The following is a 142391-nucleotide window of genomic DNA, read 5'->3' as shown; positions in this document are numbered from 1 at the left end:
AGTGGGTATGGAGATATTTTTAATCCATCCTATCCTGGATTAAGGGGAATCACTTGTAGTGAAGGTAGAGTGAGTAGTGCTCTCCTTCTGGGCTGAAATTAGACACCCCATGTCAGAACCCACCCCCACCCCACTCCACACACACACACACACCCTCTAAAAATACTACTGCGGATTAGAGTGGTGTTCCAGCTAGCCATGTGGTGTGGGAAGCTGACGTGGAGATGTGGGGGGGGGGCTGTGCCTGGTTTCTCTGAAGTGAAGTAACTTACCTCTCTGCTCTCTCCTGTCTGTCTGTCTGTCTGTCTGTCCTCCTGCCTGCCTGCCTGCTGCACCCCGCAGAAGAGCCAGAGCTGGTACAACGTAAGTCACATATTCTTATATTCTTCTATCTGAGTGTGCTGAGTGTGTGTGTGTGTGTGTGTGTGTGTGTGTGTGTGTGTGTGTGTGTGTGTGTGATTGTGTGTGTTCATTTTCCATTAGTTACCACTGAGTGTCAGCACTGTGACATCCTCACAGATGCCTTGTGGCAGATGGACAGTCCTTGTGCTGTCCTGTTGTTTCAATGTCAAGGCCACTGTGGACATTATCCAGTCTAGCTAGTGACTGATTAATAGTTCCTAAAAGAAGCGAGTTGACTTTGAGTGTGTTGCAGGACACACAGCTTAACACACACACACACATTGTTCCTTATATCGATTGAGTAGATGCAGCCCTGGAATTGGATAGGGCAAAGTACAGTACAGTATGTACACCTATATTCTAACTTGACCAATTTTAAATCCGACCGATTTTATTGTAATAATAATTATTATTGCTACTATACAGTATTGTAAAGTAGGCTTGGGAAAAATGTACTCCAAGTATCAAAGTTCTACCACAAGGGGGCATGCTGGCTGTTTTTTGGGCCATGAACATCAACATTTGCAGTTGATGAATCTCCATAGCATAATATTAAACAAGAAATATACTGTTTGTGCCGTGTTTGTGCAAAAAATGTTTGTGAATCATTATTAGCGGAGGACTGGGGGTTTAATTCCTTAGCATTAGTTAGCATACTAGTAGTGTGTGTGTGTGTGTGTGTGTGTGTGTGTGTGTGTGTGTGTGTGTGTGTGTGTGTGTGGTATGTCCACACATCTCAGAATACCTCTGTTAATGATCCCTGTGCCAAAGTCACACCCTACCTGGAACAACTCGGCTCCTATGGCAGTGTGTGTGTGTGTGTGTGTGTGTGTGGCTATGAAGTATCCTTATGTGCTTTTCCTTTATGTTATTGGGGTCTTCATCCTTTTCCTTTTCTTTATTGTTTTATATTTGTTTGTTTGTTTGTTTTTGTCTGTACTCCTTCTTTCTCTCCCCTTAGCATGAAAGACAGCACATCCTGAGAGTAAGCATGTCTTGTATTCTTGTAACTCCTTGATTATCCCCCTCTTCTCTCTGATTTATCTCCTTCCTCTTAAGGCCCCAGTCTCTCCACGGGGTCTACTCATTTCTTCAGACGGCTCCTTGTTTCCACCTGATGGCAAGTTTTTTGGGAGAGAAGCTGGCCTTGGATCAGTTACGTTTGGCAGCTATTATTTAAAAAATGGCAGATTTTACATGGTCCTATCGCCTCAGAATTGGCTAGCGTTTGATTAGCATTCTTAGCATCCAACATCACAGTTGCCTCAAAATTCTGCCTCTGTGGTGCGGCTCTCACAACCACAGACTCAATGCCAAAGCAGGTGACAACAAGTGGGTTCGGAACCAATGCATCGTTATGCAAACGTAACTTGACTAACTGTGATACAAATCTCAGGAATCTAAGCTACTAGCATGTTAGCGTCAGTACTGTCACTCATCACTGCTCCAGACTACTGTGTGTGGTCTTCCATCCACATTCACTGTCAGTGGGGGAATTCTGCTGTGGTTGAAACCCATTTGCATGAAATGGAGGCATTTGCCTGCTGAAGGGAGTCTGCGCTACCACTATGCAGAGAAAGGCATGGCCCTGTGTCTATCCTGTGAAAATACCACTGACACCATCCTGAGTCCTGAGTGAGCAAAATGTGGTTATATGTGCTCATGTGGTTCTAAGAGGAAGGACAGCCTGTTCATAGCTTTCAATGGGTCATTGTGTACAAAATAGGTTAAGATTGGTTTAGTTGCTAGGATGGTGTGTGTGTGTGTGTGTGTGTGTGTGTGTGTGTGTGTGTGTGTGTGTGTGTGTGTGTGTGTGTGTGTATGTGTGTGTGTGTGTGTGGCGATGATGACCTCCCATGGCCCTGAGTGCGCTATGATTAAAGCACATCCGTCCATAAGTGAGATCTGAGCCAAACCCCAGGAGAGAAATGGACACATCAGTCACTGGGACCCCCACTAACACCTTAGCTAACTTAGCAAATGTTAACAGCCAATGCTAATACATATTTTTACCGAGCTATCAAGTGCTATCAAAGCTGATTCACTAACAATAGCTTCTGTGTTAGTTTGACGCAAACTGTAAAATGTGTTGTTATCACTATATGTGTGCTTCTTAATGCATGGAGCACAGAGCTGCAAAAAAAGGATGCGGTCTGTCACACAGAAACAATAGTGTGAAATGGAAAGGGACAGCGAGATGGAAAAAATAGGAGAAATGGTACAGAGAAGGACTAAAAACCAGAAAAGAGATAAACAGTGTTTGGGAGAGGTGCGGCTGTTGACTGTTGGAGGAGTGCTGCAGTACAAAAGAGCCACTGTGTGTGTGTGTGTGTGTGTGTGTGTGTGTGTGTGTGTGGCAGATGAAAGGCAGTGAGAAGCAGCCGGTCAGCGAGGGCCCAAGAGCAGTGGCCCCTCCATGCAAACTAACACACACACACACATAGAGAGAGAGAGAGAGATACACACAAACACACACACACACACACACACACACACACATAAATTAAATCAGAGAGAGAGAGAGAGAGAAAGAGAGACAAACAAACGCACACACATAGAGAGAGAGAGAGAGAGACACACACACACACAAACACAAACGCACACACACACGCACACACATACACACACACAGAAGAATAACCCTAGTGTGGGGACACTCATTCTCTATGAGGAGGCTGTTGTGATTTCACACCCCCACCTCCCTCATTCCCCTGTTAACCCTGAAGACAAGACACACTTGGTTAGATTGGAGAATCTCTCCACGCAGTCCAAATGCCACCGTACTGGACCTCCGTGACCTCACTGCTGAATGCATATTAAGATAAAAGTGCTATTAAATGCTGATGAGGAAGCTGATGAGGAAGCCTGTGGAAAGGAATCAGACTTCCTTAGTCACACACCTACTGTATATGCATACCATGACATCCAAACAAGCACCTCATTACACACACACATACTCAAACACACACACACTCACACATACGCACTCACACATACGCACACACACTTTGGTTGTCACTGTCACCATTTGCACAGGTGATGAGCAGCCCCACCCTTTGAGTGGCGGTGCCAGTCACCAGCGTCTCTCGGTGTTTGCTGAAGTGGTTAATGTATAACCCCTTCATCACGTCTCGTCCATGTCACAGTGAGACATGTTTCGACCGCACTGACACAGGCACCTATTGTACTGAGTTAAAGAGGCCCTTCCTGAGCATGTTGCAATAAAGCCTCCTTTAGTCCCCCTGAAGCCTTCCTCCAGTGATGAGGCAAGCATGTTGTTCCTTTGATCAAACAGGTTTTTCATGGAACATTAAAGCTGTGCAATTGCTGTGTTGAAAGTATGGTCTTTGCCATGTGCTTATTTGCCAGATGATAGATAGATAGAAAGATAGATAGATACTAGTGATTGCATTCACATTGCATTTATTTATTTATAAAATGAGGAATAACATTCAAGCTGCATTGCAAAGGAGATCTTAGGTCATAAGAAATACTACTATCAGAGAAGGAGAGTGCAGATGTTAAAGTACTAGCTAAAATCTAGTTGAAGTCAGGACTGTAGTGGAGGAAAAATGCAAGTAAACGCTGTTCGTCCACCACATTTCAGAAATAGAGTTTATCTACCTCTTATTAGAGTTTATCCACCTCTAAAAACTTTTAACATTCAAAAATAACACTGTATTATCCACATTCACATGTATGTAGTACACTCATCAACACTGTAGGAAACATGTAATACCCCTGGTATTGTTCTAAACATTGGACAAAAACCTCCACCATCATCAAACATGTTCTGAATGCCTTTTTCAAAAATCCAATACCGCATGGCACAGTTCACCTTACCGCGTAATCACAGAATTCATAGTTTACCCACGTCTTATTTTACCACTACAACCCTGGTTGAAGGAGATAGTGGTAGAGAGATAGAAGAAAGGAAGTGCCTGGTAAGTGTATGCTATGGTGTATTGGGGTGTTAGATGTGTTAGGAGAAACCAGACTCTCAGAAGAGTTGGGTCTTCAAGAGCTTCTTGAGGATAGTAATGGACACCCCCCCCCCCCCCCCCCCTGGTTGTTGTTCCACCAATGGGGAACTACGAATGAAAATAGTCAGGATTGCCGTGTTCACCATGCTGGACAGTAACATAAGCCTTTATGAAAGCATTTCATATCCAGGCATACAGACTTCCTGACTTTGTGTTGTTGTTACTTTTCCTGAAATGCAGTGACCTTTGCTTGACAGCGCTGTGGCCAAAAACTCTATTTGTTTGGTGTTATTGGTCTGCCATAATGGCATACAATAACTTAATTAGTTTATGTGATATGCTGGCCAGCTGGTCTGTGTAATAATCTGCCATTGGGCTTTTCTGATGGGTGTACCGTGTATGGTTAAGGGTGTGGAGAAAATAGATAAGGCTTAGACTTGAACATAGCATAAACATTCTCACTGAACAAGTGGGTGTGTGAATCCAAAATCAATGGCTAGATAAAGAGGAGTTAAGTGATATCTGGATTGCCAAACAACTTTCTGGGGAAACACCACAGATGTTATTTTTCCCTCACGAAGCTTTTCCCTCCTCCTGCCAAAGCGAGAATCATACAACCCTGACAAAAAGTCAGCCCACACAGAGTGGGGCGGAGAGAAGACCCCCAGGACTAAAGAACGTCAGGTCGTCCAAACTCTTCCCAGCGCTCTGCATTCCTGACCTGGGAAGCATGTGGAGAGCGAGCCGTCTCAGGCAACGGAGGGTCGCACAGCGATGAAGGCACTTGTTTGTGTCGAGATGTGACTGAGGGTTTTTCCGCTACTCTCTCACCTCTGCGCTTGTAATTCATTCACCTCATCACCCTGTGGGGGGGGGGGGGGGGGGCAGGCTGTGTGCTGAACTGAACTGAAGGGCTCTGTGGAGGATCATACAACTCCCCAGCAGAAAGGAGAGAAAGAGAGTGAGAGAGAGAGAGAGACTGAGAGAGAGGAGCAGGCAAGGAAAAACAGACGCCTCAATAATAAAGGATCTGTCAGGAGGGGTTACTAAAGGGCATTGGCCGGACAACTCCTCTCCAGTGAGGGTGTGTGTGTGTGTGGGGGGGGAGGGGGGTGGTGGTGAGAGAGAGAGAGAGAGAGAGGCAGGGATCATGAGGCTGTAGTCAGCAGGCTCCAACATTCAAACTGACAGTATCTGCTGTCTCAGACACACGCACAGCACAGAGCTCCGGGTCAGCAGTGGGAGGCTTCCACACATCCCTGTTCCGCAGCAGCAGCAGGAGCAGGAGCAGCTCAGCTCTTATCAGCCCCAGTGCAGTGGAGGAAGAAGAGGAAGAGGAGGAGAAGTGCTTCCTTGGGGCAATGGACCCACCACAGGACTCGCTATCGGACTGGGAGGCCCTGCTCGAGCTGGACGAAGCCCTGGCAGGGTGGCTTCCACAGGGTTCAGTGTGGAGCGAAGAGTGGCTCTGGACCACGTATCAAGAGGACCCTGCGGATCGGAACCAGCAGTTGTACGACGACGATGACGACATCCCAGCCGTGAGTTTGTTTGTGACGGGAGAAGGAGGAGGAAGAGGAGGGTAAACAGGAAGGAAGTGGGAAGAGTGAAGCTTCTATCTCCTTCAGTTACTTTTAGTTTAGGTTCAGTCATATCAGTTATCATATGCAAAGAAAACCTCCAAATATTGGTGTTTGTCAGGGCTATTATCGACCACCATGAAGTCATTGTTTGTGTTGCATGGTTACAGCACTTTGGCAACAGACAGTTGCAGTGTTAGTCATCTGCCACTTACTTCCTCATCAGATGGATGTGTTTGGTTGAGGAAAATTTCAATAATTTTGATCTTCATTCTTGTTTACATATAACGTTACTATATATATGAATGTGGAGTATGGAATATGTATTTGCTGTTGTCTCTGGAATACATATTATGGCAACGTATCAAATACCCTTACAAAGCACATTGGGTAATACCCGGATATAAATGCAGTGGCACATACTCTATGGGGAGGCCAGATGAGGGCCAGATCTGGGCCGACTTCAGTCCATACTGGGCTGCCATGTGCGAGCCGTTTTTAAATGGCATGTGTGCTGAATGGGGCTTTGGAATGTGGAGAACTGCATTGCTGATGTCTAGCAACATGCCAGGCATCTCTACGAGACCACATTTGTAGGGATCAAATTTGACCCTTGGGGGATTTCCCCCCCATTTACCCTGGAGTTCATTTATTTATTCATTTGTTTGTTTGATTGTTTGTTTGTTCGCCTGCCTGTTGCCTGCCCTTGCTGTTTGCAGTCCACTCTGCCGTTTGCTGCATGTACTAACGTTACCCAAGCAAGCCAGTCCGTTCCTCCTGAGGGGCTCACCACAGGTGGACAGACACTACATCTCCATTAGAACGCTTACAGCGGTGACTGTGTGCATGTGCGTATGTGTGCCTGAGAGATTACGGCCGAAACGGTCAAAAGAGGGCAGTAGGGATGGTGTCCAGTGTGGACCAGGTCAGATATATATATATTTGCCTGTCCTGTTTCTCAGTACCTCTCTGTCCCTCTCTAACAGGTCTTGAGCCCTACGTATAAACAGCGTAATGAGGACTTCAGGAAGCTCTTCAAACAGCTGCCCGACACCGAGCGGCTCATCGTGGGTAAGGCACCAGAGCGGCAGGAGCAAAGGCTGGGGAGAGGCTGCCTGAATTAGTAAATTTCCACTCCTAAGAAAGATGTCTAAACTGTGCTGCTTGAGTTAACTTATCTATACACTCAATCTCTTACATTGTAGAAATGTGTTGATAATTATTCACAGGCAACGGTGAATTTAGTGAATTTATAATTTTCTCTCTCTCTCTCTCTCTCTCTCTTTCTATGTCTGGATGTGTGTGTGTGTCTTGTAGACTACTCCTGTGCTCTGCAGCGTGACATTCTGCTGCAGGGTCGACTCTACCTCTCGGAAAACTGGATCTGTTTCTATAGTAACATCTTTCGCTGGGAGACACTGGTACGGCTTCTCACGACCCTTATCTCTGTGTCTTAACCTTGTCTACTCTACAAGACATGTCTAATGTCAAATGTCAAACAACAGATGAACCACAGGTTTTATTTACTTTCCAAGTGTGTAGTATTGTGTGTAACCATGTGTGTGTGTGTGTGTGTATGTGTGTGTGTGTGTGTGTGTGTTTGTGTGTGTGTGTAGCTGACAGTGCGTCTTAAGGACGTTTGCTCCATGACAAAGGAGAAGACGGCGCGTTTGATCCCCAATGCCGTTCAGGTGTGCACGGACACTGAGAAGGTAAGGCTCCTCTGTGCGTCCCTGTCGTGATGCCGACCATTTCTCCATTTCTCCACAGTGACATACCTGCCTTCAGTGCACTATGCACTTCTGTACTCTGGGTTCCCCTCCTCTCCCCCCGCCTGACCTCCATCTTTGTCGTCCGCAGCACTTTTTCACCTCGTTTGGGGCACGGGACAGGACCTACATGATGATGTTCAGGCTCTGGCAGAATGCCCTGCTGGAGAAGGTGAGAGAACAGCGACTCCCAAGAGCAGACTAAAGGAGTTTTATGAAGTCAGAGTTTTATTAAGTTTTGTCAGTTGAAATAAGTCATATTAATGTTAATAAAGACTTTGGTGGCTTGAAACTTCATTTTAATGGTCACTCTATGTCTCCTCCTTGTAGCCCCTCTGTCCCAAAGAGCTGTGGCACTTTGTCCATCAGTGCTATGGCAACGAGCTTGGCCTCACCAGTGATGATGAGGACTACGTTCCCCCTGACAACGACTTCAACACCATGGGGTGAGACATCTACAGTAGCAACACAGCTGTGCTACAGTAATTTTATGACTGTGTAACAGGAAGTTCTCATGGTGATAATAATAGTTTCCTCTTGCCTTATAGAGAATCGCATCAGATAAAGTTCCTTGTATTCACACTTTCAGAAACATACCACCCAAACACACACACACACACACATACGCACACACACACACACACACACGCACACACACACACACACGCACACACACACACACACACACACGCACGCACACACACGCACACGCACACACACACACACACACACACACACACACACACACACACACACCATCACGCTGATTTGAAGTTACCTATATAATAACTACCAGTGAGCCGCAGTCTCCGCAGCACTTCCCATTTTGACACTACAATAGACACAAAAAGTGCATCCAAATTCACCCATTCTTCTCTGTTGAACTACTGGAGAAGTACTCATAACACAGATATCACATGAAAGAGCCTTTTCTTAGCTTTTAAATGGTGCTAGTTAGCCACTATTTGCTGTGATAAACTGTTCGTGATAAAAAATAACTTACAATTTTCAAGAAATGTAGCCTAATCATTATTCTCTGTGCCCATCTCCACACTCAATCATCTCGGTGGAATATCTCACGAACTCCTCACGCAACACATGACAAACCATATATCAGAATAAACAGCAGACCAATTTTTGGGCTTTAAACATTTCTTAAAACTGAGCTGTGCCTACATTGCCCAGATATCTATAAATATTAAAATCAGATAATATACAGCTCATGGTTAAGAGTTTGTCAATGTAGCCTTAATGATTTATTTTCACAAAATGTTAAGCATGAATGTATTTAAGTTTCTTAAAACTGAACTGTGCTTAAATTGGTCAATGCATGATTTCATAACCAGCCATATAGAAAATAAATCTTAAATATAGCCTAGATATCTGCAAATATTAAAATTAGATGATGTAGGCTACACAGTATAGTTAGATCAAGTTGGATAGCTCCAGAACTCAGGCCAAAGGATTATCTTAGAGGAGCCACACCACTTTTATGACACTATGGTATGTGCATGGAGGACAGGCCAATTTTGAGTTCTGTCCAACATTGGTGGTAGGTTTAGAGAAAAATTCAGCACACATTAATCGTATCGCAATAATGCTGATAACGTAATCATTTATGTTATTATATACACAATATCACATTTTCATACTATATCTCTAGTGGCTGGTGAAAAAGTTGGGTGGCTGGTAGATTTTGGAATCCACCAGCCACAGTGGACAAAATATTTCCATCCCTGAAACACACACAGATGATTTATGCCCTTCTGTGATGGTCTACAGGTATTGTGAGGAGATCCCAGCCGAGGAGAACGAGATCAGCAATGACAACTCATCCAAGAGCAGCGGGGAGGCCAAGGCCGACGGCAGCCCCTTACCTACGCACAAGAAGTCCCTCTCCAACAGTGCCCTCCACCCTTCCAACACCAGCAGCAACGAGGCAGCCCTCTCAGTGAGTTCAGCCCTCAACCCACCAACACCTCAACAGTAGCAGCCATTTTAGAGGAAAAAAGATGGCAGTTAGTCAGACCTGTACTGCAGAGTGACAAAAGTACTTACTCTTCTGAATTCCAAAAATATTCAAATGGATTGAAGTATTGAAGCATTGTAGAAACCATATCTACTTAACTCAATGTAAAGTATTGATAACTAAGAGAAATCATTCTTAAAGTATACTATGAGTGTGTTTGGATTGCCTGTGCTCTATCCCTGCTTGTAAATGTGGTTATCTGGGCAGTGTTATAACTGCCGCCCCCTGTTGGCCTGTGTGCAGATCGACATGGCCCCCGAGGAGTACACGGACTGTCTGCCGGACGGAGAGCTGCTCGGAATCCCGGTGCTGGTCGACGATAGGAGCGGCGGGGAGATGGGGGCTGCCGTGCCCGTGCCGTCGCCCTCGCTGGACTTCAACGACAACGAGGACCTCCCCACTGAGCTCAGCGACTCCTCGGAGACGCACGACGAAGGTACGCCTCACACACTGTTGGTTTACTATCAAATAACTACACATAGCTCTGCAGTCTTAGCCCATGTCCTACTACTTGTGTTCACATTCACTCACTCACACACACACACACACGCACACACACACACACACACACACACACACAAACAAACACACACACACACACACACACACACACACACACACACACACATATACATATGCACTGATCATACACACATACACACAAGTCTGTCACCAGATTTCAGTAATACAAACGCCCTTTGTTGGTGAGAATAAAACACAATGAAAAATGATCTGTAATCATTTTTTTATGTGACAGCACTTTAATTGCAAGACAATAGAATGTGTGTGTGTGTGTGTGTCTCCAAGTATGTGATACATTTGCATGTTCTCAGCAGGAGAAGTGCAGGCGTTCCACGATGACCTGAACGGACGGCAGTACATTAACGAGGTGTACAATTTCAGCGTGGACAAGATGTACGACATCCTCTTCGCCGAGTCGCAGTTCATGAGTGACTGGATGGACCAGCGGCGTTTCACCGGTCAGTCCCAGCAGCGTTTAGTTTTTTTGCCCTGGGGTTGTTTATGCGCCGACCCACTGATTAGATCAGAGAGATTAGGTCTCATGAGCTCACGGGGTTGATTCCCATGATGCACCAAAACTCTGGACAGCTGAGTGGCTTTGGGATAAAAGCTTGAATAAATTGAATAATTGTTAAATGAAAATATTTGACTCATGTTTTGTTCATTCTGTCTTTCCTAACACACACACACACACACACACACACACTTGCAGACGTGGTGTATCACCCCTGGAGGAAAGAGGACGCTGGAAACCAGACAAGAGAGATCTTGTACACCATCTCCCTCTCCAACCCACTGGCCCCTAAGACAGCCACTGTTACAGAGACACAGGTAAAGGCCCTACACCCCCACACACAACCATCAACAGACAACATGGACGTACTCTCAAAAACACACACAGATATGGCACTCTGTGTTGCATCACTGCATGCATTCATATACATATTCATATGACCTTGTCTATGCATATTCATAGCATCACACATGAACATATACATGTACATGTATATAAGTTCAAGGATTAAAGTTCTCCGTCGTAGGACGGATTTCCGTCAATTTGATTTTAGAAATGCCATATTTGAGATCGATGCAGATCTGATGAGAAAAAAATAGGAGGGGGGGGGGACTATCACCTTTTCTTTTCCTTTTTTTTAAGGCAACTACAAATATTAGGTCCGATGAATTAATGTGTGTGATGGTAAATGTTTAAAGACCTAATAGTGTCTCAATCAGTGACCGCTCAAGAAGATACGTCAGCCATGAGTTTCGCTTTGTTTATTTTGTAGCTACACGCTTGTCTCATTGGCCTGGGGCATTTGCTTAAAAAAAAGAACACGTCTGGAGGACTAACGGTCTAAAAGTTGTTAGTATAGTGTAAAAGTATAGTGACACAATCGAGTCAGCTGATGAGGTTGGCCAATCCGTTTAACTTTTTTGGATATGATACATTGTGAGCTCTATGTGCGAATTCGGAGAAGAGGCGTAGGCTGTGTTCTTTCCGTGCATCAATGTAGACAATTTCTTGCAAACTCTTGTCAGGGGAGGTCATTCATTTTGGGTGTCGCTATGACTTGAACAGATAGCCTGCTATGCCACCCGATGTGACCTATTATTATGACCGCCGTGCAGCGATTTTTTTTCTTTCTTTTTCGCATGGCCAAATTTCCGTCTAAGATTCCTGGGACACTGAAAGACAGGGGTACACGAAACTTGGTGGGCATGTAACCCCACATGGATAGCATGGAACCATCATTTTTTGTTTTGATCTGTAGCCCCCCCCGCTGGACTGGACCCCCCGAAAGGAGGGTAGGGCAGACACAGTTTTCTGTGAATATCTCGAGAACCGTAGGGTTTAGGAGGACCACCTTTTTTGTATGTTGATCTCAAGGGGCCATGTCAACCCATTCCATAACCACTCATTTCAGGTATAGCGCCACCTAGTTAAAAACAAAAAAGTAAAAATGAGGTGTTGTAATCGCAGGTATCTGTGACCTAACATAGTCAAAACTGCACGAAATTGAAGTGTAGGATCATTATGACACCCTCCGAATGCATGCCAAGTTTCATGAACTTTCATTCATGGGGGGCCATACAATACAATAATTTATGTGTACATTTAGTGACCGTACACCAACAGAGTTTTCTGTGAATATCTTGAGAACCGTAACGCTCTCACAAAAACACTCTCAATTCGCCTTATTCACATGACGGCCATTGGCGGCTAAAACGAGGCTACAGGGTACACAAACCATAGGATTGTTATGTTCTATGCATTCACCTGTAGGTGGCATTAATTATATAGTAAGTGTACCCTGTAGCCTCGTTTTGGTTTAAACAATGGCCGCCGTGTGAATAAGGTGAATACTCCCTTTACTTTGCTGTTTGCATCTTTTTGTACATTAAAAATCAATAGGTCGCGACCGCAAAGGGGGTGCTATCTCTATAGATAGATATGAACAACGTATGACTTATGGCCTGAAAAAAGTTCAGTCAAACATTTTTTTTTTTCACTTTAAACCCTGTAATATAAGCATATACATATACATTATGTACATATATACATCTTTGGAAAATGGCTGCTGAGTGGCTATCAAATGTGTTGACGGTCATATTCAAAATTAAAAGACCACTGCAAATTTGAATATGAGCGTCAACTCATTTGAATGTCACTCAGCAACCGTAGAATCACATCAGAAAAATGTGCAGTGGACTCTTAGTTAGTTCCAGAGCTGTATATACAATACATGTATGTGATACAGCATCACATGTGGTACTCTGCATTTACATTTACAGTTAACAGGTCTAATCTGCTCTCCAGGTATAAGACACAAACACTTTAGCAACATCTAAGCAATTCTAGCTAGTGCAATCGGAAACGTCCTCATTTCCTTCCTGTTCTTCTATTGTTTGCCCTGCCCTTGACCCGCCCTGCTCTCCCTCCTGGGGGTCTTTCCCCCCCCTCAGACTCTGTACAAGGCCAGTCATGAGAGCGAGTGCTACATCATCGACGCCGAGGTGATCACACACGACGTGCCGTACCACGACTACTTCTACACGCTCAACCGTTACATGCTAACACGAGTGGCCAAGAACAAGTGTCGTCTGAGGTAAGATTCATTAGTAGACGTTATCTGAGAGGGGGAGTTTGTTAAGCACTCTGTTACTGTAGTTTTAGATTTGTTGTAACCAAAACGATATAAACATTATTTATTCGCATCGTGACATAATTTCACTTTATGGAACCTCTCATTGACCATTAATAAGCATTAATACATTTAAGGCAATGACAACCAAGCATCATTCTCTCTTATTGCATAAAGTTATCGTTTCAGCACTTTTTATCAGAACTGCATTAGGAAAATGTCATACTATTGACCGTCAAGTCTCTGCCATCTCCCCAGAGTGTCCACTGAGCTCCGCTATCGGAAGCAGCCCTGGGGTCTGGTGAAGGGCTTCATTGAGAAGAACTTCTGGAGTGGACTGGATGAGAACTTCCGCTCTCTCGGTAAACATCTCCACTGACCCTCTGTAACCTTTTCTATCTGTGTTGAAAGCAGAGGCACAAAAACAAATGTTGTTGACAGTGTGGCTATTCACAAGCCCTAAAGACATCAAAGAGTATTTATCAGTATCAGTAATCTGTTCCATTTCAGATCACTGACTGTGGTTACAATGTGTGTGTGTGTGTGTGTGTGTGTGTGTGTGTGTGTGTGTGTGTGTGTGTGTGTGTGTGTGTGTGTGTGTGTGTGTGTGTGTATGCCTGTGTGCACATCACAGAGCTGGAGTTGGCCAAGCTGGAGGACGTCATGCTGACGGAGCAGCAGGCTGTCTCCCATCGTCCCTCGCCAAAAGCCAAGGCGGTCAAGAACTCCACGCTACGACGCAGGAAGAGGCCTTTACAGCACCTCCGAAACCAGCACATCGAGGAGGCCCTGAGCCCCGTCACCACACCGACCGACGAGGAGGTCATCCACTGCATCAAACACGTGGCAGGTCAGGAGGGGCACACACACACACACACACACACACACACACACACTCACACTCATAGCAGAATCTTGTTTATGAGTTTATGTTGTGTGGTGAATGTTTGTGTTGTTCTGCTATGCTGTGAGTGTTTGTGTTGTTAGAGTTTATGTTGTGTGGTGAATGTTTGTGTTGTTCTGCTATGCTGTGAGGGTTTGTGTTGTTAGAGTTTATGTTGTGTGGTGAATGTTTGTGTTGTTCTGCTATGCTGTGAGGGTTTGTGTTGTTAGAGTTTATGTTGTGTGGTGAATGTTTGTGTTTTTCTGCTATGCTGTGAGTGTTTGTGTTGTTAGAGTTTATGTTGTGTGGTGAATGTTTGTGTTGTTCTGCTATGCTGTGCTCTGCTGTGAGTCTTTGTGTTGCTCTGCTATGCTGCTGTGAGTGTTTGTGTTGAGAGAGTTTGTTCGTCCTCTCTGTGTCCAGGCTCCACCCAGACGAGGCAGCCCCCTGAACACCTCTCCAGCGGCTCGGCTCTCTGTAGCGTGTCCAAGCTTCTCCTTATCATCAGCTTTGTGTGAGTGCACATTCCAGCATGTACACACACACACACACACACACACACACACACACACACACACACACACACACACACACACACACACACACACATATACTCATGCAAACACACACATATCCCCAAAACAGATACACATACACAACTGTTAAGCAACCATGTATGCACAGACACCACACACACATACACACACACACACACACACACAAACACACAAACACACACACACACACACACACAGCCTGTAGTCCTAAATGCTATAGTGGCTAAATAATGTAGCATGTGCACTTCAGCAAATGTAGATTTTAGATGTAGAAATGTAGAATTTGCTCAGGAAAACAACTTTTAATTTCTTGACTTAGTCAGTCAGTATCACCATTTCCTGTCTGTCATCTGTTCAGGACATCAGTTCAGGTTATAAATGTAACCCTTCTCTTTTTGTCTCTCTTGGCTCTCCGTAGGATCTGTATAAGGTACACATTTTTACTGATAACCCAAACTAGCTGAGCTGAAGTGCGTCATCCGCCTGTTTGGATCCCTCTAGTTGCCTTCTGTAATAACAGCAGCACAGTCTGCTTCATTACCACACATGCCATCCCCAGTTGCCTATGTGCAAACTGATACCCTGTCCAAGTGTAACCCTCTCGCTCTCTCTCTTGCTCTCTTTCTATCTCTCTCTCTCTCTTTCTCTCTTTCTCTCTCCTGTCTCTGCGCTCTCTCTGTCTTTTCTCCCCTCCCCTCCCTCTGTTTCTCTCCTGTTTCTTCTTACCCCATCTCTCTCTCCCTCCCTCTCTCTCTCTCTCTCTCTCTCTCTCTCTCTCTCTCTCTCTCTCTCTCTCTCTCTCTCTCTCTCTCTCTCTCTCTCTCTCTCTCTCCCTCTCTCTCCTCTCTTTCTCTATCTCTCTCCCTTCACCAGTCAGCTCATTCTGCTCCTCCCTCTCTGTCCTGTCCTTTCCTCTCTTGTCCAGTCCTCACTCCCCTGGTCTCATCAGTGCACTGTGTCCCTACAATCTCCCCCTGTGTCAGTGAGGTCTCACTGATCCCCCTGGTGGCTTTGCTCTGTCATTGCAGTCTGGTGCTTCTGGTGTTCCTGAACATGATGCTATTCTACAAGCTATGGATGCTGGAGTACTCAGCCCAGAGCCTTACCACCTGGCAGGGCTTGCGGCTGCAGGAAAGGTAGGCTGTAGTTGATCACCTTTCACAACACATTGTCTTATTTCACAACACATAACACATTATCTTTTTATTTATTTTCTTATTTTTGTGTTATTTTTTCTTAATTTTAATGCATTTTTAAATTAAATATATCTCTTATTATTTTCTCTCTCTGTCTGGCTGTGTGTGTGTCTGTGTGTGTGTGTGCGTGTGTATGCGTGCGTGCGTGTGCGTGTGTGTGTAGTAAACTCCCCCAGACTCAGATGGAGTGGGCCCAACTGTTGGAGTCGCAGCAGCGCTTCCATGATGCGGAGCTGCAGAAGTGGAGAGAGATCATCAAGTCCTCAGTGCTGCTCCTGGACCAGGTGACTCCCTAAACCCAACCAGCCACCTCTATCCAGCCCCCTTAGCACTGAGCCCGACACCAGCTCTCCCCACACTCTCCTAGTAATTAGACCTGAGGGGCTGATCCAGTGTCAGTGTGGTCCTGAGTGCTTTTCCCTAAAGAGCCTTTTCCCAACATCAATGACAGTTAGGCACACTGTCATAACGTGACCCTTTGATATTAGCAGTTAATTAATGAGTGACTCCAGCTTCACTCAGAGCACTTACACTGTAAATAGTGTCTTTGCTATGGCAATAAGAACTCACAACCTTCACACTTTTAATGGATGTGTCTGGGTGATCTTTACAGGTCTTATGCGTAATATTTCTAACCATCTGTGTGTTTGTGTGTTTGTGTGTGTGTGTGTGTGTGTGTGTGTGTGTGTCATCAGATGAAGGACTCGTTGCTGAACCTTCAGAGGGGCATTAACCTACGGGACTACAGCTCGGAGGCTGAGGAGAAGCGCAGCCGATATCACTGACGCTGGCCTTTAGCCGGCCAGTCAGCCACCAGGGGCAGGGTGTGCAATGCAGAGCCGTGTGTGTGTGTGTGTGTGTGTGCTTGTACACTGATATGCATACCAAACCGAGGACGCGAGGAGGAGGTCAACCTCCCCAGCCCACGGGCGTATGATGACTATGCATACCAAACCAGCGAAAGGAGAGAAAAGGGATAGAAGAGAAAGAGGGAGGGAGGGAGAGAGAGCGAGAGAGAGCACATCACTGGGTTTTGTCCACGGAGCTGCCCAACCCCGCCAAGCCATGTGGGGAGGGGACGACTGGGGGTCGAATCAGGAAGCAGCCCCCCGTTGTCAACAGGAAGTGGGGCTTCTTCTGCTCTTCGACGCTGTGGGGAAACGCTCTCCTCTCAGCACCCCCTCCGTGCTCGTCTCCAAGTCCCTTCTTTTTCTTTGTCTTTCACGTCGGAGGTGGACACGTCGGATGTCCAGGGCAGAGTCTCGCCCCAAGGAAAGGCAGAGAGACAAGAAGAGGTGTGGGAAGAGAACTTAGCATGCAATTCGTTTGTGTTCATTTTTTTTTTTAATCCTGTTGCCTGCACTCCTGGCAACAAAGCTCCCCTTTGACCTTCTCTGACGGGTGTCTGGTGACATTGGTGATGCTCAGAGGAGGAGAGGATGGTCTCAGCAGGTCCAGCAGGTTTCCCCCGGGCTCCCCAACACACAGTCTCTGCTCATGGTGGCAGCTGCAGAGATCCCCCAGAGGCATGCCTGACAGTACACACACACACACACACACGCATACACACACACACACTCACACACATTCTTGCACACACACAAACACACACACACACACACATACACACACACACACACACACACACACTCATATGCAACATGCACATTTACACATACCACTCACCATGCACACATAACAACAACATGTCACTCCTGAGAATCAGGTCGCCCTCAGCTCTCTCCCCTAGTGGCTGGAGTGTGTGTCTGTGTGTGTCCAGGCGGCCATTTTGCGGTGCCTGTCCGGGTTCTACGTCAGGGCTGGATTCCCTGACGCTTCTCTCCCGGTGCCAAGGTGCTGCATCCTCAGACAGTTAGTCATGGTAGAGGACCATAACCGGTAGATTAACTCTGCATCACAAGTGATTGTAACAGGCACTGGACTGGACCCTTGCCATTTTGAGAGTGGAGAGGTAACCAGCACCATCTGCATGTCCAGAGAAAGAGGTGACCAGACACAGTAGTAGGAGACCCTCTTAAGAGCACTTGGCATGATGGTGGAGATCAAAATGGCTGCTTTGCAATAATGTTGGAAAGGAATGGTAGAGGAAATTTGGTCAAAATGGGTACAGATTTGAAAAAAAGGCACTGTAGATACTAACAGTGCCCTCTAGTGGCATGTCTCTCTCACTACGGACCAATAGAGAGAGAGAAGATCCGAGAGTCATTCATCAGTCTACTGACTAACAAATTGTTGTGAAATTAAGTTTATAATCTGTTCTATTAGAAGTTGTACAAAATAGATTGAGAGACTTATTGCAATGGACACCATCATGACCAAGTCAAGAATGTGTTACCTTCAAAAGGGGAACTGCAGCTGGACTGTTAGGGAGACTTGTGTCTTTTTGTGTTAGCGTTTGATGACAAAACTGTGATTATATCTCTTGAAAATGTTTAAAGATTGAAGGAATTATATTAATATATTTGAAATATATAGTATATTTCAGTATTTAATATATATTTCAAGATATATGAATATACGCATTACAGATATTTATTGTTAATTTATGTATATAGGAAATTTATCAGAGTTATAGGCAAGGTGAAGAATTTATAAGGAGAAAAATAAGTGTTTTCTTCAACAGAGCACACAGACATGTCTGTGACGTGCCTGATGTGTTCGTGTATGTTTGTGCATGTGTACGTGTGTGTGTGTGTGTGTGTGTGTGTGTGTGTGTGTGTGTGTGTGTGTGTGCGCGTGTGCGTGTGTGTGTGTGTGTGTTAATGCACATTCTAACATTTCTCAGATAGAGTTATGTTTACTGCATTTACATTCTGTATTTGTTAGTGTGTGTGTGTGTGTATGACACCGTCATTCCACATCTTGTGCACATGTATGTCTCATGGGTTTTTTTTTCCACGTCAGCCATGTGGAGCCAAACTGCCTTTCTCCTGCCCGCGCGTTTGGATTCAGCCTTGCTTCAGTCTACGCGGCGACAGTTTACAGACCTCTGCCCCCCAACCCCACCCCGCCCCCCTAGAGAGTGTGATTGGCCCCACTGACCTGTCACTCACCTCTAAGCCCAACCAGTGAGCTCAAAAGGGCCATACTGTCATTATTGCCCACAACAACTGAAACTGTAGGCCACCCTTTAAAGGCTCAGGGGTCCCTCTTCACTGCTGTATATCCTGACTAGTCAGCACGAGTCACTTCAGAGTAATTCAGAAGGAAAAGCAAGAGGGTTGTTACCCCTACTGTGGAATGTCTCAAAGTGCTCTGAGATTCAAACCAAAACCTTTGACATTTGGTTTTTATTGGTCATACTGGCTTCCATCTCTTACGCTGAAGTGCACCCTGCACTTTTTCTCAAAATGGAGTCATGAAAATGAGCACTTTATGCATCATCCAAATACTATGAGAGAGAGAGAGAGAGAGAGAGAGAGAGAGAGACAGAGAGAGAGAGATTCAGGGAGCAGGGTGAGTTCACTGTTCGTGTCAATGAGCCAGGTCTCCATGAATGCAACATGGAAGCGTTTTTTCTTTCTTTCTTTCTTTCTTTAGTAAAGAAAAATGCAATGGCAACAGTGGCTGTGTGTGGTGTGATGTTTTCACCCTCACAGTTATGTAGTGCTGGTTACTGATGTGTCTGAAAACAATGTGAGAGACCATAATATTAGAGCGCACAGTTGCAACGCTAGATTGTCAATGGTTCACAGGAAATGCCGTTCGATGAAAAGAAAGCATCTGACATACTAACATACTAAGAATCCAGTTGTCTCTCCATAGACCATCAAAACTAAATATCCTTTCTGGGTTTCTAACGACCATGCTTGTTTTTTTTTATTTTTATTATTATTATTACGATTATGATATTATGATGTCATTGAGTACAAAAGGGTTTATTGACAAAAACAATCCATTCCGAGTGGTTGTTGTGACAGTATGTTGAGGATGATGAAGATGATGATGGTGACGATGATACTAAAACAATATTGTTGTGATCCATATTTTCTTTTCAAATCTGTGTTCTCACAAACTGGGTTTTCAAGGAGTTAGTTGCATCCTGACTGTAGTGCTTGTCCCATTTCCATTCCAAGTAAGAAATACCACGGATTTGACCAAGAATCAAGCAAACATTTCAAATGCTTCTGCGCTTGTTCTGCTGTACACCCACTCTGAGTGAACTTGGACTGTTTTGACTTTGCTGTGTGATGATCAAGGTATTGGTTGATTGTCCTTTTAAAATATTGAAGTTCTGGTTGGAAATGTTTCTGTTTTATAGATTCAGTTTCACAATCATTTTTAGGTTTATTCCACTGAACGACGTGCTGACATGATACTCCGCGTGTGTCTGTGAATAATTCATAAACAGTACTGTATATGAAAGGGTGGTAGTCAACATTGTCGCTTATGTTTCTGTTTGTTTGTTTGTTTTTTCCTGAAATGTATGAACATTCTTCCTCTAGCTGAAAAACCAATAGGGACCATTGTCTTGTTATGCTACTGAGGGCTTTCATGTGGAGATGTCAAGGATTGATGATGAATGCAGTCGGGGAAAAAAGAAATCAAATGCTTGGAAATCACAATTAACTGTGGTCACGTTTACATTCAACTTTCCTTCTTGCTTTTCCCTGTCAAATCAAATAACTTATCAGAATGAAAGCATGGGTTCTATTTTGCCATGTTAATCCCCAATGTAAGTGCTTTTTTTTTCTCATAGAAACCAAGTTCTGACTCAAACTCTCAATCTGAATTCTGAAACAAATATTGACTCTTTTCCACTGATTCTGTCGAATAGAAGCTTTCAATTCTTTAAACCTCTCAAAATGAGTTCAGACTAATAAATCTCAAGTTTGTTCTTTAACCAAAAGGACCAACCCTCAACCACTCTAAAAAATGTCGAAAATCATGGGCCTTTTGATGTTTCTATGGTAACACACCCACTCTTCATTCCAGATTAGAATTCTTACTGCACTTGCTGAAACATCCCCATTCTCTCCCCCACATATATTTTTGATCACACTCTGATAATGCTTTTCAAGCAAGTTGAGGCATTACTCATTCCACTTTAGTCATGTCAGAAAAGGAGCCTGATAATATCTCTCTTTTTTATTTTGTTGTTTTTTTTTTTTTTTTCCAGAGCTGTTTTGATCTCTAGAGAAGAATCAAATAGATTTATACATATTATATATATATATATATATATATAATATGATATGTAATACATTATATCCACACTGTTCATGTGCAGTGTGCACTGATGATGCGGAGGGTCAGGGCCGTGCTGTGCGTGGCTCTCGGCTCTGCCCATGACTTTGCCTAATAGAAAACTAAGCTAAAGTGGCTTCTGATTCATGTGATGTAGGGAGGTCTGAATAAAGAAGTATTCAAGAAACTCACCCCTGTGTGCTGTATTCTACTTGCGTGACTTGATTTCATTTACAAAAAAAAAAAAAACTCACAATGATGCATTGATGGTGTGGGAATTGGGGATGAAATATGGCCAGAGGATATGTTGCTAATATATTTGAAAGTTTAGGGAAAGCATGTTATGACACCTGTAGATAACCACTTTGATGTCTCATTTAGTAACAGAAACAGTGTATCATGCCAAAGCAAAAGCTAAGTCAAACATCTTATAACAGTGTAACAAATAATTAATTTAAATATCTATAACATTCCCCTCATGAGGCTGATGACTGGGGCTTTAGTGATTTATATTCACAATATTACACAATTCGTAGCACTTTCCATTCTACTGGCATGTGCTGTTAAAATGGCTCACACTTAACTTGTATGAACGGTGTCTCTCACACCTGACCTTGGGGCTCCAGCGGCTCTGCAATTTCCAATTATTTTGTTTGTGACCCACTGATTGATTCACTATGCTGTGTAGAGTTAAATGTTATAGTTTAGTGCTTGGTGCATGTTTCATACAATAGTATACATATCTATTTCAAATGTTCATGTTTTTATTCATTTCTGAACATAACATCACAACAAAATCACACAACAGCATGACAAATGGAGTACATTTGGGACACTGAGGCAAAAAAAAAAGACAGAGTACAGAGAGTCAAACAATGCTGCAAAGCCTGCTGGGATGCTACTGTGGAACCACACAATAGCCACCTACAACTAGAGACTTAGAAATCTGAAATGCTACAATTATTTGTCTCCACCCCCAACCCCCAACCCCCACCCCTTGACAGTTCGTATAATCAGTTATTTTCTGTTGTAATGTAAATCTTTCAACCTTAACCACAAAGCATGCTAATTTATTCGTGGATGTCTTCGGAGTGAGGCATATTTATTTGTATGACTCGGTCTTTGTTTGTTTGTTTGTAGCCTACCTTTACCATTGCTAACCACATGGTGCACTCATAACCTTCCTATCTGGAAAAAGAAGGCCTAACAGCCTTGTACAAGGCCAGCTCTTGGTTTAATAAAAGGGTTGTATTGTGAAATACAGCCTCCTTTTTGTGTGGTGTCTAAATATAGCCAGGTTTAGAGAAATGCTAAGGTTTATTTTGAATATAAATGTATCTTAACTCTGATTCTATCTTGTCATTGGAATTTTTATTTATTTATGTATTTTGGAACTAAACTGAGTAGTGCATAACCACAAATATTAAATATGAATGAGGTTTACAGTGTTTTATCCAAATATGTGGTCTCTGCATCATTGTACATCTGCATTATGTATTACATTGGCTTAGTTGAGCATTCAAGTTCATACATAGATATGAAAAGTGTACGCCTGGATTATGTCTTGAGCACATACCCACTTAAAATAGATATACAACACTAGATGAGATCCTTTTATTTACTTCAGTTGAAGCATTCACATAGTTGTTGTGAACTCTAAAATACACTGCCCTTTGTGTTATAACTGAATTATTATCGATGATATGGGGTGGTTACACGATTAAACTATTGATTTGCAACTATTGATGCGAAGGTGGGAGAGTAACTTTGACTCGAATCTCAATAACTCATGTAAAAAACACTCTAAAGATATGTCAGCTGCTGTCTAGAGTAGGTTGCACGTATGACTTGAGGCCTAACAAAGGACTAACAAACACGACTATAATACTAGATCCTTTCTTTTGCGAGACACTAGACAGGCAAAGTAATCTACAGCATCCATGAATTAGTCATCCAGTGTAATCAGATTGTTTCTCGTGGTCATATGTTGTTCATAACAGTCCTCTTACTGCAGTAGTGGGATTGTACCTTAAATGTTATTTGTCAAAATACTCTTCTTTTTGTTTTCCAATGATCCCATGACTTTTTCCTTCAGACAGTGGTATTAGCTGCAGAATTAAATGTCGTTATTGCCTGGGTGGACGCTGGCAATAACTACTTGTTATGAGTTTACCAGCAAGGCACTCGGTGGTCCTGGTGTTCCCAAGCACATTAAGACATTTTAAAGCATTTTGTACTATCTTCCCAGCCTGTTTTGGCAATACAACAACATAAGGCTTTGAGACCCTTGTAAATCACCAGAGTATTTGCCATTCATATTTGCTTCAACACAGTCTCTCGCGTAAACGGATCGATACAGCCTGTCTTGTTCATTCATGGCCATCCTTCATTCACACCCCCTTTTCAACATGATGTCACGACGACGATGCTTCGATTTTCCTGCTCCTGTGGCAGTAGGCGGAACCATGGCGACTTAACGGGATCTGGGCTCCGCTGCTCTGGCCCCAACCCAGTGGAATACGCCCAATGAAATGTATAGGAGCCTTTCAAGGGGCGGGTCATTCCAGCTATTTAATTATTACAGAGACACTCCGGGACCAATGAACCACGCGGAAGGCGGAATATATGAATACCTGACAAATTTAATGTATTGCTGGGCGAGGGGGGAAAAAGGGGGCGAAGAAGACTGAAGCTCTCATGAAGTGAAATAAGCTATGATGGTCACCATCACGCATGGGCCGACGCAGCGAAGCAGTCAAAACTTGGGAACACAGCTGGGAAATGTGCAACGCTGAACACAAACTGTAAGAAATTTGAAGAGGCTGTGTAGTTTAGGCTAAACGACTTCGAGCTTTGCCAAAGCCGGAGGCAAAAAGGGGCTCTCCATGTATTGTGGATTCTCCTTACCGATGACGACGGAGCGCAGGCAAAATAAGGAGCGCCTGGAAGCTAGTCTTGCTTGGTTATGCGAACTGGAGCTTCTGAAACAGCGACAAGAAAGCCTGGTCTTGAACGCTCTGTCCCTCGGAGATATAGTTCCAGGACAGCCAGCATGGGGAGATCTTCAGCCTGCTCGTTCCACCCAATCGGACGTCCTTCGGGAGCAAGAGGACTTGACTTTGAGACGACAACTGGTAAGAGTTCGGAGACAGCGGCAGCTTGCGGAACATCTGTGGTTGTGCCCAGAGCAGCCGTTAATGAGTATTAAACACCACTGTAAGAAGATTAACTCGCTGTAAAAAGCATTGAATGTTGGGTTGTTCGGGGTCGGGTCTAGTACTCGTTGTTTGGCATCTGGAAATATGAGAAGGCACAATGGCAAAGCGCGTGACACCTCTGTGCAGCTGGCAGCTCGCAGATTTACACAGACACACACACATTCATACATGCAGACCTTCAGACTAGCACACACCGTCGGGTGGGCCAGACTCTGTCTTGGTGGATATGTTTGGAGGAGAGTTGTTAATCAAGTTACGCAGCTGACCCCTCATGCGTGACACAGAGGATATAACCAGATTGACATTCTCTGCTCAAATTAATTTGAATGTTTCCCTCTGACGCCGAGTAATTCATGTCCCTTTGAGGTGGGGGTGGAGCACCACTCGTCGCAGTCCCACGACTTAATGATCCATTGTTCCTCAGTCATGGAATCTCTTAACTTAAAACTGCATTTAAATGTAATACTTTTGTCAATCGGTTTAAATAGCGTTATCCATATACAGCCAACTACCTCTAGCCTTTTACCATACAACAATATTGTTCAAGATGCTATACAAACAACTTTTCTTTGTAAATTAGTTAGAGAGAGCGTACTTAAAAGTGATTTAATGCTAAATACCCCTAGCTGACTTTTAATGTGGACGTGCACAATGTAAGAGGTCAATGTCTTTTTGTAGCATTGTTTGACTGTGTGTGGCCCAAAAGTGTAAATCTTTTCACATCACACAGAGGAGGTGAAGGCTGACAGGATGCCTGACTAGCTGGTTCACCTCAAAGCCGGGTCGTGTTCCCTCTGCAGTGCCCACTGTTTGTCAGATCCTTATCCACACACGGCCTGGGGTCGTGAGGAAAGGCCGTCTGAATGAGGGGTGAAAGAAATAAAATAAGCAGTCCCCCTGCTCTCCCCCGCGTTTCTACCCTCCGCGGATCAAACAAAAGGCGAGTATGGAGTAGAATACTAATAAGATCCCCAGCCTCCTTGGACAGCGAGCAGAGAACCACGCTTTGAAACCAACAAGAAGAAGCCTCCGCGTCACCCAAATGAGCTGTCAGCGCTGGTAATAGGGTAGGGGTGCCGCTTCAGTAGCCTCGGGAGGATGCGCCTCCAACTAAAACCAAATGGACACAATGCGCATTATACCAGTCAAATGGTATTAATTGCCATATCCAGCTCTAGATTGCAAATGCCATGAAGTGACTTTAAAATAAGGCACTTCGGTGTAACTTAAGTCTAGAAAGCACTGCTGTGGTTAATTGACGCATGGGAAAGTATGCTAATCTTGATTTCATGCTGAAATGGTGGTTTATGCAAAGTTGGTGTTTAGTGTGCACTCTATGCCAGGCTTGGTTGACTCAAGCCAGCTAACTATGGATGATGTGAGATGAGGGGGAGAGCTCACAATTCCTTGCCTCGCAGTGGCACCCTGCTGTGTGTGTGTGTGTCTGTGTGTGTGTCTGTGTGTGTGTGTGAGAATACTAATGGAGAGAGGGGTGTGTGTGTCTAGGAGAGAGAGAAATGGATGCTGAGAGGGGCGTGTGTATGTGTGAAGGAGAGAGAGATGGATGGAGAGAGAGAGAGGGGAGTGTGTGTGTGTGTGTGTGTGCAGGTCTGTGTATGGGGATGTTTAGTGGGGGTAGGGATCTTACCAATTTCCCATTAGAGTCTTTTATGGGGCAAATCACAACACTACGTAATGAGAGAGTATCAGTGTGGTAGTTCCCCTTGAGAGGCTCTCCCTCCCTGTGAGGAGAGCCCATTCAATTAGGGGAAGGACAACAAATGACAACAGGAATTGGTTTGTCCTCACGTTACACGCATAGTCAGTGTGTAAGGCTATTTCGATGTGTTGTGTGTGCCTGTGTGTGTTTGAGGGAGACATGGAAAAGCATGCACAGTGTATTGTTTCTCTTGAATGCTTAATGTGATTTGAAATATGCAGCCTATACTTAATGAAGGTTTGCAATGGAAACGTTTCTGAAGTGTGCAAATTTTGAAGTGTGCCTTAATTGATATGGATTATCAATATTTAATTTAGTGTTTTTCTACGGTCTTTGTGTGTGTGTGTGTGTGAGTGTGTGTGTGTGTGTGTGTGTATGTTCGTGTTAGGGTGCTTGCTTGTTCGCAAGCATCTGCACGCATGCTTGCCTATTTGTGTGTGTGTGTACTGTATGTTTGGATGAGTAGTATTGGATGCTGGGGGCTTGTGGTTGCATGGGTCTATAGATCTGTCAGGGCTGAGCAGGCCCCTTGATACATTAACCATGTGAAAAGCGTGTCCCAATAGGATTGATTTCTGATACCGGTCCTCGTTCGTCCGTCCTCAGCATCTTCCGACTCTTTGTTCACCGTGGTCCCTCCTTTCCAGATAAATCCATTCTCGCCTCTTTTCCATGTGCAGTTGAGTCAGTGTTGCCATGGTTGCATATGAAAGTAAAGTTTGGTGAAGGAGCCCTGCGGTCGATGTCATTTCACAGTGGCCAGGCACAGCAAGCATATACAGCTGGGCCTGAAGTTAATGCATTACTGTGCATAAATAAACTAAAGAAGCTTAAATAATATGCTGTGCTCAAAACTGTTCTGCTTTAATGTGACAGTTGTTAATATCAGACAGAAAAACTAAATAGATATATGTAAGGGGGATAGCATGCATTGAAATTAGACATCTATTTCTTTAAGTATGCATGTGTCAAGGTGCCTGCTCGGCCATTGTGCTGATATATCACTTGGTGAATGTGTAATGGACAGATGCATATTCACAGATGTCTCTTTTTGAGTTTCTAGAAAATCACATATCTTCATGTCCTGAGAACATTTTCAGGACAAAGATTATTGGCAATTAATGATAGTTCTGCATTAGGAGGTTTGTGTTCTGAGCCTCATCCCCTAGTTTCAAGCATCATAAGAATCATAATATGAGTCACACCGATTCTCACATACACCACCTGTCCCCACAGAGATCCTGCAACCACTCATTTAAATAAATCAAATTGAATGTGTTAGTATGCCATTCTAATTGAAATGTTTGGATACCGAGATGAGCTGGCAAGCAGCTGAAGCACATTTAAAACCAGTGTTTATCTGCTGAAAACATGCAGGATTTTCTCTGACACCTGATCCCAAATGTGGCACCACAAAGAGTAGTGCCTGTGTTTGTTTTGTTGTCAGAGATTAAAGCTTTTTTTCCCATTTCTCTTGACACCTTTCAGTTGACCTCACTGGATGTGAATGCTTGATAACAGAATCTGAGGGCATGTGTTTGATGATGTCTGTGTGTGTGTGTGTGTCTGTTTGTGTGTGTGAGTGCAGGGTCAGTCAAGGTTATGTTTTGTTAAATTGAACTAGCTTGCTTTTATTGTGTCACAACTGTCAACCAGAGTGTGTGGCTACATGGATGGATGTGCACGTGTGTGTGTGTGTGTGTGTGTGTGTGTGCGTGCGTGTGTGCATCTCGCATCCATGAAAAGAACATCCCAGCATTACCTTCCATAAATGCTGAGACTTCACTGAATTATTGATGTTCCAGCTGGGTGCGTTTGCTCACCACTTACGTAACTGTGTGTGCTTAGTGGTGTGCGTGGTGAAAACTCACAGACACGCACGTACACACACACACACACACACACACACACACATCTCACTCCACTACACTTCATTGAACAGTTGTACATGCAAAGCAACTGCACCTTTGGGCCTATCCCGGGTACTGCTACAGGGATTTCTGCGCTGGTTTAACATGGGGACACAGATGCATTGGCTGTTGAATGTTTAATGCAGTTTACTCATGTGAATGGAGGGAGTCTGATCCATCCACACAGTAGTTTAAAAAATTAAAGTGTCAGCAGCTAATAGACAACATTCAGTGGAATACAACAGGCCTTGTTTTATTTTTGGTGTTTACCAACAAACTACTAAACAAATACAGTACCGCTATGAAACTATAGATCATATTTTGATGTTTTTCTGTTGTCAAAACAAATGCAATGTCTCTGTGCAACTAATGTTACATGTACAGTATAGCTGGAGCATCCATTCAAGTTGTGTGTGTGTGTTACAGAACAGTCTCCAGGGTGCCCCCTGGGGGTTAATGCTGGCGCTGGAGCAGCAGCTGAGGGAGCTGGGCTTGGAGCAGTCATCGCCATTGTCGTTGCCGCCGCCACCACTCCTTCCCGCCACCGTCTGCGACGAGGCGTCTGAGGACGAGGACGAGGACGAGGCGGACAGTCGACCCAGCTCAGGTGAGGACCCCAAATGTCAATTACACACAGTAATGAGCACACAGATCACCAGCAGCTTCATTAGAAATCACAATTTATTCCTATTCAGTGACTCAGTTTAATCACTGCCACCACATCAATACCTTAGTGGTACAGCAGCACCACTGGGAATTAATTTGTATCCATTCGTAAGCAGTAGGGATTGATATGATTATTTTATGGGTTCATTTAGAAATATCATACATGTAAGTTTTATGATGATCAGGGGCATATATCACTGTATATCATATCCATTAATAATTCCATAAGTGCACATATAGATTCATGAATGATTTGTTTAAAAAGTGGCCACATTATGATGTTGGGGGAATGCTTGTATACATCCTGGTTTATGGTATATAGTATATGGCCTAGTCACTTGGCTTTTACAGTATGATCTTTTACATTACATTACATTTAGCAGACACTTCTTGACCCAACACTGTAACATCTTGCCTTATGTCCCGCTATCAAATGGAATCCGTGAAGTGAAATCTGTTTTGTGTTTCTCTGCGGGTATCCTGGTGTGGAATGATAGCTAGCTGTGCTGTTTATTTGTCTCCCTCAGGCTTTTATGAGCAGAGTGAGAGTCTCTCCCCTCCTGGTGGCCCGCCAACAACCTGGGCCTCCAGTCACCACCGGCCCAAATCAGTGGGTAAGGAGGACACACACACACACACATACAAACACGCACGCACACACAGCATTATGTCACATATATATTACTCACATACAAACTCACACACACACAGCATTATGTCACATATATATTACTCACATACAAACTCACACAGACACAGCATTATGTCACATATATATTACTCACATACAGTACAATCACATACAAACACATTCATACACGGACATACACACACATTCATGAAAGTATGAAAATACATACACAAATCATACACAGATGCAGTATGTATATACGAACAACACACATACAGTGTGAATGCAGACACACATACCGGTATATTAATACACAGAACACAGAAAAACACATCCACCTGAACATGCAATCACATACAGTACATGCACTAAGTGTTGTGTATTATCTGGCTGTGGGTGTGTCTGCAGATTGCTCTTTGCTGAATGGAGAGGAGGCCAGGGAGCCCAGTCCTCGGGCTATGCTGCCTCGTTCCCACTCTGCTCCCTTCTCCCCCCTGGAGGACATCGCAGAGGGCACAGGAGAGGAGGAGGAGGTGGAGGAGGACGAGCCGTGGCCGGAGGCGCCGGAGCTGGACACCACGGAGGAGGACATCCAGCAGGCGCTGCGTGTGGAGGCCTACATCCTGTCCCTTCTGCAGCGTCGGGCCCTGCGGCCCCGGCAGACGCAGTACCCGCCGGCCGCAACAGGCCGCGGCCTGACCACCTCCGCCTCCTTCCCGGTCCGCCCGCCGCACCCCATCACAGTCCCTGCCGCCCACGCCACCGAAGCGCCTCCGGACCCCGCCGCCGAGCCGCAGGAGTGGGTGGCCAGCGAGGAGGTCCAGTCTGATGCCGAGCTGGCCCAGGCTCTGGAGCAGTACTACCTGTCCCTGCTCTACCCCACGTCCAGACCTGCATCCCTGGCTGCGGCGGCCCCATTGGTGGCGCCCCCTCCTCAGCAGTATGCGGGGGCCATGGAGCCCAGCAGCTACAGCAGCACTGATCCAGAGTCCCTTCAGAGCAACCCGGACTACGGGGAGCCCTATCCCCTGGTCGCAGAGCAGCTGCTAACCGTCAACTACGTCCCTGTGGAACACCCCCACCCCCACCCCCACCCCCACCACTGCTCCCCCTTCCACGGCAAGCACAAGCCCAGCCGGGCGTCGTTCTCCGGAGGTCAGCTGCCGCCGCCACCGGCTCGGTCCTCCCCCTGCAGGGGCTCAGGTGGCGCCGAGGCCCGGAGCTCGCCCAGAGGGACGGGGAAGAAGAGGACGACAGCGACAGCGACGACGACGACCACGGCGGCGACCAGCCGCTCGCGGTCCGAGAACAGCCTGCAGGCAGGAGGCGGGGGGTGGGGCCGCTATTACACCGTCCAGAGGGACATGGCCAGGGCCAGGCGGCAGGTGCAGGGCCAGGACGAGCCCCCCCACCACCAGCAGCGCCGCTGGTGCTCCACCGCTGACCTCAGCCAGGAGGAGGAGGAGGCGGCGGGTGGTGGAGGGGGAGGAGGGGGTGGTTACGGAGGACGCCCCAACCACCACCACCCCCATCTGTACTCCCACCCCCACCCTCACCCCCACGCCCACCCGAGACAGGCCTGGCCCCCTCCCCCACCCTTGTGCGCTCAGTACGGAGGCCCGGAGCGAGGGGATGAGGTGGCTGCAGTGGCCATGGCGGCAGCAGCAGCAGTGGCTCCAGTCCCTGTCCAGGCAGCGGGCGGCGGCTCCGACTCCAGCCTGAGCGAGGCCTACTCGCCGGGCTCCAGCTCGTTCACCAGCGACTCGGACGAGAGTGGCGGGGGGCTCGTGTGGCCGCAGGAGGTGCCTCCACGGCTGGCCTCGTCCCCTCCCCCGGCCCTGTCCTCCGTGGTCAAGATCAAGGCATCGCACGCGCTCAAGAAGAAGATCATGCGATTCCGCTCCGGCTCGCTGAAGGTCATGACCACCGTTTGAGAGTGTCTATCCTCCCCCTCCCCAGCCGGGCCATTCCCCCTCTGCCATCCCCATCCTCTGGGGGCTTCAGCTCTGCTCTACGGCCGCGATGCAGCGTACTTTCATGAGACATTGTTTTGTATGGATCTCTTTACGTAATTATTTTATTCGGTACAACCTTTTTTGTAAACATTAAATTATCCATTTCTAAAGAGGAAAGTGGGGCCAATGCAATACAGTGCTTAAAAGAACCTTAAAAAAAGAACTCAAAAGACTTTGCATTGCATTAAGTCCACTGTCTAATAATGCCTGACTTTTGTAAATATACCTGAACTTTTACTAATATAATTTTTTTCTCCTTTAAAATGAAACAAGCCCACTGTAGCATGCAACAGTGGCGCAAAGTAAAGATGCAAGAGAGAGTGCCCACATGCCCACCAGTGCCATGCAGAGACGAACACACTGCCAATTCTTTTAGACATATGCCACCTACCTACCTCTCACACAGTGCCAACCCCCCCCCCCCCACACACACACACACATCAAAAAAGGATGACTGTGCCTACAACTTTTACTCCCCCACTGCCACACCCCACCCCAACCCTTATCCCCATCTCTGCCCCACAAACAATACCCTCATGTGCCAATAGGGGGCGCAGTTCTGCCTGCCCTCCTGCTTACTCTAGTATTCATGGAATTTTGTAGATATTCTGCCCCTATAGAGACAGTAGCACATTAGTACTTTAGGACCGTAGCCATGAAGGTTATCATGAATGTAGATTAGTTTGAGAAGAACTGCCCCTTCTCTGCTCCTCTGTTGTGTACTTCAACCAACATTCGCACTGAATAAACATCTTTTTTGTAGCTCCAACGCCATGAGTAAATATTGTCTGGGTTTGTGAAATGCCTGTGTTTCATGCTCTGATTGGTACATTAGTGTGAAGTTAGAAGCAGATGTTTCACCAGCTGCTAGGACAGGTCGTTCAGGCTGGGAGGGTGTTAGGCCAAAGGTGACATCTTCTCCAGTCTGGCCCTCAGCCAGTCTGTGGTTTGCATGTTTGATTTCTCAATCTAAATTCATAGATCTTTGGTCTGAAAAAACACAACCCAAACACTTCCTGACAGCAACCACTGCATGGTTATGATAAGCTTAGTGCTGCTTCCAAAGTACCAGAATCAAATAGTGAACCAAGTTGATTTTTTCCCTGTTGAATTGTTTGTAGACAATTGATTAGTGCAGACTATTACTGATTACTATTAATAATTAATTAAGGCAAATTATTAGATTATCCACCACCCGTTATTGTTCACAATGAATTCTAGTACCCATAGCAGTATTTGAAGTATAATGGTACAAATAGTTTTCTTTTATTATAACTAACCATGGTAGTGGGTGCTCATATACATTTACAATAGCCATGTTGTGGCCTAATGTAAAGCTACTGTACTGTTGAGACATAAATCACCTTAGTATTTGCACCCTTTAGACTGTCTAAAAACATTTAAAGATGGAACACATTCAACCTTCCAAAGGCCTCTTATGAAATCTTATTGCACTCCTTTCAAAGCTACAGAGTGTTAATTTAATTGGCTGAAGCATGATTAAAAATCTGTATGCGAGGGATCAGCAGTGCGTTGGCAGCAGGGAGTCTACCGCTCCAGAGGAGAGGAGCGGACCCCATGTGTGAGGAGAGGAGACGACACCATGTGTTTTGTCTTCCTCCTGAAGAGGTTCAGGCTCATTGCATCCTAGCAGCCCTCACTCACGCTCAGGAGGCAAGGTCATGAGCAGGTCATCTCAGTACTACCATGCCCAGCCGGGATCTTTTGGCCGAGTTACACTACTGTTCTCTCTCTCTCTTTCTCTCTCTATCTCTCTCTTTCTCTCTCTCTCTCTCTCTCTTGCTCTCCCTCTCATTATCACTCATCACAACTCTTTCACCTCGCTGCACTAATGAGCCAATTAAACACAGCTGGGACTGGGTAGGCATGGAAGGGTGGGAGTAACAAAGGCTCTCTCTCACTCTCTTTACGGCCTTTTCTCACCATTGCTACCTTCAACTCTTTTTCTCTCCCTCTCTCCCTTTACCTTTTCTCTATCTGTCCATCTATCTATCTATCCACCTACTTTCCCCTCTCCTCCTCTGTGGCCTTTCAATCACACAGTTTTCACTTCTTTTCCTCTCTTGTAGAGAAGTGCTCATTACTGACATCAGTACACTAATGCGCTTTCACAGATGGTACATTGATGTATGACGGATGAAAACACACACACAGGTTAATGACTCAAGTGCAATGTTAGGCACACACACACACACACACACACACACACACACAGTATATTAACTACATTGTGCATTCTGCATAAAATTTCATTCTGCTAACACTCTTCCAGTCAAGTCATTAGCCTTATTCACGTGACGGCCATTGTAAACCAAAACGAGGTTACAGGGTACACAAACCATAGGACTGTTGTGTTCTATGCATTCGCCAGTAGGTGGAGAACATGCATTAATGATATAATTAGCGTATTTTGACATTTGTATTTTGCAGTATTGGAACAAATCTAATGTAGTTTGTAACAAAATACTTTGAGGGATTGTATTTAGAGTATTTCAAATCTAATTTAAATCTGTAATTTTTTTCTCTAATAAGCCAAAAATTCATCTCTCAGTTATACTAACCATTACAATAAGATATGCTTATCATAGTCCGGGAGCCAAAGCCCAGAATCTTGGTGAATCTGGTTTTGTTGGTTTAAAGTTTTTTTTTTCTTTGCTGTTTCTTGTTGCCTAGGGGTTACTCCATAAGAATAGGGTGGGTGCCCGATGATATCCCTTGGGCAATTCCCTATATTCAGCTCTAAAGTTGACCTGTGTAGTGATTTGTCCATAAAAATCCTTAACCTTTTGGAAGGACAGCATAAAATGTAAACCCATTTTTCCTTTTTCTCTGCAGTAGTATGCCACATTGTGACCAACGTAAGTGTTAGATCCAACTTTTCTCTTTTACGATCCCCTCTGGACATGTCTGAAGTTTGAAGGGAGGGAGCCAAAATGGTCAACATGGGTTGTAAACCCATATCTTGTTTGTGCCGCCAATTTTATGTCACCCTGTAGACAACTTAAAAGCATTATATCTGTTTTTCTGTTTCATCATCCCCTTAGAACATGGTGGGCATACTTGAGTACATTTACTCAATTACTGTACTTAAGTCGCTTTTTCATGTATCTGTACTTTACTTGAGTATTGCAATTTTGTTAAACTTTTTACTTTTACTCCAGTACATTTCGAGGCCAAATATCTTACTTTTTACTCCACTACATTTTGTGACAGCTGAAGTACAGCTGAAGTTCCTTTTGAAAAAAAACGACTGTCCAAATACATGTGTACTTACATGTATATTTTCTATTAAGCGAGCTACAGTAGGCTTTAAATAATGGTGTTGCCTAAACTATGTTATTGTCATATCCACTATTTATTGTACCTTGTTGACCCCATTTCACAATATTGATGTTACCATAACTAGCCTCTTGACGCCATTGAGCAAATGATAGACAATGATAGACAAAATGTGGTTACTTTGAAGTATCTAAGATATCACATTAGTTTGTTTTTAGTTCTTTCTACATACAACAATTATTAGCTGATTTTTCCTTGAATGGAGGAGAAAGGCTCAATGAATGCCCATGTCTAGGGTTGGGTATCGTTTGGGTTTTATCCGATACCGGTGCTAAATCGATACTTTTAAAACGGTGCCGGTGCCGAAACGGTGCCTGAACCGGTACTTTGTTTTTAAAATGTTTTAAATTAAAATAGTCTAAAGCATGAATTGCTTTTTTTATTGATAAGACAAATTTGAACATGAAATTGAACTGTTATATTTACTATCAATATCTCATTGCTCCTACGAATAATACATTTAAATGTTAAAACAGCTTGCCACGCATGCACACACAATGGTAAGCTCTGCTTTCAAGTTTACCCAGTGTAGGCGGTTTGCCATAAGGTATGTTAAAACCGCTTGCCATAGAACTGCCAGGTCATGGACAACGGCATTTGCAAGCAAGATAATCTAACAGGGACTCTACTTTCCAGTTAATTCAGTGTGTTCCCAAATGCTTCAAGAAATTATATGTCTTAACCCATAACACGCAATAGTTTTTAACATGTTAGGCTACATGTCGGTGTTGAAGTGTTTAGATTCCCAGCGCTAGCAGGCATTTTAACAGCAACTATGCGCTAAAACCAGTCAGCTGAGTTTAATTAGCGATAACGTAGGCTACTGGAGATGGTTTCGTAGCCTCTTTGACAGCTCAATGACATCAGGTATGTAACCTTCATATTTATGTTTTTGCCAGCTAACTTTTAACATGATCTTCATATTCATTGTGATGCTATATGGGCCTCATGCACAGGAAAGATTAATATCATGCTATCATAACACACCGTGAAATAAAGTTTTCACCTTACAACTTTGCTGATAACATTTCAAATAAATGCCAGTTAGCACATTAGCAAGGATATTGTGTAACATATAGGCTACTGTTGATGTTGTTTCATAGCCTTTTGCTTGTAGTTAGGCCCACTGCTAGATTTTGACAGGAGCTCGCAATATCGCTTTAAAATAAGCTACCTGGGCTCACGCAAGCTGTCAAACACTGTCTACTTGTGTGTGGTGCACCCCTCTGGTTTATACATCCAGTGTTTATGTTAGCTAACTGTATCTGAATGTGTTGCTATCAGAGCAAGACGTTAGAGATGGCGCATGACATGCAGTGATGCCTCGTATAAAAAAATAAATAAAAAAAAACGCTATTTAAGCACCGAAATGAGGCACCGAAATCCACGTTGTTATTCGATGCAGTTACTACCGTTTGCGTCGGCACCGGTGCCATATTAGAACCGTGTTTCGGTGCCCAACCCTACCCATGTCTGTGCCGAATCATTTCAACAATAGTATATGCAACTGTATTAGTCATAATACATTTCAGGACTTTTACTTTCGATACTTAAGTACATTTGAAGGCAAGTACTTTTGTACTTCCACTCAAGTGGAAATGTAAAAGGAGGACTTTTACTTCTACTGGAGTAACATTTGACCATGTGTATCTCTACTTTCACTCAAGTACAGGATTTGTGTACTCTCCGTCCACCACTGAAAAAATGAAATTAAAAAGTAACTAACTTCAGTGTCAGGACACGGATCCCATATGATGACCTTTGACCCCATGAGTACCTAATAGCTGATGTTCATTCTCACTACAGGACAGTATTAAAACCACTTAAAGGAACCGTATGTAAGAAATGTAATTCAATTAATCATAAAATGGCCCTGATTTGTCACTAGACATTAGGAAATCATGCTAATTTCAAATACTTATATCACTGACAACAGTAGTCCGGCCAGGATATCGTCATTTAAAAAAGTGAAGTTGCAGCCCTCAACTGACGTTGATGTTTACATATTTGTGTTTTAGCCTGATCCACCACCCTCCACCTATCTAGTAATCACAAAGTCAGTAGTGTTTCGGCATCTGGGTTGCCAGCTCTGCTCTAGTTACCACATATGCGGTGTACACCGCTCTACAGTATTTTGAAAGTGATTGTAGTACCAGTTTTGGCCAAAATCCTACATATGGTTCCTTTAATGGATTTGACATGAGGATTTATGCCAGGGATAACATCCGCAGAGGTATGCAGAAATAATGAGACGGACAATGAGAAATAAAGAGACGGATGCAAAGACCTCCCCGATGCGAAAAGAGTTTTCTCCACCAAGCTAATTAATTCTGTATATCAGGACACCAGGATGTTATTCTGTTTGTCCCCTATGTTGCCAGTCATTTATGTAGGCAATAGGCATGCATTTATAGCACAAAAAGGGAAATGCAGTTCAGTTTAAAAAGAGGGCGACCTGTTAAATTTGTCGTTCTACATTTATTGGTTACGGAAATGATGGTGGGTAGTTTGCTATGTTACAGTTGATTCCACTGTTGCGAAGTCTGTGTCAATCACAGGTCACTCATCAATATGGGATGCTGATTACATTTTTTTTATCAGATCTAGGCCTACTTCATAGGAGCCCCAATGTACATAATGAATAGCCCTCTGCCAGAAAATAATATTTTCTTGTCTCTTGGGGATACGTTTTCAATAATACAGTAGACTACTCTCCAGAATTATTGGCACCTCTGCTAAAGTTAACTAAAAAGAGGAATATAAAATCATCTTTTGGAAATTGATCTTAATGTCTTAATTAAAACTAGATGTACCGCATAGCGGTACAAAATATGACCGCCGCTCAGTCCTGTACATCCGTTCCGCGAAAATAAATCACACTTCAATTTGTCTCCATATTTTACTCCATCCCCCACTCTTGAAACTTTTGTGTATGCTTGTTTGGCATGCCTGAGTGTGTGTGTGCGGCTGCACAGAAAGTAGCCTACTGGTGCTGAAAAGGTGAATAGATTGTAGAATAGCCAAAGAAGATGTAGCATTGTTATAAAACCTTTAAAATCTCTAAACAATCACAAGTAGGGCAGTTCATCACAGTTCATCCATTGCAACTGGATTGATGAAAGGTCACTTACACCTGTAGGCTACATTGTATTTGGGAAAAGCAAAAGGTATCAGCATAATATTATTTATTTATTTATTTATTTATTATGTATTTATAAACAAAAACATCTCTGTCAGTTCCATGCCGTTTTCAACAGCTATCAAAAACAAAGGTCATTTTTGGATGGATGGATTTTTTGTGAATGTTTCTTCTTCTACATAAGATTTTAGTCATCTTTAGTTCATGTAATACTTTATTGTCAATGCACAAATTAAGTAACAGTAGTCTGAAACGTTATTGTTAATGCACAAATTAAGTAACAGTAGCCTAGTCTGAAACGAAATGCTGTTTTACATCTAACCAGTGGTGCAAATAACTGACATGTCCAAATGGGCCTTGATGAATGAAATGCGTCGCTAGACTGTTCATACACATTTTAACGGGCCAAAGTTGAAGAGCTTTTGTCCGTTATTGTTCGTGCAAATATAGGCTGATTCATGTTCCCTTGCATTGTTTAACTGAGGTCCATGGCTAGTCTGGCTTTCATCAGACCAAGCTCAATCTTTTAAGAAATCAAAAAATAAATTGCGGGCAGATCAGGCTAGGTTCACCCAGCCTAGTCCATAGGCACCCGATATTGTTTAATTTTCAAAACGGTAACTAACAAACTAGATCCTAATAGAAAGCTGTTAGTTTCCCTAAGCTACAGGTAGGATTATAAGGTAGGCCTATTTACAACATAAATTGTCAATAGGCTATGCTGGTGTAACAGGGTGGTACATAGGAAGGGCCAAGGGGCCAATCACAGTAGCCTGACTACGCCACCCTGAGGCCTAGTGCATCAGGGAATCTTTAAGAGATTGTACCGCTTTCAGGTTCGTAACTACACAGTGGACATGAATTACAGGAAAACAATATTTATTAAGACAAAGGTAGGGAAGTGGAGATCTGAGGGTGGCAACTATGGAAGTTCAGACCAATACCATGCAAGCATAAAGAAAGGTTCACCTGTTACACAGCAAAAGTACATAGTAAAGCTACAAGGAATACACCAAAAACATCACACATGTGCTTAAACTAGACCCCCTCAGAGCCACCTCCCTACTAAATAAAGATGAAAGTTACACACAGAAGGACAAGACAGGCAACACAAAAACCAAACATAAAATAACCAAAGCAAAACCAAGACAAGACAAGACAGCAGCACGACCCATGTTCCCCATCAGCATGACCGCTGCCTAAAAGAACAGAACACAGAAGATTAAACAAAGAACACACCACAATATACATAACATAAAACCACAAATGTCTATGGGGAGCCAGCATACCCGACGGTAGCAGGCAGGGGCTACACCAGTGGAGTCTACATTGCTACTGGCTACTGCCCCTCTTAAGTAGCACTCCACTGGTGCCAGATTGCTCAAATGCCTATGCCCCGCCCCCTTCATTAGCACTTCCAGGTGCTATGGGGAAATAGCAGGCAGAGAAGGTCTACCTGCTACACTGGCGACACAAATAAAATCTCCTTTGGAAACCAATGGCTTACGCCTAACAGTATCAAGCGGACTTAAACTGTCATATCGTGGCGAAAAGTTGTAATAACATTCACGCAGCTCCATGAGTCAAGGAAAGGGCGAATGAAGTAGCCACTTCTAAATGGGACCCACTACACAGTAGCTTAAGGTGTTTTGCTAAAGCAGCCATAATGAAATGAAGGTGTCATTGTTTGGATACTTCACACACACGTGCTTTTTAATTTCACAGACTACAACTACCAAGCTGTAATCAAAGCACATCGATTTCCCTCGCACACCCTGCACGCACTTAAAACAAAATAAACAGGCGTCTCAGTCTCACGCATGTATAGGCAAAACTGTATCAGACCGGTGTAACGTTGGTAAATCTTCCATTGCACAGAATGATTTTGTAGCACGTGCAATAAATGACAGTCGAAAGATACAAACAGTGCTGCTATACATTTGCTTGGTATAACCGCATTTATAGTTTTCTACAAATGCAATCAATCAAATGCCTCCATCACTCAACCAATCCCCGGGGACGAAATGAAATTTTTCCGTAAAAGTCTAGTGGGGCTACATACCCACCAAATTTCATGTACCCCGGTTGTTCGGTGTCCCGGGTATCAATGACCAAAAATTCAGGGAGTAGATGACGGGAAAAAATCTTGAATTGTGTGCATGTGTGCGTGTACAAATTTATGTTTATGTGTGTGGGTGTGTGTGTGTGTGTGTATGTGCGTGCTTGTGTGTTTGCCTGCGTATGTGTGTTTGTGCATGTGCATGCATGCGTACATATGTCTACTGTGTGAGTGTGTCATACGTATGATTACTGTAAATGTATGTGTGTGCGTGTGTATCTGTTTATACACATGTGTGCACATGGAATGGGTTAACATAACCCCTGGAGGCAAACATACGGAAAAAATTGGTCAAACGAAGAATGACGGTTCCATGCTATCCATGTGGGGGTACATGCCCACCAAGTTTTGTGTACCCCGGTCTTTCAGTGTCCCGGGAATCCTTGTTGGTGTACGTCACTAAATGTACACATAAATTATTTTATTGTAAGGCCCCCCATGAACGAAAGTACACAAAACTTGGCATGCATTCGGAGGGTGTCATAATGATCCTACACTTTTAATTTCGTGCAGTTTTGACCTTGTCAGCCAGAGATATTGTGATGAAAACACCTAATTTTTTGCTTTTTAATTTTTAACTAGGTGGCGCTATACATGAAATGAGTGGTTATGGAATGGGTTGACATGGCCCCTTGAGATCAACATACAAAAAAAAAATGGTCCTCCTAAACCCTACGGTTTTCGAGATATTCACAGAAAACTGTGTCTGCCCTACCCTCCTTTCGGGGGGTCCAGTCCAGCGGGGGGGCTACAGATCAAAACGAAAAACGATGGTTCCATGCTATCCATGTGGGGTTACATGCCCACCAAGTTTCGTGTACCCCGGTCTTTCAGTGTCCCGGGAATCATTGACGGAAATTTGGGCATGCGAAAAAGAAAAAAAAAAAAAAAATCTGACTAAACCTATATGACCGCCGCTTCGCTGCGCGGCGGTCACAATAAATGAGGAAATATCCGTGCAGTCAAAGTTCCCGACGACATGTTGATTGACGCGATTATCGCGGGAGTGTGTGAAAAACGAGTGCAAGAAAGACTACTGGACAAAGGAGAGGAATTAACGCTAGCCAAGGCCATTGAGATCCCTCAGCAATATGAGATGTCTCAGAAACAATTGAAAATAGTTCGAGATGATGTTACATGCTCTCAAGTGTCCACTGTAGCAGAAAGTGTTCAACCTAAGCCTTCTGGCCAAAGTAGGTAAACTCGTTACCCAGATCGCAAGTTCACTCAGTCAAAGCCCCCAGCTTTCTGTGGTAGCTGCGGCAAGCATCCTGATCACAAATGGACCAAGGGCAAGTGCCCAGCCAAGGGCTCAACATGCTCTTACTGCCACAGACCCAACCACTGGATGGCAGTGTGCCGTAAACGTGCTGTTCACACACTGAATGTAGAGGCACTGGAGGAGACTGAACATTAGCCTAACGGATGTTGTGCTTCCGGCAGCTGCATTAACTGTGGGTAAATGGTCGGTGCATTTGATGATTCTTTCACAAAGAGTCCAGTTCAAAATAGATACTGGTGCCAGGTGCAACACATTGACCCTTGACAGTTACCAAAAACTTGTGCACACTGGTGAATTGAAGCGTTCTAACAAGCTGTTGCGCTCCTACTCTAATCATAAGCTCAAGCCAGTCGCTGCTGTAGACTTATCAGTGCATTATATCTGTTTTTCTGTTTCATCATCCCCTTAGAACATGGTGGGCATACTTGAGTACATTTACTCAATTACTGTACTTAAGTCGCTTTTTCATGTATCTGTACTTTACTTGAGTATTGCAATTTTGTTCAACTTTTTACTTTTACTCCAGTACATTTCGAGGCCAAATATCTTACTTTTTACTCCACTACATTTTGTGACAGCTGAAGTACAGCTGAAGTTCCTTTTGAAAAAAACGACTGTCCAAATACATGTGTACTTACACGTATATTTTCTATTAAGCGAGCTACAGTAGGCTTTAAATAATGGTGTTGCCTAACCTGTTAATAACCTAAATGTAAATAATGGTGTTGCCTAACCTAATATGTTATTGTCATATCCACTATTTACTGTACCTTGTTGACCCCATTTCACAATATTGATGTTACCATAACTAGCCTCTTGACGCCATTGAGCAAATGATAGACAATGATAGACAATCTGACACTATCAAACACAAAAGGGAAAATCTTGATTTGGTCCGAAAGTGTAAAGCATTCAACAAAGAAAAATGTGGTTACTTTGAAGTATCTAAGATATCACATTAGTTTGTTTTTAGTTCTTTCTACATACAACAATTATTAGCTGATTTTTCCTTGAATGGAGGAGAAAGGCTCAATGAATGCCCATGTCTGTGCCGAATCATTTCAACAATAGTATATGCAACTGTATTAGTCCTAATACATTTCAGGACTTTTACTTTCGATACCTAAGTACATTTGAAGGCAAGTACTTTTGTACTTCCACTCAAGTGGAAATGTAAAAGGAGGACTTTTACTTCTACTGGAGTAACATTTGACCATGTGTATCTCTACTTTCACTCAAGTACAGGATTTGTGTACTCGCCGTCCACCACTGAAAAAATGAAATTAAAAAGTAACTTCAGTGTCAAGTCTCCCAATACTGAGGGAGAACATTAGGACACGGATCCCATATGATGACCTTTGACCCCATGAGTACCTAATAGCTGATGTTCATTCTCATTACAGGACAGTATTAAAACCACTTAATGGATTTGACATGAGGATTTATGCCAGGGATAACATCCGCAGAGGTATGCAGAAATAATGAGACGGACAATGAGAAATAAAGAGACGGATGCAAAGACCTCCCCGAGTTTACCAAGCTAATTAATTCTGTATATCAGGACACCAGGATGTTATTCTGTTTGTCCCCTATGTTGCCAGTCATTTATGTAGGCAATAGGCATGCATTTATAGCACAAAAAGGGAAATTCAGTTCAGTTTAAAAAGAGGGCGACCTGTTAAATTTGTCGTTCTACATTTATTGGTTACGGAAATGATGGTGGGTAGTTTGCTATGTTACAGTTGATTCCACTGTTGCGAAGTCTGTGTCAATCACAGGTCACTCATCAATATGGGATGCTGATTACATTTTTTTTATCAGATCTAGGCCTACTTCATAGGAGCCCCAATGTACATAATGAATAGCCCTCTGCCAGAAAATAATATTTTCTTGTCTCTTGGGGATACGTTTTCAATAATACAGTAGACTACTCTCCAGAATTATTGGCACCTCTGCTAAAGTTAACTAAAAAGAGGAATATAAAATCATCTTTTGGAAATTGATTTTAATGTCTTAATTAAAATAAATGAGGAAATATCCGTGCAGTCAAAGTTGCTGTATTTATTGTTGTCTCCAGTATCTTACATGGTGTCAGAAGTGTAGCATGACTACCCCGCAGTTTGAGAACCCAAAAATTGACTGGGAAGCTGCTGATTTATATCAGGAATTCGACCGCTTTCGGAGCCACGTTAATTTAGTTTTTGATGGACCATTATCCGACCTGACTGCGAAGCAGCAAGCCGGCTGGCTGGGTACGTGGATAGGCGGACAAGGCAGAGAAATTTACAAAACGCTCACCTGGGCTGAAGGAGAGAAAGAGGATCCCGAAAAAGTACTAGAAAAGTTTGAGAAATATATCAGGCCAAGGAAGAACAAGAGGATAGCTCGCCATCGTTTCAAGCAAAGGAAACAAGGCGTAAGTGAAAGCTTTGACCATTTCGTTAAAGATTTACGGCTACTGTTAAAGGATTGTGTCTATGCCGATCCCGACGACATGTTGATTGACGCAATTATCGCGGGAGTGTGTGAAAAACGAGTGCAAGAAAGACTACTGGACAAAGGAGAGGAATTAACGCTAGCCAAGGCCATTGAGATCCCTCAGCAATATGAGATGTCTCAGAAACAATTGAAAATAGTTCGAGATGATGTTACATGCTCTCAAGTGTCCACTGTAGCAGAAAGTGTTCAACCTAAGCCTTCTGGCCAAAGTAGGTAAACTCGTTACCCAGATCGCAAGTTCACTCAGTCAAAGCCCCCAGCTTTCTGTGGTAGCTGCGGCAAGCATCCTGATCACAAATGGACCAAGGGCAAGTGCCCAGCCAAGGGCTCAACATGCTCTTACTGCCACAGACCCAACCACTGGATGGCAGTGTGCCGTAAACGTGCTGTTCACACACTGAATGTAGAGGCACTGGAGGAGACTGAACATTAGCCTAACGGATGTTGTGCTTCCGGCAGCTGCATTAACTGTGGGTAAATGGTCGGTGCATTTGATGATTCTTTCACAAAGAGTCCAGTTCAAAATAGATACTGGTGCCAGGTGCAACACATTGACCCTTGACAGTTACCAAAAACTTGTGCACACTGGTGAATTGAAGCGTTCTAACAAGCTGTTGCGCTCCTACTCTAATCATAAGCTCAAGCCAGTCGCTGCTGTAGACTTATCAGTGCATTACAAACAGCATGCCACAGATGCTGAGTTTGAAATTGTGGATAGTGCACAGGAAAGTGTGCTCAGTGGATCCACGGCTGAAGCTTTAGGTTTGATAGCAAGGCTGAACTCCTTACAAAATACTGCTGAAGCTGAGGCGAAGAAGCCTGTGGAGGGCATTAGCGGACAAGACGTTGTTCCTGAAGGCCTGCGTGACTTTCCTGAGCTAATACGCACCACAGGGACTCTACCAGGTGTAACGGATGGCAGCTAACTTAGCTGTGCTTGTGGAACGTTGGTAAACCTCACTCCCCGACGCCTCAAGAGTGCTGCTGGCATGCGAGCCAGTAGCCTGGGCTATTGGGTCAATTGTTAGCGCGCTCGCCTCCCAATCCGACGTGCTGCTGTTCGCGGGTTCGAGTCCGGGCGCGTGCAGGGCTGAACCGCGCAGGTTCAACACAACGCAGGTTACATTGGTGCCGTGACCTGGATCGGGAGTGAGGTTTAGGGGGGTGAGTGTAACGGATGCCAGCTAGCTTAGCTGTGCTTGTGGAACGTTGGTAAACCTCACTCCCCGACGCCTCAAGAGTGCTGCTGGCATGCAAGCCAGTAGCTTGGGCTATTGGCTCAATTGTTAGCGGGCTCGCCTCCCGATCCGAGGTGCTGCTGTTCGCGTCCGGGCGTGTGCAGGGCTGAATCGTGCAGGTTCAACACAACGCAGGTTACACAGGGAAGTACACAATTAAAATAGAGCCCAATGCTAAAGGTGTTGTCCACCCCATGCGCAGACAGCCCGCTGCACTCTAGGGACAGATTATCCAGAAATTGCATGAAATGGAAGAAAATGGCTATATCAAAAAGGTCGAGCAGCCCACTGAGTGGGTCAGTTCAATGGTGGCGGTCTCTCGGGGAGACAAGTTAAGAATTTGCATAGACCCCAGCGATCTAAATAAAGTAATCAAAAGAGAACATTACCCCATGCGCACCATTGTAGAGGTTGTGTCATCTATGGCTGGAGCACGAATATTCTCAGTCCTCAATGCCAAGTCGGGATACCTCCAGATTGAGTTAGATGAAGAATCATCATTCCTTACAACTTTCAACACGCCCATTGGTAGGTTCAGGTGGTTGAGGCTACCGTTTGGAATAAAATGTGCCCCCGTGATCTATCAGAGGATCATGGATGGCATGCTAGAGGGCATTACAGGAGCAGTGGCCATTATGGATGACATCTTGATTGCGGCCCCCACTGTTAAGATGCACGATGAAATCTTACACAAAGTAATCGAGAGAGCAACAGGCTACAACTTAAAGCTTAATTTCAATAAGTGTCGCATTCGGCAGAGCCAAGTCCCATATATTGGCCATTTACTGACTGCAGACGGCCTGAAGCCTGATCCAGCCAAGGTCCAAGCAGTAAGGGGCATGACGCTTTTTGGGGTTTGTGACTTATTTGTCAAAATTCATACCAAATCTCAGTGAGGAAGATGCACCACTGCATCAGCTTCTGAAAGGCAATGTGGAGTTTGCGTGGCAACCGGCTCAGAAAAGAGCCTTTGCGAGGCTCAAAGAACTGTGCTCACACCCCCCTGTACTTAAGTACTACGACCCATCAGAGCCAGTTGAGATTTTCTGTGATGCAAGCAGCAGTGGATTAGGTGCTGTGCTCTTGCAGGACGATCACCCAGTTGCATTCTCCTCAAGGTCTCTGACCGATGCAGAAACCCGCTATGCACAGATAGAAAAGGAGATGCTTTCTATTGTCCATGCATGCACAAAATTTCATCACTATATCTTTGGAAAGTCAGTCACGGTGTATAATGACTATAAACCACTTGAGGATATTTTTAAGAAATCTCTGCTTTCCACCCCCATGCGCATACAGAGGATGCGCCTGCGAATCTAGTGGTATGATTTGACTGTGAGGTACAGGAAAGGAAAAGATATGGAGCTGCCTGACACACTGTCCAGAGCGCAACTGACACACAATACTCCAGAATTGGAACAGTTGGAATGTGTTTCCATGCTGAACTTTGTGGCTGTAAGTGAAGAAAAGTACGCTGAGCAACAAGAATACACAAAAAAAGAACTGAGCTCCCTACAACACATCATCCAGCGAGGCTGGCCGGAGCACAGGAGAGAGGCCCCAATGACTGTTCAGCCATATTGGGACTCAAAAAGTCAACTGACCATATGTGATGGAGTAGTGTACAAAGGGCTGCGTATAGTAATACCACCCACTATGAGACAGCACATGTTAAGACTCATACACCAGTCTCATTTAGGAATTGTGAAAAGCAAGCAGAGAGCACGCAAAGTGCTCTACTGGCCGGGCATGAGTGCAGAGATAGAGGAAGTAGTGAAGAATTGCAGCAAATGTGCCGAGTTCCAAAACAAACTACCAAGGTTGCCTCTAAAACCAACTGAAACCCCAGAATTGCCATTTGAGCTAGTGGCCTCATATATCTTTGAGTTTGAGGGCAAGCACTTCATTCTTCTAGTGGATTACTTTTCCAAATGCATTGAAGTGGATGAGCTCAAAGATCAGCGAAGCCGCACCACCATCGAAATACTGAAATCACAGTTCAGTCGACATGGGATTCCTACTGTCTTACGAACAGACAACGGCCCCAGTATGTGTCAGAGGAGTTTAGAGACTTTTGTGAGAACTATGGCATATCACATCTCACATCATCACCTCACACACCTCACTCAAATGGAGAGGCCGAACGGGCACTACAAACAGTGAAAAGACTGTGGAACAAAGCTTCAGACAAACATCTGGCATTGCTTGACTATAGAACAACCCCGCTAGAGACAGTGGAGTTGTCCTCAGCGCAGCTGCTCATGGGCAGAAGACCAGAAACAAACTCCCTGCAGCTCAACAACTTGCTTGTCCCAAAGGCCTACAACTCTTTGAAAGTCAGACACCTACTCAATAGGTCCAAAGCATCCCAGAAGTACTACTATGACAAAGGCAGGACAATGGGCGCTCGCTCTGCGCTGGTACCAGGGAAAGAAGTCAGAATGCAGCCCTACCCCGGCCACTCCAAGTGGTCTCCAGCTGTTGTCATCCAGCAACATAGCAGCACACCCAGGTCTTACATCGTCAATTCTGATGGCAAGGAGTTCCGCTGGAACTGTCAGCACCTTCGCAAAAGCACTGAAAAAGCAAATCAGTCACGTCACCTCGTGCAAGATGAGCCCTGGGAGGAGTTCCCTGATGTCCTCCCAGAACAAAAGGAACTGAGTCCTTCCCTAGTTGGGTCTTCAGCACAGAGTCCTGCACGGGTTCGGGTACCCGCGGGTACCCGACGGGTGACCCGCACATTTTGATGAAACGGGTGAAAAATATTCTACTGTGTCGGATGCGGGTCGGGTCGGACACGGGGGTGACACGGGTCTAAGTCGGAATTGGCCTTTCATAAACATCACGTGCATACGTAACAATATTTTCTACATAGTAACACATCCTAAATAATATGCCTGCAATTCAAGTTGATAAGCATTTGAAATGCACGTTTCGTATGTGCCTTCCCAAAACAGGCTCCTATACTTTCACTTTTAAAAATCACATGCGTGGGATCTGCCTGCAGTCTTTCAGAACAAAGTGGCTGCACATTGATTAAAAACGCCTAAAGATGACTCTTTTGACATGTTATGGTGGAGAGAGCATGCTCGCTTAATTCCCAATATTGCCTAGATTGTGAGATTGACATCCCTGCAAGCGAGCGAGATTTCTCCTATGGGTGGGAAAAGGTAGGCCACATTTTTCCCATTCAATCTTGCACTCAAATAAACGGGATAGTGTCACACGTCTTATGCATATTTCCATAAAGTTTCACAGGCTAATGCATAATCCGGTGTAGGTTATGACCGAATCATTCTTTCATTTAATGTAGGCTAGCCTACTACTGCTGTTAATAAGTTGTGTGTGCAAGGCCGTGTTTGAATTCTAAATTAGGCATTTGCGTGGCGATAGCCTTGTAGACGCATCTGCTTGAAAAGTGGTCAAATGTTATCACTCGGGTGTTGAAAAGTAGCGCAGGCTACCACAATACATCATGTAGGATATGCCTGTCAACTTCAGCTGAAGTTGGATCTGCAATGTTAATGGTTGTGTTATTAGTTGCTTAAACGTGTCTGTTAAACTCGGGTACGGGTCGGGTGTCAGTTTTATTTAATGCGGGTCGGGTCGGGTACGGATTTTAACTAGCTCTGGTGTCGGAAAACGGGTCGGATGCGGTTTTAAACATGACGGGTACGGGTGGGTGCGGATTTAAAAAATTGGACCCGTGCAGGACTCTACTTCAGCATCACCTGCCAAGGAACCCTTGAATGTGGGTCAACCACAGCCCTCTCGGCCCTACACCACTAAGCAGCAGCAACGGGTCGGGCAACGGGTCGGGTATCCGTGGGTAGCCTACCCGACGGGTACCCGCAGAAAAGTTGCTAAAACGGGTAAATTATGACGTCCCTAAAATGTACGGGCGGGAAAAGAACTCCTTGCGGGCGGATACGATGAGAACCAAAACAGTATAGAAATAAAACATCATTGAAAAATATGTGAAATATTTGTATATCTAAATTACCATTACCACATTGTAAATATGTGTTTTAGTCAACGATACGACACTTGACCCATCACATCAGTACTGCGACTTTTGAATTATTTGTTTGATGCATCTAGGCCTATGTGTGAAAACATTAAACAATATAACCGTCTCGTAGTTGGAGCGCAAGAGAGTAGGCTACAATGGATGAAGTCAAGGTAAAGTTGGCTAGTGGCAGGCTCAGGTTGTTTTTTTTCTTGTTCTCTTTGTTTCATTAACAGGTCCATTTTATGTAGAATAATGTTCTGATGCAGCAAGGTTTGGGTTATGTGTCGTTGTTGTAAGGTTTATCCCTGACGCAAAATGTAAAAAAAAAAAAAAGGTCGCTTTACGTGCTTCAATTGTGCGAGAAAAAAATAAAGCAGATTCATTTGAATGATTTTAGCTTGTGTGCGATTTATCGCGGGCACGGGTCGGGTAACGGGCAAAATATTAATGGGTCCGGGCGGGGGCGGGTCTAAAAAAATGGACCCGTGCAGTTAAACCTCCCGAAAGACTGGATTTGTAGTTGCTACTTGTCATGAGTTAGATGAGCCAGTAGGCCCAACTGTTTGTTGATAGCTTTCAATATTTGGTAATGGACAAGTTACTCCTGAATAGTTAAAGAAATATGTCAATTGTGGCGCCTTTTTATATTGACATTAATAAGTTGGAAGGTTCTTGAATATTGTTTATTTTTGCTTTTAAATTTGTGTAAGAAACCTTCAGTTATTTAATCTGCTATGGAGTCCCCACAAATAAGCTGAAGGAGAAGGGGAGATGTAATGTATTGTTGTGCCTCTAGGGGCGCTGCATGTTCTCTGTACCTGTTCGTTAGTAGTAGTCACCAACAATGAAGTTTATGTGCAGTGCTTGAGTAAACCAGTTACCGTGCAGTGAAAGTTGCTGTCTTTATTGTTGTCTCCAGTATCTTACAGAAATGTTATGCAAAGTTGTAGGCTTCTTTTGTCTCGCCGTGCGTTCCGAACTACTGACACGTTTTCCATCTTTCATTCGCATGATGCACATAGCCTATAGCATAACAATGAATTTGAAGATCATGCTAAAAGTTTGGTTGTAAAAAAATATGTAGGCTTAAAAATATACCTCTGCATAATGATATTTCTGAGCTGTCAAAGAGGAAAGAAGCATCACCGCACATGTTACAGTGTTTCCCACAAAATTGAATTCTGTTTGTGGTGGTAGGTTTGCAGAATTAACTCGAATGCAACAGTTTTTAACAAATGAGTGCAGCGCGGTTATGATTCTAACCAGATTTAAGCACAATTTAGTACAACCAGGAAAATCATTGTGTGGTGGTCAATGTTGATATTGTGGTGGGCCGCCACAAATAAGTCAATGTATGGGAAACACTGTGTTATCGCCAAGCTGCTCTGACAGGAGGTAACGTAAGCTACTTGCGTTTGTCCATGAACTGGCAGTGTGTGCAACCATGACATGCCATTTTAACATACAATAGCTAACACCATAAGTTATGGAAAGTCTCCTGAAAATGCAATTTCAGATAGCCTACCTGTCCTGCAATTAGAATTATGCCTAGAAACAATGAAACTACAGGTATTCATAAATACAGTTATAGGGCTAGTTCAATTTCATGTTCAAATTTGTCTTATCAGTCGATAATAGCAGTTTAATGTTGTTGACCTGGTTTGGACATTTTGTTTTATGAGGGAAAGTGGGAGTGGAAGCCCTTTATGTACGACAGAGTATTAGGGCCACACATGAAGACAAAAAATATTTTTGCCATGGCGAGATTAAACTCGACATGTTGACTTTAAAGTCGACATGTCGACATTAAACTCGACATTTCGAGAATAAAGTTGAAATGTCATGTCGACTTTGATCTCGACGTGTCGACTTTAAAGTCGCCATGTCGACATTAAACTCGACATTTCGAGAATAAAGTTGAAATATCATATCTAGGCCTACTTTAATCTCGATGTGTTGACTTTAAAGTCGACATGCTGACATTAAACTCGAAATAAAGTTTAAACATAGCCTACAGTTTAAGCTATGTAGCCTACACTAACACAATATGTGACATGAATAATAGGCCTACTTCAAATAGGTGTTATTTCAGATAGATTGCAGATATTCAGATAGATTGCGTCTTCTCATTGCCGTCATCGTGAAGCGCTGTATCTCGCGGTTATACCATGCACTATTATATAGCTAGAATAATACATGTTTCCAATGATATAATGTTTTTATAGTAGGCTACAAAATGTTATTTCACTCTGTTTTACGTGGGTAAGGCCACCGCGCATCCAAATAACTGCCCTTCATGACCCACAGGCCGTCACTCTCCTCCATAGGTTAACATGGCAAAACAATTTTTTCTAAAACTGCTTTTCCATGTCTCACCTGCAATACATATAGGAGGCTATAAACACAGATATGTATAAGTATATAGGCCTATACTCTTTTGATCCCGTGAGGGAATATGTGTGCATTTAGGCCTACTTAGAATACATGGGGTTGCCTGGTCGGGATGACAGCTTTATTCGTCCCTCCATAGACATTTAGCAGTTTGCATCCATTACAAACAAACATGCAATGTGAAAGTCTGGGATTGGGGAGCACTTAGTATACCTAGTCTAGTGCATAAGCATGAAGTTGAACCTTTAGATGAAAAACACTATTTAATAATAGGCCTACAATAAATAAATAAACCGCTAATGACGTTTACCTTTGACCATCGCATTTATCGCCTGTAACTCCGTGATAACAGGAAAGCATTTGGCTGAGCAACGGAGGTTAATATGTTCTATGTTTTGTCCACATGATGTAGGCCTATGTCTAATCATTGTTGCACTCGAAGAAAACTCGAAGAAAAATGTGTCATTCGTCCTCCCTTTCAATCGTCCCGAGCGGCCGTTCTCTCTCCAAACTAACTTTATTCTCAAAATGTTGAGTTTAATGTCGACACGTCGAGATTAAAGTCGACATGATATTTCAACTTTATTCTCTAAATGTCGAGTTGAATGTCGACATGGCAACTTTAAAGTCGACATGTCTAGTTTAATGTCGCCATGGCAAAAAATATTTTTTTCTTCATGTGTGGCCCTAATACTCCGTCGTATGGATGGTATGTTTTTGAAGAGAGAAACGTTAGAATAAAATTAATTTATAGTCTAGGCCTACTTTAAGTGATTGCTTTCTTATATAATGATTGCTATTGATATCGCGATAATATCGTGATATATTTTGTCATGATAATTGTATTCTAAAATGTTGATATCGTGACACCCCTAACACCAATTTTCTTTGTGAATAATGTATCATAAATAAATAAATGTTCTTCCTTAAAATACAGGGGTCATAAGTAGGGTTGGGCACCGAAACACGGTTCTAATATGGCACCGGTGCCGACGCAAACGGTAGTAACTGCATCGAATAACAACGTGGATTTCGGTGCCTCATTTCGGTGCTTAAATAGCGTTTTTTTTTATTTATTTTTTTATACGAGGCATCACTGCATGTCATGCGCCATCTCTAACGTCTTGCTCTGATAGCAACACATTCAGATACAGTTAGCTAACATAAACACTGGATGTATAAACCAGAGGGGTGCACCACACACAAGTAGACAGTGTTTGACAGCTTGCGTGAGCCCAGGTAGCTTACTTTAAAGCGATATTGCGAGCTCCTGTCAAAATCTAGCAGTGGGCCTAACTACAAGCAAAAGGCTATGAAACAACATCAACAGTAGCCTATATGTTACACAATATCCTTGCTAATGTGCTAACTGGCATTTATTTGAAATGTTATCAGCAAAGTTGTAAGGTGAAAACTTTATTTCACGGTGTGTTATGATAGCATGATATTAATCTTTCATGTGCATGAGGCCCATATAGCATCACAATGAATATGAAGATCATGTTAAAAGTTAGCTGGCAAAAACATAAATATGAAGGTTACATACCTGATGTCATTGAGCTGTCAAAGAGGCTACGAAACCATCTCCAGTAGCCTACGTTATCGCTAATTAAACTCAGCTGACTGGTTTTAGCGCATAGTTGCTGTTAAAATGCCTGCTAGCGCTGGGAATCTAAACACTTCAACACCGACATGTAGCCTAACATGTTAAAAACTATTGCGTGTTATGGGTTAAGACATATAATTTCTTGAAGCATTTGGGAACACACTGAATTAACTGGAAAGTAGAGTCCCTGTTAGATTATCTTGCTTGCAAATGCCGTTGTCCATGACCTGGCAGTTCTATGGCAAGCGGTTTTAACATACCTTATGGCAAACCGCCTACACTGGGTAAACTTGAAAGCAGAGCTTACCATTGTGTGTGCATGCGTGGCAAGCTGTTTTAACATTTAAATGTATTATTCGTAGGAGCAATGAGATATTGATAGTAAATATAACAGTTCAATTTCATGTTCAAATTTGTCTTATCAATAAAAAAAGCAATTCATGCTTTAGACTATTTTAATTTAAAACATTTTAAAAACAAAGTACCGGTTCAGGCACCGTTTCGGCACCGGCACCGTTTTAAAAGTATCGATTTAGCACCGGTATCGGATAAAACCCAAACGATACCCAACCCTAGTCATAAGTATTGGCACCCCTATGTTAAATTCCCATAGAGGCAGGCAGATTTTGATTTTAAAAGGCCAGTTATTTAATGGATCCAGGATACTATGCATCCTGATCAAGTTCCCTTGGCCTTTGGAATTAAAATAGCCCAACATAATCACATACCCTTCACCATACCTAGAGATTTGCATGGTTTTATTTCAGTTAGCCTATTAGCTGGTTTGATTTGCACTGAGCTCAATGAGCATCAAACCAGCTAATAGGCTAACTGAAATAAAACTATGACAATCTCGGTATGGTGAGGGGTATGTGATGATGTGGGGCTATTTTAATTCCAAAGGCCAATTAACAATTTTGTATTTTATTTTGTTACATTTTATGAGCCAGTATTTGTAGTTTGTAACAAAATAGTTTTTTTTTGTATTAGTGCCAACCTCTGTTTGTGGTTTAGTAACTTTGACAACCTCTTGTATTTCGTTTTATATAACATATTTTTAAATAAATGTACTCATGTGGGTCTGTAAAAATTCACATACAAAGACTTAAACATTCTTCGTAGGAAACCACTGAACCAGCGGAAGGGAATAGCCTGACGTAGCCATACTCAATTCTAGAACTTCCCGACCTCAAATGTTGTGGGCGGGACTAAGTTCAGCTGGCACCCAGGCTAGGAAGGGAGAGGAATTGCACAACACCACTGCTGTGGTCTGTAATGCTTACACAATCTTGCACAATCAAAATGGTGGTTGTGGCATGTGTTATGTGCATATGTCACAGTTGTACACTTTTTAAGAGTAAACTTTGCTTATTCTCCATGGATGTATTCACTTGCAGAAATCACCATCTCCTTTGGTACACATTTTTTCATTATTTCCTTTATCCTATCACTTGTGCTGGGTTGCTAGAGTATGTTTGGCTATTGTGTGTTAGGTTACAGAGAGGCAATACATTGGATAGTGAAAGTGCACACACCTTTCATTTCAGACCTTCATTTATGGCAGTCAGAATGAATTCTCTTCTTTACAGAAGTTACACCCATAATAATCAGTGAAACAAGGACTTTGTGGTAAAGGAAAGGAAGGAAGTTGAAGAAATTTCTCAAACTGTATTTTTTTCACGTTCTATTTCTCATTGTTGCACAACTAGAAAAACTTACACAGTCTTCCATTTCCTGGTCAAATATCAACCAAACTGACCAAAAGCTCGTTGTTGCTAATATATTGCTTCATGATTTGAGGTGAGGTTTTGTTTAATTGATTTCTTTGGTGGTCAAACTGCTGTGACTTTTCCAGTGTTGTTATCTGTGTGAAATGTGAGAAGGTGAAAGTGAAGAAGAGGCTGAGGTGATGAGATAACAAGAATTGTGTAATAGTGTAATTCCCCGAACGGATGCTATCTGCCACCTCTGTTTTTATCTACACAGCAGATTGAAATGGTGTAAACATCAGTAGTAAAACTATGACGATTTGTGTGTGAGCCATGAACAACATGTTCTGTTACACTGAGGACCACATATAATAATAATAATAATAATAATGCTAATATTCATTTTCATCATTATAGTGCATTTTATTTATAGGCAGCTTTCAAGGCACTTGAGGACATCTTACAAAACATAAAAAAACAATCAGTAGCACACAGTAGCAAGCAGACTGGGAAAGCATAGAGGGCATATATACAAGCATATATATAATCAGACAGAGCAGTGGTAGGAGAGTTGGAAAGGTCTCAGTAAACTATGTTATGTGTTCATGTTAATTTACTCTACGAATGTTCAGTCGGAGGAGTGATTCATTGGTGGACCAGGTCAGGTTAGGTCAGCTGTGGCCGCTGTTGGAGTCACACACTCCTGTCCAGTGTGTTCGCACTGGTGCTCTTTGAGTTTTGCGTCCCTCCCATGGAGTGAGTGGGCGCCTCGGAGGCCAGGTGGAGCACGCTGCGGAGTGTGCGTGTGATTCCCTCCTTGAAGCCCCGGCCCATGCACACGTAGATGACGGGGTTAAGGCAGCTGTTGACGTAGGCCAGGCAGGTGGCCAGCACGTTGGCCAACGCCAGCTTGTGGCCGTGGTGGATGTGGTGGTCAGCTGGCAGGGCCAGGTGCACGATGTCCAGCATGTGCACCGGCGCCCAGCACAGGAAGAAGGTCAGCACCACGGCGATGATGACACGCGCGGCTCGTGCCGACCTCTCGCGCCCTCCGCGGCTTTGCCTGCGCCCCGACGCCCGTTGGTACACGCGCCAATGGCTCACACAGATCACCATGAACGGCAGGGCGAAGCCCATCATGAAGCGGAAGATGGTTATAGCCCAGGCGGCCGTCATGCTGTGCAACACAGGAATACACCTGACCTTTTCCGACACCCCGCCAAAGATCAACTTCGGTTCCACGGCTTCCTGGATGGCGAACTGTGGGGCACTGCCCAGCAGCGCCAGAATCCAGATGCCCAGGCATGCCCAGTAGGCGTACCGTGGCCGGCGCCAGTTCTGGCACCAGACGGGCCAGCTGACCAGCATCCAGCGGTCCATGCTGATTAGCGCCAGCTGCAGCACACTACAGTACATGACCAGGAAGAAGGTGCCGTGCAGCAGCTTGCAGGCCAGTGGGCCCATGGACCAGTGCATGTCCTGGGCCAGCGGAATCATCAGCAGGGGCAGGGACAGGCAGCACAGCAGGTCGGTCAGGGCCAGGTTCAGGAACCAGAGGGCGTTGACGGAGCGCGGCATGCGGAATGCCGTGACGTAGGCCACCAAGGCGTTGCCAGGGACACCTATGATGAACACCAGGGCGTAGCACACCAGGGAAATGATGTGGTTTATACCAAGGACATCTGTGCCCGTGATGTCAGTCAAAACATCAGTGTAATTGTAGTCACTGGGGTCATAGTCAAGTAAACTTGTGTTCCAATGTTCCATTCTGCAGGCTCTCGCTGTCACGCTGTTCTGCAAATCATTTTAAATATTCAAGTCAAAAGAAGAAAAAAAACTCTCCAGAATAAGGCACTCCTTAAATCAAAATGTCTGTATTGAATTCACATGTAAGGACAGATTAGAAATGCCTCCACACAGCCTTTTTTTCTTTTGACTCCTTTCTCTTGATACCAAAGAGCACCCAACTAAAACAACCATTGAAGACCTTTTAAGATTGAGCACACAGACAGCCTTCATCTGAATGCTTTTGGTGTTGAAAAAACACCAAAAACCCTTCCATATTTTTCATCATACCACAGATTTCATTGACACCACAGATCTCAATGAAGCCACAGACATTACTCATAGAGAAAATTGTATGTCAATGAATCACATTAAATGGTTGACAACTCATGATTTTGTTATCCATGTCACCACTGCCCGTTTTTAATGAAGGCAACCCAAGAAAAGTGCATGTGGTCATTTGCACTAATATCCCAAGCTTCCCAAGTATTTGAAACTTGCAAAGGAATGAGAAATTGTGATAATATGAGCAACACACTATGATGTGAAAACATTTTAACAGTATTTTGGGGCATGTTGATTGTCATTTAAGAACAGAACCTAAGCAACTATGAAAAAGTTGAATGAGTTCAAGTGTAATTCTAAACAATTCGCCCAGTGCAATTTTTTTTTACCACAGACATATTATGTATGGGCGGTGGTAGCGTAGTGGTTAGGGAACTGGGCTAGCGTGAGGTAGCCTGAAAGCTGTGGGTTCCACCGTTGTGCCCTTGAGCAAGGCATTTAACCCCAAGTGGCTCCGGGGACAATGTAGTTTTCATTGGGTTCACACATTTCTTACACCCTTTTGCAAAACAATAATTCAAAGACCCCAAACTCTATTAGTTTCCCTGTGCTATACAAAAGGAAAAACATCTATTCACAGATGTTTGAGATTACAGATGGTAGAGATTCCTTTCATATAAGTCAGAATCTCTGATACACCTGTGTGAAACTCCTTTGCACAAATCTTCAATCTGCAATCATTCATTATCCACAAGAGATACCATGACTGTTCTGTGTTGCTATTTGCAAGTTGGATAAGACACATTTAGAGAGAGTACTGTATTGCCTATTTGGTGAAGAAAACAGTACAAAAGCTGACATGTGGCTGAACTCCTCATTTTGAGAACTATATTTTACATTTTGTTGCTTTCTGCATGTTTTAAATGTTTTGAGAGGGTAATCTTTGCAAGCAAAATGTGGTCAAAATGCTTTTGTTTAGACCAGTGTGTTAACTGTTTTGAAAACGTGATGTCAGAGTTGACACAAGCATTAAAGCGATCAAGAAAAACTGTAATTTAAAAGCACCCTTAATTAAATAATTAATGTATTAAATTAAAGCACCCTTTATTAAAAAAATCCTTAAACAGATTATTTTAAGGCCACCTGAAAGAGAACCAAATGATAATTTTCACATGTACTGCTGATCTAGAACATACCTTCTTTTAGCGAAGTCCTCACTCTAGTGATCAAGCTGGAGCACTCTGCTTCTGACCTGCTCTGTTGCAACTCTGTTGCTCTGTTCCAACAAAGGAAGTGAGAGATCTGACAACATACTGCTGTTTTTAGGCATTCTCTCATTTACAATATCCGCACTCTTTGAATACTTTTTTTTTCCACCTATTAAGCAGAATATGAAGGATTCAGGGTACCATTGTTATATGGTAATAAAACTGCCACTAATGAAAAACTAGACCGCCTCCACTCTTATTAGTGAGTGTGCTTTTTTCTGTTATTGTAAGAATGTCACCAACATTACAGTCCCTTCAGGAGCGGTATTCTTTATGAGGGATAAAGAACTTGTTTACCAGATTGGTTTCCAAGACAATAAAATGAAAAGTCAAAACTCCAGTGAAGCACCATCATTGGCAAGCAAGCACATCATTGTCATTGTTCCAGAGTAAAAAAGTGGAAAAGTTTTTGCACCAGATTGATGAAATAATAACTTTTTTACACTAATTTACATGGGAATTCAGTGTCAGTATAATGTGTTGATGATTCATAGGCACCATTAGATTTGATCAGTTCAGTGAAGAGGGCTCGATGGTGTTTTATGCCCCCAACGTCGTGTTCCAGGCAGCGCTGCCACCGCTGACTTAATGGGACCTAATCCTAAACCTAACCCAGGCTGGACCTGTTTACAGAGGAAAAGAGCAGAGAGATTGTGGATTTTAAAACTTCAAACATCCCAAAGGTTTTAATGAAAAACTAAATTAAAGTTTTAAACCACTCTGTGTCTTTTTTATCTCTCCTTTTTAACTTTTATTCTATTTGACTTTTAGATGGGAATAGTGGGGCGAGAACAACTGGCCAGTGCATAATCGTTAAAACAACAACTAATCAAAGATTTTGCAGTAAACCGGGGGTTAGTGTATCAGGTGGTATGGAAAAATGGTGAGGTGCATGAACAGCTCCTCGTACCACAGCCCCACCGGGCCACCGTACTCAACCTAGCACACACCCACCCGCTAGGGAGCTTACCTAGGGGTAGAGAAGACGAAAGAAAGAATCTTGCGACGCTTCTTCTGGCCAGGAGTGCACAAAGAGATCGAGAACTACTGTCGTGGTTGCCCTGAGTGTCAGCGGGTGGCGCCAAAGCCCACATATAGAAACCCGCTCATTCCCTTGCCCATTATCGAGACCCCGTTTGAGAGGATTGGACTGGACATCGTTGGGCCCTTACCGAAGAGTTCCAGGGGACATCAGTACATTCTGGTCATCCTGGACTATGCAACCCGATATCCTGAGGCCATCCCACTGAGGAAGGCTACGTCCAAACAAATCGCCAAGGAGTTGTTCCTTCTGTCAACTAGTCTGGGGCTCCCGAAGGAGATATTGACAGACCAAGGGAGTCCATTCATGTCCAAGGTGATGAAAGAACTCTGTGCTCTGCTGAAGATCAAACAGCTGAGAACGTCAGTCTACCACCCCCAGACAGACGGGCTAGTCGAACGTTTTAACAAAACCCTAAAATCCATGCTGCGGAAGGCGATCGGGGAAGATGGGCGCAACTGGGATCAGCTGCTACCGTACCTACTGTTTGCGGTGAGAGAGGTATCTCAGTCGTCTACGGGTTTTTCACCCTTTGAGCTCTTGCTTTCTTACAGACCCCGAGGACTGCTGGACATCGCCAAGGAGGCCTGGGAGGAGCAACCGTGCCGACAGCGGACCCTGATCGAGCATGTTGGGGCCATGAGAGAGAGAATGAAGGCTGTCTATCCCATGATGTGTGAACACATGGAGACCGCTCAACGGCAACAGCAAGCCTCCTACAATAGATCTGCTCAATCCAGAGAGTTTAAGCCCGGGGACCGAGTGCTGGTCCTGGTGCCAACCGTGGAGTGCAAATTCCTGGCAACCTGGCAAGGGCCATATGAGGTCATTGAACGTGTGGGAGAGGTAAACTACAAGGTGAGGCAACCTGATAAAAGAAAGCCTGAGCAGATTTATCATGTTAACCTTTTAAAGAAGTGGCACGCCAGGGAGGTGTTGTTCAGCTGTCTACCCCCCACAAAGACCAAGGAACCAGGGAGAGAAGAGGTCCAGGTGGGTCCAAGCCTGTCCCCACATCAACGGCAGATGGCCCTGGAGTTGGTGGATTGCAACCGAGATGTCTTCTCCTCCCTACCTGGGCACACGGAGGTGGTCCAACACGAGATCCGCACCATGCCTGGCAAAAATAAACCAGCACCCTTACCACGTGCCGGAGGCTCGTAAAGTGGTTATTCAGGAGGAGGTAAGGAAGATGCTGGAGCTGGGGGTGATCGAAGAGTCCCAAAGTGCCTGGGCAAGTCCCATTGTACTGGTCCCCAAACCAGACGGGTCAGTACGATTTTGTAATGACTATCGGAAGTTAAATGAAGTGTCTGAGTTTGATGCATACCCCATGCCTCGTGTTGATGACCTGATAGACTCCTTGGGGCATGCTCGCTTCCTAACCACTCTTGACCTCACCAAAGGCTACTGGTAGGTGCCCCTGACCCCGGCGTCGAAGGAGAAGACGGCCTTTGCCACACCAGGGGGGCTCTACCAGTATACCCGGCTCCCGTTTGGTCTCCACGGAGCGCCTGCCACGTTCCAGCGCTTGATTGATCGCGTCCTCGCTCCCCACAAGAGGTACGCAGCGGCATATTTGGACGATGTGGTCATACAAAGTCCAGATTGGGCCAGCCACTTGCCCCGGGTACAAGCTGTGATTGATTCACTCGGGGAAGCAGGGCTCACGGCAAACCCAAAGAAGTGTAGGCTGGCCTTCAGCGAGACAAACTACCTGGGGTACACCATTGGGCGGGGGTTGGTCAAGCTTCAGGAAGCCAAGTTGTGGGCCATACAGGACTGGCCACAGCCCATCACCAAGAAACAGGTGAGGTCATTTTTGGGCCTAGCCGTCTACTACAGACGTTTTATTACGGATTTTGCTACCATTGCTGCACCTCTAACAGAGCTGATAACCAAACGCCACTCACAAATGGTGAGATGGACTCCCGAGGCGGAGGCAGCCTTCGTCAACCTGAAACCAGTCCTGTGTTCCAGTCCGATCCTGGTGGCGCCGGACTTCAAGAAGGACTTTATTGTCCAGGCGGATGCTTCGGAGGTGGGTCTGGGTGCTGTACTCGCCCAGGCACATGACTGTGAGGAACATCCCGTTCTGTACCTCAGCAGGAAGCTACTTCCAAGAGAGAACTATTCCACTGTTGAAAAGGAATGTCTCGCTGTAACCTGGGCCCTGGAATCCCTGCGGTTCTACCTCCTGGGATGGCGGTTTACGGTGGTGTCTGATCATGCCCCTCTGCAGTGGATGGCCAGGAACCGGGAGACTAACAGTAGGGTTACCAGATGGCTGTCGGTTTCGAGGGGGGGGATGTGTGATGTCACGAGAGGCTGCATCCTGAAGGGGCGCTACATTCCCCTGAGATGGCTGCAGTCACGGACAGCTTTGGCTCCATCTGCTGGTGGAGTTGGAAACTCCACCCCTCAACACACGAGATCCCAACACACTTGAGACCGATCAGGGCCTGATGAGCTGAAGGGCTTTTTAAGGCGCAGAGACACAGTTGGTGTTAGAGTGGGGTTTGGGAGACAAGCTCCAAGTTGTGCTCTCAGAGAAGCTACAGACCGTCGAAGTAGCACTTTCCACGTGAAGTACTGGAAGACTGGAATACTTACCTGAAGACTGGAATACTTACCGCTGGATTGGCCACGGGCTGCGGCGCTGACTAAAGTAAGGCTGAAGACCGGTTTCCAAGAAGATATTTTCCTAAGGGGATGGGACTATGATTTCATGTTTGAAGAGACATTATGTTTTGACTGTTGAAAGATCAACCTTATCCTTAGTTACCCTTTTGAACTTGGCATACCTTTTTGTTAATTCCCAAGAACTTTATTAAAAACCTTCGTTGTATTATAACATTGTGTCCTTGCACTGCTGAACTGTCCCGCTGAGAGCCGTGTAGCCTCATGATGTGTGTGTGTGTGTGTGTGTGGCTCTCTCTCTTGCTTTCTTTCACTCTCACTCACCCTCACCCTTTTGCACACAAGCCTAACAAGTGTGTTGCACTTTCAGGAAATTTGATTCTCCATCTTTCCACATATAATTTATTTTCAGAAAAAGGAAACAACTATGCAGAATAGTCATAGCAACCATCAGCAAAACTGATGTTAAGCAACCCAACAAATGTGTTTCAAAATCATCCAGATGCTTACACTCTCGCTCAGAGTAATCAGAAAATAATACATGACACTTTATGACTGCAATGACAAAATGCTGACATATGAAGATGTGTAAAAAAGGAAGTACAGAGGGAGTTTGAAGTTAACTTGGAATCACTTCCCAACATGTGTAATAAACAACATCTCCTTTGAGGTTACATGATTTCCTAAAAACTCTGACACAGCAAACACTCTTGCACGTCTTCCTTTAATTTGTTAAAGGGATATACCATCATTTGGGGAAATACGCTCGTTTTCCACCTCCCCTTGAGTTAAACAAGTGAGTTTTACCTTTCCCCAGTCTGACAGTAACACTTTTAGCTCCAGCTCATTGAATCAGATTAGGCCGTTAGCTTATAGGAGAGATGCCAACGGTCTAATCTGATTCAATGAGCTGGAGCTAAAAGTGCTACTGTGCATACAAGTGTGTTTCCCCAAATGGTGGTATATCCCTTTATGATTAAACATATTGATAGCCACATGCATACAAGTGTGTTTCCCCAAATGGTGGAATATCCCTTTAACTTGATGATTAAACATATTGATAGCCATTTAAAAATGCAGCATAAAAGTCCCTTTTGGTGTGTAATGATGTTCTCTCATACATGTTGACTGGTCAGTACATTTGTTGAAGCTATCATGAGACATTTTAACATTGAACACCTGGTGGGTAACATATTGTCACCCTGTTCAGTGGATGTAGAAGTAGACCCCTGTAGCCTCTGTCGCTACTAAAATAAATATTAAAAAATAAAACAAATGTTTTTGGAGTGTGACCGTTTTTCTATTATTTTGTTTTAGATTTTTTTTACCCTATTCAGTGAAGGAATGCTCATCCTACAAAGAGAATGGATGTGTGAAGAGTAAAGTGTCCACAGAGTGTCTCCTCTGCCTCCTCATTTGGATGTGGGGTTCAGGATGGAGTGGGGACAGTTAAGAGGAGCCTCAGTTTAAAGCAGGGGCACTCTCCGGAGGTAAAGTAGGTGTTTCATCTCTGAACTCATCTGTCTGGAGATCTGAGAAAGAAAGAGATAGAGAGGGAGAACGAGAGAGAGAGAAGCAGAGTGGTCAGTGATAGTGCATGAATCAAAGTAACATAGAAGGAATCAAATATTGACACAAACAAACTAGCATCCGGCACATACAACCGCCACATGTTACAGAGTGGCCTTCCCAACAGCGAGATGTGCTGCTGGTGGTTGACCACTAGAGCGGCGGTCAATATTGTACTATATTGACGCAGATTGAAAAAAAACCTCTCTTTCTCTCTCTCACACACACACACACACACAAATACACACACTGCTCCAAAATCATGTGTCCCAGAGTGGCCTACCTAACAGCGAGGTGTGCTGGTGGTGGTTGACCACTAGAGCGGCGGTCTCCTCCTCCTCGTCTTCGCCCCAGTCGGCGATGTTGGCAGGGGGGATGCACTGCTCCAGGAACAGGTCCTCGTCGTCCTCAAAGTCCATGTCCTCCGGGGGCCAACGCAGCTCTCCACTCTCCACCTCGGACACGTCCGTGGGCTCCACCACGATGGACGGCAGGCGCTCCTTCTCATGGTCCACGCAGGTCAGTGTGCCCTCAGGGCCCAGGACCACCTCCACGGGGTCGGGGAAGATCTGGGGAGGGGGGGGGACACAGGAGCAGGCACGCTCAGCTCCACAAATAAAATCTCTCTCTTTGGGTGCGAGTTCAAAAAACACTATCAAAATAACGTTGAAAATTGCACTCACAAACGTTTGCTCTTAATAAATCTTTATTAGACCATGTCTTCAACAAATGTATGCATTTCAGCCACAACACACTGATGATGGCCTAGGGCCTAAACACAGATATTTGTTGAAGACTTGGTCTAATAAAGGCATAAGAGCAAACCCTTGTGAGTGCAGTTTTCAACGTTATTTTCGAGATCTGGAGGAAAACATGGGCAAGAACAGATGTAGTCATGACAGGAAGGAAGTTATAGCTATCTAAACACAGTGCTCGAATATAGGTTGTATTTGTATGGGTTAACTTGTTAAGCACTTAATATACTCCTACACTTGATATGTGCTAAATAATTAAAATGATCATCATTACGGCATATATTATATACATTATGGTTAGGCAGAAACACATAGTGAGTTAGTGAGACAGAGAAAGAGAGAGAGATGGATGAATGGATAGATGGGTACATACTTGAATGGGCAGCCTATTTTCTATTCTCTTGTCCAGAGGAATATCCTCCATGGTCATATCCTGGGATCCCATCAGATCCATCCCACTGCATAGACAAGAGGGACAGTATAAGTATTCACATCGCCTTCTCTGTTTAATCCAAACACCCACCAGCTTTGCTCGATCCACTTCTCAGTGCTGTTTTATGACACCTGATTTGATTTGATTGTATTATTGTACAGTGAATAAAGCCTCTCTCTCTCTCACACACACACACACACACACACACACACACACCCACACATACACATACAGTCGGGATGAGTACACCAAAAAAGTAGGCCGCACACTGTCTGAAGCCATACAGTACACTTTTAATCTGTGCATGTGTCCAGCTGGCTGGGGCTACTTTCACTGCTCTCCAAAGGCCTGGCTCTCATATGCAGGACGCCTTGTGCCACCGTGATCCGGCAGGACACATTGTAGGATTCTGAGCAGCTGCAGCTGACAGACGCTGTCTACCTCTCTCTCTCCCTCATCTCTACAACACACACATACACACACATTTATCCCCCTGATCCCCATAGTGTACACACAGACACAAACACACACATCTGTCCCAAAGAGACCCAAGCCTTCCTACATTAACCCAGCCTGTCACTCTTTCTGATAAACTGCATTATTGCATTGTTAACATCATGTCACTCAGATTTCTCTCTTTTCACCCACCTACTTTATACTGTATACTCCAGTGACCAGTTTATAGACTTACATCTAACATTATGCAAAACCAACACTACAAGAGCCCTGCTTGATGTTAACTTGGACTACAGGACTCCATAACTATGTTCTTATGAGGATATGAAGTACATAGGATTAAGAAGAGGATCACTCCGCCAGTAAGCACACAGTACACATAGGGTACTACACGAAAGTGTACTCACGTACTGAAGAGTGGGCGCACACTCCTTTTCTCATTTACACTATTTCTTAACAATCATTTCTGCAGAGGGCCTTCATCATGTCTTCTCTTACCATTGTCTTAAATGAAATATCTGCACTCTCTGCAGGTCTGACTTCATATCCAGATCAAATGTTGAGTAAGGTATTTACACTACTTACTTACTTACCCTCCTCTGGTTTAATTTCATCTTCGGGGGGACAACCCCGTCAATGATTAAATACCAATTGAAATAACAGACAGGTTGTGAGAGAGTTTTCTTACACGTAGGCCTATAGCCTATTGCTGGAATTAACTTTCACCTGACCCGAAGTGTCGGCAGTCTCGGAACGTCCTTATGCACATAAATACATTGCATACAGGGATTTAGGGCCATGAATCACATCCTCACTGATAAGCGCAACAGAATGAACATGTCCACACTGAATAGTCTTCTCTTCATTGCTGTTAATGAGCCAGACGTGCGTTCATTCCCTGCTCAGAAGTCCGCAGAGATGTGAATAAAAGAAGGGCGAAACGCTGCAGATGATGTGCCAACAGGAAAGCCAAAAAGGCTGACATCAGAGCAAACTGTTTACCTAATGTAATTAGCTGAATTGTTTTTGACATGATGTGAAATCTTAATTGATTAGGTTTTATGTTGTTTTACAGTCTGATTGAGTTGCCCGTTCGCCTAAAATCCTCTGCCATGTTTGCGTGATCCATGGTCCTGAAACTTAATTAGGCCATCTCCCACATCGCAATTGTGGTCGTCACAGAAAAAACTGTTCGAAATGTAATAGGGCCTGCCGTTAACTTAAAAAAGAATTAGGCTTGTTGATTGCTTGATTAAAAAAAAAAAGCATCCTCCCCTCTGTTTTTTTAACAATTCACACCCTGGATATGGGCTACACCATTTCAATCACATGCTACACCTCAATTTAAAAAATCACTTAGTAGTAATACCACATAAGAACTATTGGTTCTTCAGAGTTATGCTATAGTAGTGCTTCAAATAACCATCAAGGTAATAGTTATTTTTTGAAGAACCATTTCCAATGGGAAGAACCTTTCACTTGATGTAAAGGTTCAACACAAACCTGGTTCTTTATGAAACCATATAGTCATGAAAATGAGCATTTAAGCACCTTTATTTAGTAGTGCTACTGTGCACCTCTGATGAAGGCATAGTACACACATAGGTCATTGGATGAAGGTCCAGCATATAAGTGGGCAAAAAAGTGTGACACGCACATGAATTTGCCCACATTGCCTAAGTTTGCCCACATTGCCTAAGTACAACTTACGAAACCTTCCTGGGATCCTCTGTGTCAGGACCTATTTAAGAAGTGTCCTATTTTCAACACATAAAGATTGTTACGGCTGTATGTGTTCCCGGTGTTGTGTTTGTTCCCAGTGCAGTTTGTCCCTGTTCCCCTCCTGTTCTCTCTTCCTCTGCTCAGGTGCACTGCATGTGACAACCCTGAACACCTGGCCAGGTGATTGATCAGTAATTAAAGGCTCCAGGATCCTGTTCCTGTGGGAGGCTTCTGGTGTGGGGAATGCTGGCTGTTTCTCTGCGTCTCATCCTGGGATTTTATTTGGTCATTTTTTTGTTTGGACTTTGTGTCTCTTCTCTTTATTTTGTGTTTTGATGTAATAAATCCCGCTGGTTGGAATATTTTTAAAGGTGTTATTTATTATTAATTTGGGTCAGTGGTGGGTTTTTGTGCGCCCCTAAAGGACCATCTAAGGGTGGGGCATAACAAAATGGGGGCTCGTCCGGGACTGAACCATCCATGAGGTGAAGCTATGTATGTGTGTAAGTTTGTGTAGCTGTGGTGAAGACTTTAGTGCAGTAACTTGTGATGTGTGACCTTTGTGTTGTGGTAACTGCACTCCACATTTGTTGGGTCACTGTTGGTTGCAGCTTAGGAGTAAGTTGGCAACATTTGTGTGTAGTGAATGACTACAGTGTGACCCTTTTTTTGTCGTGGTTATTGCAGTCCACTTTTGATTAGGTGACTTCTGTGTTGTGTTCGTATGTCTACTTACAGCTAATTGTTTTGTGACTTGTGTATGGGATGTACTCCCTCCACAGATCAGTGTATCTTTGTGTAGTGGGTGTGCCTTCCCATATTTGTAAAGTCACTTTGTGTGTTGCTGGTTTCCTACACACATCACAGTAACTTGTTTATGTGGTTGAAGACCACATGGTGTCTGTTTTTTGTGGTAGTGGCAGTTCCCTTTTGTTGGGTCTTTGTGTGTTGCTGTTGGTCAATGCAATGTTAAGTTGGTCTACTTGTGTTGACCCTTTTGTTTTGTGACTGTTGCACTGCACTTTTGTGTTTGTCACCTTGCTGTGTTTGTTGTAGGGATCCAGTAACTTTTGTTTTGTTTGGTCCTTTTCAGTTCACAGGGGTATTCCAAGTATGTGGTTCAGTGGCAAACCTGGGTAAGTTAACTCTGAGTAAGTGGTAAACCTCCTAGAGCTCATGGGTGTAGGTTTAGGGTGGGACGCTAGTGACTAGTACCAATCAAAATTTGAGATGACAAAATTGTCCCCACCAATATTTTAGCGAACTTCTTTGTGCTATTAGGACTATTCTGCTGAAGTGCCCTTGAGCAAGGCGCCTAACCCCTCACTGATCCCCGAGCGCCGCTGTTGGTGCAGGCAGCTCACTGCACCGGGATTAGTGTGTGCTTCACCTCACTACACAGTTCACTGTGTGCAGTGTTTCACTAATTCACGGATTGGGATAAATGCAGAGACCAAATTTTTATCAAAAAAGTGTGTATATGTATGTATGTATGTATGTATGTATGTATGTGTGTGTGTGTGTGTGTGTGTGTGTGTGTGTGTGTATTCCGATGGCCAGGACGACAGTAAAAGAAACACTGTCATTTGATTTGCTGAAACCGAAGGGGGTTTATCTGACACACAACAGCGTCAAACCATAGCCTAGGCCTACTTTGTAGTGACACTGTCAGAAAAGCGTATGGTAAGTTATCGAGCGAGTGAGTGTGTGCTAAATTGTCAGGGATGTCTACCAACACATAACCTAAAAAAGGCCAGTGTAAAACATTGTAAAATTACCTTTGCCCTTCAGCATGCACATTTTGCCCCTTTTTGCGCTTTGTAGATCAGCTATACCACCAAAGAAGAAAAGGAACATTCGAAGCTTTTTCATTATGCAGAGTCTAAGTAGGCAAAGTAACTACAGACTGTGGCAACTGGTGACGAGGCTTTCAAATGCGGATTTTACTAAGGAAAATGGCATTAACTGTTAGGATATTACCCAGGATATTGTTACAGCTAAACCTAGCTTCTGTAATCGTTCAGCCAAGGTTAGGAGTCATGTTGAATAAGGGTAGCACAGAATAGAAGTCACCATGTCACTGACTGTTAATTGGGATACCTATCATTTATTTTATCTAATGACATAGCAAACATACATGATGAATTGAATCATATCCTTGCACTATGCAAAACTATTTTCCACTAGCCTGTCTTTATTTTTTGTTTCGCTGTGGTATGTTATGTTGCACTGGTATGCTATTTTATGGCAAGCTCTAGAAACACATGGTAAACAGTACTGAATTTTGGCACCCTTTCTGGGGAAGGGCCCCATTGGTTCACCAAATATCATGTGTACACCTGCTCCAGCACCACCATTTTGGATTTCACTAAAAAGGTTTAAGTTTAAGCCTAAAATTAAGTTTAATGCCAGTTTGCCAGACAAGTGCATCCAGCGATGAGGCCAAGCAGCCCGGCAAGGCATAGTTGCCATGAAAATGTGATGCCAATAAGCACTTAGATCAAGTTTTATGATAAATGACAAAAGATTAGCCTATCCTGTGTGGCAGTTTAAATGGGTCTGGCAGCAATTAAATCAACATTATTCCATCTTATTCCAACACCTTCTGAAATATGATCTCACTTTCTGACACTGATTTTCAACATCTAAAATCCATCTATCAGGATTGGTTTGATATTCTGTAGTCAGTACTGGGATAACTGGTCAAAAAACTGGTCATGTGAAAACCTAAAACAAATTAAAAAATCTTCCATGTCAAAGTGAATATATGACACGATGACAGAAATCATGGCATTGTTCCTGATAGGTGTGCTAAATATCAGAACATTTTTACCATGCTGTTAACTTCGGCTATTACAGACTCCAATGGCAGAGGAGGAAAGAATGTGCATAATCAGCTAAAAGTAGGGTAAATATTATAAAGGGAAAAAACACAATGGGTTTCTACTTATCTTTGGGGCGGTAATAGTGCAGTGTTTAAGGAGCTGGGCTAGCATGAAAGTTGTGGTTTCAATTCCGGGCTTCCACCGATGTGCCCTTGAGCAAGGCACTTAACCCCAAGTTGCTCCTGGGACAATGTAATCCCTTGTAATATAGTTGACATATGTAAGTCACTTTGGACAACAGTGTCTGCTAAATGAATACATGTAAATGTAAATATTTGCTGTTTAGCCCCCAAATACAGTCACAGTTACATGCCTGTATATAGCATCATGGCTTGTCTGCTAATAAAAAGAGGTAGAAACACAATTTGTTTTCTACGCAGTTTTGAAACATAGTATCCCTAACCATCTTTTTCTACCCAATAAGAAAAGGTAGAAACACAATGATTATCATCTTAGGTCTTTGCTTAGCCCCCAGTTATTGTGCAACATTGAAAAAGTTATTAAAATATCGGAAAATTATTACATTTTATGACATTATTCTCATGGCTGTACTGAAGGCTAAACTCAAGTAAAGGCAGTTTATCCACCTGTTATTAGATTGTGTCCGCTATTTGACATTCAAAAATCACACTCTTTTATCAACATTCACAATATGTGCACTCATCAACACTCTAGGAACCATTTAATATCACTGATATTGTTACCGGTATAAACATTGGACAATAACCTCCACCATTATCAAACATGTCCTGAATGCCTTTCATAATTATCCGATACCGCACGGTGCAGTCCACCTAACCGTGATCACAGAATTTATAGTTTACCCACCACTTATTTTACCACTACACCCCTGATTATTCTCTCTTTTGGCATTTGATGATAGACAATGGAGGACAAGTTATTACATCATCAGGAAATTATTATTGGGTTCTACAACCCCTAACTGACTGATGCCTTGTTCATCACCCAGGCTCTCCATTATGTTGCATAATTCATGATGCATATCCTATATTGCACTGAAGGTCATCCCCGTGACGATGAGTGTTTTCCTGGTGTGACACGTGGAGGTAAGGGGTTCAGAGATTGTGTAAGGTACCCATATGACTCCACCCCCCTAATCTCCACACTTCCACAAGGCTGACCCAACCACTCCATCTGCAAGGCCGTGACAGATTATTTTGCTTATAGCAGTCATAGAGGGCTGATCATATCAAAATGGATTATGTCCCCCCTTAACCCCAGTCACTTTTCATCAGTAAGAGATTGGTGTGTGTGGAGTGTGTGGTTTGCCAGGCGTCATGTCCCTATGGAATAAAGCCAGGGGGACTCAGTCGGTGTCAGTGGTCTCTAGCAGCAAACTAGAGCTTTCTTCTGCTAACCATCTGCCACCCATGTTATTCCTGGCATTACCTTGGGATTCTCTTTTTTATCCTTTGCCTAAAAGCCTAAAATAAAATTTTTAGCCAAGCTCTGGTCTCAACTAGCGACAACAGGGGAAGAAACTCCCTGTTAATTTGTCATGCCGGGTTTGTAATCCCAACCCCTCACGGAGGTAATTTTTTGAGTCTCTGCGATGTAAACTGGGAGTTTTGTTCTCCCCTCCTCTCTGCCCTCAAAGCTTTCTGGTCCAGGACAGCTGAAGAGTGGAGTGGATTAAAGATGGCCTGAAGATCTGTCTGGAAACAGAATCCTCTTTTTTACCCTCCACTGAAACTGGTACTCATGGGAACAAATGCCAATCTTTTAAAAGCTTTTTGAGAGAGATAGAGAGAGAGAATGAGAGAGAGAAAGAGAGAGAGATTAGTATGTTTGGCTCTTCTGTGTTCATTTAGTAAAAATGAACATCACAGGAAATGTAGAAACTGTTAAAAACTGTGACTGAATTTTCTGTGACAACTGCCAAGGAGTGCACCACAGTACACAGAATACTGGTGATTTGTTATTAGTCAGAGTCATTACCACACTTCTCTCAAATGTGAAAAAATCTACATGTTTACATAAGCAACCGGAATTTCCTTAACATAAACTGCTTATATGATGTTTCTTTAATATCTCTGTGACAACCGTTGCTGATTACATTGATAATCCAGCTCCACCTCACCCCCACCCCTCCCCTTCCTACCTACAGTAAGTCAATAACAAGCTAACACCATGGCAGTGACAACCGCACGGTGCGCTTCAGACACGCAACCAGAGGGGTCAGTGCAGGATTTGGGACACATAGCAGGGCCAAAGGATGAGGCATGATGCTAACGATGCCACATGACTCTTAAAGGCAGGTGTTAGGACTTTACACCTCCAGTAGAATAGCTACCCAAACAATGACAAACAGTATCTACAATACACAGAACACACGCACATGTTTGTCCAAATACACACACTCTCTCACGCACTTTACCCTACATTCCAACCATGTCTACACGTCCCAGTAAAACCAACGCCAGTATTTAATTCAAGTCACTGAAACACTTGTGTGTGCGCTTTAAATTACAGTAAGACACAACCATATTTTTCCTGGGCACAAAACCAGTGCATTTTCCCAACTAGCTATAGATTGTACTTGTCCTATACCAGACAGACCTGTCACGTGTATATCAGTCCCACATGACAGTGTAGACAGTCTTAGTCATGACTTCAACACACTTGTTGCATAGATGCGGTAGGTCAGGTAGTCACTAGTAAAAAGTGCTCACTACACTAATAAAAGTGCTCTTACCTGTCGGTAGGCAGGCATCCGTCCTCTCCATCTTGGCACAACTCCACGCCGGTGATGGTAGGCATGATCATCTGAGGCACCGGGGCCGTCTGTGGAGGGGGGCAACTTCCACAGCATCCGTCCTCCGCCGGCCCCCCGGGGGGGCAGTTGGTCTCCAGGGCGAGGCCTGGAGCAGGTGTAAGGGGGCGGGGGGTAGTGGGTGGGTGTTGCAGGTCAGGAGGGGAGAGCTGGAGCCTGGGGGCTGCGGCAGCGGGTGTCGGTGGCTCAGTGACCCGGTGAGCTGGAGAGGCCTCTCGCTCTCGTCTGTGGGTCAGCTGAAGAAAGAGCCGAAGAGCCCAGACGGCAACACAGTAACTCAACCTCAGTGCACAGTTACCAGCTGCTCTCTTCCACTCTCCACTCTCCACATACCCTCCCCCTACCTCCCTCTCTCTCTCCCTCCCTCACTCTCTCTCTCTCTCTCTCTTTTTGTCTCTCTCTCTCCCTCTCCCTCTCGTTTTTCCCCATAGAGCAGCTTTGTAGAGGAGTGGGATTAGCGTCTCATTCGATTACAGCAGCGGGGCAGGTGACGTCAGAGGGACCTGGCTGTCCCGCTGCTAGCGTGGACAAAGGAGAGCATGGCACCGCCCGGCAGTCCACAGGCAGAGACGGGGAAGGCTGGGGGAAGGTACAGGTCAGCTCCTTCGAATAGCCCCGCATGGTCTCTCTCTCTCTCCCTACAGAGACACAGGACTGCACCACTGGAGTTGGTAGACCCCCCCCCCCCCCCCCTTTAATAGTTCCAATCATTTCCCTCTTTGCGCTGCCATGGTGTGCAGTGTCACTCTCGTCAGAGTGGATTTGGACGATTCAGAGAATTAGCCCTGGGATCAAAGGCTCAGGGTGGGGTGGGGGCTATATATAGAGAACGGCAGGGCTGCTGCTTCCTCACGGGCACACACATACAGGAGCAGTCCCAGTGCTCTAATCCCCACCACACACACACACACACACACAGAAAGAGAGAGAGAGACAGAGAGAGATAGAGAGACATACAGTGCATACGGAAAGTATTCACAGCGCTTCACTTTTTCCACTTTTCGTTATGTTACAACCTTATTCCAAAATGGATTCAATTAATTTTTTCCCTCAAAATTCTACACACAATACCCTATAATGACAAAATGGAAAAACAAATGTTTTGAAATGTTTGCAAATTTATTAGAAATAAAGAATGAAAATATAATATGTACATAAGTATTCACAGCCTTTGCTCAATATTTTGTTGTGGCGCCTTCAAGTCTTTTGGAATATGGGCAAGACAACAGCTGACAAGCCATGCTATTGCGGGAAAACAGGGCACCAAGCATCAGAGTGCTGGTGTAGGGACTTAGATTGCCGAAACTGTGGCAAGAAGGGCCATATCGAGGGCCAGATAAACAACACAATGATACGAAGAAAGTGCATGTTTTCCACAGAACTGAAAAGACACACGTGAATAAGATGGAGCATGACCAGGATGAACAGAGTGGTGAGTCAGATGATGACATAGTGTGTGTCCTGTCAATCAAGGACAGTGATGATGGACACTGGGTTACACCACTGTTAGAGAACCAACATGTGCGGATGCAAGTAGATACTGGTTCGCATGTATCCATGGTGTCAGAACAAGTCTACAAAAATAAGCTGCAACACCTTCCTCTTCGAGTGACTAAATTGAGATTAAAAAGCTACACAGGAGAGGCTGTTCCAGTGTTGGGAGGTGTGAATGTGATAGTGGAATACAATCAGCAGAAAATGGCTTTACCTCTGTTCATCATTAACGGAAACCGCCCAGCCCTGTTAAAGCTCCAACTTAACTGGCAAGAAGTGTTCCTCATTGATGATGGTGGCACAGGCCCCCTTACAGGAGATCTTGGAATGTTGATGGTGACCTCGGTAGCATGAAGGACATTACGGTCAAGTTAACCATCACACCGGGAAGTGTCCAAAAGTGCCTAAAAGCCCGGCCTGTTCCTTATGCCATTAAACCCTTAGTAAAGGTTGAATTAGACAGATTAGTTCATATTAGTGAGTATTGGAACCAGTGAGAACTAGTGAATAGGCTACACCTATTGTGCCAGTCATTAAAAAGGACGGGGCTGTACAAATTTGTGGCGATTTTAAAGTCACTGTGAACCCATTGTTGACTGCTGAACAGTATCCATTACCACTCATAAACAACATTTTATCTGGTCTGGCTGGAGGGCAGAAGTTTAGTAAGATATAGACTTAGGCTATGTCAGGCATATCGCCAGGTGCATGTGGACCCTGAATCTCAGGAACTGTTGACTGTAGTAACATAAAGGACTGTACAGGTTCCAGAGACTCCCTTTTGGGATCACATCAGCCCTTGCCCTTTTTCAAAGAGCAATGGACCAAATTCTGTGTGGGCTGCCTGGGGTTCTGTGCTATTTAAATGATCTGCTGATCAGGGGACCAGATGAGAAGTCACACTTGAGGAACCTGGATGCAACACTTCAAAGACTGGAAGACTATGGCCTAAGGGTCCGAAAAGACAAGTGTGAATTTTTTCAGACCCTCTGTCGAGTACCTGGGTCATGTAATTGACAACACGGGACTTCACAAAGCGCCGTCTAAGGTGAAGGCTATTGTGGAGGCGTAATCGCCGAAGAATGTGAGTCAGTTGAGATCATTTCTTGGCCTGCTGTGCTGACACACTATGCAAAGTTTGTGCCTAACCTTGCCAATAAGCTGAAAGCACTACATGAACTGCTAAACAAAACAAAGGCATGTGAGTAGTCAGACAAATGTGAAACAGCTTTTAAAGATGTCAAGATGGCTCTCTCTGAATCTGAAGCCCTCACCCATTTTGACCCCACTCTGCCAATTCGGCTGGCATGTGATGCCTCACCTTATGGTGTGGGTGCAGTGGTGTCCCACATATTGCCATCAGGAGAGGAGAGACCAATCGCATTTGCATCGTGGCCCTTAAGCCAGGCCGAAAGCAAGTATGCACAGATTGAGCGTGAAGTGCTGTCAATTGTATTTGGAGTGAAGAAATTCCATCAGTATCTCCAGTCCTCTGGGTCTCTGAGTCAATGCTGTCTCCTGTCCGTATGGACCCTTTCAAGAGAGTTCCATTATCAGCATCATAGTTGGCCCCACAAAGCTTCCGTTTTAATATTCCATATGTTATCTTAATGCAGAGGAAGTAGATTGGGAACCAAATAGAACGTTCAAGCATTGTTTTTGTTTTTATTGTTGAAAGGGTCTATAGCAGAAAATTCACACTACTGACAGACCACCAACCCCTCACCTCTAGTCACATGCAACGATGGGCTCTGCTATTATCCACCCACCACTATGACATTAAATATAGAAAAGCAAACCAGCACAGAAATGCAGACTGGCTCTCCAGACTCCCGATACCACACACACACCGAGCCAAATACCAGCGGAGATCCTTTACTTTAGAGAAGTGGCAGTTGCTCCAGTAACCTCAAGTCATGTGAAGAAAATACACTCGTGTTGATCAAATAAAACTTAGACACATACATCAGGATGGACCAAACAGACAGAACAGGTATCAGTGTTTCCAATTTATTTACTATAAAGAATTCTAATGGCATGATGTGCTTTCTTGAGTTAACATATATTCCAGTACCCAGCTCTGGAAGTAGCATTCAGATAAACTGTTAATTTAACAAGACCTGGGTTGTAGCATAACTTAAGTCTCTTGTTGACTGAATGCTTGCCTGGATTCCTTGTTACAGGAATATAACCAGGTTTGATTTGCAGCACCTCACCACATTTACATGCCCATTCACAAAATGTTCTATGGGTTAGACAAACACAAACAAAATCAGTCATATACTTTGCTACGTGTCCGTTGTATTTCTGCCTGAATGCTTTGTTTATGTGTCTGTCTTGCCTGTCTGTATGTGTCTGATATGGAATGGAATGTGGTTGGAGAAGAATCATGTAACCCTCACTTGCCTTTGAGAGTGAACAGCATTCAACAGTGAATAGCAATCACAGCAATGTTTTGTATTAGTACCCTCTTAAAACGAATGTGTTGAAAACAACACAACTTGTTTCCAACACATTTGTTTTAAGAGTGCAGCAGGGTTGTGCAATATTCCAGAATTTACTTTAAACTGGCTCTTAAATTCCAATTGAATTCTTGAATTTCACTTGCATTTCAATTGAGGTAGCAAATAGGAAACAGAGTTGCAATTTGAATTTTGCACAACCCTGATTAAAAGAATTGACATCAAATAATAATAATAATAATAATCATAATAATAATAATCATAATAATAATAATAATAATAATGGGATTAATTGTTCAAATGTCACAGATGCAGATGGACGTGGAGATGGCCTGCCTAATGTTGGTCAGTGTATCAATAAGCTGATAACACTCTTCAGTGACTAGTATTTAGAGTATGGTTTGATTACACATTAATTACACAAGTAAATTGAATCACCAAGCTTTCAATAGGTGATTGTTATTGATCTGTTGTTACTGTTGCTGATTTGATAGACTAGTGATGGCTAACTAATGATTGCTACTGTTTCCATCTCATGTGCCCGTAGACCCAGAACCACAGCCCCAAAATCCTACAGATGGTCGTGGGGATGGCCCTGATGATATTGGTCAGTGTGGAAACTTAAATATTCTTGATGACATTCTTGATGATCTCAATTCATTTATAGTCATCTTCTCTAAAATCAATGTCTCTTTATGTCCACAATCTAGAGTAAATATGTTATTGTTTGTTTCAGCATTGCTTTTTATTGTCCAAGTGTAGGCTTAGGCTAGCCTACTGTTAACTAACACCTACTGATTTTCTTTGCACTTTCAGACAAGACGGTGGCCTTCACTGCAAAACTCATTCCTTGTGATAATTATCCAGCTCACAATGGTGTCCTTAAATTTCGCCACATTCTGGTCAATAAGCGAGAGGGCTACGACGCAACCACTGGTGTGTTCACATGCCCCATGGCTGGCTTCTATTACTTCACTGTCCACGCCTCTGTTTATGGCCGCGGGGAGGTCATCATTCAGAAGAATGGCGTTAAAGTGGTCTCTGCTTACCACACTACTCTGCCTAACAGGATGAGCCAGGTGGCCAGCATAAGCAGCGTCATTAAGCTGTCCCTAGGTGACAGAGTTTGGGTGGATCTGTGGGGCTGTGGCCGAAATGACATTTTCTGTTCTGCAGATAATGACACTGTGTTTGTAGGATTTCGACTAAGTTGAGGCTGATAAGATTGAACACTATTTCTCTAAATTAAAATGTAATTAAATTAATAATAATAAAAAAAACATGTGTATTTGTTCACCTTATTTCTGCACAGTTCAAATTAAATATTATCGTAATTCTTTTAATATGTACAGTACCCTCCGGAATTATTGGCACCTCTGCTAAAGTTGATTAAAAACAGGTATAAAAAATAATCTGTTGGTGATTTATTGTAATCTCACAACGACAAATAATAGGACAAATCCAACCTTGAAGAGAAGCAAATTTATTTTGAGAAAAAGGAAAATCTCATGAAGAAATTAATTTTTTATATTTTTAACAAAAACACGTTGCTCACAATTATTGGCACCCCTGCTTATAATACCTTCTTAAGCCTCCCTTTGCCAATAAAACGGCTTGTAATATTCACCTGACACCCCATAAAGTTGGAGAATACAAGCAAAAGCAAAAGATTTAAGACCTTCCGTCTTTACAAAATCTCCCCGGATCGTCCAGATTCCTAGGTCCACACTTGTGCATTCTCCTCTTTGACTCACCCCACTATTTTTCTATGGAGTTTAGATCAGGGGACTGAGATGGCAATGGCCGAAGCTTGATTTTGTGTTCAGTAAACCATATTGATCTGGATGATTGTTTTGGTTCATTGACCTGATGAATGATCCAATCATGACCAACTTTTAGTGTCTTGTCAGAGATTGACAGATTTCCTTTGAAAATGTTCAGGTTTTTCTTGTTGTTCAGGATACCATGCACCTTAATTAGATTCCCAAGGCCTTTGGAAATAAAAACAACCCCACAATAGCACAGTGCCTCCACCATAATTAGGTACAGGATTTTTTTCAGACTAGTCATTCTTCTATATATGCCAAACACACCTAATGTGTTTCTAGCCAAAGCGCAATTTTCATTTCATCTGACAATAGACCACACTTCCAGACAAAGTCACTGTATTTAGTAACTCCTGCCGTTTACCTTGGTAATTAAATGACTGGACAGGCTGTTACCTAGCATGCCCTCTAAATAAGCTATTAGCAATGAGGTCACTTTTGAAGATTTTTGGGGGGACTTAGTGACTCCAATATGACACCTTTGTCTGTAACTCTCCAATAGTGGTTCTTATTGAATTTGTTGCCTATCTTACCATCCTCCATACTGTATGTGGGGGCAAGATAACCTTGGATCTTTGTCCAAGCATGTTTGTCACATTTCCAGTGGATTAGAACCATTTAATCATTGTTTTAATTGTAAATATAGGCATTTTCAACAAAGTACCTTGTACAGACATTCCCTGACTTACAAATGTCAACACACTTTCTTTTTATTTAAATTTAGTGTATTCTCTTGTCTTTCTTATGTTGAAAAATGACTAAAGGATTTAGCCTCTGTGTCACTTTATTTTCATACCTTAGTGAAAAAGAAAGTCATTGACTACTTCTGAAAGTTCACAGACACTCTGATTAACCTAAATAAATTGAAATTAGATATGAAAATGCTTCTGTTAGGTTTTGTATATAAGATTTTTCAGGGGTGCCAATAATTGTGAGCACCATTCTTCATGAGAGTTTCCTTCTTCTCAAAATAAATTTGCTTCCTTTTAAAATTGGATTTTTCCTTTTTTTTTTAATTGTGAGATTACAATAAATCACCAACAGATTATTTTTCATACCAGTTTTTAGTCAACTTTAGCAGAGGTGCCAATAATTCTGGAGAGTACTGTATGAGTAATGAGTTTGTGTTTGCTGCTAATTAGAGGGAATAAAACAAAGTGAATGATGCTATTTCGTCCTCCACATCATGGGGGCGCCACTTAAACCAATCGTTCTGTACAAGCTATTCAAATGATACTGCGCATGCTTTGTTCAAATCTATGGTTGCATCGGAAGTAGCAGGCAAGAAGGCTGTGGGACTCCAGTGTTTATCTTTCAGAAAGATAACTTCAATAAATAGAATACTACTGACGTTATCTGGGTAGCTGTCTGAAGTATTCTATAAAAATGGATCTAGAAGGTGGCACGTATGAACCGGGGTTTGTCGGTATTCGTTTCTGTCAGGAATGGTAAGGATACTCAAGCATATGCGTTGTAAACTGCTACTTGCCTTGCCTCCTACTTAACGTTACCTAGACTTTTATTTGTGTTTTCCAGTCGTTCTAAAATGTTTCAATATAGGTAAAGGAGAGTCGGTATGCCGGTGGTCTGTAAATTAACTTTTAAATTGTATTTCTACCGATGATGGCTTGTCTGCAAAGTGGAAGCCACACACAGTAGACAAGACCTTCAGACGATGCCATGAAATGTTTGCTGGAGAGACAAGTACAGGATGTAGGCTAGTCTTGCTACTGTACCCTACTACTGAACTCTAGGTCTTACGCATTTAGCTTCAAACATCTGATCATATGACCTGTGTTTTTGTTGTTTGTTTGTTTGTTTGTTTGTTTTACAGCAATAACATGTTATATCCAAAAGAGGACAAGGAGAATCGCATCCTGTTATATGCAGTAAGTCACCTGACACCTACTTTGTTGTTACTGATACGTACCACAGGTTTTTGGGTGTTAGACACCAGCCTATATCAATGTGCAGCCTCTATTTAAAATACCTGACTTTTGTTTTAGCATGTTAAACATGCATTTAGTAAACCATTCATTGTCTCCTTTTTGAAGAGGCATTTAAGAAAAAAAACAATGTAGGCTAGTTTAGATGCTCGAATAAAGACTTGGACAAGCAAAGTGTGCATGTAATATTAACACACAGCCCACACACACACACACACACACACAAACACTTGTGAATTAAATATCCGGTAGTCAACAAGGTATTGAGAACTTGTGACACCATGATGGTAACAGCAAGTCAAGTCCTGTACATTATGTGTATGTGTGTTTAGTCCATTCATCATTCCAGTGTCAGTGTTAAGATCTGATCTGTCTCAATTAATCCCAAATGTTGAGGGATATATTCTGTGTTCTGTACAGAAGGACATGTGTGTTGAGGGTTTTATACAATAACTAGAGTTCTTGACTGTAATACCTGAGCGTGTTATGTTGTGCACTGAAAATGTCTTCTGTCATTCATGTCCTCAGTGCAGGAACTGTGATTACCAGCAGGAGGCAGACAATAGCTGCATTTACGTCAACAAGATCACCCACGAGGTTGAGTAAGTGTGTGCTCATGTAGTCAGTCAATGCCAGCAATTTAGTTAGTCTGAGGGAGCAATAACAATGTATTCATTTGGTCATAAAAGTAATGAAAACGCCCACTTCCCCTTACAGTGTCACTGTGACCTTTTTACAATGTTGTAAGCAGACTTACTCGTGTAACATCTAAGGCAGGGGTATTCAATTAATCTTCAGCGAGGTCCAGTTACGGAAAATTTCCTCAAGCAAAGGTCCGGAGCATCATAATGTTTAACGTGCGTGTTTAGGCTATGTATATGTATGTATGTATGTATAATATTAGGATGGATGAATGGAGCCTAGTTGTAGATAGATAGATACTTTATTGATCCCCAAGGGGAAATGCAAGAAATAGAAGATTGTAGGCCTAGGCCTAATGTTTAATGTGAAATAAAATAAGTAGCCTAAAAGGCAACATTCGAAATGAGGAGAAATAAGGAAAGATAAGAGTAGCCTAATTGGGGAGAAAAACTATCCGTGTATCCGTGGCTATTTTTAAGATCTTAACGTGAACTTAAAATAAAATTTGAGCTGAGACAAGGATGGATATTCCACAGCTGGTTCCTTGAACCCATTAATCAGCAAGTTTATTTATTTATTTTATTTATTTTTTTATGTTGAACCGAAATCCTGGAAACCCAGGAATATCACGTTGTTGGGCAGTGAATGCATGTAGGCTTAACTAGATTGTGGTGGATCAATCATATTGCCTTCTTAAATCGTAAAATATTCTGTGGTCTCAGTTCACTGTTGAATGGGCCTAGCCTACCCTATGCTTGCTCAAAATATATGCTTTGTCTAGTAGAGGTGCTTTAAATTGGCGCTTAAAATCGCCTGTCTCAGAATATATAGAAGAGGTCCAGGGCAATTCCGCGCAAAACTGTCACATCCATATTTAGTTACGTGTGTTACGGACGTGACAGTTTTGCGTGGTATTGCCCCCATATCGTTATATAAAGCTCTGTTCTCACTGTAGGCTACTTTACTCACTGACTCGACTTTATCAGAATTCACAGATTTCACTGGCTGAGTAGCAGCAAGCGAAATTATGGTTCCTGAAGCTCCTGAAGTAAATGCTGTTATCCTAACCAACGAAACATTTAGTGCAGCTTTGACATCTTACGTGAAAATCTAAATTAGGCTATTATGGTCTGGGTCCGGATAGGACCACGTCACTGTCCGGACTCGGACCGCGGTCCGCCATTTGGTGATGGCTGATCTAAGGGATTGAATGTTTTCTTGTGTCTACTTTTCAGTGAGTTGACGCAGATCATTGCAGATGTATCCCAGGATCCAACACTGCCTCGGACAGAGGACCACCCATGTCCCAAGTGAGTGACCATCTCCTCGTCTGCCACCATCACAGTCTCTCCAGTGATGTGCTCTCACTGACCCTTTGTAGTACCCAGTACAAAGGGTTACTCTGCAGACAAGTATTGCACCCTTTTATGCCTTGGTGCATTTGACTAAACGCTAAAGCAGATCAGCATTTGGAATTTCCCCTGTTCATGGTGGTGGTTTTCTGCTTTTGCCATTTAAGGCAGGTCTGAATTTCCTCCTAAACATGTGAGATGCTCTCATGCAAAACTGGGAGGTATTCCAGAAAGCAGGTGTACTGGCTTAACTGGGTATGTTAACCTAGAGTAAGCGGTTAACCTGGGATTTCAGTTCCAAAATGATCAGGCTATGTAAGTCACTATGGTAACATAGGCTCTGAATATAAACTGGTAGGGGGTAGGTTTTTGTTCAGGTTATGTCGGTTATTTAAGTGCACCAGCCACTGTTTTGACACTTGTCACACCTTTTGAGGAAGGTCCGATTGACATAGAAGCACAAATCATCCGTGCTATTCACCGTGAGAGGGTGATAAGACCACAACATGATGTCCTTTCTTTTCCAAACGAGTTTTTGCGAGAGCGCTACCGTTTTTCAGCGGAATCCTTAATATATTTAAAAAACAGTCTTCATCCATACATTTCTAACGTTATCGTGGATCAATTAGAGTAGTATAGAATAAAATAAATCATTAATGTAGCCTACACCATGGTGGACAATTGTCCGTGGCTCACCAGACACCACACACACACTATTCCATGCTTTCCTAACATCATCGCCTCCATGGATGGAATGCAAGTGCCCATTAAAGCGTCATCCATAAACGAGGCAAATTATGTCAATAGGTTTCCACCGCATACATGTACAAGTAGGTCTAATGTATAGGCCACTTCTATTTTTGGATGCGACCCCTCCAATATTTTTGGCGACCCCCTTGGGGGTCCTTACCCCCAGTTTGAGAACCACTGGGCTACACGATGCCAGGATCTACCGGGAATCTAATTTGGGCAACACATTTCAACAGGGTGCGTTAGGCCTATACATTATGGGAATATTATCAGATCCACTACAGGCTAATTAATGTATAGGCTCTAACTTGTGCAACATGTGCAATTACAGGAGAACTTGATGGGTAACCTACCCTGAATGCAGCTTACCCTGATTCCGATGCTGGAGCGCAAAAAGGTTTAACTTGGCCCACAGCAGAACCCGCAAAATAGAAATGACATTTGGGCTGCACAAGGAGTCTATGACCCACTCAATCAGTGACAATAGGCTAGTTTAAGAAAGCATCATTCAAAGCAGTCAATACGTAATGTCCACTGAATTATTTAATATATTGTGCATTTGACATTAATAGGCTATCCTAAACTTACGCATTTACACTGTCAGTTGGGTTATTCTCTGTCAAGCAAGATCTCGTTCCTTGGCAGACGCTCAAGTATTGCTCTTTTTTGTTATTACAGTTTTCTCCTCCTCGTAAGCCTCGAGGAGAAATTGCTGCTCTGTTTTCACTCATGGTTTTGACTCTCTTTATAAGTTTGCCATGAACGCGCACAACTCTTGGATAACTAACACGGGGTTGATTGAACTAATTAGAAACCGGTGTTTTGGAACCGACAGCTCGGGTTTAGTCGCCACGGGTTCAGACAACCCAGAGGTTAAGTTTTATCTCAGTGTTTGTTAAACCTCCTTTCTGGAATACCCCCCTGGGCTTGTGTTTAATAATTTCCTTGTGTTTTCAGATGTGGCCACAAGGAGGCAGTGTTCTTCCAGTCACACAGCATGAAGGCTGAGGTAAAGATCACTGTCACTTCCTCCATAACTCTTAAATTCAGGAGATAACAGATGGGACATATGCATATATCATGGTATAGGTAGATATATAAATAAAAGTTAATTGTCACTATTATTATTATAAGGACTGAGTGATGAGTATCATATTGGAGAGTTAATAATTATGGGGTTAAGAGTGGAGATTAAATGAGGGACAGGCAAGGACTGTATAAGGGATTTCCCACAGTGACTAATCAACAACCAAAGCTGCAAACACAAAAAATCACCAACAAAGCAGCCTTCATGCACAACAAGTACGCTTCACAAGCAAGTGCTTATGCACCGTTGATGCGGGCTCTAAGCAAATTTAGTAGCCTAATTGCCCAGAGAAAGAACCAAAGCAGGGGAACAAAAAATATCACCATCAGAGAAACCTTCATGAGCATTTCGCTGGGGTTTTCAAGCGGGTACCATTTTTCTTGGCCGTCTTGTTGAATTAGACCCTGAACACCCCCAGAAGGTGTCTGGTGTTCTGGATCCACCCTCCCTCCACTCCCATGATCGGTTCCCTTGCTTCTAAGAAGCCATTGCTTAACTTTGGTTGCCGTTGATTGATTCGATTAGCAACATAACCAGACAACATGTAAGCCATTGATGCAGGCACCAACACATACTACTGGCCACTCCAGTCCAGAAACACTGCAACAAGATTTCACATGTTGTTCACATAATGTTCTTTTTCTTTTTCTGGCTTTGAATGCATACAATGTGTACAAAATAACTTAATGTGTGAAATAGCATATGTATTGGAAATTGTGAGGCCTCCCACCTATTTTTGTCACTTTGGAGAAAGAAATATATTCTGCAAAAAAATGCAACACATAAATATAATGTCTATATGTGTTGTTTTTTTCCTATGGATTGCATTTTCAGGGGCTTTGTATAATCATATATTTAAAATAGTCTAATATTTTATTCTTTTTTTAAAATCTTGGTAATATTGACGTTACTGGCATAGAAGCTAGTTATTAATGCTAAAAAGGATGACATGGGCATGATGGTGTATTTCTGGGTGTATAGTGCATACTGTCTTGGACATTTCCAGAGTGTAACATGCTAAATCTTTATCTCAGGATGCCATGCGTCTGTACTACGTGTGCACGGCCCCCCACTGTGGACATCGCTGGACAGAATGAAAAAGGGAAGAGGAAGTTCCACTGCTACTGCCACATTTGGCATTTCGATCTCTCACCCTGCCGACATCAGTGACTTAACAGGACTTTTGTCATACTGTCCAAAAAGTGTGAGAATTGTTGTGAGAACTGTTGCGCCTGAATCAGGCGCTTGTGAAGAACTGTTTATTCCAGCTTGTATCAGGGTGGATTTTTCTTTTTTACTATCGCTAGAAAATTCTCTAATGTCAGCAGCAGCCCAGGCTTTGTCCATATTTGTTGTAGGTATTTTTTAGCCTTTTTTTACAAACAGAAATTAAATCCAAATGGAAAAAAAATGTTTTGCTCTCATTTTCATTTTTTTTTTTTTTTTTTTTTCAAATGTTGTGAATATGTTGATTATTTTTTGTTTGTGATGTGCTTTATGATTAAGGGTATTATGTTGCTTCCCAACAATGCTCATGATATAAAAAGGCCTTTTATGTGGAACAATATATGCAAACAAATTCTTGTTTTGAGATGTATGTGATTCATTTGATTTCTCATCACTTAATGAATCCAAACAAGCATCGACTGGTCACCACCATAATGGGTGTGAGTCTTCTTTTAAAAAAAAATACTTCCGTGTTTGTGTATATGGGAGTACAAAATTGTCCTAAATATAGTGAAGTCTTTTGCTGCTATATTGTTTCACTTTTATTGTGCAACGCACAGTTTTCCGTCCGTGCGATCAGTGGTATGGTGTGACATGGGAAAGTACGCGGAGAGAGACAGTACTCCGTATCTGAGCATTGAGTAAACCCTTGTTCCGTAATCGCGTGACTGCAATGCCTATAGTGACGAGATGGTGGCTTATTTACCAAACGATTAAAACACATTTGGAGAGGCGATGTTACATGTAAACATGGACAAAGAAGATACAAGACGATCTGGATACTGTCCGTTCGAAAGGCAGGAAGGTAAGATTATAGCTAGATCTAAGTAGTCCTTGGTCTTGCAGTTATAGGTAAACTCATACAAAGGACGTAAATAAAATTGCAGTTTCCTTCCTCCAGTGAATATAACCTCTCGATCTGACTGGGGAGCCATGGACGCCCGGAGTAAAAAAGAAATGAGTGAACCTGCCAAGAGAGTGGTCATCCACCACACGACAATCCGGAATTGTGCTACTGCACAGGATTGTATGGAACAAGTAATCCGTATACAGAAGATGCACGTGAGGGATAGAGACTTTGATGACATCGGTTACAGGTTAGGTCGTAGCCTAGTAGCCTACTTTTTCTTAATCGAATCCCTGACTCGTCTTGCTTTAATTGTAACGAAATGTATTAGCCTACTAAAGGTTGCTTTTGTGGAACTTTTGCAGCTTCTTAGTCGGGCAAAATGGGATGCTATATGAGGGACGCGGATGGGGCATCGTTGGGGCGCACAGCAAAGGACATAACCTGGACTCTGTTGGGATCGCGTTCATGGGCAATTTTAACGGTAAGAAAAAAAACAAAAAAAAATGAGTCCGATTTTATATTGTAGCCTATCCCATTTAGAATATTATAGAAACCCCAATAATTGCGACGTCACCAAGATTACAAATGTCTGATGGCTGTATTAACCCCTTATGTAAATTATGGCGAAATAGGACATTATCACAACAACAATTAATTAGCAAATAATTTCTCCCCATGCAGCCCCATTGCCTAAACCTAACCCAAAGACGGCCGTTGCAATGATTTGTTTATTTTGCCATCGGGCTCTCCTCCTGATCATGACAACATGAAGTTTGCTCTCTCTTTTCAGATGATGTTCCTACTTCTGCAGCTTTGTCATCCGTCAAACGCCTGCTACAGGATGGGGTGTTACAGGGCTTCTTGATCTCCAATTACACCATTTTGGGGCACAGGGACTTGGCGAGTACTGAGTGCCCCGGAAATAAACTTTATTCTGAAATACAACGCCTCAGGTCTGATAGGTAATAAGTCTACTGACATTCTCTAATGTTTGTTTATCTAAATATTTTCATTGACAAGACTATGGGTGAGTGGTGGCGGGTTGAAACACTGCATTGTTCAGTGTTTCCATCAAGTCGATGTGGTGAGTAACTTTTGTTAGCTCTGCACATTTGATAATACATAAAGAACAGCTACCATTTGTATCTGTTTGAAGACCATTATACTGACATATTTTATTTATGCATTGCCGACACATGTTCTGTTCTCTAAGAACGCCAACCTCTAAATTGTGCGATTTGTCAATGGGTGGGGGGTAAATGTTTGTAGGCCTACATGGAAATGTTTATAATGTGTATTTATTTCCAAACACTTTAAACGTTAGCTAAATGTTTTGACGTTGTTTTTATTATTATATTGTCATTATTTTAAAATGTATTTTAATGTGGAATTTTCATGCATTAATAAATGTAAATAATTAGACTGAAGTGAATCTGAAACCTGCTTGTTTCCATTATTCATTAATGAAGGATATCGTGGTTGTGCACAACATTCTTTTTCGCTAAACCAAGGAAACACAACCAGTAAAACCTGTATGACTGATTATTTGTGAAATGTGTACCCTTATATTTCAACACTGTAAGCCATGCGTGGATATACATTCCCAGCAAGTAAACACCTGCAACGTCTTAGGTATTAGGAACATAGCACCATCCGTATCAAACTGAAAACATATAGGGAAACGGTAAAAGTTAAACATTGCGCTGCGCTTTGTGCATAAAACGCCGCCTTGCCCGTCAAATTCAGTAAAGAAAAGTAAGTGCCTCTAGGCATATATGTCTGAGTTTGGATCAGGTCAACTTAGCACATGGCATTGGCTTGGTTTGTTTACCTACTCACCTTCTCGACTGTGTACTTTGGTGTACTACTTTGCACCTTCACACACATCTCTAACCGTTCATCTTTGACGGGCACTTCGCCAAACTGTTGTGTAAACAGAAGGGAAGGGCAGAGCCAGGGAGGCGTTCCCTTGGGCAAAGCGCAGGTGAGCTAGAGTTTCACGCTCCTCGGAAGTGTTATAATTGGGCCCCGGAGTTCATTGATCTGTCACAGAGATTGACAGCGCTGTATAGTCATTTACTGTCATTGGATGAGTCCTCGCGCTTATGAGGAGTTTCGTTCGTTCTCAACTTTAAGCACGGACGCGCGACTCTCTCCAACAACATCCTTCTGGATCACTCCATAAAACGACTTCCACCAATGCACAAGTGAGTGATAACCATGAACGAACTGAAAACGCCAATGAAACTCCTCCACAAGTCGTCTTTCAGCATCAGCAGTTTGTTATTTCAAAGCGAGATGCTGATGAATGAGCGTGGTCCCCTCGTGGATACGTCGCGCTCTGGAGATATCAAGACTCTGTCCCGAGAACAGTTTTTCACGGACCAGAAAACGAGATGTGCACTTATTCGAGATGGGAAATATACTTTCAAGGATGACAAGAAAAACTGTAAGGCACGCTGCAGCTCAATGCGTGTTGATAAATTGTTACCCAGTGATAAGAAAAGAAAGGGGGTGAATAAATCGGTTGACAGAGTTGAGGTGAAAACAGAAAGAGAAGGAGACAGAGGGAGGAATGGTAAACCTGAGAAACCCCCTTTCAGTTATAATGCTTTGATCATGATGGCTATTCGGCAAAGCCCGGGAAGGCGGCTTACACTCAATGGTATTTATGAATTTATCATGGACAATTTCCCGTACTACAGGGACAATAGGCAAGGGTGGCAAAACTCCATTCGGCACAACCTGAGCCTCAACAAGTGCTTCGTAAAAGTGCCGCGCCACTATGATGACCCGGGAAAAGGCAACTACTGGATGCTGGACCCATCCAGTGAGGACGTATTCATCGGTGGCACGACGGGGAAGCTCCGACGGCGTTCAACGGCTGCGTCCAAAGCAAAACTGGCCATGAAGAGAGGACCTCGAATGGCGTCCGCCTCTGCTGCAGGTCTGGCATTCACGGGATCCTTCTACTGGCCAGTGCCTCCTCTCCTGGCCCTGCAACACTCTGCACACTCACACCCATGTTCGACGTCTTTTCTAGGGTCATCTCAGAGTAACTACGCAGCCTCGTTGCTCTCTCACAGCTCGCACTTAACTTCGGCTGTACCCCCCAGCTCGGACAGGCAGTTGCCAGCCACCCAAGAGAACACTTGCTTTGGAATAGGGGGAGAACAACACCGACATCACCAAATGACTGCAACTGCTTCCTTTGCGTCGTCTTCCTTGCCTTGTTCATTGCCTCTACCATGCTCTTTTAACCTGCTCTCTGGTCAAACCAGTTACTTTTATTCGCATCAGGTTCCAAACCTGGCCGATTTTACGTCTTGGTCTCAAGATGACCACTCACAACCTAAACCATCACCAGTCGGGCCTTTTCTGTCTGGAAGGAGTTCCTCTGATTACATAAGTGGCTTTTGCTCAGAGCTTCCCAACTATTTTTCTCCTTTCAGCTCCTCTCTCAACATGCAGTAAAATGTTGTCATCACCTACTACACTTTATAATCCAACATGGTAATTTTACTGCCTTGGAAAGTGACAACACCATAATAAGTTTTTAAAAATTCTGTGTTTTAAAAAAGGTCATTTTATGGAACTGAAATATTTAATGTGTGGTATTATCATCTAAGCACAATTCATTATTAAACAGGATGCTATGATGCAGTGACTGTTGAGAGTAAGTCCTGGCAGCTTACTCTCACTCAGTGTTATGGAGAAAATCTGTGTGTGTGTGTGTGTGTGTGTGTGTGTGTGTGTGTGTGTGTGTGTGTGTGTGTGTGTGTGCGTGCGTGCATGCATTCCACAAATTTTCAGGAGATAGGTTTGCATGCATCATAATCTTAGCCTATACCTGCTTGTTAATGGAGAGCCTGTGTATCTTCAACATCTTTGATTATGTTCATGGACTGTATAAAACTATGTAAATACTATGAGAGACATGTTTCAAATACCCAATTGGTCATTAAAGTATTAATTATGCAGTAATGCCCAGATGTACAGTGTTCTGCAATTGGGCATTGACTAAAACGTTGCGTAACCCAATGAACCTCATTCAGAGTATTGTGCAAAAAAATTGTTATAAGGTGGCACCACAATAAAGTGCTCTGGAAAAACATGGAGTTTATTGTGCTGAACCTGGCTTGTATTCCAGTAGGATGAATGAAATGCAAAACATTTCAAAGGTCGCAGCCGTGGCCTACTGGTTAGCGCTTCGGACTTGTAACCGGAGGGTTGCCGGTTCGAACCCCGACCAGTAGGCACGGCTGAAGTGCCCTTGAGCAAGGCACCTAACCCCTCACTGCTCCCCGAGCACCGCCGTTGTTGCAGGCAGCTCACTGCGCTGGGATTAGTGCGTGCTTCACCTCACTGTGTGTTCACTGTGTGCTGAGTGTGTTTCACTAATTCACAGATTAGGGTAAATGCAGAGACCAAATTTCCCTCAGGGGATCAAAAGTTATATATACATTAATTTAACCAAAGTAAATGTTAAATAACTCATGAAAAATATATGTTAATGTAGAGGTATACGTGTATATAGCAACAATGAATGTCTGACAAAAATGACATGAAACAAATTTTGAGGAAAATCATGTTATATAAAATATGTTTTCATAACTCGGCAACCGCTCACATTACATTTTTCAGGGAAAACTTTGCTGAAAACTACATCAGGGAGGATCTGATTTAGTTTATTTCTGATTTAGTTTTTCTGATTCTTTTTTTCTTCTTGCTTGTGTTTAGGTTTTCATATTTCACTTTGCTTATTTTTTCCTCATGAAGAATTCATTATGACAATAAAAAAAACAAGTTCAAGGCACATTTCTGTAGGAAATCTATAGGGTGTTTTTAAATGTTAGTGACATGTTTTGAGTTGAAATTAGATAACATAATTTCCCTGACATGTCTTTCCATTTTTGACGTGATAAATATTAGAGATGATGAAGAGATATCTGATATGACGAGTCCAGACTCAAAAGAGTCCACAGGGCATGCAGCTGGTGGTGCTCTCTCTCTCCTCTCTTTCTCTCTCTCTCTCACTCCCCCTTTCCCTCTTGCAGTCCTTCACACATATTCCCACCAATTGCTACATGAACAATTATAGGTTAATGTGATGTACGAAGCAATTAATTGTCCCCAGTCATGACACTGATATGTCATTTCTGTGACCGTCCCCAGAGTACAATCATGGAGGTAATGCAGTAGAGTACAGTATACTCCAGTGGGATCAGACAGAAAGGCAGACTTTCACCACCAGATCCCCAAATGGAAACTCTATTACTAACCAAGTAAATGATACCTGCCAAATTAGTATCGTACAATTCAAAAATGATGGCAATGGCCATTAATGATTTCTATTTCTACAGCATGAGAGCGATCTATTCATCTGTTTACTTACTAAGTAGGACAAACAGTGTGCATGTGACACCTCGGCATGTTATCCTGTTCAATGTTTTCTTAGGCTCAATCTCGCACTTCAGTGAACATGAGCTCTCAGAAATGCATTTTTAAAGAAGCTCTAAAACACCCATAACAACCCTTCTCTAACTGGTTTCACTTGCATCAAATATCACTTACACAATTCAACCACACAAACACCATTTGGCCAAAGTAATAACAATTGTCTACCATTTCCATTTTGAAATCTGGGTACTTGAAGTAAACAGTCAATAAAAGTTTCCCTATGGAGGGGCTGAACCAAGACTATGCAAAAGATGGTATGTGTCTGTTGGTGAGTGATCTCATTGATCTGCCTATACTGTTACAGTCACACATGACATCACTGCTTACTGAACTTTCCCTCACCTTCTGCTGGGCTCTTGTAAGACATCAACACCAAGAAGAAAGAACACAGATGTGCAAATGTCTCTTTGAGGACATTGGAACAGGATTCTGGAGCCGTGTCTCACTGAAACAAAAGATTACTCTATTAGGGCATAATCTTGTCTTTTGCAGAATGTGGTCAGAACACGTACATCAAACATCAAGTATACAATGCTTCTGGTAAACTGCAGAGTGTCACAAAACCTTTATGACTCCTGTTCTGAGCACTTGGATTACACTGTTAGTCAGTGCACAAGATAAGAAGCTTGGAAAAGTAAAGGAAGAGTTAAAAAACTCATTCTGCCCTGCAGCGGCGGCATATGATAGTTTTCTGTTAATTTCTGTAATAAATAACATCCCGTCTCTGACAGATGATGTGAATAACCCACACCTCTGTCACTCACCCCGCAGACTGTATAACCCAAGGAAGAAAGATAAATCAAAGCTATTGACTCCGAAGTTTAACATGTGCCGCTTCACAGAGGTCCTGAGGCTGACAGTTGTGCTCTAAGGCCCTGTAGCCAGACCACACACATACACACACATGCACATGCCTAGCTGCAAGGTATTGGTGCTTAACAAGCTCATACTGCATATAGTGGTTACAATCATGCTCAGCTTTCCATGTCTGGGGGGAATGTTCATAGGCATTCAAAAGGGCAGCGTCTGTAAAAGAAAAGGAGTTGTTTGAAAGGGGTCCAACTTGTGCTGTATCACTGGTCTAATCCGGAGAGGAGGAGGGGATCTTTCATTTCAGCCTGACAGTCCTCCTCAGCTTTGTAAAGTCATTCCAAAATTTGTGTTCCCCTCCCGAGCCAGCGCACGGTGGGCGCGATTATCCTCGGCAGAAACCGCCACCCTGTGAAATCACACGGGCGAGGCGGCACTCTCTCGGGCGCCTGCCTGGCGCTCGCCAGTAAGCCAATCCCTGGAGTCTTAAGCAGCACACAGATACACATCTTTGTCTCTCTGACACACACGCTTTGCCCCTCACTTGTCTGACCGCCTCTCCCATTCCCCAACACACCGAGTGCATAACAAAGAGCTACCTGTTTAGGCTTAGGCTTGGGCTTTCTCTTTACCCTAATGTGTCAGTATCCACTACTCTGGAAGGAAGTGTAGAAACCATCTTGCATGTTACTGAAGTCATTGTGCTCTGTACTTTAATCAAATGTCTTGGGACCAATGGGGTATGGTTATATGAGATATAGGTTAGAATCAGGGTTTGGTTGCAGAGAGATTAATTGCATTATTGAGAATACTTTTTAATTATAAAAATCCTAACTGAGTAAACTTTAGCCACAAGTACACAGCTTTGCTTAATCAATCTAGAGCCCATTTTGTTGAGCTGTCCCACCACATCATAATATTGATGGCCGTGCTGGCATCATCTCATAGATCCTTTGGAGTATCTGTGAGAAGCATGCATTCAGTGGCGGTCCTACCTTGTATGACGCCCTGGGCGACCACCATAAGCCCCTCCCCACCCCCATTTTGAAATAGTATTCTTTTAATATTGGGTCAGATAAATCAAATACTTTTTGTTGTAACATTTTTTTAAATCAGAATAAAGATATTTTATTCTGGAAGGTCACAAATATCAAGTCACAAATATCAGGCATATGCATTTTTTAGGAGTCCTGCCCAAGTAGTAAGTTAGTAATGAGTTAATGGGCAAGTCTTAAGTAATATAGATAATTTAATAGCCAGGCAAAATCAGTTTGATAATTCAACACCATGGAAACAAACACTGAGGACCTCACCTCACGTGGACTGTCAACATCCACACTCTAAGAAATACAAAGACTATACTTCCTTCGTCAGCTGCAGAAATTCAAGGTGCCAACATATATCTTGAAGGCCTTCTAGTCTTCAGCTATGGAGTGTGTTCTAACAGGTATCATCAAGCGTCATCACCTGGTATGTAAATTGTACAGTTTGGGATTGCATTGCCCTGCAGAGAGTGGGATGTTCTGATGAACGTCCCATTAGAGTGCCTCTCCCTGCCCTGCAAGACATTTACACTAAAAGAGTGTGAATAAGGGCCAAAACCATATTTAGGGTTCCCACACCTTGGTTAAGATCAAATTCAAGGACCTTTCAAGGACTTTCCAGGCCCAATATCCTTAAATTCAAAGACCTACTGTAATGTGTTAATAAATTTCAAGCGCGGGCATGATTAAATCATGTTACCTCAACAGACCAAGGATACCTTGTCACAGTTTTCTTTTATTTTTGGTCATATGACAGGCCTATTCTATTTTTCATGTTTGTATTTTGCATAAAACTGAACTGAAATAAACTTGTCCTAAACAAGTTAAACTCGTTACCATGAACCTGTCGGTTTATTTATCAAAATATTAAATTAAATATTTGGGCAACAAACACTACACACGGGAAACACGCAGAAATCACGCTGGCCGTGTACATGTTAATAAGCGGAATTGTATGGATTTTTTTTCCTCAAAAGAAATTCAAGGACTTTCAAGGACCTCCATTTATTTATGTCTCTTTTCAAAAACTTTCAAGGGCCTTGAATTATTTTTTTCAGATTCACAAACTTTCAAGGATTTCAAGGACCCGTGGGAACCCTGCATATTAAAGGCACGCTATGCAGTTTTGGCCATTTCTTTGCTGTTATCTCGATTTTTGCTCAGTTTTCTCTACAGAGCTCCCCCTACAGCTTAGAGTATTGTACCCCTAGAGTATTTACGACACTCCTCGTTCGGTCAGTCTGCCGTTTCCTCTTTCCCTGTTCCTCCTAACAGTTTACTCGCTTTCTGCTTCTTTTCGCCGGCTCTGCCATGACGAATGTCTGAGAAACCCCATCGCTACCTTCATCTAGCTGATGTCTGGCGTCTATGTAGTGCCGTAAAGCAATTTGTTACATCGCGAGACCGCAAGACTTTCTGACTCTGAGGCTGCCGGCTTGCAGAGGCCACCGGCTTGATGAGTTGCCGGACCAAAGTTGCAAGGCTGTTTTTTTCTGCTCACAGACAGTAGGGGGAAGCGAGATGGCCACCATTCAACCCAAAAAAAGTCAGATAAGTTACGATAAATTAAGATAAGTTACGATAAATTAAGCTAAAACTGCATAGTTCCCCTTTAAAAAAAAAAAAATTTACACCCTTACAATGGACTGTTCAGCCTGCTGAGATTAGGTAGATGCATCCACATATAGCAAAGTCAGAAAGACTGGAGGAGTCTTCTTCCTCAGGCCATTCGGATCCTAAACACAAAACTTTTTAACACTACGTGGACTTAGGCTACTTGCACACATGGACATAGGCTAGGCCTACCAACAATATTCAGAAACTGCAAACTTAAGTTTCTGACAATTCATGCATGGTCTTGATTGATTTTTGGAAGTAGGCTACTTATCATTATTCTGATATGAAAAATGTTCCCTCGGTGGCTCTCAGCTGGCTCACGAAATAGGCACGCATTAATAGGCTATAATTCGATGTTTATTTATTTATTCTTTCAAGTTGGTCGCAACCCGGAAAGATTTGTTTGGCGCAAATGTTAACCCGGAAGTATTCTTTGCTACACGGTGCTCAGTGCGTTGAATGAACGTGAAGGTGTGCAATCGACAGAAATTCAGAAGTCGCTAAAAGGAACGTGAAGTTGTGTTATTTTTCAGTCACTGAAGACAGTAACAACACAATGTAAGTTTTATACGTGACTTTGTTAAACAGCTATTCACTATGTAGCAGTAGTGAAGATGAAACGTGTTGACTGGCGAGTGCAGCTAAGTTAGCATTTAGCAAGCTAACGATGAACATTATTCTACCAGTCCCATATTAGGTTATGCCTCAACGATATCATGAACATGTGGGTTTCAAAACAGAATCCCATAATGTCTCTCTTTTATTGAGTGTGTACAGTGGTGCATACTGTAGTTGCGTCGCTGTGGTATCCATGAATTCGTTATGGTCTTTGTTATTGCTGTTTCAACAGCGTGATTGCCTGCTAGTCAGTGTTACTGGAGATTGTTCAGCTAGTTTACGGTGTTGCCCATCAGCGTTACTCGTTAAACAAATGGTTAAGTTGTAGCTGGCCTACATAACCATGAAGTTGAAGTGGCGTTCAGTATGGTACTAAGACATAAGTAACGGTATCGTGTACATTGGTTAAACCCTAGGTTAGGCTAGGGTTGATAAACTGTTTAGACTCGTTGCAACAGATGAACACTTGATATGTTTACACAAGACTTATATAACCACTTCAACCCTCTCTGACGTTACTTTAACCACTGTGTCTATGTCGCATTTCGTATTGCACAGGAGTCTGTTGAACAAGCCAAAGTCGGAGATGACTCCAGAGGAGCTCCAGAAACGCGAGGAGGAGGAATTCAACACTGGACCCTTGTCTGTGCTTACACAGTCAGTGAAGAACAACACCCAAGTCCTCATAAATTGCAGAAACAACAAGAAACTTCTTGGACGAGTTAAGGCTTTCGACAGGTATGATCATTACTAAAAAAATCTAAATCTCAGTGTCAGGCCTGTACATCCTTGTGAAATACAGTACATTCAGTGAAAGTTTTTAAAGTGAAATATGCTTTCATCATAGAGATGTAAGTAAATCTATGATGTTATAGGCTGGTGTTCTACTATGGATAATCTTTAGTTGTTCACATGTGTAGGCTATTATAAAAGTATATTTACCACGACTGTTCGCGGACCACTTGGGATAGCTTGCAGACCACCAGTGGTCCCCAGACCACACTTTGAGAAACACTGGTTTACATGGACACTTAATCTGATTAGAATCAGAAAAATGGCTCAATCGGAATAAAAATGACATATATAAATACCTTGATCAGAATAAAACTGCAGATTCGTGTGTTCCGTTCTTGTTCTGTTCTTACTCCGATTGAACAGCCATTTATACGGTCAATCAGGCTGCTGCAGCTTCTCCAGTGAAAGTGCTGTAGCTATTCCGATCAAAGATCCTAGAGCGCTTTTAAGCATTTGGTCGGAATAGAATGTACCTTATGTAAATAGATGGCACAATTGTTTTTCTTTCGGAATAGTTAAATCAGAATGACAGAAAAAATGCCCATGTAAACATGGCTTATATTTCACAATAATAATACCCTGGTAACACAAAGTGATTTCTGCTCATGTTTGGACAGGCACTGTAATATGGTCCTGGAGAATGTAAAGGAGATGTGGACAGAGGTGCCTAAGAGCGGAAAAGGAAAGAAGAAGTCAAAGCCGGTCAATAAGGATCGCTACATCTCCAAAATGTTCCTGAGAGGTGATTCTGTTATCGTCGTGCTAAGGAACCCCCTCATCACAGGCAAATAGACTGTCAGAGTAACATGCCAGTTTGGCCAAACGAATGCAAGTCTTGGTGTGGACAACTGGTCCGACCAACCAGTCTCGAGAATCATTGTGTCTTTTGACTTATTTGATTAATGGAGTGAATTTCTTGATTTTTGTTTTTGTCCGTGTGGATTCTTCTTTGAAGCAACTTTAGTTTACTACTTTTATAAAATAAACATTGTGACGATAGACGTGACTGCTTTTTTTTTCTAAGAATTGGTTACGTTCTCTTCCTCTTAGTATCCCTTTATAAAGTAGTTGAGCAGAACCATGTTCACTTGTAATTTTTACGGGTACCCTTTCACTCCCTTCCTCCCTCCCTCCCTCCCTCCCTCCCTAAGTTCTACAGGCTGTTTCCCCTGGCGTAGGCTAGGGTGTCAGTGTTGATTTCAGCCGGCGGTGCTCAATCTGTGACAAACTGCCGTTTAAAGGGCCCTGCATTATTGATGAGACCAGATGTGCTGACTGTCACTTCACACCCTCTGTTCTCCTATACATAAACACACACACATTCACTCACTCCCTGAATATTGTTGTTTTTTTTTTTTTTTTTTTTAATCATAGATCAAATTATTTCTGCATTTTATTCCTCATGCCTGCTTCATCAGGTGGTGCAGGGGAGCCTGGTTATGGTCATTTCTTGCTCCCCCTCAAGATTGAGAAGTACAGCTCTTCCTGCCTCCAACAAGCATATTCATGTATGAAAGTGAAGGAGAGAGAACAAATGGTGATGGTGATATGTACCAGGTGAAGCAGGCTGGGCCAGAGGAACTACATGCAAGGTCTGTGTGTGAGCTCACATTCAGAGATCACCGTCCTCTCCAACTTCCATCAGTTTTCTGCAGAGTTGTATCTGATTGGTTTGCTTACTGCTGGTCAGAGTTGGTCTGTGAAATGTGGCATAACTTAATGTCATCTCACCCTCCCTGTTGTAAATTTGAACCAGTGCTATTTGGGCTTTCAAGAAACCGGTTCCTTAATCCTACTGGTAAAATACAAAACACAAGCCTTTGTTGTTAGTAATCTCATATTCGCTTACTCTTTGTTGGCATAAAGCAGGATTAGCAATCGTCCTTTTCATTTCATTCCTCATCAGTAAAGGGACATATGAAAGCAGGCAAAAATAAGAACTTTTGGCACAGAATCTCAGAGGGAGTGATCAGAGGCAGGAAGAGGGTATATTTAATTCAAAAGGCAATCGGGCACGGTGGTGCGATAAGAGGGGAAGTGTGATTTTGATAGCGATCTGTCATGCGTCAATTCTCTGCTTTCCTCGCGCAACCAAACACCATCGCCCCTTGCGAGGCTGCACCCGCCATCGATCGTCCAAAGAAATCCGAGCTGCCGCAGTTTGTTTCCAAGCAGGTTCGCAATCGGGGTGTCAGCGCCGCTGGGATATGTGCGGGGAGTGACAGAGGGCATTGCTAACACCTCTGTACCGTACACACACACACACACACAGTCTCTCGTGCACACATGGAATCACCGTTTCGCTGCAGGGTGGCATTTCCACCAAAGAAAAGGCCAAGTGCAAGAGTAATTTTTACATGAAACATCAATGTAGAAGTTCTTACAAGAAATGATGTATCACCTGTTACACTATTCAGCATTTTATTCATATAGCCTACTCCAGCGTTTCTCAAACTGGGTCACGGAGACATGCCAGGTGGGGCGCGAACTGACGTGAAAAACAGGAGTTTTTTTTTATTTATTTTTTTATCTGTAGCCTGGGCCCAGGTAGCACCCGATGCGCAATGGACGCACTGTGTTATTCATAGGGAAGCGCTCGTGTCAAGGCAGCTTAGTTAGTCCCGACCTACATGAGATTTTGAACGTTGTTGTGAGAGTGGTGAATTTCATCAAAACCCGGCCCTTAAAAGCGCGTCTATTTTCCGCACTTTGCGAAGAGATGGTAGACCAAAAGGCTGTACGCAGGCCTTTGAGATTTATGAGCGAAATCGCTGAAACGTCTGATTCGGGAGCCACTCTTGTGATCCCATGTATTAAACAGTAGGCCTACATCACATCCCTGCAAAGTTTATTTAAAAAATATTTCCCAACCAGCAGTGCTCAGTATGACTGGATTGTGGATCCATTTAATGCAGCATGTTTTCATTGAATATATTGTACAATGCTGTAAAATGGCCTATGCTTCCTAATATGTTGCTGGAAAACAGAAATATGTGTGTTATTATGTATTTATTTATTATTATATCTGCAGCACCAGCTGATTTTAACTCTGTTGAAGAGGATATATTTAGAACTTGTCATTATTTCAATAAATGTGACAATTTTAAGCTAGACCTACCACTTTCTTAGAGCGATGAGGGACAGGTGGGGCTCGAGAATGCCCCCTTGATCAAAGTGGGGAATGAAAGAAAAAGTTTGAGAACCACTGATCTAGTTTGTTAACTACCACAGTCACGAGTTGGGTCGCGATAGTCTGTCATTTTTAAAAAGTGGGTCCCCAGAAAAAAAGTTTGAGAAACACTGGCCTACTCCAACATATTAGTCATTAGGCAAGTTATGCGCCCGCTAGCCTATTAAAAGGCAAGATTCAAATCGTTCCATGCTTTTCTTTCATTTCTGAAAGTTCATGCATGAGCTAATTTATACAAGTCCATTTCCAAAAACTTGGGACACTATAAAATACAAAACAAACTCCTATTATTTGCAAATAATAGGCTCAACCCAAAATGTGTTTAAGAATAGGCTTAGTTGTACACAACACATCAACTGTTAAAAACAGAAATGTTATCGTCTTTTGAAAAATAGGCTATATGTTCATCTTGACATCATCATGTCAGTAACACCTTTCAAAAAAAGTTGTGAGGGGCATGTTTACTACTGTGCCTTTCTAGATGTGCAAGCTGCCCAGGCCATATAGTAATATACCCCCCATACATAAATGCTGGATTTGGTCTGTGCACTGATGACAAGTTAGAGAGTCTCTCCTTTTTAGCCCCAAGGAACCAAAGTCCATGATGTCCAAAATTATTTTGACTGGTCTAACAACAGTTTTCCATTTCAAATGAGCTAAGATTAGAGTGGCATTTCTGAATTGGATCATGTTTAAATATGGAGGGAACTGTGTTCATAGACAATCATAGACCCAGCTCTTTAGAGAACATCTCCTCTCATAGCACTTACAAGTCTTGCTGATCCTAGCACTCACCAGCCGTCTTAATCTGACACGTAATTGTTAAAAACAGCACTCACTGATGCACTTATTCTTACTGTACTGTACCGTTTTTTAAATTGTCCTAAAATTGTTGACAATTGCTTTAAAAACTTTTTACCATGTTGTAAGTCGCGTTGGCTAAAAAAGCGTCAGCCAAATGTAATGTAATGTACAATGGTTAACCAAAAGATTTCCTGCACCCATGCAATGATTTTCATTACAGAATTAGGGTCTGATTGTAATGCAGTGCCATCTGAAACCCCGAAGATCATAGCCATCCAATAATGTTTTCCCCAACTTTCTTTTAGCTGTGCATCAAATTCTTTGATTTTCTATGTTCTTTTTGCAAATATATGCATATATATAGGTTAACATGAATCATGATTATATGTCATCAAAAGCTTTTATTTATTTGCATTTTACTTTCGTTTGAAAAGGGGGTTAAACATTTGAAAAGGTGAATGTGTTCTATTGACTAGGGGCATGGTGACAGTGACGAAGGAATGCTGTGATGTGGCATGTGGCATCTCTTTTCTCACTGGGCCTTGTCGCTCCCTCAGAAGATGACGCCCACAAATTTCCTATCAGACTTCTTTTATTTCAGTTAGACTCAATGATCAGAAAATGTGAAAGCACAAATGTATAATTCTCTCTTTTCACATGGTCACTATATTAATTTTTCAGGTCTTTTATTCAGGCCTATTGAAGTCCATTTGCCATATACCATTCTATGGTTTTTTTTTTTTTTATACCTTAAAAACGTTCTTCTAACAATTAAAGGATTAAAGATGATTAGATTTAAAAAGTGGTTGGGTAAGAAACATAGATATACTGTATGGACCCTTTTAACAATAATTTGGGCCCCAATCTACTTCCTCTGCATTAAGATAACATATGGAATGTTAAAACGGCAGTCTTGTGGGGCCAACTATGATGCTGATAATGGAACTCTCTTGAAAGGGTCTATAGTAGGCTATGGTTATAGTTCAGTTACTACTGGTACATCTAAAAAAAATTACAATATTGTTGAAAAATGACTTTTTCCCATTATTTAGTTAAAAAATGAAAGCCATGTCTTTGTTTTAATCTTTGATTACGACAATCAGTAGCCTATCTCAAAATACAATAAAGAGGTTACAGAAATGTCAGTTTCCTGATACTTTTATCTCTCAGCCTGGTTCAGTAAACAGAACTACAATCATGGGAAAGACTGCTGACTTGACAGTTGTCCAGAAGTTATCTATTGGGTGTGAGTTTGACAGCGTATTTTTCTGACAGTGCATGCGAACTGTGGCCAATGCGAAGTCAGACGCACAAAGTGGGCAGAGTCAGACTGAAGTTAATTAATAAAAGTTAGGTACATAGATCCAAATTTAACACTGGCTGCATGTCATTGGTTTATTCAATTTCAATTTACCAGAGAGGTCTTTCCCATTTCAGAGTCTCCACCTTGACGTAGCTACCTATATCGCTGCCAAACTCGGGCCCATTGACATCCCAAGGGGTCAAGCCACAGCAGGGCATTGCTGAAAAGGTAGGTTGTTCACAAAGTGCAGTATCAAAGCATATTAATGGAAAGTAGACTAGAAGGGAAAAATTGAAAAAGTGCACAAGCAACAGGGATGACCTCAGCCTTGAGAGGATTGTCAAGCAAAGCTGTTTCAAGAACTTGGGGGAACTTCACAAGAAATGAACAGAGGCTGGAGTCAGTGCATCATAAGCCATTAATGGCTATAAGTTGCATTCCTAGTGCCAAGCTACTCTTGAACCAGAGACAACATTAGCAGCATCTTAGCTGGGCTAAAGATGAAAAGAACTGGATCATTGCTCAGTGGTCCGAAGTCCTCTTTTCAGGTGAAAATAATTTTTGCCTTTCAGTCATTACAGTGATGATTTAGGGTGCCATGTCATCTGCTGGTGTTGGTCCACTGAGTTCAGGGATGGATTGTGGTTGAAAAAAGGCCCACTACCATTCACACACACACACACACATTAGCTGTCTATCATGATATAGTCTCACAATATCAAAAATATTGCATTATTCATTAAGGATCATTATTTTGCCTTGTGCCTTCATTCAAGTAGCCTAAACAAACATGGACACCATATAAATGGGGGTCTATCAGTATCTGTTTTTTATAAGACAAAAAGACATTGCACATACATATAAAGCAACTCATAGACCAACTTTGCATGTATGTACAAATTGCATTAGTTAGCACTGCTGTGGGTCAGCCAACCAAAATATCTTACCATTAGGGAACCAGCAGAGCTATTCCTTGTAAATATGTGGTAATTGTTACCTAACTATAAACATAAGCAAACATCTACACAAGTAGACAATGCGACTCCTTCTTCATCATTCAATAATGAGGCAGCAACATGTCTGTATTGTGCAAAGGCATCACAAATCTAAGCGCCATTACCACCAAACATGCATGTGCAGCCTGCTAGAGGCAGGGACGTTGGAACTATTTTCTGTTAGGGGTGCGCGTTGGAACCATACCTCCATGGTTGGAACAGATGGTGGGTGTGCATGGTACCTATTCATGGGTTTCATTGGGTCCCTTTCCACAGGTGTATAAAATCAAGCATCTTGATTATCAATGCAGACTGCATGGTGCTTGATTAATACACCTGTGGAAAGGGACCTGATGAAACCCATGAATAGCACACATGAGCGCACCCGGACCTAGACCCTTAAAATCATCAGGTCGGACTGAAAAAATTTCAAATTCTGGTGGCTAAATAAACCATCTTAATACACTTTGAGACAGACAGAAATATTAAAGACTAGGCCATTTTCTGTCTGCCTCACATCAACATTTAATTATCCCATTCAGACCTACCACATTTAACTGCTTAACTAAATGAAAAACATATACCAACCATGAACATCACCATATACTTAACTCATGTTGACAATGGAGAAAACATGTAGCATACAGAAACTACATTTTGTACCAACATGTTTGTAGAAGCAAGTGCATTTCCCTTTCTTTACTTAGTTATAGCCCATGTTCCACGTTAATGGTAGCAATGGCATGCAAAAAGTGTGTTTTGGGGCAGATTTTGCCATCACGCACGCACACACACACACACACACACACACACACACACACACAGCAGACACTGATACTGGTAACCCATTCTAACTGAATTAAGAATGCACTTACCACATGGATGTTTTCAACTGCGTTTTGTTTGTCCAGGTGAGCATTTAGTTTTTAATCTTATTTTTAGCTCTTAAAAACTTTGGTGACCTTATAGCTGACTACAGGCCTGCTTACCTGCATTTATGCACAGATCTCGTTGTCAAATCAAATATAGGCTAGAGCTACTTTGAAGAAACCAAAGGTGAAAGGTTGACGTGAAAAAAGGTATGTGTGGCATGAGGTAGTGAGATATTTGTCAGTTGCGAGAGTTGGCAGCCATGGTGACACTGTAGCCTTTCCATTCTTCTTTGCATCCCTCATATTCTTCTTGCATCCTGCATATTCAAAATGCAATGGCACAAATGTTGCTAGTTTTATGAATGACAATGATAGAATAGACATAGCCTACTGATAGGCCTAAGTGAACCATTTATTTGGATAGCTAGACACTAGCTACTTAGCTGGTGATGAAACATTGAGCCAGGCCGACAGCCATTGGATGGACTTTTCCAGAACGTCCAGATTGCCAGTCCGCCCCTGACTGTGTTTGGTCAAGTCCATGCAGTCAATGCAGCTGTTTACCAGGAGATTTGAGAGCAATTCATGCTTCCATCTGCTGACAAGCTTTATGAAGATGCTTTATGGAGATCCTGATTTCCTTTTCTAGCAGGGCTTGGCACCTGCCCATAGTGGCAAACTTAAATGGTTTGCTAATCATGGTGTGACTGATTGGCCAGTCAACTGACCTGACCTGAACCCCATACAGAATTTATGGGGTGCTGTCAAAGGAAAATGAGAGACACCAGACCCAACAATATAGCAGATAGAAGAAGGTCACTATCAAAGCAACCTGGCTTCCATAACACCTCAACAAAAATGGCTTGAAATATTTAATTTTATGTATAATGAATCTAGAATATATGACAGCCTCACTTTTTGAAATAAATTACGGGAAAAAATGAACTATTCCATGATATTCAATTTCTTTGAGATGCACCTGTATAGCTTTAAACTCATATGTACAGGGGTCAGCGACCACATGAGGGAATGCGGATCTAGCCGCTTCTCTCAAAATCAGGGCGAGCTCCATATAATCAGCTTTGGTGACAGTCCTTGCTAGAGTTTGCATGACACTAATAATTAATGATTGTATATAAAATAAATAAAAGTAAAACATTATGTGAACATATTTTCCTCAGCTTGTTCCTAAATAGCCCTTTTTAGTTATTCTTATTTTAATTTTTACCCTTTTTAACAACCTAATTCAGTTCTATATATACACTGATATACTTTCATATAAATGCAACCGTAAAGAACTGGGATTTAATGCAAAATTTGTCTGATTTGCCTGCTAAATATTTTTTAAACACAATATGTTGAAACGTGTTTAAAAAAATATTTAGCTGTCAAATTAGACTAATTCTGCAAGGGTAGTCTAAGGATAATGCAAATATTATTTGTGTCTACAAGGGACACAAATCCCATGCTTAATTCCTTGCAGAAGGAATTTGAATAAAATGAAAAGTGTTCAAATAAATTAAAAAAATAAGGAGATTTATTGTGATCATTGGTCGCCATCTTGTGGTGAGCAAAACGTGTGCATGCCCTTCAGAAGGCCAGTAGAGGGTGCACTTACATAATACTAAGCAGAGCCATACACAGGATTCATCCCCTTTGCACTGACAGTCAGAAAACGTAGTATTATTTTCAATAAACATGCACAAAACATAGTTCTGCATTGTTTGTTGAAGTGTTAATAAACTAACTTGTCTCAGTGTGCTCAAAACGTCTTGGCGTGAGATCGCCTCTCTAGTTTTGCTTCGAAAGGGGTCAGAGAGCCGTGGTCCCTGTCAGCTCCTTTGGGCTCCATTCAAAATTCCTTGAAGATTCTCCAGTGTTGGCGACCAGCCCAGAACTATCCAAACTGCATCCTCTCTTTCTTTCTCCCAGTTTCATTCACCCATTCACCCCCCCCCCCTCTCTCTTCTCTCTTTCTCTCTCTCTCTCTCTCTCTCTCTCTCAGTATTCCAAGTTCATTCCCAATTCCATCTACCTCTCACCTCATTTTAACTCTTACACAAAAATATTCCCCAAACGTTCAGCCTACCTCAGTGAACCACAGATTGGTAGCCTAAATATGTACATATTCTAATGAATGAACAGAACTTCCCTGTTAACCTGATTCACAACAAAGCCTCACAAGTCATCCAGAGGTCTCTCCTCAGAATAACTCAATGCCCTCTCAACAGGTCTTGTCTGAGATAAGTGTGCCAAGCACACACAGACAGGACAGAAGGGAGGGCCACTGGAGGAGGGGAAACCTAAAATTACAGCTCACACTAATTTGCTTTTAGCACAGCCGATTTCTTTCCCAACTATTTATCGGAGAAGATTAAGCAGTGTGTTTAAACACACAGCACAAAGAAGCAGAAACAAATTGGTGCTCTTTGCATCTAATCCCGCCCACCCTCTAATTTGTCTTTTACAAACGATATGCTTGGTTGAGGGAAAATCTGATTATATAATTAACATTATATAATTGCAACAAAATGATGACCCTTGTTTTAACAGCTAAGTGCTACAGTGGCCTATCGATATCTGGTCAGCATGGTATTGTGTGTGGAACTTTGTTTAAAATTTATTTCAAACCCATCAACAAAGAAGTAAGATAGTAAACCTATGATTAATTTGCATTAGAGGATAGGCCACTATAACTTAAAAAAAAACTTTTTAAAATAAATAAATAAATAAATATAGGCCTGATTTAAATCCCATGCATGGCCTACTAGCCTTGTTTGTATGAATATTCTATTTCAAACATTTTATAGGATATTTTTCTGTGTTGCAAATAATATCAAACTGAGATGTAATATTATTCCTTACATAGCCAATGTGGAAATAAAATATCTGTCTGTAAGAAAAAGTTGCAAGCCAGAGGGCCTACATTACTTAACTTTAATAGGCCCAAATAGCAAAATGTTACTCATCTTCATTGACCAAATCAAACAAACAAAAAAGGTTAAACTAGTTAAACTTAACAATGTTAAGGAACGTTTTAGTAACCTAAGCTAAAAAGCTACAATCTGGTCGACAAGTAGGGTAACATTCCAAATGGCCCAGGCTTTCCTTCAAATGGTGCCCAAGGAATTGTGCAATTCATTGCCGTTTTAAATACGTCCCCACCAGCATGGCGTTACCGTTTTAAAAAGGCTTGGAATTATGGCGTTCAGCCGCTAGGGAAAGGCGGAGTGGATTTTTTTTTCTTCATTCACGGTGGGAGGGGGAGAGCTGGTAGGAATGAAAGCTTACTTCGAGTTGGAGGAGCAGGTTAGGCTACAGTCGCTACTCGCGAACGAAAATTAGACCGGCGGCCAACGGCAGTAGGCTACCGTTTTGAAATTTGTCGGGCATCAGCTGTTTAACAATGTTAATGTGATGAAAAAAGATGAAGTAAGTAATCTAGCAGAGACGTTGTGTCGGCTTCTCTCTCGTTTGGGTGTTTAGAAAGGAGAGAGATGAGTCTGGGATACTGATTGGAGTTGACAAGCCCGCTCCACTACTAGATCCACTCTTCTTCCACTCCCCCCCCACCTCTTTCCCAAACCAGGAAATCGCCGAGGTGTGCTTCGGTCCCTCTCCCTTGATAATAATTACCCCTTAGTGGGTAGATAGATGTGTATCTCCTCGATATCGTCATTTTTATTTTCTTTTTTGCTTTGTAACTCCGTGCTCACATCTGAAGCCAAAACCCCAGCGGCCAAGAGGATCTCCATTCTCGCCTAACAATGAGGTAAAGCAGGTCAAATCTGATTTGTCTACGCTTTGTGTTCATTTTGTTTTTGGAACTGGATACTGTAGCACACGCTCACTCGCAGACTTTAGTTGTAACGTTAATATGGCAGAATAAACCAATTTGTTCACTGTTGTAGGCTAGCACAGTGAAAGTTCAGCCTATTCACGTTGTTTTTAGTTCAGCGCATGCTTTGTCTGGTTTTATTACGGCTAGAGATTCTTGATTAATTTGGCTACTGTATTTGAGGCTGTTAAGCTACTGGTTTTCAAAATCGGTCGGCCCTATCCTGCGGTTATGGTCTAACCAAAACTCTAATAAGTGTTTTAGCCACACTGAAAGCTCTTTTAGGGAACAGAAAAGAAGTTGGTATTCGCGCTATCTGGCTGTGGGCTGTTACTCACTGTCAGCCCTCAACTTTTCTCTCGCCCTACTGTTGCTCCTACTGCTCACATCACTAGTCGGCCTCTGCAGGGGAGGGGGGTCGTCTGTCTCTTCGTTTGTTCTTTAATGGTAATGGTCGGCCTATGTGCGACTAACTTGGGAGACCAACTTTTCCTTGCGATTTATGGTTTGTTTGATATTAGGCTATAGGGGACCTAATTTAAGCCCCCACGAATTTACCCCCACGGGGCAATCAAGGGCGTAAGGTAGCCTATATGTGTTTCATTGAAGTTGACGATAGCTATTGCGATTAGGCCTCCCTTTTGTGCGTAAAGAATCCGCGTTGGGACTTTGTTTGACCTGGTAGACTAGCTACATATGAAAAGCCTTGTTTGTAACGTATTTCACGTTAGTCAAGCTGTCATTTGATGGCAGGTCTAGCCTACCTGGCGTTTTGCACCACGTAGCCATCCTCTTTTAGATCCCTCCTCTTTTCTTTCTTCTCCTGGAGTTGGCAGAGGCCGTTCCCGGAACCAAAATGCGCCCTTGTATGGAACTCTCGCCGTCGAATTCCACATCCTGTTGCAGCCTGTATTTGGCAATTACACGCTTTTGAAGCCACCGCTGTTCACACGTTTTTACTGGAATGTTATTTTTCTGATATTCTAACACAATGGCTGCGGTGGTTTCACATTTAAGGACACAGTCTACGGGCTGGGGTGAGGACTCTGTCCTCTTGGGTGACTTCTAAAACCAGTGCAACAAGTTTTCTTATCTGTTGATCTTTCGGTGTATTTCTGGACCAAAATCAAGTCAAATTGTCGCCATTCATAGTGTATGTCAGCACGGGATATATTGCCCTCATGCCTTTTTAGCTACAGTTGCTGTTAGTGTAACAAATTGGTTATTTCCTCAAATAGAAATGGATGAATAAATAGCAGACTATTCTCAAAGGTTTTTGATAAAGAAACGCTGTCAGTCAGTAGCCTAACTAACTCAGGAAAATGCTGCAACTCATGGCCCCCCTCCCTGCTCCCCAAGAGAGAGGGTTCACCCCATTCGTCCTGCCTACATAATGGGTGAGGGATGGAATGTTGTCACATTTACAAGTTCATTGTCCCAGGGTGTTTGTGAAATGTCAACGTGGGAGTGTGGTCAGTTGGTCAAAAGTTCAGTTTGATTTGTGCAAAAGTGACATAGTGAACTAACCTGTTCACATAGGAAGCTAAGCTATTATGCTCTGCAATGCAAGAAACTTTAGTGGCATTGCATTAAATTGATCTCAAGTGCCATTACAGTTCAAAAATGGGGCTAAAGGAGGTCAAGATCCAGCGTGTGTCTGTGGAGTAGCACACATTTGCCCCATGACTCCAACTAGCTGCGTCTGTCCTGCTCATGTATTCTATGAAGGTCCGGCTCACAGGAAACACATCAGCTTATGAACTGTAGCCAGATCATGAATCAGTGATTTTTTTTCTAAGTATCTATCAGCAGTGTCGGAGTCCAAGTTCACACTTGTGTAGTAGCATAAGAGGCACATAACACCACATGAGTAATTGCTTAACAAAAGACAAACTCAAGGTCTGTTGTATCCCTGAAGTTTAGATCAAAAGCAAAGACATGAGGAACATTTTATGTCCTGGACTACATGTTTGTTTCTACATTTCAATGTTCCTACAATGTAATCATTCTATTTATCTTTATCTGTCTTATTTCATTCATTCATTCATTCATTCATTCATTCATTCATTCATTCATTCAAGCTTTTGGCCAGTTTTGATCGTGAGAAACCCTTCAGCAGTGGCTTATCTACTGAAATAAATACAGGAAGTGTGCTCGCTGGGTTGAAGTGAAGATTCTCTGGGCGGAAAACAGGCATCCCTCAGGCATCCCACCATGACGGTCGATTTGCCGGTGAATCACAGATTCTCTGTTTAGCCTTGAGGTCAGGACCAGCTGACTGGACACCCACAAACCCACAAGGCCTGTATGCTGGCCTCCCTACTCATTTGTCATACCTTTAGTCAGACTGAGGAGCCAAGTCGTAACTGACTAAGTTTCAGCTTGGAATCATGATAGTTTGATGTTTATTATGCGGTGTTTATTCACGGTTGCTGTTGGTTAAGTAGGCTCATGAGTCATTCTTGATTACCGCTGGTGAATATGGCCACTGAATATGAATTTGGTTGTAGTAAGGTCGTTAGATTTTATGGCCTGGCTTAATGATTGCATTCTTGCTGTTAGTGGAAAAAGAACATGTAAAACAGGAAGAAGGAAAAATAATCACCCCCCCCCCCCCCAAAAAAAAAAAAAAAAAAACAGAACAAAAATCCCCTTTTCTATTTTGGAAATAATTTGAACAATGAAGCTAGGGTTCTGGGTATCATCTGGAGAGGGAACCTGATTACTCAGGGAGGTGCAAGGTTTTCCAGTCATAGTATGAACAGAGTAGTTTTTGATGACACAGATTAAATCACACACATGGTGTGTTACTAAACATTAGTCCGCTTTTCCATATTCACAAAGGATCTTCCTTTATTTCACATAGGTCTACGTCTTCCATTCAGCCACTTAAACCCTGATCTAAGCACAAACAAAGAGGAGATCTAGAGCAGAGGTGTCGGACTCATATTATTAGGCAGTGGGTCGGATTTGTTGGAATGAGAGCTTGTGGGGGCAATCATTGTCATGGCCATTATCATTTTTCTGCATGGGTATCAGATTGTTGTTTAATCTACTCCTTTATTACAATCACTTATGAGCAAACAAGTGATATAGGTTTATCATGTACTACTGTCATATACTGCTATTTCTTTCTTGAAATACGCCTTTACCTTCCATGTCAGGCTTCCATCATAGAGTAGGGCTACGCTAACATAATGTAATAATCGGCACAGCAAACCACATTTTTCCTTACTGGCATCTTCCTTCCTGAGGATGGTTTGTAGTGCTAGGTTTCGTTAATTTATCATACCATAGAGATTATTGTATGTTGCTTATTACACATTGTCAATGACAACTGGACATGAATATCTAAATTTGTATTTTTATTTTCCCTTGAATCCCTTCCTACCCAAACATTGGGGCTTTGACACCCTTGATCTAAAATAAAAATATAAAAAATCTCTGAAATGCTGAACGCAGGTTACCATTTAAGTCGCTTTGGACTAAAGTGTCTGCTAAGTACCATTTTGAACAATCAATGGCGTTATATTGCTTATTTTACATATTTGTTTACATTTGTGATATGGAAGGTTGTATAAGCATCAGTACCTGCACAAAAATCAAAGAATTGGAGTTTAAAGCAATACAATGTGTGTGCAACTCTAACATAACTGCAAACTCAGGCTGATCCACGTTTCATAATGATCAGATTGGTCATTGTCTGGTGGGCAGCGTTGCTTTCCAAAGGAAATGGAACAGCCGCAACATAAATTATATTTTGCACATAAGAAATGACTATCAAAACTCACCTTTTTAGATTTGATATTTTGACATTGTACAACTCTACCCTTGAGACAAAAATAATCAATCTAAGAATAATTGACATTTCTGTGTGCATACATTTACACATAGGATCCAACAGCAGCAAAGGATTCATTCATTCATACGTTCATCCTTTTTCATTTCACGGCACAAGTTGCTTAATAACTGGCAGGTCATTACACATCAGTCAGTGATCCTTTCTCTTCACACATTTTAACCTTCGTGGTTGTTGTGCTCGTTAGCATGTAGCGGCTAGGTTGAATATGATGATGATTATGTCACTGTAAAGAAAATGTTTGCATGCATGTCCCTCTCTGCTGATTCTGGAGCAGATGGCATCTTAGGACTGGAGATATTAAGCACCAGCAGTGTCCGTCTTCATCCTGACCGGTGGGGGGGGTGGAAGGGCTTGAACATCAAATCCCTCATCCCGTTTTTGTACCAAACCCAGTGCATCTGTGTAGTGGGGCCTGAAATGAGACCAGCTACAAATTTGACATCCATGATCACAGAAAAGCCATGCTTATCGGTTCAGTATATTCAGAGCCACGATCCCTTTCCAAATATGTCTACCATCTCTGCACTGCGAACAGACATTGAATTAAAGTGTCTGCTGCTTTTGTACTGTGTGAGGTCTGCAATGGGGGTCATGCTCAAAACTGCACAATAATTCTTTTATGTTTTCCATCATGCAGAACAAATGATCCATGCAGTCCTCTCTCACAGGTGAACCACCTCTTAATGAGTGTGACGGCATGTGTTTGTGAATGTTTGGTCGAATTAACCACACCCTGCTGTGTTGGTCTGTTACTCATGAATGGACAATACAGGCCTGTGGAGAGATTAGGAATGATGGTACTAAAGTTGCTTATTCTGCTTACCCCCCTATTTCATACGTCTGCATGGGGATATCCAGTTGGGTTTTTTTTTTCTTGTTATCAAATATCTTTGGATTTGTTTAACATGATGTTTTGAGGCATGTGCATTATGCTACAGCTATATTGTTGGTCATAGTTGATCACGGATGGGTTTTCAGTCTGTGCAAAGTAAAGCTGTGTTTTTTTACTGTGGTTTTAGAAGATTCCTATAGAATTGGTGCCTATAGTTGGCATTCTGGAATGTCATTGATGGGAAGCCACAAAAGCCTCTCGGGACAGTTTGCCCCAAGACACACCCATAACCGCTATGAAATACCTCCACCCTTTTCCAACTCAACAATCACAGACACACACATATAGGTACACACACTGGACATAGGAAGTGAATCCGTTAGAAACGCACACAAACACGCACTACATAGGAAGTTCAAAATACAAGTTAAAAACTTGTACTACTGAGTCCGTGTCTCCTCCAAATTGCTTAATCCTGCCTCGGAACAACATTAAGCACCTTGACTTTTCAGAAATTAGACATTATTAAGCAATTAGCTGCTGCCTCTATCAAATCAAATTCCCGCCAGTCTACTCTGTAAACACACTGGCAGCGAGTTGACAGCGAGAGATGTAGCAGGTATAGAGCTGAGCAGACAGTGACTCAGCCCATCCACTGAGCTAATGGCAGCGAGACCAGCTCCTTCAAGGCGGCTGGTCAGCCGCCTGATGGACTCACACCACTGCCCAAGAGGAACAAGCCTCCCTTAATGGACACTGTAGACCGCCAAGTCGGCCCTGCGTAGAGCCATTACCCCCCCAAGGTTAATGGAGCCGTCGGTAAAGGACTAGGATTAATGTGGTGGCGAAGAGAGGAGTTTCCCCGTGGAGCCCCTGCCCAGGCCGGGATAAAGAGCATTGATCTGCATCAACATGGAAGCAGGCGCCACATGACCACGCAGAGGCTTACTCAATACAGACAAGGGTCAAAGCTCAGTGTGTACGTCCAAACTCTGTCAAGACAAGACAAGTGATCTCTGGACTGGTTTCTATACATCCACCCCATAATTAGCCATGGTTGTGGTAGCCATCGTGTATCTCGGGTATTTCCCCTCTGGACCGGCTTCAGGGGAAGATCTTTCTTTACAAAAGGTCTGTGTTAAAGGAGTTAAAAGTGTTAATATTTCTTAGTTTTTGCAAGCCCCCCACACTGACCTGCAGTCCCTAGAGTCAACTGCAATACCGGCACAGGTGTTATAGTCATCAGATGTCTGTTTTAACCATGTTTGTGTTATGGGGTTCGTGGCCTCAGACTAGAGTTGTAGAGTGAGCCTCTCTTTGCAGCATGTTCCGAAATTAAATCTCAGGTATGTGTTTTGTAGACCTTAATGCTGACACCAGAGTAAACAGATCTGCTCATGATTGTCTCTGTGTGTGCATGCCAGGGGCTGTTCAGACAGAGACATAGGCCTCTCATAAAGAGAAGCATTAGACCAATTTAATGCTCCAGAGGAATTTTTAATATTTCGTTTTTTATTACACGCCCCTGCCTCAAACCCCAAATTGATGAAACCAAGCTGCCCCCAGTGAAAACTTGTGTTTCTCTCAGAGAGAGATGGAAAACGTAAAAGTAAAGCGAGAGAAAGAATTCTCTCTGAATATGAAGAGGGAGCGAGAAAAGACAGAAAGAAAAGTAACATGTTAAGGCAACAGCAGATCCGCTGTGTCATCATTGCTATCCTATCCCACCTCCCCACGGCACCGCTTCCCACTCCTCCCCCACCCCAACCCCCCCACCACCCCCCCTAACCTCTATCCATCCAGGGGAGTTCTTCGCCAGCACAGAGGCTCAGTCTGCGGGGATGTGCTCCAACCTGCAAAAGGAATTAAAACCAGAAAGAAGCGGTTTTGAATCCACCGGCCAAATAAGGCCCTGACGGCTACCGCTCCAGCCGATCCTGCATTCGCGAAAGAACGCAGAATGCCCTGGCTGTGCCCATGCCGCGCTACTGCACGGTCTTAAGCGATCAGGCCTGCTCTAAAGAAAGGTCATGCCTTCAAGCTTGGGGAGCCGCCAGCATGGTGGAGAATATTCATCGGGAATGATGTCACCTGAAAAATCTTGGGGACAGTTGGCCACGGCCGGCGGAGAATCTGGCTAAGAGCGAGTGGGGGGTGAAGGGAGAGCAAGGGAGAGAGAGAGAGAGTGTTGAAAATGGAGAAGGGATGCAGACTGGGAGCAGCTGACTGCCAGCATGCCTGGTGCTGTCCCTCTGACAGCGCGAGATTGAAAGCAGTAGCCCCAAGCAGGACTCACTGCATGCCACGACTTGCATGTATGTTCTCTGTCTGTCAGAGAGAGAGAGAGAGAGAGAGAGAGAATATGTGAGTGAGTACAGGAAAAGAAGGAACGTTACCAGCACTAGAGACGAGATCAGGCTCACTGTGTCTCTTTTGTCTGTGACTCAAGCCAAACACCACTGGCTGCAGTACATACTTGAAATACTTGACTTGCTGATTATGGAAATTTCGGGGTAAAACGTTTCCCCCCCGCTGAAAGCAATGATGTTATATGCTGACATGTTTATATTTAACATTCCTCCGTCACTCGGACATTGTGGTTGCATTTAACCTTGACAGCTGCTCGAGTGTGTGCCTGTTTTTGATATGTCTGTCCTTATTTAGGCTAATCTACATGGATGTTTTTTTTGTTGTCCCTCTGCTGTTGGCAGATTAAGTCAACTTTGTTACTATTCCCAGTGTGGATGACTGTTGTGACTTGCCCTCCCGCACATATCTCCACTCTGTAGCAAACCAAATTGAAGGCCTAGGATTTTTTTTTGAAAGGCTAAAATAAAAGGACACACTCGTGCCTGCCTGTCCTTGGGGTGTGTGGTCACCATATAAGAAGCCAGGGTCTCCCTGGCAGCCTGGCTTCCTGGAGGGATGTCGGAGTGCTAGTTTTCGTTCCAGTGCCTTTCCATAATACCAGTTTGTTGTTCTCCGCAAAGCCACTCCGATCTGGAGCAGGGAGAGAAGGAGAGCATATGTGTAGCCCTCCAGGAATTTAGACTAAGCTTCACGCGGCTGATATAGCATGGCGGAATCTTCCCCCATCCCTTTTTTTCTTCTTTTTTTTACGTAACGACTGAGAGTGAGAGTGTTGGTTACATCACTTCCTTTATTACCCCTCACCATGCTGTTAACAGCCAACCAGAGTGCCATTGCAGATCCTCTCGTGTATTATGGAAGAGGAGCACCACACCACACACACACACCCTGCCCCCAACCCCCATTTGTGTATTTTTTTTTTTTATCTGTAGGGCATGAAGAATTAAAAAGGAAATGGAACTTTTATTTTCTGAAATGGCATTTCTGCAGTCAAGGGGCCTAGTGCCATAAAGCTGTACTGCAGCTCAGTGTAATTATGACACTGTGTGTAAACGTTGAGAACTGTCAGCCCTGGGGCATGGATGGTTTACACTAACAGAACCTGAGGCCCTTTTGTCTGAATCCTTGACTTTCCAAATGTTATCGTCATCGCCTGCGTTGCCTCACAACAGCACCCTTTGAGTAAACACCTGGATGACTAGAAACTCTCTAATAACTCAACCGAGACTCTGTTGACGTCATGAGGAAGAATGCTTCTCAGTGTGTGTGTGTAAGCATGTAAGTGTTCGATGACTGTGTTTTGGGCTGTCGCATTTTTACGCAAGGCGAGCTGGGCAAGGGGAGTTGGAGAAGAAGAAAAAGACAATTAGTGCGCATAAGAGGAGGAGATTACTGGGCCTGACTCTACTTGTCAGTGCATTCGAGGCAACTGTGTGCACACACAGCCTTATACAGACATTTCTTCAAGCGTGCCTCGGCCACGCACTGCAGTTTCCTGTTAACCCCTCCTTGGCTGTGAAACTGGACTACCATTCTCAAGGACTAGTCTCCAATATCACGTAATTAATATCCCTGCGTATAGCTGAACGCCGCCCTAAACTTTTTTTTTTTTTTTCTTTCTTTATTAGTTGTAATCAGAGTGCATTTGATTGCTGTGCATGTTTACTCTCTAGGGCGTTAACGGACCAGACTTTTATCAGAAGGTTATCAGCTACCATCACAAAAGTATCCATGGACGAGATTTGTCAGTGTTAGCATATTGTCTTATCAGTAAGCTGTGAATGTTTCATAGGTCACAAACAGAAACAAAAGCTCTGCAGTTCAGTCTCCAAAGCTGAGGGGCCTTCCAGGTAGAGCTTTAAATTGAGCTCTTAACATAGAGTGGTGGCCATGGCAGTGACCGTCATGGCTCAAATACTGTTTACTGCTGTAGTTTAAAACAAAAGAGAATGTCCGCACACTGGAGTAGCTCCCAAATTTGAATTTAAAAAAACAGCAACACTTTTACCTGACGGTGAGCTACTCCAGACATTCTCTGTTTTACCTTATAGTGTATTTTGGTGTGCACCTGGCCTAAATATAGGTGAGATGTGCACGCAACCACTCTTATCAGACATTTAAAGCTGATGCCAGTGTATTGTCTGGCAACGCTACTTTGCACAGTCATCATTGTGTAGAGGGGAGTGAGAGTGATACTCATAACTGTTGGCCTAATGGGCATGTTGTCAAATCAGCTGTCAGTCTGATGAGACAGATGTCAGGTAGAGTTTCGGACATCTCAATCAGGCCGCGCTTGTTTTTCGATCGTGTATTTATGTGCGATCTATTGTGGTGTTGGCCCTGAGCTATCGTCGATATGAGTTGATCGTATGTTGTGTGTGTGTGTGTGTGTGTGTGTGTGTGTGTGTGGCCCGTGTTGGTGGGGTCATTAATTATTCATCTCTCACTCTCGGTTCCCCTCCCAGCCTGCGCTCTCAGTCTCACCATTAAAAATACATCTGAATTCCAGTAACATTCCCCTTGTCCCACTCTACAACACTCTTTGTCTCTCTCTCTCTCTCTCTCTCTCCCATACCTGTCTCCCTTTCTCCAGTTTTCCAACCTTCTCACCTCAGCATCCATCCTCTCCTTCCTGTTTTCCTTTATTGTCCATCAGAAATCTGCTTCTACTGCCCTATTTCCTCTTTCCAAAGTCTCAAACATGTGGGCCAGCGCACTTAACTAATGAGTGTGTGTGTGCGCGCGCTCATGGACAGAACCACAAGCATGCATACACAAAGACTCCTGTACACACACAGCGAATGGTACAGCCAGCCCTTATTAGGCATTGCTGAGAGCAGGAAGAAGGCTGCCTTCGCTATGCAGTGTCACAGGAAGTGGAAGATTGTATCACAGAACGGGCTGGGGAAGGGTGGGAGAGAGTGATGAGGAGGAGGAGGAGGAGAAAGAAAGGAGGAGGAGGAGGCGAGAAGGATGAGTGCCACAGGAGGTGGAGGAGGAGACGATGGGACAGCCCAGGCAGTTTGAAACCTTCCTTTTCTCTTCCTTTTTTCTTCCTTTTTTCTCTTTCCTTTTTTCCCTTATTTGTCTTTCTCTGAACATTCCAACCCGCCTGCTCCTTCATACTTTTTGGCCACTTCGGGCTGCTTTTGTGACCGGCCGGCTTAGCGTTTGTGCGTTAAGAAACCATGAGCACCATAAGTGGATATAAAACAAATCTTATCCTGCTTTCATGGGTCAGGAATGTAAACATTATCTGAGTGCAGGATGGATTTGCTGGTGGGTTATGTAAGGGCCTCTTGTTTCAAATGCCATTCTCCAGAGATGCCTAATGCCAATCTGGCCTAAAACTCTGAGACACATGGCACCTTATGATGCCAGGATGACATCTTTGTGTGTGTGTGTGTGTGTTTATGTGCAGCATAAGAGATGAAAAGTGTTTTGTGTCTGTTCATTGTTGTGGCCATTTATTACAGAATATTTAGGTTTTAATATTAGCGATTAAGATTTACCATGTGTGTGTTTGTGTGTTGTCTCTTTGATCTGAAAGAGATGTTGACAAGGTGTGTGTGTTTGTGTGATTGTGTCTGGGGACAGAGAAGGTGAACTAGTATTGTTTACATTTGCTTTGGTTTCGATGAGGAGATTATGCAGGTGGAAGCCTCTAGAAACTGCCATCTTGCCGGCTTGTTTGTTCCTCCATGCGATAGAACGCGTGAGCGCTTCCTGTCTTTGTGCAACTCCATTGTTCCTGCGCATTGACTTGGCATCACATTAGACTTCTTTCTTCTCCGATTCCACTTCTCGTTCTCTTTCACGCCAGAGAGCCATTCCTCTCGGTCAACAGCCTGCTACCTCTGCCCCCCCTGGAGACTCCCTTGATTTATTTCACCATTTGGTTGACAGGCGAAAGCTGACGTTGGTGTGACTCCAAACACCATTCTAGGTCATCTGGAAGTTGATGGTGATGGAAAAACAAGGTGATTGGTAATGAGGAAGGAATATTTAGCCCTGTGTGCACTCTGTGCATGTTGTTTGGAGAATCATAATGTGAACTCCAAGGGGGTAAACTTGAGAGCGCCCCTCACAAATGCATGAGGTAATGCTGGCGTGGACTCAGTCAGTGAGCCGGGGGCTGTGGAGGGCTTGGGGGGAGGGGGTCTGTAGGATCTAATGTGGCTGCTGGAAGCCATCCTGCCGGCATTACGCAGACTCTCAACTATGTCATGTTTATACTATGCCACTCATTTTTGTCTTTCTCCCTCCCCCCTTCTTTTGCTTTATCTTCCAATTCCATCTCTCTCTCTCTCTCTCTCTCTCTCTCTCTCTCTCTCTCTCTCTCTCTCTCTCTCTCTCTCTCTCTCTCTCCCTCTCCCTCTCCCTCTCCCTCTCCCTCTCCCTCTGTCCTATCAGTGAGTCGAGCATCTGTCAGGCGAGGGCCACGGTGATGATCTATGACGATGCCAATAAGAAGTGGATCCCGGCCGGCACAGGGGCCCAGGTCTTCAGCCGGGTCCAGATCTACCACAACCCCACCACCAACGCCTTCAGAGTGGTGGGCCGCAAGATGCAGACAGACCAGCAGGTAGTGTGTGTGTGTGAGAGAGAGAGACTGTATCCAGTTTGTGTGTGTGTGTGACAGAGACTGTATCCATAGTGTGTGCCTGTGTGCTCTACAGCTATGCACTGTAGTGTCTGTTTGTTTAGTTCTTTTGTGTGTGCATGCATGTGCGTACTTCACGTACTTGCCACGACTCTGCTGGTTGGTTCCTCTGATAGCCTACCTGAACTGCAAGGCAGCTCCTCCCTTTTGCGCCATCAGTTGGTACCCTGGCCCATCTGTTCACACCAGCGGTGTCTTTCACATGTCATTGTGGTTCCTCTGCAGACAAAGGAGCATCACACCTCCCCAATCAACACCCTCTCACTTCCCACACACACACTGTCTCCTTTCACCTGTGTCTGAGTGGAAAGTGTAGCATATCTAGGGCTTTTTTTAATTCACGTCAGCTTTTTTCCCTACATACCAAGGCTCTTTATTTAGCCAGGCTCTCCATCCCCCCCCCCCCCCCCTTTCTCTTCTCTGTATCTGTTTTTCCTTCTGTGTCCCTCCCCCTCCCCCACACCTCCCCTTTTTCCAAATTTGCGCACACACACACATACACACAGACCCACACTCTTGCAGACACAAGAAGTGTTCCTCGGAGACGCACCCTAAAGTGGATGATATTTCCTATGAGATAGTTGGAAAGCTCAACCATTTCCTGTAACAATTAGAGGTGGCTTTCCCCTGCCCTGTCCATATCGTTCCTTCACCAGCTTCCTTCTGCTCCAGCTGACCCTCATCTTTTACTTCCATCTCTCTCTTTTTCTCTCTTTTTCTCTCTCTCTTTCACCATACCTTCTTTCATCTCTTTTCTTTTATCACCTCTCTTTGTTTCGCTCTATCCCTTCCATTCTCTCTCTCTGTCATTTTTCTATGCAGTCACTCTCTCCTGTAGTCCAGTCTGCTTTTTTAGTTCTGGTTTGTTGCTCTGTGCCCCAAGAGGGCCATTCTCTTGAGCTTTTACTGCGCCTCATCGATCTTTCTCTCTCTCTCTCACTCTCTATGCCCCCCATCTCACTTTCTCTCTTCCTCCCTGTCATTTTTTCTCTTTGTTATTTAGGTTTCCTGTATACCCCTCAACCCTAGTTCATTCTGTCTCTGTCTGTCTGTCTGTCTGTCTGTGTCTTTGGGCCGGTGGCAGGGTTGTGGCAGCATGGCTGGCCGCCTCAATTGAACTGTTGATCTGTTTTTGGCCATGCCGCTTTAGACGTCGGGCCGGCGAGTCTCTCCACTGCCCTCTGGAATTCAGGGCTGTAAAACAAACACAAAAGTGAGGCGTCAGCACATTCAGCATGCTCGCTCGCTCGCCCTGCTCTGTCTATCGCTCACCCTCACTCACACTCACACACACACACACACACACACAGGCACACACACATACACACAACAGCAACAGCAGCTGGGTGTATGTGCGGGCCAGCTGCAGCAGGAGCACCACCTACTGGATGTTTCCTTGGGTGTCCTCTGTGAACTTGAGCCGGTGTCCTATTAGTGCCTGTCACCACTTCAGCCCGGAGGTCAAGTCAGCAGAAGGATTTAACCCTTCACACTGCCACTGCAATGACATGTACTGTGCTGCGCTGTACTGTACACTTCAGACAGCAGTTAAGTAATACTCGGATCAACTTCACTCTGCTGATAAAGCGATAAGGTCAACTTTGATGAGATGTTTTGTTATATGAACTCACGGTCAGTCTCACTTCCTATTTGGGCAGGCCAAGGTCAAATGAACTTGTGACCTTTCATTAAAGGGTGTCTGCAACTCATGTCTGCAACTCTGTGTGTGTGTGTATCCCCTCAGGTGGTGATAAACTGTCCGATTGTGAAGGGGCTGAAATACAATCAGGCTACGCCTAACTTTCACCAGTGGCGGGACAACAGGCAGGTGTGGGGGCTTAACTTTGGCAGCAAGGAGGATGCTGCCCTCTTCGCAAATGGCATGCTGCACGCACTAGAAGTGCTCAATGCAATGGCAGATGCAGGTATGACACACATGCACACGGTTACATACACATACACAGTTATAAACACACTTGTACCAGCCACCATAGATGCAAAGACACCATTATATAACATTTTAGCAAATTAACATTTCATTCATTGTGAATTTTAGAATATATATATTTATGGGAAATGTTGGAAAATAATGGAAAATTATTGTGATTTACATAAACACAAACACAAATTGTCTGATGTGTTTCAGGTTACTCTACACTCCCCCGTCCAGTGTCAAATGGACCATCTCCAGAGGAGATTGAACAGCAGCGGAGGTACCAAAAGATCCTTTTGGGGGGCATGGGGTTGTTTTGAAGGCTTAAAATGGGAAGATGATTACTTGTTTGTGTTCTGTTGGCTAGAGACTAGAGGGCAAGAGTTGGATTGGAGGGATTATTATAGGTGTCCAGACGTCCAAGACTTTTGCTGCTTTTTGCAACACTTTAAATTTGCTTAGGCACCCTTTCACACACACAGAGAGACACAGAGAAAGAGCTGAACAAGCACACACACACACACACACACACACACACACACACACACACACACAAACCAAGAGTTACACAACCATACACATACACAAGCTCGCAGACACACTGCGTTGTGGCTGAACACACTCTTAAGGGATTTGGCAGCATTAGCTCAGCAGTCTTTAGCCCTCTGTCAGCCCCCAGGGTCAGGGGTCGAAAGCAGGAGTCACTGCTTACCCTTATCCCTCCTTCCTGATTTCCCCCCCCCCTCCCTTCATCCCTCTCTTATTTAGTCCCACCCCTGGCCGGTCGTGTCCCTGTCTCGTCCAGCTTTACGGCTAATCCCATTCGCTTGGGGTCACTTAAAGTACTTCCAGGACAGCTCTTGGATAGGTTTACGCTGCTGACTGTCAAATGACAGTCACATAGCAGCCATGTACGTCCATTGGCTCTCGGAAGGGTTTGATTCTTACCACCCACGGTAGATGCCCTCATCTTCCTGTAGGTGGCATTGCCAGGGACGGAGAGTTGTGTGGGGTGTAGATGGGGCCACGGTCAACCGGGCTGGCATGGCAGTCGGGCGGGATTAACCCTCGGCGGCCAGATGTGTGATTGCATTCCACCCCAGGGCTAATCATGACTGTGAACTGCTCCCTTCGGGGCTGGGAGCTTGGGGTGGTGGGGGCCACTAATCGGCCCAAACACTGCCAGGGAGGGGGAGGGGGGGGGGGGGGGGGGGGACTGCCCGTGACCTCACAGTGAGCCGCACCGACACTGGCCTACATACACAGCGGCATATGCAGCACGGCCTCATGACCTGTTTGTGTGGAGCGCAGCGGCTCATGTGCCTTGCTCAATCACAGACAGTATGTGTGTGTGTGTGTGTACACACACATCTGATTAGACAGGAAGTCACGAATGGTCTGAGTACAGGAATGGCTATGAAAAAGTGGTGTTTGAAAAGCGAGTGGCTTAGTGAAATTCTAGAGAACCAGCATGGCTGGGAACGGATGGGTCATTGCAGTCCTGTTCACTGGAAGTTTGATTTCATTGCAATCAAGTTTGAGTTAGTTTACAACCAATATAATACACTTCCACAGAATCTATACAGTACTCGGCTGTGCTTTTCAGTGTGTGTCTCAAAAGTAGTAGGGTCAAATGTTTGAAGACTAATGCAACTTTCATATATTTTTATTTTGCACATTCATATGCTAGATATTGTAATGTGTTTTATGTAATGTCAAGCAAAACAAATATTATTGTGTTTTAGATCATTGTTTGTTCCGTCATTCTTGTTGGCCTCTAGGTTGGAACAACAGAGGCTTGAGCAGCAGGAAAGAGAACGGCAAGAGAGGGAGAGGCAGGAGAGAGAGCGGCAGGAGAGAGAGCGGCAAGCAGCGGCAGGTACACCACATGAGACTGGTGAGGTGGTGCATCACCTTCCTGGCCTCTTCCTAGAAGGCTTCATAAAATATTACCCTAGTGCTGTTTTCTCTATGCAGTGTATTAGTAATGGCAGTTCTTTTCATTATTGAAACGATTATTTTTTTACTTGGGTAATGTTGTCTGAAAATGTGAGTGTTGAATAGTCAAATTGAATCAATAGTAACGACAATCACTGTAATCCACACCATTCATTAGTCATGCTTTTTTCACTGTTAGAAGAAACCTTTCATCACAGTCACTTGTATTCATTGCAACTCATCGTAGTTTTTAAGATGCCTGTTTGATCTCATTGGTGCGTTCTTTTGGTGATGTGATATCCGGTCTCTCATCAGTTCCCCCTGCTCCTCCAATGGCTCCTGGAGGCCCGCCGGCACCTCCTCCTCCTCCGCCTCCTCCAGGGCCTCCTCCAGCCGGTCCACCACCTCCCCCGGGACCCCCACCATCAGGTGGACCCCCACCAGCCCCACCGCTGCCATCCCCAGGAGGTGGGGGAGAAGGCGGCGGCGGTCTTGGAGGAGGAGGAGGCCTGGCAGCAGCCCTGGCTGGAGCCAAACTCCGCAAAGTGCCCAAGGTATGGACGAGAGTCGTACGACAGGGAAGATGGTGAAGGAGAGGGGGATGGAGATGGGACCAGGGGAGGAGGGAGGGAGATGAAGGAGTGGACAGGACCGGTAGATGGGGTGGTGGTAGATGGAGGGAAAAGGGAAACATGCTGTGAAGTGGAAGATGAAGTTGAAATATTTAACAACGGGAATCCAAGTCCAGAGAGTTGCAGGCAAAGGACATGAAAAATGACTTGCACCAGAAAAGAAAGAAAAAGGAGCAATGTTCAGGTGCTATATTTAAACTGTTGCAGTGGCTACCGGGAGCTGTATACATTAAAATGTCAAAATGAAACCGATTTTGAGATTCAAATAAATATGAGGCCACTTTTCTCTACTGTAAGTGGAAGATGAGTACACATGAAGTAGATGGGTGGGGAAGGAGGGGTGAGAAGAGATTTATGATGGAGAGGGAGATGGAAAGAGGACGATTTACATGCATGAGGGAGAGAGAAAGAGACAGATAGACAGAGCAAATAGATGAGGGCCCAAGACTGTGCTAGGTGATATTGCTGCTGCTGCTCTGACATGCCAGTGTTTGCCTCTCTGCTGCCCCCTAAAGGATGACGGTGGTGGTGGTGGTGGTGGTGGTGGTGGAGCTGGAGCCGGTGCCGGTGCCGCAGCCGCTGCAAAGCCTGATGCCAGCCGTAGCAGTGCCTCCCTGCCAGCCGGGGGAGGTGGCCTGATGGGGGAGATGAGTGCCATATTGGCAAGAAGGTTAGAATCATGCATCACAATACCACTCTTCTCTACTGGCCTTTCACCCTTCACCCTGGCAGATGAGGACAAATTATTGGATCTGGCATGAGTTAGATAAATGTTCTGTTAAGAACTTCAAGTAGTTGACTGTCTACCCTCATGTCAAGCCCACCTACCATGTTCACTATCTCGTTAAAAATATATATTTTTGTGGTTGTTTTTGAGGACCTCCACATCTGCTATTTGGATCGAGGCATTCAGTGACGGTAGCCCAGTAAAATCTGGATTATCGGACGGCATAAAATAAAACGCTAATAGTATAATGGCGTCTGCCAGATGAATAAGCATGACCATAATGTAATCTCTAATACCTCGGTGAGTAGATGAGTAATTCTCAAATTTGTCTGCCGTTTTAGGCGAAAAGCAGCAGACAAGGGAGAAAAGGCACCCGCAAAGCAAGATGAGCCCAATAATGTACGTATGAGAGACGTTTTGCCACCTTTTGGATTTGTACGATTTCAAATGGAGGAAGGGCACTCCCAGCAATTCAAATGGCCATTCCGTGTTCATTTTGTACACTATTATGTGTTGTTACACTCATTTTACTTATTTATTGTATTTTCTTCCTCTTTCATCCTCCCAATATCACGTCTAATCTCCTAGGATGACTCTGAATCGCAAGGCCAGAGTGGTGAGTGTTTGTGTTTTTCAAATTGAATAAAAAGGGAATTGTTAACATCTGCGTGAATCTGAACAGAGATCATATGATCTTGTACATGTTAGTGACCTTCACTGGGGTTTTAATAGTTGGTCTTTTGTGTTTATGCAGAACCTGTGAGAAGGCCTTGGGAGAAATCTGCCACTATGCCCAGGTATGGCCGTCTGTTGTTGATGTGATCGTCTTCTCTACCTCTACCACCAGAATCTGGAATAGATTTCTTTGTTAACCGTGTGTTTTAAAGTGAGAGAGAATGTAACGCGTGTGTGAATAAAACGGTGTAATACGAGCCGCGCAGAATGTGCTTTTAGGACATGGCACAAGAGCACCATCCAAAATGTATGGCTGTTCTTTTGTTTGTTTGTTTTTTCTTCAAATGGTAAGCACTGTCTGGGTTACAGAGAGGCTACACATGTTTCCCTGCCCAAGCAGTGTTCCAAGCAGAGTATACTGTATGTGTCTTGAACAGGAATAGCGCCACACTCAGTTGGAATGCGGACACTGCCTTCTCCACTGCCAGTATGCCCAGGTATAGACTCCCACTGACCTCTCCCCTGGACTGGGTTAGACGTTTCCAATCTTGCACTGGCTTCTGGCACACACACACACACACACACAGAGCAATACAAATGTAACCCTACCCTCAAAGCAGTCAACCCATTTATTGACCATCCTGGTGCTGCTTTGGGGCTTTGGAAAGGGCATACAATGAGGCTTTCTTTTTTCTTGACACTTACCTGATGTGGAAAGTGTGATGGAACTGACGTGTGTCTACAAGACTACTGTACAACCCGCATGGACTGATGTGAGGATTGCAAACCCCATACAGAAGACATTTTTACATTAACAGTGTTTTATTTTCACCCAAAGAGCTTCACGTTTGTTCTAACCAGGTGGTGGTGGTGGTGGTGTGTGCTGACTTGGTGGTGCAGTGGTGTGTGGTTGAATAACACTCATTCTCCTGATTGTCTGAACAGTCTTTTGAACTCCCCACTTCTTCCTCAGAAAGGCTGCTGTTTACCACAAGGTTGTTGACTTGCTGTTGAAACTTCTGTATTGCAGTTCACGAACAGTCGTGTGGATGGCGAAGCCACATCTCAACCCCCCACCCCACCATAACCATGAAAAATGTACATTGTGCAGAATGTAATGAGATGCTCAGTGCTAGAGGCAGAATCCTGAATAAAGACCCCCCCCCCCCCCCCCTTCACTCTCTCTCTCACACACACACTGAAGCCCAAGAGAGGAGATTTGGTGGGTAGAGGGTGGTGGTGGTGGTGGTGGTGGTGAAATACTTGGTGCTCTTTGAATGCTTTTGGCATCACTATGGCAATGGGCTGGGCGGTTGTCATGGCGATGGATTTGCAGTGCCACGGCAGGAATTTCTGCCAGCTTTTGTTATGTTGTGCCAGATTTTTGGTGTTGGGGCATTTTTTCCTTACACAACATCTTTTTTCTTTTTTTCATCAACTCCTCTTGCAGAATGAAGGCAACAAACAACACTAATGAGTCAGAGGGTGGTGAAGAGTCTGACATGGAAAAACTTAAACAGGTGATTTTGCGCTTTCATCACCGTAGTTTGTGTCTAATGAAGCTTATCCATAGATATGAATAGCTTGAATGATTAAACAGGTGATTTAAAGACCAGTTTAGATGGTAATCATGACATCATCGTCAGCGCTTACTTACATGTCTTGGTCTTCAGGCATGTGTGTGCACTAGGGTGCTAATGTGTGTGTGTGTGTGTGTGTGTGTGTGTTTGCAGGAGTTACTGGAAGAGGTGAGAAAGGAGCTGCAGAAAGTAAAGGATGAGATCATTGGCGGTAAGAGCTCATAAACAAAATTGTACAGTACTTTAGATAGATAGAAGTTTGGAAATTAAATTTATTTGAATGCAGTCACTATTAAAATAGCCATATTTTATTTGTCAGGGATGAGAGGGTAGATGCCCTGGGGTCTTATCAACCACATGATTTGATTCTCAATCGGCCAGTCAATGCTGTCTGTTTAAATGCAGCTAATTAAACTTGCTCATTCATATTTTTCTTTCCTTCACAGCATTCATTCAGGAGTTACAGAAGAGAGGATCCACATAGTCTGATTGCACAGTCACTCTTGTCTGAATGAATAGGGGAGGACACTTCTCCCTCCTGTGTAGTCCAGGGATTATCTCTATCTCTTACTTACACATCTTCCAAGTCATACAGGCTTACAGACCACACTCAAACACATGCATAAGTACACACACACACACACACACACACATACACATACATAAATATGTTCAATACCCAGGGAACTTGCCCACAATAACGACACCTTAACCCGGGAATAGGTAATAAAATACCCAACTGATATGCTACCACCACTCGAGTGTCAACTTCTCCATCATTCTCCACCCAAACCCATTTGTTTTTTTCTCCTTCACTCTGCTCAACCTGTGCACCAATTGTAAAGAACCACTGCTTCACCCCACAGGGCTAAATCCTCAAACTCTTTCTCATTCCATGACCTTCCTCTCATGCAGACACAGGCCCTTTTCAATTGTATTATATTTACCCCCCCCCCCCCATTCCATAATGTCCCTCCACCTCTTCCGACCAGGTCTCACGAGAGACCGAGGCGTTCAGGGAATCGTGCATATCAGTTCATCCCAGTTACTGTAATTACTCACGTGCTGGCATGTACATCTGTCCGAAGCTTCTCTGTCCCCAGGCGGCAGCGACCTCAGCACTCTGCCCTCTGAGAGACGTCTCACAGTCGGTCAGTCGGTGGGTCGGTCATTTCCTGACAGTACAGCACAGTGGGCACCTCTGATAAGAGGCCTCTTTCTCTCAGGTTGACCCCCACATCAATGTGATGGTGTTCCCAGCACTGTGCAAAGGACACCAGGAGCTCTCATCTTCATCTGGGCAAGCAGTGGTGCTCTCTCTCTCTCTCTGTCTCTCTCTTTCTCTCTTGGTGTCCCTCACACCATGTCCGACGGAGAGGTGCTGCAGAGCACACCGGCTGAGGGGCAGGAGAGACTGAATTGAGAAAAGGGAATGGTGACTGACAGCTCTGGTCTGGAGCTTGCACAGTGACCACCCAGCCCACCTTCATACACACACACACACACACACACACACACACTTACTTACGCACCTTTCCTGCATGGCTTGCCAGCAGAAAGGCAGGACATTGGTGAGAGTACCTGTACACGTGTCTGCTCTGTGAGTGCCATTGCATTGTCACCTCACTCCCCGCAACATAAACACACACCTGTCCTATTCACTCAGTACACCTGTCCCTAACTGTCCTTCACATAGTTCCATACTTTTGAGGTATGTTTTCTTGACTATACATTAAGATATGAATACCATATTGGCCATGAACCTGTCTGTCTTGTGGCCATGACAAACTGCCTTGGAAATACATATAAATAAATATATATATATGAGGTATATATATATATTTTTGTTTTGAGGGAAATTGTTAGATGATGAATTGAGATAATGTTTCTATTTTAATTGAACTGATTGGTGAATGGGGATATTTTTGGATTTTTTTTTCTGTTTGTTTAATTTTCTTTTAAGAGATTGTTATTTTGGGTTTCCTGTTACCTTTTTGTTTCTTTTTTTCATTAGAGTATAGGCTTTTTACACTGAAATATAAAGGAAATGGCGTAGAGACACTGGATTAGAATTGCCTTTATAGTCAAATACAGCTGCTTCTTTACTGCATTTGAATGAGTCTGGTGTCTTTATTTTAATGGAAAAAAATATTTGTTGTATAAAATGTTCTTTAATGTTCTTGTTTAATTGCTTACTTGGCCTACAATATAGGCTACAAAAATAAGAGCAGGCTATTTACTATTTTGACAGTGACAATATGATTTCCCTTTACTAAAATGTTTTTGGATGAGAGGTCGATGATTAGGATTGTTAAGAACAATTAGGATTCATTATTAGCATGCCTCTAATAATTATTGTAAAGTTTTAAATGTTGCCCTCATAGAAAGTGTAATTAAATAATTATTAGGACTATACGGTCATGATGCCTGAACTGAACAGTGTTTGTGCGCATGGTTCGTAAGGCTACTTTTGAAATGTAATTGGTTACAAATTACTAGCTATCCTTTCAAAAAATTAATAAATAATGAACATTACTTACTGAAAGTAATATAAGTTAATACATTCAATTACTTTTTCATTGGCATATTAGAGGCAGTGCAAATTGTAAAGCTCTGGGTGACGGAAAGATGCCAAACAACATTGTTATATTCTACGTAGCTTTACAGCTTTTTCCCGAAATTTTTTTTAATCTGGTTGTAATCACCACAATTTTCTTTATTAGAAATGAATGTTATTACACATTTACATATATCTGATCACATTTAGCTTGTCATTTAATTAAGCAAATTACATGTAAGCCTAATGTTACTCTCCAACCGTTTGTGTGTTGGCTGTGTCATAGTATTGATAGAGGGTTGATTCCATGGCAGGGAATGAAACTGTAAGCATCAAGAACACTTATTGACCTCTGAAGTTGGCCTACAAAAAGGACCCAAAGCTGCCATCTTTGCCCATATAAGGAAATCCGGATCTCCCTTATATGGGCAAAGGTGATACACAGCTCTCCTTATGTGGGCAAAGATGACAGCTTTGGGTCCTCTTTTTAGGCAAACTGCAGAGGTCTAGGCCTATGGGCAACTGCTGGGGTAGGTCTGGTCAAATATGAGGCCCGAGGTACAGATCCGGCCCACCAGCAGGTTTCATACGGCCCCCAGGTGTTTTGGGTATGAAGGGGAAGATAAAATAGTTATCACATCTAGTTGCCATGGACTATAATAAGCAATATTTCTATGATATGATCAATTAATGAAACCTAGCACTGCAAACCATCCTCAGGAAGGAAGATGCCAGTAAAGAAAATGTGGTTTGCTGCACTGATTATTACATTATGTTAGCGTAACCATACTCTATGCTGGAAAAAGAGACTGACATGAAAGGTAGGGTATGTCAAGATAGAAAGAGTAGTATATGATAGTGGCACATGATAAACCTACAGAGTATATGCCTTGTTTGCTCATAAGTAGGTAGTAAAGGAGTTAGCCTATCATCAAACAACAATCTGGTACCCATGTAGAATATTAGTTATATAAGTTTAATGTTAATAGCCTAAATTGTATTATATTGCTGTAGTAGCTCTGTATCTTAAATGTTAATAGCCATGTTATTCCACTGCTGTAAGTCGCTTTGGACAAACACGTCATCCAAATGAATAAATGTAAATGTAGAATAATTATAATGACCATATGATCATGACAATGACAGCCCCCACCAGGTCTCATTCCAACAAATCCTACCCACTGCCTAAGTCTGACACCCCTGGCCTATAGTCATATTTTTTTTTATTGTGGTAGTAATAATTTATGATTTGTGATGGCCTACCCGAAAACATGGATAGTCTTTCTCATTGAGACTGAGCCTCCCTCCGGATTACACTAAAAGTCATCGCAACAGATGTTTGAACGGCCATTTAGGCTGTGAGTGTGTAGGCAATTTTCAAATGTATGTAAGCTGACAAAAAAATGGTCAATGAAACAATAGATTCGTCATTACTACATTCTGATAAACTAACATAGGGTAATTAATCAGTTGTGAATTTGAGAGAAAATGAGTCACGATTTGACCTTGACCGAAACACTGACGAAAACAGGTCTTTGGCAATATCTTTTTGCAATTTTACTCAGCTCGCTTTGTGAAACGTTTCCTTTAAAAAATATAAAGAATAAAAAAAAAACAATAGGCCTAAATGCCAAGTAAAATTGCATTCGGTAGTAATCCTGTAATGTTGGTGCCCTGCGTTTGGTTAGGCTACGTTGTGAGTAGCGGATTCTTAGGAATGGGTCATTTGATTACTTTTGCTGTGATCCGTGAATGTCGTTTGATAGTCCCACGTCAGTAGGCTGAGTAAGCAACATTGTGGACATATTTTTACCACACTGTTTCTACCACACAACACACACAGCCTAACAAAAATAACAACTGACTGCCCCGCTTAGCCTAACAACACAAATACATGGTCCGTGCGTCAACTTCACAGGACTTCTGTTATTCTCAGCTGTGAGTTCCTGGGTTACTTACAGCTGTATTTCAACCATCAACCATAGCCCTTATTCTCTGCATCAACATTGAACGATTTCAACACTGCTACGAGGAAGGCCTTGATTTGCGTAAACGTCATTTCCTGTTTGTGCTCATGTCGAGTAACGTTAGTTGTTCTGCCATGAACGAGGCCTGTTGTAAGCTGCAGGTTATTGACACAGATAACAAGGTGTGAGGAGAAGTAATAGCGATCGAGGTTCCTCGTTTTTAAGGGTAACTCGTCGACAGTAATTAGTTGAATATATCAATTGCCTGGCATTTTAACGATAGTAATTTTCTTCTATGCTGACTCGTTAGCAAGCTAGTGTTTAACACGCCGCCTGGAGCAGCCAGTGTGGGCAGCAAAACAGGCTTAGCGGGCACTCGGTTGTTATTTTTTGGGAGGCTGTGTGATCATTGGCAGAGTTCAATACACCAGCTTGCAGAATAATAGCTAGTTTCACCGCGGAGGACTTTGCATTTCAGCCTGGATGAGCATCGGCTCCCAGTACACAACATTTTGCCAACAAGCTTAAGGAATCGAGGTAAGGAGGGCGCTTTAGTTGACGCAGAACTTGGAATAATGATTGATAGCTTGCTAGCTATTGCTAGTCATATCGCGGGCTAGTTGGCTGACTTTTTATATTAACATTGGCATGTTAATGAGTGCGGTGCGTAACTAGGATCGTTCGCAGTGGCAACTTTATAGTCGTTGTAGTAAAAGAAAGAAGTGTAGCATCGACGATCGAGGCTACTGTCAGTAAATACGGGGGTTACTCGTTGTTAGCTCATCCCGTGTTAGTTAGCTAGCTGGCTAGCGTGTTAACCTAGGTCATCGATTGCATTGTGGCAAGTGTCCTGCTTGTTGTCTTGAGCGTCAGATTCCCCTTTACTTGCATTTACATTGAGTTGAATACTGAATGTGGCTGTACCTGCACACAGTAGCCTATTAGCAACCAATAATGAGGTATGTTCTGTTCATTTTTGGAGAGGATCACCTAGTCAACCCTGGTAATTTGCATAGTGAAGTAGCTGGCTAGCTCGTTGAAAATGTTTTTCTGTGTAGCAGCTAACGTTTGGTTAGCTAGGTAACATTTAGCTAACGTTAACTGATTACTACTCTCATCAAGTATGCATGTAAACGGACTATCCCCCATGTTTGGTTTTCATTAATCAGGTAATTCAGACACCAATGTGATTTGTCTACTTATACAACTGCAGCTAACAAAAGCGAAAGTGGCTAGTGAACAAAGTTACGTGTAGGTCCACTCAGGTTCTGGTCAGTTTTAGTCAGATTGTGCATGGCCATTCGAGCAGTGCTGCAAAACAAAGTCGTTAAACTTGCTTAACGTTGTAATCAGCTGATTCTAACTTTATGACCCCCCACTTAGTGAATTCGCATATGTGATAGATAACGAGTGTTGTATACTTGTTTTCATCTGAGCATGCCGCAATGACCTGCGCAAAACCTTGAGGTGGTAGGTTTGTAGTACATTGTTGTAAGTGTCATGAATTACTGGAAACATGGATATTGAGACCACTGATTTTCATTGGACAGACCAGTCCAGCTAGTGTAAAAATAGATGTGGAATTGACCATGTGAGGAACCTATCGATTTTTATCTCTGCAAACAATACTGTGTAAACAGATGTAAAAGTCACTAGAACTACATCCTAAACTCGAGCAGGTTTATGTCACGTAGCTTAGTTTTTCGTTAATTATTGTTTTATTATCTTGGATTTAATTGCATGTTTAATTACGAAGATGTTATTTTGTTCATTGTTGTGGAGTTCACATATTTTCTCACGTAAATATAGTTTAGCCATCAATGTGTTTGACAGCTGTTTTGTTGAATGGGGGTGGCAGATAGATATGGCACTGTACCTTGGGACAACCCTTTGAATCATGTATCCTAATGGAAAACTTTGGCATGCAGGCTTTTAGCCATGTTATTGTGTAACCACTAATGGGAGCATGGCAAGATAGGTATTTTAGTTTGTTAAACTAGACTTGTGCTCACACTGACACGAAGCAGACATGTCAGTCATGTGAAAGACGGTTTGAATTTGCTACTGCAATTTGACCGTGTGATGAATTGGTTGTTAATGCCAGGTGCTTCTTAATTTTCATCGTTTATTCATATCTAAGTGGCTTGTTTGCCCTAAATATTGACCTTCTTGCCTCACCAAAGGATTGGTAATACATGTAATCCCCACAATGTTTTTGGAGGCAGAGTGGATCATTTGTAACCCTTTGCATTGTCATTTGTCTAAGGTATCAGTTTGGTTTTAATAATTTTACAACTGTTAATGTGTCTGTTTGTCTGGCAGTGATCTCCGTGGCGGTGAATTAACCAGCAGTTCAATTGTTTATTTTATCATGTCGATTTACGCAAGACTCTGTTGTTGTTAATTAGTGATGAATGTCCATGTTGCGCAAGACGAGCAATTTGAACGTGTGCATGCTCTAAGGCTCAGAGTTAAAATTCAGTCCCTTAATTTGGATCGGAGCCAAAAGCTGCAAGTTCGGGCATAGCCCCCATACTATGTGCAGAAGTGATTAGCTGAGATTGTTGGGGTGTCTCATTTCCCTTGTTTCCGCGCACTCTCTGTGGGTGTTCACCTGTTGATGAAAGAGGCTAATGGTGATTTCCATGGTTACAAGATGATCTCAATCTGTGACCTCCTACTGAAGTAATGAAACAGACCACAGTGCCAGAATCAATTAGAATGCCCCCCTTGGAGCAGGAAGGAGGCCTGGTAGCGTTCCTGTTTTTATCTTAAACAATTGACTGCTGCTGCGTTCTTATTCAAGATATAACACTGGCTTGGTTCACCTTGAACCCCTGAAAGGGCAGGTGAGATGAAACACAAGTTCAGACGCTCGTTTTGCTCTGTGTAACTGTGCCGGGGTGGTGCAGTAGTGGACCAGGTGTTCAGTGGCACTTTAATGTCAAGCTCCCTGGGCCTTGATGGTAGTAAGGGGATTCCGTACAGCTATCAAGAAAACCATTGCACGATGAGTCAGTTTTTACACGACACACGGGCAAAATAGGCTTATGCCAGGCCAGCATTGCCATGTGTGACTAATTACCTCAGCACATTCTCTCAGGTTGTGTGTGTGTTTCTCAGTGGCTTGATCTGTTCCACTGCTTTCTCCAAGGTGCTGAAGAGTGACTGCTGTCCCCCCTTCGTCTGACATCCTCATTTCTCGCCGACACTGTTCCCCTCCCCCGACCTCCCTGTCCGCCCCACCCTGAACCCCAACATACGCCCACCCGCAGCATGAACGAGGTCACCGTGGTCCGAGAGGGATGGCTCCACAAGCGAGGTAAGGACGGGACGCGCGGCTGCAGTGTACAGGTTGCAGTGTACAGTGTTTAGGATGTGTTTCCTCTGCTAGGATTTTAAATTCTTGCTCTTTCTCAAGGTCATTTGTTTTGTTTTTTCTCCGCCCTTGACTTTTCTCTCTTCTGGCCTGCAACACAGGTGAGTATATTAAGACCTGGAGGCCCCGCTATTTTATCCTGAAGAGTGATGGCTCCTTCATTGGCTACAAGGAGAAGCCAGAGATCTCCGAGCCCAACCTTCCACCCCTCAACAACTTCTCAGTGGCGGGTAAGAAGTGCACGACAGTGTGTTTCGGAAGTAAAGTCTAGGAGAAGTTGTGCTCTTGTAAGGCATGCAGGAAATGCACAACAGTCTGAGAATGAAAGCGAAAGGGCTGCCACAGACGATAAACTTACAACCTCAGTACTTCCTTTTCACATTAACCTCATCAACAGGTTTTTTAACTAGGTCGTAAACATGCCTCTATGTACACAGTGCACACCCATGCAGGGTTTCTTATTACTGTAAGCCACATATACCACCCTGATGCCAATGTGGTTTGTTATCGTAGCCGTTGTTTCTTGTTCACATGATCACTTCCTCAGTGTACGTTACTTGTTTTGTTTATCAACTAAATTTTATAGCTTTGTGTCTATCCTGGCTGGAGATGGTGATGATTAACCATTTAGTAGTATGTTAGGAGATTAAAGAATGGCTTATCCTATTTCTATAATTGTCTTTCTCATTTAATTATGTTCTTTAACACTCCACATCATGGTTTAGAAGCTGTACATTTTACATGTTCAGTTAGTTGTCATCATTTACAGTAAACGGCTAATGTTGAATGTGACCGTTAACTTGGATTGTCCTTGCACTCTGTTCATGTAGGGTTTCACGCCACTGATTGGCCCTTGTGCTCTCTGAAATTTCACAGAATGCCAACTGATGAAGACAGAGAGGCCCAGGCCAAACACGTTTGTCATCCGCTGCCTGCAGTGGACCACGGTCATCGAGCGCACTTTTCACGTAGACAGTAACGCAGAGAGGTGCGACAAAACAAAACAGGAGAGGAACAACAACATTGTAGAGGACATAATTTCAGAAGGACGATTTCCTGGTTTTGCTGCCAATTATATGAACATGCTCACTAGGAGATAGTGTTTAAATGATAAAAAAGTAGTATGTGTACAGATTATCCTGTTCTATCCAATTTTAAGTCTTATACTGTTCTTAAATGTTCAGGGAGGAATGGATACGAGCGATTCAGGCTGTAGCCAATGGGCTTAAGACACAAGAGGAAGAACCAATGGACATCAACTTCGGTTCCCCCGGTGACAACAGCCTGGAGGGCATGGAGGCTGCCATTGCCCGGTCCCGCACTAGAGTGGTCAGTGTCTAACATGTCTTTGATTTTCTTTAATGCCTTCTGCTGTACTCCTATTGGCAAGACCCTGCACTTTCATGCACCTGATCTGTTTCCATTCATGAACATTGAATTGTTCTCTGTTTCAGAACATGAGTGACTTCGACTACCTAAAGCTTCTGGGAAAGGGCACATTTGGCAAGGTGATCCTTGTAAAGGAGAAGGCCACGGGCATGTACTACGCCATGAAAATCCTGCGCAAGGAAGTCATCATCGCTAAGGTATGTCGGACAGGTCTGACCCAACTAAAGAGTGCTGAATGCAAGACTGCACTGGATGCAAGAAAAATGTTTTTGATACTTTTTTTTTTTTTTTTGTTACTTCTTACATTTGGCTTGTTTTATCAACTTAAGGATGAGGTGGCACACACGGTTACTGAAAGCAGAGTCCTACAGAACACAAGGCATCCCTTCCTCACGGTCAGTTCCCCCGCTCAACTGAAGATGGGTCACGCTGCACTCACTGTTAATTGGTGTTCTGTTCCATGTTCTGTGGGGTTTGAAACTGAAGTTTGTCCCACTCTTCTCTGTTTCTCAGACACTAAAGTATGCCTTCCAAACTCATGACCGCCTGTGTTTTGTGATGGAATATGCAAATGGCGGAGAGGTACTCTTCAAATCACTTACTTTCTAACATCTAACATTAGTTGGATTATAAAGTGTGTTATTACATGAGATCTTATAGAGGCAAGGAATTGTAATATTTCACAAATAAGTTATCCACTTCTTTCTTTGTGAATTAAGCTATGATGTGTAGGCCATGTTTGCATCTGTATTGAATATGTACAATGTGTTTCCTGTTGTGTTAGATCAATATGCTGATGTCATCATAATGATAAATATATGAATAGAATGAGCTTTTGGCCTGGTTGAATTAGCCTGTTCCTCTGTGTTCCCTCAGCTGTTCTTTCACTTGTCCCGGGAAAGAGTATTCACGGAGGACAGAGCCCGGTTCTATGGTGCTGAGATAGTATCTGCACTGGAATACTTGCATTCGTGCGACGTCGTCTACAGGGACCTTAAGGTGACCTCAATGAAACCACATAGACCAGCCCCCCACCCCACACGCACACACACGCACCCACACACACGCATTCTTTTTTTTATTAATGTGTCACCCAAAATGTGAAGCATCTTGTTGAAAAAGTAGAAGATACATTGTCATTCGTTAGTGAGGTGTTTGTCCACACTTATTCTAGAGGTCCAGCTTTACTGATGATGTCGTCTATTCTTTTTCCTTTTCATTCTTGCCCTCTATAGCTGGAGAATCTCATGCTGGATAAAGATGGACACATCAAAATAACGGACTTTGGCTTATGCAAAGAGGGCATTACCAATGAGGCTACAATGAAGACCTTTTGTGGAACTCCAGAATACCTTGCTCCTGAGGTAAGCACCTGCAAGCACCACTGACAGTACTTAGTCATTGTGAGTCTTTCCTGCTCTTAGTTTAAGAAGAAATAGCTACTCATACTGAACTTTTGTTCACAAATGTAAAATATTCACCAGAGTCCGGCAAGTAGGTCTCCCCACTGCCTTGACCTGGCAATCAAGCAACGTCATCAGCGCTAGTAGTTTAAAGTTAAACACTTTCCCTGCTTTGCCTGTAATGTGTAAAAAGCGTATCTGGGGTCACAAAGAGCTTGTCTTAAATGTGTAAATAAAACGGAGTGTTCAAAAGTGCCGGTCTCCCACGGTGTTGCTGTTTTTAGAATGTTTAGCATCTGTGCTGACTTCCTTAGTGTTTGTATATATAAAAGCACTTCAAAGAACATTGTTATCCATACATTGCCCAATTTCTTACTTCCATAACTGAAGATTCTCTCCCAGGGTAGGTGGCTACGTTTCTCATTATGCAGGGTTAAACAGCATCAGTGGAAAGTAAACTATTAGCTTCAGCGGCGCTGCGAAAAGTCAGACAGACGGCAAATAAGTCACTGTTGACATTGCAACACAGATAGGAACGCTGTGCTTTTCTCCAAAAAAAAATGGCCTCTTCCCTTAGCAAAGGTTACCCACTCTTTTTTTCTATTAAGACATCAGTAATATGTGTCTGTGTCTTGGTATAGGCATAGTAAAGGTTTACAATCTCCTAATGTTACATTAACTTGCCCTTGTAATGTAATTGGTATTGTCCCCCCCCTAAACACAGGTGCTGGAGGACAATGACTACGGTCGTGCAGTGGACTGGTGGGGTCTGGGTGTGGTCATGTACGAGATGATGTGTGGCCGACTGCCCTTCTACAACCAGGACCACGAGCGTCTGTTCGAGCTCATCCTGATGGAGGAGATCCGCTTCCCTAGGAACCTCTCGCCCGAGGCCAAGGCTCTGCTGGCCGGCCTGCTCAAGAAGGACCCCAAGCAGAGGTGGGCATGCAAGCGGGCGAAAGAAACCAAAGTGATGGTTGATACCCGTGGCACTAGGCCTGTCACAATAATTACATTACTAAAAGTTCAATATATGAAAATACGGACAGTCATTTTTGCAGACCACGATATTGCCTAATTGTTTACATTCACATGTTTACATTTGCATCATATTTGTTGTAGATCTGTGTTTCAAATACAGCAACATTTAAGTTAACCTAAAGGGCTTAGGGTTTATATAGGTTAGGGTTTATATTGATGTCTCCGCACTTACTATGAGTGAATTAAAATCAAGTCAGATATATCAACAGTAATACAAAAAGCCATGCATATTATGTACAACACCTCGTGTGTAGGATTTTGATCAAATATGATGGTGAAATTGTTTGATTCTGAAGGCTTGGAGGAAGTCCAGAAGACGCCAAAGAGGTCATGACCCACAAGTTCTTTGTCACCATCAACTGGTCAGATGTTCTTGAGAAGAAGGTGTGTGTGTGTGTGTAGCACACATTATTCTTTTATGCAGCCAACAATGTCTTCATTGTGTTAAACAGTCTCAGCCAACTGATAACTCACATTCTTCCCATGCCTTCATGTTCTTGTCCGTCAGCTCGTTCCACCATTCAAGCCACAGGTGACCTCTGAGACAGATACACGCTACTTTGATGACGAGTTCACAGCACAGACCATCACAGTCACGCCTCCAGACCAGTGTAAGTAGTCCAGGCTCTGCTGGTTTGCGGTTCAAGTAAGGCACTCTTTTCAGTATTGTAGTCTGGGCTACAATACAAAAGATGAGATTGCTAAGGAAGTCAGCTGATGTTGCATAACAATTAATTATATTTCAACACTTCTTTTAGAAGTAGCTCTGGTCTCCGAATAGGTTGTGCGAGTTTAAGAGCTTCAGATCCGTACTGTGGTCAATAACATTTAATTGAGTTTAGCCTATAACCATATCATTAATAGGTTACCGAAGAAGTCTCCCTACTTCTCTTTAACTGTTCTCCTTGGCAAAGTGTGGATGCTCTTTATAGCAGTTTATTATACGGCTCTTCACAATGCTAGTAGAACGCTCCATTGACTTGAATGGGATTTCCCAACGTTCTACGGTAAATAAATTCATGTAATTACCGCTGCAAACATATAATTACTGCTGTCAATGGCAACGGGTTTTGTGCTTCTGATACGTCTTTCATATCACTACGCAAGGACTGGAACTTCATTCAAGCGTGAAAGCAGGCGGTTGATCAGCTGTGTTCTAAAGAATGTTTGATTCAAGTTCAGCACCGTGTGTTGTTGCGAACTATTTGTTTCTCAGCAAATGCCACGATGAACGGTAACAAATAGGCTAGGCCATGTAGGCTAAAAGTCATATCGTGGGGAGTTTATTATTTTGTTTTGGCAAGTAGCTGTATAATAAGCGGGATAATGTATAGAACGCCGGTCATTATGGGAAAATAAGTCCCTTCAGAGCGAAACAAGACCCCTCCGCTGGCGCGTCGGGGTCCAGTTCACCCTGTCGGGACTTATTTTCCCAATAATGACCAGCGTTCTATACATTATCCCTCACATATTGTCCGATACACAGTCTGGCTTATTTGATTGAAATTGACTTGATTATAAGTATATATATATATATATGTATATATACTCTTTTGATCCCGTGAGGGAAATTTGGTCTCTGCATTTATCCCAATCCGTGAATTAGTAAAACACACTCAGCACACAGTGAACACACAGTGAGGTGAAGCACACACTAATCCCAGCACAGTGAGCTGCCTGCAACAACAGCGGCGCTCGGGGAGCAGTGAGGGCTTAGGTGCCTTGCTCAAGGGCACTTCAGCCGTGCCTACTGGTCGGGGTTCGAACCGGCAACCCTCCGGTTACTAGTCCGAATCGCTAACCAGTAGGCCACGGCTGCCCCAAAGTAGAATCTAGTGTCGGGTGTGATTTCGGTGCTATATGGTTACTCGCTGTCTGAAGACGTGATTTTGAAGTTGCAGACTGCAAGCACATTTAACTAGAGTGCTAGTTGCCCCGGTAAATCCTCACAGCCCTAACCTTTAGAACGCTTCTAACCGCTGAGTTGGAAGCTTGGGCTTTTAGCTCAGTGGTTAGAGCGTTCGTCTCCCATGCCGGTGTGTGTGTGTGTGTGTGTGTGTGTGTGTCAAGGTGGCGGTTCGAGGCCTGTGAGCGGCGAACGAACCGACCTTGTGACACATGTTTACCACTGTGTTGCTTCACCTCTTCATTTAACAATAGTCTGTAAATGTTTGGGAACTGAGGAGACCAGCTGCTAGAGTTTTGAGAATGAAGTGTTGTCTCAGTCTTACTAGACAGGATTTCAGCTGCTCGACAATCTCGGGTCTTCGCAGTCATGTTTCATGTTCCAAGTGTGATTGATCTCTGGACTGCAGGCAGGCCATTTTAGCATCCGTGTTCTTCTATTATGGAGCCATACTGTCCAGGGTGCAGTTGGTCACTGTTTTGCTGAAATACTCAAGGCCTTCCCTGAAAAAAAAAAGACAGACCGCTAGCTGTCTGTGTCCTGGAGGGGGAGGAAGTAGTGAGATATCTCTGTTTTGTTTGAAAGTCAACAGTAGTGGCGTTACCCAGCATCGCTTAGAGCACCTTTTAAAGAGAGACAGTTTTTCTCTTTGCCTCAGTCCATCGTAAATAAGCTTGGGCCGAGATAAGACAGCATGTATAAAAATGGTTTCTTCTTTGCATGGTAGAGATTTAACCAGCATTTGTGGATGGAGCATCAAACTGATTTTCTTTACAGAAACTGGTCTGTTTTTAATGTAGTGCCATCGGAGGCCCCAGAGATCACAACCGATTGATTAATGTAATTAGTTGTGAAATTAACCGTGTTTTCTTTAGCAATACACAACTTTTACAGCCTTTTGTTTGGCGAGACCTGTTGCTGGCATGAAATAAAAAATTAATGCATATTTTTCATGAGTCAAATTTCCCAGTGTCAACATGTTTTTTGCACATAAATATGGGTTTAAGAGATTTGCAGATTATCATAATCTAATTTTGTTAACATTTTACACTTTTTCGGAAACGGGGTTGCACTTTCAAGCCCTTCCTTGTGGTTCAGCTTGGATTATTTTCAGACTATTGCTATTGACACTATTGATCTACATTTGGTTCACATTTCATAATGGTTTCACTCCATATTTTTGTAATAACGCATGTCAGGCTGGGCAAAACTACTGTCTGTACTGAATGGTTTGCATTACATTACAATGGCAGTCTTTCACCACACACTGACACCTGCGTCCCTTCTCTTCCACTCTGCAGATGACAGCTTGGACACTGAGGACCCGGACACACGCACGCACTTCCCACAGTTCTCCTACTCCGCCAGCATAAGGGAGTGAGCCGCCCTCCCCCCTCCTCCCCCTCCCTCTCTCGCCCCCAACCAGCAGAAAGGATGCAACAGCGACACGTATACTAACTCTTGGACACACGAACGCCCACACACACATACACACACACACACACATACATATACATACCGACAAACAAATGTACTTAAATCAAACATCCATGCACCAGCAGATACTGTAAAAGAAGCAGGTCTCTTTGCGGATTTGATATCGTAGCAGTGACGGACTTAAGCCGACAAGGAAGGGTGGGGGGAAGAAGGGTTGGCTGTGTTCAGTTCAGAGTGTGCCTCTGAACAGGCCCCTTGCCTTACCCGACACTACACACCGTGCACCGTGACGGCCATACCAACGCTTCACCACCTGTCAGGTAAAGAGGAGAAAACCAAACTTGAGCACCAGCGAGTTGCATGACGCACACTGGAACACGCGCTGAAGCACATCCTCACACGTATAAATACACACACACACACACACACACACACACACACACACACACACATAGTAACATGTACACAAGAGAGTCCTCCCCTGGACCACCTGCACTTTCCCTGGCCAATCGAGTGAAGATTAGATGATGTGCATACTTGTCTGGGATGGGAGGACACGAGCAAAATACTTAAAAAGAAAGAAAAACATTTCCCCCCTGATTGTTACAGTTTTCTTTTCTTTTTTTTAAAAGAAAGCCATATTTCTGCAATTTTTACAAGTGCTCTTTCTGGATTTAGCTGTTACCAATAGTGTT

At 43.2% G+C, this 142391-nt stretch overlaps 10 protein-coding genes across 29 annotated transcripts in view; 8 read left to right on the top strand and 2 right to left on the bottom strand.

The window, feature by feature from the left end:
• gramd1bb (GRAM domain containing 1Bb) overlaps positions 1–21463 on the top strand; it is a 133303-nt gene extending 111840 nt beyond the window's left edge. For 7 of the 15 annotated variants that reach the window (XM_042062906.1, XM_042062904.1, XM_042062908.1 and 4 more), the window contains 19 exons: positions 343–363; positions 1364–1387; positions 6952–7036; positions 7283–7386; positions 7582–7677; positions 7826–7906; positions 8065–8180; positions 9517–9685; positions 10007–10199; positions 10597–10743; positions 10998–11116; positions 13250–13392; positions 13687–13790; positions 14063–14278; positions 14735–14825; positions 15287–15298; positions 15897–16004; positions 16228–16348; positions 16760–21463. In XM_042062906.1, coding sequence (XP_041918840.1) covers positions 343–363; positions 1364–1387; positions 6952–7036; positions 7283–7386; positions 7582–7677; positions 7826–7906; positions 8065–8180; positions 9517–9685; positions 10007–10199; positions 10597–10743; positions 10998–11116; positions 13250–13392; positions 13687–13790; positions 14063–14278; positions 14735–14825; positions 15287–15298; positions 15897–16004; positions 16228–16348; positions 16760–16849 — 2040 coding nt within the window. In that variant the 3' untranslated portion in view covers positions 16850–21463. The remainder of the gene's footprint in view (positions 1–342; positions 364–1363; positions 1388–6951; positions 7037–7282; positions 7387–7581; positions 7678–7825; positions 7907–8064; positions 8181–9516; positions 9686–10006; positions 10200–10596; positions 10744–10997; positions 11117–13249; positions 13393–13686; positions 13791–14062; positions 14279–14734; positions 14826–15286; positions 15299–15896; positions 16005–16227; positions 16349–16759) is intronic. The other 8 variants (XM_042062903.1, XM_042062911.1, XM_042062909.1 and 5 more) reach the window with 5 other exon arrangements.
• Positions 21464–23340: 1877 nt separating this feature from the next.
• LOC121684586 (dapper homolog 3) lies at positions 23341–32188 on the top strand. The gene is made up of 5 exons (XM_042064646.1): positions 23341–24406; positions 28547–28727; positions 29314–29400; positions 29826–30914; positions 30963–32188. Exons 1-5 carry the CDS (start codon positions 24158–24160, stop codon positions 31349–31351), a joined length of 1995 nt encoding a protein of 664 aa, XP_041920580.1. The 5' UTR covers positions 23341–24157; the 3' UTR covers positions 31352–32188.
• A 23004-nt stretch (positions 32189–55192) lies between these two features.
• Positions 55193–58142, bottom strand: LOC121684623 (C5a anaphylatoxin chemotactic receptor 1). Its single transcript, XM_042064682.1, has 2 exons — positions 58057–58142; positions 55193–56584 (listed from the first exon to the last, which is right to left on the bottom strand). The coding sequence occupies exon 2, from the start codon at positions 56555–56557 to the stop codon at positions 55484–55486; it is 1074 nt and encodes a 357-aa protein (XP_041920616.1). The 5' UTR covers positions 56558–56584; positions 58057–58142; the 3' UTR covers positions 55193–55483.
• Positions 58143–62542: 4400 nt separating this feature from the next.
• On the bottom strand, positions 62543–75401 carry lbhl (LBH regulator of WNT signaling pathway, like). The gene is made up of 5 exons (XM_042063858.1): positions 75240–75401; positions 72347–72660; positions 64508–64592; positions 63663–63948; positions 62543–63342 (listed from the first exon to the last, which is right to left on the bottom strand). Exons 1-5 carry the CDS (start codon positions 75306–75308, stop codon positions 63272–63274), a joined length of 825 nt encoding a protein of 274 aa, XP_041919792.1. The 5' UTR covers positions 75309–75401; the 3' UTR covers positions 62543–63271.
• Positions 75402–75870: 469 nt separating this feature from the next.
• LOC121683973 (complement C1q and tumor necrosis factor-related protein 9B-like) lies at positions 75871–77602 on the top strand. The gene is made up of 4 exons (XM_042063861.1): positions 75871–75911; positions 76690–76725; positions 76928–76987; positions 77197–77602. The coding sequence occupies exons 1-4, from the start codon at positions 75890–75892 to the stop codon at positions 77592–77594; spliced, it is 516 nt and encodes a 171-aa protein (XP_041919795.1). The 5' UTR covers positions 75871–75889; the 3' UTR covers positions 77595–77602.
• Positions 77603–79461: 1859 nt separating this feature from the next.
• LOC121683972 (DNA-directed RNA polymerase II subunit RPB9) lies at positions 79462–87358 on the top strand. 2 transcript variants are annotated; one of them, XM_042063860.1, is made up of 7 exons: positions 79462–79654; positions 80041–80095; positions 80681–80754; positions 82030–82104; positions 83854–83905; positions 85018–86015; positions 86112–86157. In XM_042063860.1, exons 1-6 carry the CDS (start codon positions 79593–79595, stop codon positions 85078–85080), a joined length of 381 nt encoding a protein of 126 aa, XP_041919794.1. In that variant the 5' UTR covers positions 79462–79592; the 3' UTR covers positions 85081–86015; positions 86112–86157. The 2 variants fall into 2 exon arrangements, with proteins under 2 accessions (XP_041919794.1, XP_041919793.1); XM_042063859.1 differs by lacking the exons at positions 79462–79654; positions 80041–80095; positions 80681–80754; positions 82030–82104; positions 83854–83905 and adding exons at positions 86423–86541; positions 86851–87358 and having other exon boundaries at positions 85081–86015; positions 86112–86307.
• A 698-nt stretch (positions 87359–88056) lies between these two features.
• Positions 88057–90222, top strand: foxg1c (forkhead box G1c). The gene has a single exon (XM_042063857.1). It carries the CDS (start codon positions 88281–88283, stop codon positions 89532–89534), a length of 1254 nt encoding a protein of 417 aa, XP_041919791.1. The 5' UTR covers positions 88057–88280; the 3' UTR covers positions 89535–90222.
• A 5169-nt stretch (positions 90223–95391) lies between these two features.
• snrpd2 (small nuclear ribonucleoprotein D2 polypeptide) lies at positions 95392–97402 on the top strand. Its single transcript, XM_042063862.1, has 3 exons — positions 95392–95548; positions 96167–96346; positions 97021–97402. Coding segments are annotated over exons 1-3 (357 nt in total). The 5' UTR covers positions 95392–95546; the 3' UTR covers positions 97196–97402.
• A 9417-nt stretch (positions 97403–106819) lies between these two features.
• On the top strand, positions 106820–128727 carry vaspb (vasodilator stimulated phosphoprotein b). 3 transcript variants are annotated; one of them, XM_042062768.1, is made up of 14 exons: positions 106820–107339; positions 118883–119054; positions 120877–121057; positions 121279–121345; positions 122847–122944; positions 123319–123557; positions 124151–124305; positions 124704–124761; positions 124951–124978; positions 125117–125159; positions 125475–125534; positions 126488–126557; positions 126771–126828; positions 127064–128727. In XM_042062768.1, exons 1-14 carry the CDS (start codon positions 107335–107337, stop codon positions 127099–127101), a joined length of 1272 nt encoding a protein of 423 aa, XP_041918702.1. In that variant the 5' UTR covers positions 106820–107334; the 3' UTR covers positions 127102–128727. The 3 variants fall into 3 exon arrangements, with proteins under 3 accessions (XP_041918702.1, XP_041918701.1, XP_041918703.1); XM_042062767.1 differs by having other exon boundaries at positions 122847–122962; XM_042062769.1 differs by lacking the exon at positions 125475–125534 and having other exon boundaries at positions 122847–122962.
• Positions 128728–131206: 2479 nt separating this feature from the next.
• akt2 (v-akt murine thymoma viral oncogene homolog 2) overlaps positions 131207–142391 on the top strand; it is a 12188-nt gene continuing 1003 nt past the window's right edge. The window contains exons 1-14 of one of the 3 annotated variants that reach the window (XM_042062766.1): positions 131207–131323; positions 134296–134463; positions 134622–134750; positions 135397–135508; positions 135705–135849; positions 135975–136106; positions 136239–136304; positions 136423–136491; positions 136786–136908; positions 137145–137273; positions 138037–138251; positions 138650–138737; positions 138862–138964; positions 141561–142391. The exon at positions 141561–142391 is cut by the window's right edge and continues 1003 nt beyond it. In XM_042062766.1, the coding sequence (XP_041918700.1) occupies positions 134418–134463; positions 134622–134750; positions 135397–135508; positions 135705–135849; positions 135975–136106; positions 136239–136304; positions 136423–136491; positions 136786–136908; positions 137145–137273; positions 138037–138251; positions 138650–138737; positions 138862–138964; positions 141561–141640 (1437 nt within the window). In that variant the 5' untranslated portion in view covers positions 131207–131323; positions 134296–134417 and the 3' untranslated portion in view covers positions 141641–142391. Of the gene's footprint in view, positions 131679–134295; positions 134464–134621; positions 134751–135396; positions 135509–135704; positions 135850–135974; positions 136107–136238; positions 136305–136422; positions 136492–136785; positions 136909–137144; positions 137274–138036; positions 138252–138649; positions 138738–138861; positions 138965–141560 lie in introns of all 3 variants that reach the window. The other 2 variants (XM_042062765.1, XM_042062764.1) reach the window with 2 other exon arrangements.

This window comes from Alosa sapidissima, chromosome 15 (assembly GCF_018492685.1).
Source record: "Alosa sapidissima isolate fAloSap1 chromosome 15, fAloSap1.pri, whole genome shotgun sequence".
Lineage (NCBI taxonomy): Eukaryota > Metazoa > Chordata > Actinopteri > Clupeiformes > Clupeidae > Alosa > Alosa sapidissima.
The sequence above is the reverse complement of the archived record's forward strand: the minus strand, read 5'-3'. Positions and strand labels throughout refer to the sequence as shown.

Coding starts and splice junctions, on each gene's coding strand:
- LOC121684586 (XM_042064646.1), top strand. CDS start 24,158: ATGTATTGTGGATTCTCCTTACCGATGACGACGGAGCGCAGGCAAAAT. Junction 24,407..28,546: donor TGACTTTGAGACGACAACTG/GTAAGAGTTCGG, acceptor TGTGTGTTACAG/AACAGTCTCCAGGGTGCCCC. Junction 29,401..29,825: donor CCACCGGCCCAAATCAGTGG/GTAAGGAGGACA, acceptor GTGTGTCTGCAG/ATTGCTCTTTGCTGAATGGA.
- LOC121684623 (XM_042064682.1), bottom strand. CDS start 56,557: ATGGAACATTGGAACACAAGTTTACTTGACTATGACCCCAGTGACTAC.
- lbhl (XM_042063858.1), bottom strand. CDS start 75,308: ATGCAAATGCGATTGGTCTCTCCTCTCCTGATGGCAATATGTGGGACA. Junction 63,949..64,507: donor AAAATAGGCTGCCCATTCAA/GTATGTACCCAT, acceptor CCCCCTCCCCAG/ATCTTCCCCGACCCCGTGGA. Junction 63,343..63,662: donor CCAGCACACCTCGCTGTTAG/GTAGGCCACTCT, acceptor TTTCTTTCTCAG/ATCTCCAGACAGATGAGTTC.
- LOC121683973 (XM_042063861.1), top strand. CDS start 75,890: ATGGACCAAACAGACAGAACAG. Junction 75,912..76,689: donor GGACCAAACAGACAGAACAG/GTATCAGTGTTT, acceptor CAAATGTCACAG/ATGCAGATGGACGTGGAGAT. Junction 76,726..76,927: donor AGATGGCCTGCCTAATGTTG/GTCAGTGTATCA, acceptor ATGTGCCCGTAG/ACCCAGAACCACAGCCCCAA.
- LOC121683972 (XM_042063859.1), top strand. CDS start 85,946: ATGTTACATGTAAACATGGACAAAGAAGATACAAGACGATCTGGATAC. Junction 86,016..86,111: donor TCCGTTCGAAAGGCAGGAAG/GTAAGATTATAG, acceptor TCCTTCCTCCAG/TGAATATAACCTCTCGATCT. Junction 86,542..86,850: donor GTTCATGGGCAATTTTAACG/GTAAGAAAAAAA, acceptor CTCTCTTTTCAG/ATGATGTTCCTACTTCTGCA.
- foxg1c (XM_042063857.1), top strand. CDS start 88,281: ATGAACGAACTGAAAACGCCAATGAAACTCCTCCACAAGTCGTCTTTC.
- snrpd2 (XM_042063862.1), top strand. Junction 96,347..97,020: donor CGAGTTAAGGCTTTCGACAG/GTATGATCATTA, acceptor ATGTTTGGACAG/GCACTGTAATATGGTCCTGG.
- vaspb (XM_042062767.1), top strand. Junction 125,160..125,474: donor AAATCTGCCACTATGCCCAG/GTATGGCCGTCT, acceptor TGTCTTGAACAG/GAATAGCGCCACACTCAGTT. Junction 125,535..126,487: donor TCCACTGCCAGTATGCCCAG/GTATAGACTCCC, acceptor CTCCTCTTGCAG/AATGAAGGCAACAAACAACA.